Below are 144,179 nucleotides of genomic sequence, written 5' to 3'. Positions count from 1 at the left end.
ACCCTGATGCAATTTGGCCTGAAGGGGTAAAGCATGTGACTTAAGAACCAGAAGTTTCCCCCCAACAACCCCCGCCTGGCAGTGACAAGAAGAGTTTTGTCATCTGAGTTTTGGAGGCTTTTTATGGTATTTGTTAAGCACTTACTAGGTGCCGGGTACTGTATTAAGCACTGGGGTAATGCAACCTAATTACGTTGGACACAGTCCATATCCCCACATGGGGCTTGTGGTTTAAATTCCCATTTTACAGTAGAGGTAACTGAGGCACAGGGAAGTGAAGTGACTTGCACAGGGTCGCACAGCAGATAAGTGATGGTGGCAGGATTAGAACTCAGGTCCTTCTGACTCCTAGGCCCATGCTCTATCCACTAGGCCATGCTGCTTCTCATTCATCAGAATGAAACCGAGTCATTTAGCATCTGTTGATGTACATCAGTTTGTGGATGTGGGTAGTCGTGTGTGACATCTGGGGAATGTCCATCCATATGAGAGAGAGAGAAAGAGAGAGAGAGAGACAGAGACAGAGAGAGAGAGAGAGAGAGAGAGAAAGAGAGAGAGAGAGAGAGAGAGAGAGAGAGAGAGAGAGTTTACAGTTAGCCCAGGCAAGTAAGAAAGAAGTGTGTCATTCAAGCTCCCTGAATGACAGTGAGTGGGTCAAACACATAAGAATCAGTTTGAAGGAGTGCAGTATAACTTCTTTAAATTGTCCTCCCTCAAGTGCTTAGTACAGTGCTCTGCACACATAAGCTCTCAATAACCGATTGATTGATGACTGGGGACGGGACGGTTGTTAGGTGTGAGACATGGACTTTCTACTGGATACAGCCAGGCCTAGTCCTGGAGGTCGGTGCAGGATGGATGTGACCTGAATCAATCAATCAATCGATCAATCAATCAGTGGTATTCATTGAGCACTTACTAGGCACAGAGCACTGTACCAAGCACTTGGGAGAGTACAGTATAACAGAGTTAGTAGATACGTTCCCTGTCCACACCGAGCTGATACGTCTAGAGAGGAAGACAGGCATTAATATAAAGATAAATAAATAATAATTCTGTCTAAGAGGGCCCCAGAACTGTCCAAAGTCTCTCCCTCAACACAGGCACCCTCAGAAGTCGATCACTCAGGGTCAGAATCTGACCCTGAGCAAAGTGACCTCATGCAGAGCCAAAACCCAGGGAAGACAAAGCCCCTGGTGTTCAGGGAACATGTCTACCAACTCTTGTATTGTACTCTCCCAAAACATGCTTAGTACAATGTTCTGTACACAGTAAGTGCTCAATAAATACCATTGATTGATTACTGCCCATGCTTCCCACTGTCTGTACAGAGTACAGGCTTGGGGAAGGGTCTGAACCTGGGATAGACTCTCAGTCCTCTTAGGGAGAGTCAGAGACCTGAAACAAGTTCAGTCCCAACAAACAGCTAGGGACACTCCTCTCTGCTCGCTGGAGACCTGAGGAATCAATACCATTGATTGATTGATTGATTGAGGAAAGCTCCCAGCCCATTCTTCAAGCTCAGTGTGACCACAGGCCAGTGGTGGGGAAGGCTATCTGAATTCAATTGATGTGAAATGGCCAGAGAGCTGAGGGGACACAGAGTTTCCCATGAATCCCCAGTGCCGGTGTAGGCCTCAGGGCAGTTACACTGAGTAGCAGAGGGAGCCCAGTGCCAAGGCTCCTTGGCATCTCCCTTGGCCTGAACAAGGCTCTCCCTGCCTATTCACAGTTCACTGAATCAGATCCAGTAGTGGTCCTTCCCCTCTTTCTCAGTTCCTAGTGCTTCGCACATAGTAAGCGCTTAACAAATGCCATCATTATTATTCCCACATACATGCTGCAGCTGTCTCCTCCGAGCCAAAGAGTGTTGCTTTGGAGGAGATATTTTTCATACAGCAGGAGGCATGGAGGAGATATTTTTCATACAGCAGGAGGCATGGAGGTTTGGGGATCACCCTGTTTAAATCCGGGGCTGGGGGGCGGGGGGAGGGGGTGGCAGTTCTGACCCCAAGCTCCCATGCATGGGAGAGTTGTACTATACTGGGCAAGGATCATCTTTGGACTTTGGGCAAGTCACTTAACTTCTCTGTGCCTCAGTTACCTCATTGTGAGCCTCCTGTGGGACAACCTGATCACCTTGTAACCTCTCCAGAGCTTAGAACAGTGCTTTGCACATAGTAAGCACTTTATAAATGCCATCATCATTATTATTATCTCTACTAAGTTGTAGTACAGTGCTTGGCACAGAGTAAGTGCTCAGTCAATACTATTGATTGATTGATTAATCCTGTACAGAGAAGGTCAATATTTGGGGAGCCATGTGCCTCCCCCTGGCCTCTGAGCCCATTTCAGTGGGCCAGATGGCAGCCCGGCCCCCAGCTTGTCAGAGGGCATTTCAGGGTTCTCTCCTTCTCTCTCCTCCCCAACTGCTCAGTCCCTTGCCTCCTCCCAGCCCATGACAACTCCCTCTGTCTTCTGCCCGCCCCCAGTCCACCCTCTCTGTCTCCTCCACCACTGCCTGAGGTGGCTTGGGGGTTGCAGGAAGCCTCTCCGCGAAACAGGGAGGAGGAAGAGGCTCCAGCTGCACAAGTCAACCTGACTGCATTTAAATCCTTTCAAGATAGAATTGTGACCAAAGGCTCCTTAATCCCCTTAAGCCCCAGTGAGATATCCTAAGCCCCCCTGAACACAGTCTGGTTTGTAGACATTTTGGTTGATCAGGTTTGCCCTGGGAGGGTATGGTCACTCCTGGATGAGTCACTGGGACTGTTAAATCCTAAAACCACTGGAACACTTTTTTTTTGGAGGGAGAACAGATGAGGCTTTCCTATTGCTTTGATAGTGGACTCTCCTTAAAGACCCTGTGAGGATTTAAGAAATGTTAAGCAAAGGATAATGGTTACATAGATTGTTCTCCAAAATTAGAACACATGGTAGAAATGTTTACGTGTCCGAGGTTGCATTGTACTCTCTCAAGTGCATATTACAGTGTTCTGCATACAGTAAGCATTCAATAAATGTGATTGAATGAATGAATAAATAAATGAAAAGTTGTCATCTGGTTTCTGGACTTTGGGATCCCCTCACTCAGCAGGCTGAGGTGAGCAGAGCAGACAAGGGCAATTAGGCCAAACTAGAAAGTGTTTTAACAGGACTTTAACATCCTTTTCCCACGCTATTTCAGCTAGGACCTCTCACCATTTTTGCCCCGGTCTAACTCTCCCAGGAAGGGTGGTGGGGACGAAAGCTGTCTGGGTGGGCAGTATGGCTCAGTGGAAAGAGCTCGGGCTTGGGAGTCAGAGGTCATGGGTTCTAATCCTGGCTCCACCACTTATCAGCTGTGTGACTTTGGGCAAGTCACTTAACTTCTCTGGGCCTCAGTTACCTCATCTGGAAAATGGGGATTAAGACTGTGATCCCCACGTGGGACAACCTGAATACCTTGTATCTCCCCCAGCACTTAGAACAGTGCTTGGCACATAGTAGTAAGTGCTTAACAAATACCAAAATTATCATTGTTATCATTATGGCCCCACCTGAAGAGACCACAGTGGCCAGCTCAACAACAATCCTTGCTCAGCCCTGTCCCCCAATTTCCCTGAGGGCCACCGTCCCGGACATCACCGGCCTTCCTGTCAGTTCGCCGTCCACACTGCCATCTGCACTGGCCCTTGCTCCTGGACCAGAGGAACTGTTAAGAAAGCCAGAGCTGGATGCCGGCACAGCAGCCATGGTCAGGGTGGCAGGAGGGAGGGGGCTTGGGATTAAATCTTGAGGGAGGGGAGGTGGGGAGTGGGCTCTTTATGAGGTGGGGGTATCCATCCACTCCTGTGAATGGTTAATCACGATAGCAGAACTGCTCACAAAAGGAGCTGAGCTGTCATTAATACAGAGGACTAGGAGCCCTGGGAACCCTGGGAACAGGAGCAGATGAAAGGACATTCCGCCACCCCTCTGGGGTTTTTTTTATGGAATTTGTTAAACCCTTACTATGTGTCAGGCACTGTACTAAGTACTGGGGTAGATACAAGCTAATCAAGTTGGACATTGTCCATGTACCACATGGGGCTCACAGTCTTAATTCCATTTACAGATGAGGCAACTGAGGCACAGAGAAGTGAAGTGACTTTTCCAAGGTCACACAGCCAGAAAGTGGTAGAGTCAGGATTAGAACTCAGGTCCTTCTAACTCTCAGACCCATACTCTGTCCCTCCTATCCTTCCACTCACAGCCTGCAGGGAGATTCTCTAATGATGAAAGTTTGGGCAGGAGACAAAGTAACAAAAAGAGAGGTTCATTTATTTGTACTGTTGTCTGTCACCCCTGCTATAAACTGCGAGCTCCTTGTGTGTCACTATTATTGTTATTATTATTATTGTTGCATTGTTATTTCCCAAGCAGCTTAGTACGCTGTTCTGCATACAGTAAGTGCTTAATAAATATGATTGAATGAAAGAATGAACATGGAAAAACATAAACCAGGTTAGAGGCTTGGGAGAACCAAGACCGCAAAGAGCAAAGGCTCAGACAAACCAGCCCCTGTCCCCCAAGGCCCTCTCTCCACACCGAAGTCAGGGACAGTCCATCTGGGCTCAGTGGAGGAAGGTCAAGTCAGGGGGTAGGGGTGATGAGGAGAGAGTTCTGCTGACCTGCCCCCTGGAGTTTTGAACCCAACCAGACTGGATGGGGAAAGCAGAGAGGGGAGCCTTGGAGCTCAAGGGAGGAGGAGGTCAAAGGGCAGCACTTAAAGGACATGGTGGCCTGGTGGGCCTCAACTTCAGATGGGCAGGAGGCCCAGGGGCCTCCGGATCGATCCGAAGGAGCCCCTGGTGAGAAGAGTTCTGCGGCCTCTTGGGGCCCGGGTAGGGGTTTGTGGGCAAAGCAGCAGATGGGCTCCTCCCGGGAGGCCGGGGATTCTTGACTGAGCCAACAAACAGTCTTGACTGAGCCTCCCTCATGGCCCAGCCCCCTATCCCCAGCACGCACACACATAAGGTCTGTTGGGTTCCAGCCGGTTTCCAAGCACAAGTATGGACAAGGAAGCCAAGTCATGGAAGCCTGACCTGGATGGGTTACCGGCCACTGAGCAGCTTGACCTTCTGGGCCTCCAGATGCCCTAGAGAAAGCTGATGCCCCAGGGGCCGGGGCATCGATCAGTGCAAAGAATGAAAACTAGCCCCACTGAAAACCCAGCAGCCCCCGACTGTATTTCTCTTTAACAGGAGGGACTCCAGCCATCCCAACTGCTATGCTTATTGTGTTGTCCACCTTGCGCCCCATTTCCCTCTCTGCCAATGATTCCCTCAGCCTGCTCCAGGCGGGCGGTCTCGGCAGAGAGATCCTGAATTGAATGGGGCCCTCATACTCCTCTACTTAAAGCTGTTCTCATTCATTCATTCAATCGTATTTATTGAGCGCTTACTGTGTGCAGAGCACTGTACTAAGCGCTTGGGTACTCATTGTGTACTTTCTCCCAGGTCCACCCTGCTGTGCTTGGGCAGTACAGAGAACCATGGGTCTGATCCTTTCCCAATGGAGATGGTGAAACTGAGGCAGAAATCAGGAAGATGGGGAGAGGGAGGGGGTATCCTGGAACAAAGCTCGTCAGTATCATAATTAGACCTTGGAAACCTGGAGTCCGGAAGCTATGTCTCCTCAATTCTGTGCCTTGTGTGGGCCGAGTCGGAAGCCATGAGCGGTGAGGGAGTGCACCCCGAGGCTGCCTGTGTGAGGAAGGGAGGCTTCATTCACTTACAGGAAAGGGAAAAGAGTAACACAGAGGAGGAGCCCAGCCAACTCCCCACGCCAGGGGATGGGCAGCTGGGGGCTTCTCAGGAAGGGGCCCTGCAAATCAATGTCTAATAATGAAAAATGCAAACCAATAAATAACTTAAAAGACCCAGGCTTGCTGGAATTCGCTTCTGATCTCAGTTGGACTGCTCGGCAGTCTGCACTTTCTCTCTATTTTTAATCAGGGGGAGCTTGGAGGGGAAAAAAAACAGCTTTCTTGGGAGTGCTTCCCAAGGCCTCCTCTGCAGCCAATCTTTCTGCCTCTTCCCTGCTGGGTGGTTTGGTCTTTGTCAAAAATCTCTGCTCTCCCCTCAGAGAGGGGAATATAAAAACTCTCAACCACCTTGAGTGCGATGGTGTTAATTACAGTTCCTAATTAACTGGTAAGGAGACTTTCCGGGCTATTCAGTCGGGCCTGGCACCAAGGCGCAGGCTCAAGGCTGAACAATCTCAAGTCCTCCAGGGGAACAGCAGACGAGTGGGTGCTGAGGACAGGGCAGAGGAAAGGCTAATGAGGAAAATGGCTCTGTCTAGAGGCAGGCGTCATCCATCTTTTTAGAGAGGCATTAGGAGAAGTCCAGGTGTCTGGGAGACGCTTAGCAGGGAGCTGCTCTTTCATTCTAGGCCAGAGCACTGGTTCTGAGTCAGAGGGAGGCACAGCTACCAGTTATGGTGTTTCCCTCCCAGCCACCGGGCCTGTTCATGATATCCCTGGCCCACCGTCCCATCCTGCCTTGCATCGCCGCAGCAGGAAGGACCAAAGCGGCAGTGGCGGGATGAGACCCCCACCAAATTTCGAGCTTCAGGTAGACTGTGCCGTGGCTGTGGTTGAAGTGGGGTCACTATTGCTGCGGCTCTTACTTTTGACTTTTGAGGGGCAAAGAGCCCAAACCCCTGCTCCTCTAGCCAGCTTAACCTCCTGTTTCCATCATCATAATCATCATCATCGATTGTATTTATTGTCTACTGTGTGCAGAGCACTGTAGTAAGGGCTTGGGAGAGTACAGTGCCACAGAGTTAGCAGACGTATTACCTGCCCACAGAGAGCTCCCATTAGTTTTAATCTATTCATTTTTCTCTGGGTGGAATTTTCTTTGTCTTATGTTTAGAATTTTTATAGTTTACCTCTCAATAAGTGTTTGTCTTCAATCCTCTGTCCCATGCTTTATTCTTAGATTGTGAGACTCTCAAGGGACAAGGGTCATGCCTAATTCCCCTTGTCTACTCTTTCCCAACTCCTAGTACAGTGCCTCACACACAGTAAGAACTTAGAAAAGAGAAGCAGTGTGGCCCAGTAGTAAGAGGTTGAGCCTGGGAATCAGAGGACCTAGATTCTATGCCTGTCCCTGCCACTTGCCTGCTAGTTAGGGCAAGTCCCTTGACTTTTCTGGCCCTGTTTCCTCATTTGTAAAACGGGAATTAAATCCTATTCCCTCCTACTTAGAATGTGAGACCCATGTGGGGCAGGGACTGTGTCCAATCTGATTATCTTGTAGCTACTCCAGTGCTTAGTACAGTGCTTGGCACAGAGCAAGCATTTAATGCCATATTAATAATTAATAGTAAATACTATTATTATTACTACTACTACTGCTACTTTTTCATGGAATTAGTGAGATTTGTGACAGGGCATGAAAACCACCATTGCAACCAGCAGGAAAGGTCTAAACAAAGTTGCCCGGGGGCAAACAGAAAGGAAGAGGAGGAAGAAGAAGGGGGAGGGGGGAGAGGACTGGGATTCAGCGTGGGGCTGTGTAGGTGGGAAAGACAGAATCAATCAATCAATCATATTTACTGAGTGCCTACTGTGTGCAGAACACACAGTGTTCACAGTGCTAGGGAGAGTACAATGTAACAGAGTTAGTAGACACATTTCCTACCTACAGAAAACACTGGATTTATTATTAATAATACTGATATTAGTAATTGTGGTATTAGTTAAGCACTTACTAGGTGTCAGGCACTGTACTAAGTGCTGGGGTGGATACAAACAAATCAGGTTGGACACAGTCCATGTCCCACAGAATAATAGTAATAATAATAATATTTGTACTTGTTAAGCATTTACTATGTGTCAGGCACTGTACTAAGCTCTGGGGTAGATACAAGTGAATTGGGCTGAACACAGTTCCTGTTCAATGTGGGGCTTACTGTCTCAATCCCCATTTTACAGATAAGCTGAGGCACAGAGGAGTGAAGTGACTTACCCAAGGTCACACAGTAGACAACATGGAACACATAGTCTTAATCCCCATTTTACAGATCAGGTAACAGAGGTGCAGCAAAGTGAAGTGACTTGCCCAAGGTGACACAGCAAACTAGTGACAGAGGAGGAGCCCGTTGTTGGGTAGGGATTGTCTCTGTTGCCAAATTGTACTTTCCAAGCACTTAGTACAGTGCTCTGCACACAGTAAGTGCTCAATATATACAATTGAATGAATTAGAACCCAGGCCCTTCTGACTCGCTCATGCTCTACCCATGCTGCTAGGCCACCCTGTTTCTCTAAGATTAGATAAGAGCCTGAGGCTTTGGATGGAGACTGGGTGAATGTGAGGAAACTTTCTGGGACTCTTCTCACCCACTCCTCATCTTCCAACAGCCCTCTGCTCCATCCACCACCATCTGACAGGCTACAGCGTTGGAGAGACCTCGGCCTGGGAAGGAAAGCTTGGCCCCTGGCCCGCACTGAGGATGGAGTAGTCGCAGTCGGCTGTCTCAAACTCAAACTTCTGACAGACCCCAGTTTCTCCCAAGCCTGCACTTTTGCTTAGCAAAAAAGCATAATGCCTTGTTAATAATGAATAGACCTGTGTCTGCCTTACTTAACACTGAAACTCTGAGCAAAGCCACAGCACTTTATAAATTATCTATTCCAGCTGATTTGGACCCCGTGGGGAGTGTTCCTGCAGCCAGCCTCTTGTTCCTCTGTAATGGAATCATAACGTTAATATGATTTCAATTAGGGATACATTATAGAACACAGGTGTCGGAGCAGGCCATGGTGTTGACAGTATCCTTGGGAGACTTGTTTCCTCAGGAAAGGTGAATACACTCCCAAAGTCTCCTGCAATGCCGGGGCAAAAAAGCCAATCCCTCTCGGAAGGCTGCCTTGGTGGAAAGATAAAGAGAGGGGCCAGAAAGAAGTTGTTGAGCCCAAATTGTGAGAAGCAACAGCAGGTGGGTCTTGTCTGGGGCTGCTCTCATCCCAGGAGCTCCAGTCCTCAAGAACTCCAATCCTCAGCTCCACTCTCAAGAGCACCAATTCTCAACTTCACCCTCAAGTGCTCCAGCTCTCAAGAATTCCAGCCCTTAGTGAGCACCAACCCCTGACTCTGTCCTCAGGAGCACCAACCCCCAACTCTGTCCTCAGGAGCATTAACGCTCAACCCCGCCCTCAGATACTTCAACCCTCAACTCTGTCTTGGGGAGTGAAGGGAGTTAGTGACTATAGCTGAGGGGACTGGAAGCAAAAAGCCCTGAGTTGGGAAGTGATGAGGTCAAAACCAGGCATGGTGGGCAGTCTCCCAGGCTTCAGCGGATCCACTTCCCCTTCCCTGGAGACACTTAGCAGGACAGGCTACCCATTCTAGGGTCCTGCCCCCTGATGGGCATGTGGAAGTCTCATGGGCATCCAGGGCCCAAAAGTCTTGGCTGGAGACAATCAATAGAAATTGAGGACTTGCTTTGGGCAAAGCACTGCACTAAAAACGTAGGGGAGGACAAAAGAGCTAAGGGAAGCAGCACAGTCATATGGAAAGAGCACAGGCCTGGAAGTCAGAGGTCCTGGGTTCTAATGTCTGCTCTGTGACCTTGGGCAAGTCACTTAACTTCTCTGAGCCTCAGTTACCTCATCTGTAAAATGGGGATTAAGACTGTGAGCCCCACATGGGACAACCCGATCACCTTGTATCCCCTTAGCGCTTAGAACAGTGCTTTGAACATCGTAAGCACTTAACAAATGCCATCATTATTATTATCATTATTATTAACCCCAGCTGTACCACATATCTGCTGCGAGTGATGTTGGGCAAGCCACTCACTTCTCTGTGCCTCAGTTCCTTCATCTGCAAAATGGGGATTCAATATCTGTTCTCCCTTCTATTTAGACTGTAAGCCCCATGTGGGACATGGTTATCTTATATCTACCCCTGTGCTTAGTACAGTGCTTGCACGTAATAAGTACATAACAAATGCCATTACTGACTGAAAGGCACTTACTACGTGCCAAGCACTTTTCTAAGTGTTGGGGTAGATACAAGGTAATTAGACTGTCCCACAAAGGGCTCACAGTCTTCATCCCTATTTTACAGATGAGGTAACTGAGGTACAGAGAAGTGAAATGACTTGCCCAAGGTCACACAGCTGATGAGTGGCGGAGCCAAGATTAGAACCCATGACCTCTGACTCCCAAGCCATGTTCATCAATGACTCAAAAGAGAGAATAAAAGCTCCAAAGTTGGCAGATGATACTAAACTCCTCCAGGTGGGGAAATGCCCTGCATATCAGGTCGAACTGCAAGAAGATCTCAGGAGCAAAGTGACAATAAAAAAGGAAAACTTCTTATAGGGCAAAAACATCCTCAATTCAGTCATGTTATCATGCACCTGGAGAGCTCAGTCAGGACTGAAGAAAGATCAACCCAAGAGTCAGGTCAACCACTCCCTCAAATCTTCAGTTCAAGTGCAAATGGCCAACAAAATGTCACAAAATCAAAATCTGAAGGTCACCATTCTGAAAAACCATGGTACAGCCGCACCTGGAATACTCAAGGACATCTTAGGACATATGGAACAGAGAAAACTATCGATAAAGGATATGGCACTGTTTCCATACGAAAATAGACTGAAGGGGTTAGGACACTTCAGTCTGGACAAAGACTGAGAGGAGACATGATTGCCGTTTACAGAATCGTGAAGGTGAGGACAGGGAGAACATGGAATTGTTGTTTGCCAAATCCCACAACTGCGGGACAAGAGGGCAGACGTTGAAGCTTGGAGGTAGAAGGTTCAAAACAAACAAAGGAAACGCTTTTTCACACAGCAGGTGGTGAGCATATGGAATTCGTTACCACAGGAAGTTGTGTCAGACGAAAATATTCGTAAATTTGGGAAAGGTTTGGGAAAATTCACGTCTGAGTGGTCCATAGTGGGTTATTAGAGAGAAAGTTAGGGGTGAAAAGGGGAAAGTTTGGAGGTTAAAGAGTTTATCATTAAGTTATTAAGAAGGCTGTTAGGGAGGGCAACCGTCATGCTCCTCTTCAAATTAGTCTATTGCCACAGAATCCTGGGTTGGGTGGATCATTTGTCTGGCACAGTGTGTCTCACTGTATGTTTCTATTACGTTTTATGAGAGATATAGAGTACCAGTGTATCCTAGTGGAAAGAGCATGAGCCTAGGAGTCAGCAGACCTGGGTTCCAATCCCGGCTCTGCTGCTTACCTGCTGTGTGAACTGGAGCAGGCCACTAAACTTTTCTGTGCCTCAGTTTCCTCATCTGGAAAATGAGGTTTCAATGCTTGTTTTCCTTCCTGCTTAGCCTGTGAGCCCGATGTGGGACAGGTATATTGTTACCATGTATCTAGCCCGGCATACATAAAGCACTTAAAAAATGCCACAATTTATTATCATCATCATCATCATCATCAACAACATGATTATTATTACATAACACCCACCACCAGAAAGCTCCAACATCAGAATAAATGTTTCCTTATTTAAGCTCTTCAACAACTCTGGAGGATCAATACTATTAGAAACAGAGGTTCACCCACTTACCTAAAGCAAGCTACAACTTTCACCACTGACTGGAGAATCAATCAATCAATCGTATTTATTGAGTGCTTACTGTGTACTAAGCGCTTGGAAAGTGCAATTTGGCAACATATAGAGACGGCCCCTACCCAACAGTGGGCTCACAGTCTAGAAGGGGGAGACAGAGAACAAAAGCAAACATATTAACAAAATAAAATAAATAGAATATATATGTACAAGTAAAATAAATAAATAGAGTAATAAATATGTACAAACATATATACAGGTGCTGTGGGGAAGGGAAGGAGGTAAGGCGGGGGGATGGAGAGGGGGAGGAGGGGGAAGGAGAAGGAGAAGACATTTTTCTTTTTTTTTTCTTTGCCACCTAGATGCTGTTTGAAGGAAGAGTTTCCACTCCTTCTCAAAGTTGATTGGCCCCATTTTCAGAGGCAACTTTACCCAGAGGCACTAATCTCATCCCTTCCCCTCAGTTTTTCAAAAAGAGTTCTCTCACATAATAATAATAATAATTATTATTATTATTACGGTATTTGTGAAGCACTTACTATGTGTCAAGCACTGTTCTAAGCTCTGGGGTAGATATAAGGTAATCAGGTTGTCCCACAGTCTTAATCCCCACTTTGCAGATGAGGTAATTGAGGCATAGATAAGTTAAGTGGCTTGCCCAAGGTCACACAGCAGATAAGTGGTGGAAGCAGGATTAAAACCCACATCCTCTGACTCTCAAGCCCGTGCTCTTGCCACTAGCCATGTTGCTTCATACAAGCTGCTTCATGTTGCTTCATACAAGCTGCTTCATACAAGACCACCCCAGGCCCTTCGGGCCCCCTTCTGATCTGAGGGGGTTGAGCTAGGAACCCCCATGCAATGGTTACCTCGCTGCTATGCTTTCTGCTCAAGTTGCCAATTGGAACTGGAAAAGATGCGCACAGGTGCTTGTACTGTAAAAGGGCTCTGTTTTGCACTGTAGTTTTTTCCTGAAAATTTGGTTGTTTTTGCCCAGGATCTAGAGGGGGAACGCACCACAACTGCCCATCTCACAGATAACGAAACTGAGGCACAGAAAGTGAGTCAATCAGTCAGTCATATTTATTGAGCGCTGACTGTGTGCAGAGACCTGTACTAAGTGATTGGAAGAGTACAATATGACAATATAACAGACACATTCCCTGCCCACAAAGAGTTTACAGTCTACGGTAGTTGTAACTTGTCCCAATCATCAAGAAAAGTGAGGGGAGAACTCAGGGAAAGTGAACACCCAGTTGACTCGATCCTGCAGCTGCTCCTTTGTCAGGAGGCATCTTTGGGGTGCCCTTAGAGGGTGTAGAATTATAGAAAAAAAAGGAGGAAGTGGAGGAGCACCAGGCCTGTGACACCAGCGCCCCAGAGAGGAGGGAAATTCCATAGATTGTAACGGCCTCTGAAGCCCACTCTGAAGCCCTCTGGTGCCTAACCTCAAACATTTGACAGGCTGTTAAAATAATCCCCCCCAACCTGGAGCCTAGGGAAAGGTCTTGGTGATCACCTCGTTTCCGAAGCTACTCATGGAGGGAAACAGCTGGGATTGCCCAGCTGTTCCCCCCGCCCCTCTGCCTCCCCCAAACGAAAGGAAAAGGACAATTAAAAGGAAATCCAGAGCTGGAAGGCTGGTTTATGAGGATTGGGGCAGTGGGAGGAGGGGGCCCGGAGGAAATGTTACTAAATGAATGTTTGTTTTAATGGGGCTGAAGAGAAGGGGGCTGGGATGGGACCCTGGGGTGGGATGTTAGTGGGGGTCAATGGAGAGGGCGGGAGCAGTGCTGGAGGCAGGGAGAAAAGGAGAAGGCTACACAGGCATGGCTTACAGATGGGCCATTGTGAACCTCGGAGAAGCTACCCCATTAAGTGCTTAAATGGATGACACCAGATTAGCAGCCAGACGGGAAGCAGCAGTTGGTTTGGGACACTGTGATCCTGCCAGCTCTAAACAGGCAGCCAGACAGCCAGTGGCTTTGCTTCTGTGCAAATTTCAGTTTGCTCATGAGCCCCGCTCCAACTCACCCCTTCACTGTGCCTCGTGTCGGCCCCTAGGCCCCTTGCTTCTTTCAACCCTGTAGCTCGTACTGATCTGCCACAACCCTTTGCCCCTTTCCGGCCTGTAGCGATCTTTCCGGAGCCGTAAGCCCACTGTGATTTTTAGTGGGACGGGGCAAGGAAGTAGTCAGGCCTAGAAGACCCTACAGCCTTTCTTCAAGTTTAGGCTTTCATTGTCCCTATCTCCTGGGAGGAAATTTGCTGAGTACGGTGACATAGTGGCCCCTGCTGGTGAAGCTGAGTGTGCCTCCATCCCACAAGGGGAGGTGAGAACTTCAGAAAGTTCATTTATTGACTGTTTACTATGCATACTACTTTACTGTGAACAGAGCAGTGTGCTCATCTTGGGGGAGTACAGTACAATAGAGTTGGTGGACATGCTCCCTGCCCACAAGGAGCTTACCGTTTAGAAGGGCCCCATGCCCAGGACTCTGGTTAGCCACGCCAAGGGGTGGTTCCGTTCCAGGTCACATCCGATAGGAGGGTGGATCTGGGCAAGGGCAAGCTCAGGAGTCTAATTTATTCTAAAGCAGCAGACCAGACTGGTGGGGAGCTAAGCTAAAGCTCATTTCCCCAACCCAGAGGATCTTGGAGGAAGGGTTCCAGGAGAGACAATGGGAGCCAGGGATCTGAGACTTCTCAAAGGTGGGCCTAGAGGTCCAAGCGAGTCCAGGGATTTATGGATTTGGAGCTGGACCAATCGCCAGTTACTTTGATAGTTATCAGAGCCCCTGAGCAAAGCAAGGACAGAGAACAGCCTCTCAGATCCTACTTCTTAAGTCTGTGAGAGAAGAAATCTCTGCCCAGAATTCAACACTTAGGCCATTCAAGAGGTTATGCCCTAGCTCCACCCTTATAAAGGAGAAAAACAAATGAAATGAGGCCAGAATTGAGTCTATTTTCCACTGGGAAAATTATTTTAGTGTTTGTCTCCTCCACTAGTTGATATGTCCCTTGAGGGCAGGAATCATGTCTCCCCATTCTAATGTAGTCTCCCAAGAGCTGAGTACAATGCTCTACATACAATAAGTGCTCATTACATACTACTAATAGATCGATCTGATTGGGAATCCCAGGGCATGATCCTCAGGAAATTGACTGATATTTGGAAGCATCATTCATTCATTCATTCATTCATTCATTCAATCGTATTTATTGAGCACTTCCTGTGTGCAGAGCACTGTACTAAGCACTTGGGAAGTACAAATCGGCAACATACAGAGACAGTCCCTACCCAACAACATGCTCACAGTCTAGAAGGGGGAGACAGACAACAAAACAAATATCAGTATCTTCACCCATGGTAGTAGTGGTGGTGTTGGGATGCATTTAACTAGTGAGGAATATTAGTCAGTATATTTAAAGAAATCAGGCTATGGGCCAGAAAGAATTTTAATTGAAGTGGTAGCCAGGCACATAGCTCCTCTTTACCTTCAGGCTACTGATTTTTGCTGTCATCATCTGCACTACAGATATGACACTGTTAAGCATGGAGAAAGCTACTGAATAACAAGACATGCTTTGAGTTTATCTGCATGGCTGCAATAAACACTAAAATTTTCTGGACCCAGCAATGCATCAAGCATTGTGAAGAGTTTAGAATTAGTACCTGTCCTTAGCAAGGGACTACTATCTAAGTAATTAAATCATCAATCAGTGGTATTTATTGAGCACTTACTGAGTGCAGAGCACTGTACTAAATGCTTGGGAGAGTACAATAGAGTATGCACAGAGCTTTATTTTCTGTTGCTTCCCCCTACTTTTATTTTATTTTAATGTCTGTCTCCTGCATTAGGTAGTAAACTCCTTTCTAGTTGGGGAGAGAAATATTAAAATAAGTTACAGGTAAGGGGAAGAAACAAAGAATAAAGTGATATGCATATGTGCTATAGGGAAGGGGAGTGGTGAGTATCTGTCTCCCCCTTTTAGACTGTGAGCCCACTGTTGGGTAGGGACTGTCTCTATATGTTGCCAACTTGTACTTCCCAAGCACTTAGTACAGTGCCCTGCACACAGTAAGTGCTCAATAAATACGATTGATTGATTGATTGATTGATCTAAGTGCTTAGGGGGTACGGACTCGAGTGCAGAGGTGACACAGTAAGGAAGGTGTGTAGGGTTGGGGAGGTGAGAGATTAATCAGGGAAGTCTTCTTGGAGGAGAAGTGATTAAGGAAGAATTTTGATGATGGACAGAGTAATATTCTGTTGGATGAGAAGGGGGAGGACTTTCCAGATGGGAGGGAGAGCATGGTTGAGGGTGAGAGAGATGGGAATGAGGCAAAGTGGGACAGTGGGCAATATGGCTGTGTCCAAATTCTGGCAGAAGATGGAAACAATAGTGCTCAACAATAAGTGCTCAATAAATACGATTGAATGAATGAATGGAGCCAGGCCTAGGAGCCAGAAGGACCTCCTCCCCCTCTACATCCCTCCTCCCCCTCCGCATCCCCCCGCCTTACCTCCTTCCCCTCCCCACAGCACCTGTATATATGTACATATGTTTGTACATATTTATTACTCTATTTATTTATTTTACTAGTGCATATTTATTCTATTTATTTTATTTTGTTAATATGTTTTGTTGTCTGTCTCCCCCTTCTAGACTGTGAGCCAGCTGTTGGGTAGGAACCGTCTCTATATGTTGCCAACTTGTACTTCCCAAGCTCTTAGTACAGTGCTCTGCACACAGTAAGTGCTCAATAAATACGATTGAATGAAAACACCTTCCAGGAGTGAACAAAAGACAATGGTCTCCTCTCCCAGGATCCCCACCAGGCCCTTCCTGGTCCCTGCATTGGCCATTCACTCTCCCCAGCCTTGTCCTCACAAGACATCTACAGGCCAGTGGGACAGGAAGGCCAGTGGCTGTAGATTTAAAGGAAGGGTGCAGGCACCCTGCAGAGCTGTCACAGGAAAGGTGGGAAGGAAGAGGAAAGCAGAGCCTTCCTGGTATCCAAATATTTAGATTTTTACTCGGCTTTAGAGTCCTGCACAGCCTTGCGGAGTTGGGTGGGGGTTTGGGGCCCCGCATGGCTTTAAGAGGATGAGGAATTGTGCCGGGGACCCTGTAAGACCCTCTATGTCAATTATAGGACAGAAAGGTGGGCTACACTTCCAATCCGGGCACCGCTGATCCGAGTGCAGCCAGGTGCTGAGGGAGCCAGACACTGGGCCATGCTGCTGGTGAGCGCAGGATGGGCAGGTGGTCCGGCCCAGTGGGAGTGAGGAGAGCAGGCTGGTCAACCACAGGAAACTGCGGTGGGTGGGGGCTGACCACATGCATGGCCTCTGGGCTGTAGGGATGCTCTCCTCTGAGGAGGGCTCACATCGGGGGGCAGGGGGCCCCATCTTCCCCAACCTGGGATCACCTTGGAATGCCTCAGTGACAAACTTCCTGGAAGAAGTGGACAAAGTTCTCAGAGAATACGCAAGAGTCAGGCCCTGTTGTCAGCAGGATGAAGACTGTTGCTCTGGGAGGGACAGGTGGCCTTTTACTCACTGGTGAAAGAGGCCCATCAGAGGTCACATGGCAGGTGGTTTCTCACTCACTGGTGAGAGGGGCCCATCAGAGGTCACACTGACTCCTCAGGGACAGACTGGAACTGTGAGGCTGGATGAGGAGCACACTGATTTTGGGCCTGTATCTGCCCTGGGTGTTTAGCTCTGGGGTGTATATGTCGTAGAAGGGGGATAAGCTCATGACTGAAAAATAAAGGTGGCTCTGGTGGGTATGGGCATTTGTTGAGTCTGACGAGATCAAGGCTGAACTTAGGGATAGGCTGCTGCAGGCAGGGGGCTGGAGGTAATGGAGAGCACCAGTGACCACCCAGGGGGAGAGAGAGAGAAAAAGAAAACACTCCATTTCAGTGCCATCATGGGCTCCAGGTCTCTGCCCTGGTTGACATTCCAGTGGCAGCTCACCGAGGGCAAATAAAAATATTAGAGGGGAAAGAGCTTCTTGGTCTCTGAAGAGGAAGAAAGCCTCAGGACCCTGGCAAGCAGGATAGGCCCCAGAGGTAAAAACAGAAAGTAGCAGGTCCTTTCTCCTCCTCTTCTTTCCTCCTCTCCTCCTCTTTCTCCTGCCACCCTGGTGAATACGGAAACTGACAGATGATCGGACTGGGGGGGCAGAGGAGAGAGGGGTAGGTAGGTGGTGTCAAAGACAGAGATTGGATCAGAAACCACATGGTCATCCATGAGAGGGCTTCCCTTGGACAGCTTAGAGGACAGTGGTCCCTGAACTTCCTTTCAGGCCCATCTGGGTCAGTTCTAAACATATAATGTTATGAACCTTCAGTATCTTCCAAATGGAAACACATTTTTTTTAAGCCAGTCATCACAAGACCTGGATTTAATGAGAAACCTTGGCTTGGTGGCCCCTGAGGTCCAGGAGAGGCAAGAACAGTGATGGATCGATAGACATAGGAAAGGTCAAATGCTGCTCTGATTTCAGGGCACACCAGATAGGTGCTCCCAGCATACCAGTAAAACCCCTGTCATTGGCTAAGGCAAGGAATTCTAGGAGAGGGAGAGTGCAGCTCTTAGACCCATAGAGCTGTAAGAGATCTCAAGAGAGACCATCTGGTCCCCCCTCTGTGCCCATGCAGGTGAATGACTAATCCATCTGGTCAGACTGTTGGTTATTCTTGGCTAAAAATCTATAGAGCCTCCTCTTGATTGTCCACGCCAGTGTTTTATCACCCTGACAATCAAGCTGCTCTTTGTTATACCAAGCAAAATCACTCCTGAATAATGTGATTTCCTCTTGTTGAGCCCCCTGAGGATCTGTGGAACACCTGGGCAGCCAGTCTCCTCCTCCTCCTCCTCCTCCTCTTCCTTTTCTTCCTCCTCTTCCCTTTCCCCCAGCCCCCACCTGCTTGGAATAAAATCCTCTGCTCTCTTCTACGCTCTGACTGCACTCCACAGAGCAGAGCAAAATCGAATCCCAGAAGCCCTACCTGAGGGGCCAGGAAGGCTGGGTAGTGGGGAAGGCAGGGGCGGGGTGGAGCAAGAACTGCTCTCAGCCCTCCAACTGCCAGACTCACATTCCACCCGCAGTTCTGCTCCATCGACTCACATAAAGTTCTTGGCACCTGAAGTCCCGGCTCTCTCTGCCTCCCACCCCTATCAGAGGACTCCAGCGGAGCAGGGAGGTCAGGGGATGGTCAAAGTCGAGCGAAGGACAGGCTCGGACAGAGGATGATGGGCGTTTCCGCTAAGACTATGTACAGGATGAGGGATCAGGAGAAAAAAGGAGAAGGTGAGGGAGAATCTGGGGCACATTTTCCCTGCTGGCCAGGTTTAACCCTCAGCCTGCCCCTTCTCCTCAACCTGAATGTGGAATTCTTGCCCCATCCTGTCCTTCCCAAACAGTGCTCTGCTCTTCCCTCCTAGCTGGCCTCTACCCTGACATACTTCAGGGCTGTGGCCTTTCTCCATGGCTCCCAATGCAGCTGAAACAACGTGGAAATTCCTGCTCCATTCTAGCCCAATAAAAAACTGGACAGAAAGGGGAACCCAAGAGGCAAGACTGGGACCCAGGTCAGCTTTTGGAGCCCAGAGGTCTGCCTTGACACGGGTCTATGACTAGGAGGGAGCTCATCCTTCAACTCCTCCTCTTCACAAACCCACCTCCCTGGTGACCAGGAAGGGCCAGGGACCCTGGTCCTACTCTATCCTAATCCTCCTCGACCACTCAGCTGCCTTCGACACTGTGGACCACCCCCTTCTCCTCAACACGCTATCCAACCTTGGCTTCACAGACTCCGTCCTCTCCTCGTTCTCCTCTTATCTCTCTGGCCGTTCATTCTCAGTCTCCTTTACGGGCTCCTCCTCCCCCTCCCATCCCCTTACTGTAGGGGTTTCTCAAGGGTTAGTTCTTGGTCCCCTTCTGTTCTCTATCTACACTCACTCCCTTGGTGAACTCATTCGCTCCCACAGCTTCAACTATCATCTCTACACTGATGATACCCAAATCTACATCTCTACCCCTGCTCTCTCTCCCTCCCTTAAGGCTCATATCTCCTCCTGCCTTTAAGATATCTCTATCTGGATGTCTGCCCGCCATCTAAAACTCAATATATCCAAGACTGAACTCCTTATCTTCCCTCCCAAATCCTGCCCTCTCCCTGACTTTCCCATCACTGTAGATGGTACTACCATCCTTCCCGTCTCACAAGCCCGCAACCTTGGTGTCATCCTCGACTCTGCTCTCTCGTTCACCCCCACATCCAATCTGTCACCAAAACCTGACGGTCTCACCTCCACAACATCACCAAGATCTGCCCTTTCCTCTCCATCCAAACCACTACCCTGCTGGTTCAGTCTCTCATCCTATCCCAACTGGATTACTGCATCAGCCTCCTCTCTGATCTCCCATCCTCCTGTCTCTCCCCACTTCAATCTATACTTCACGCCGCTGCCTGGATCATCTTTGTGCAGAAACGCTCTGGGCATGTTACTCCCCTCCTCAAAAATCTCCAGTGACTACCAGTCAACCTACGCATCAGGCAAAAACTCCTCACTCTTGGCTTCAATGCTCTCCATCACCTCGCCCCCTCCTACCTCACCTCCCTTCTTTCCTTCTACAGCCCACCCTGCACCCTCCACTCCTCTGTCGCTAACCTCCTCAATGTTCCTCGTTCTCACCTGTCCCGCTGTCGACCCCAGGCCCACGTCCTCCCTCTGGCCTGGAATGCCCTCCCTCCACACATCCGCCAAACTAGCTTTCTTCCTCCCTTCAAAGCCCTACTGAGAGCTCACCTCCTCCAGGAGGCCTTCCCAGACTGAGCCCCCTCCTTCCTCTCCCCCTCCCCATCCCCCATGCCCTACCTCCTTCACCTCCCCACAGCACCTGTATATATGTTTGTACAGATTTATTACTCTATTTTACTCGTACATATTTAGTATTCTATTTATTTTATTTTGTTAACATGTTTGCTTTGTTGTCTATCTCCCCCTTCTAGACTGTGAGCCCATTGTTGGGTAGGGACCATCTCTATATGTTGCCAACTTGTACTTCCCAAGTGCTAAGTACAGTGCTCTGCACACAGTAAGCGCTTAATAAATACGATTGAATGAATGAGTGAATGAAGTGCTGGGGACCCATTAGTATAGTGAGACAGCCAGAGGTTGGGAGTGGGGAGGAAGGGGACTATCCCAGAAGCCTCAGCCTCTGCTCTGTAGATACAGAAGGATGGCCACTTTCTGTACCTAAGGCCCAAGGCCCCACCCGTCCCATCTCTTTCACTGGCCACAAACTCTCTAAGCACCTCTGAACTACTGGGCTCTGTTTCCCCAATCTCTCACCGAAGACTTAGACAAAGATGGGTGTTCTCTCCCCCAAACTCGGCCCCAGCCCAGACTGCTCCCACCTCTGCAAAGCTTTTCAGATCTGTGCCTCAGCTCCTTGTGCCAGCCAGAAATCTGCTGGAAAGAATGTTGGCCTCTGCAGGACTGCAGAGTCCTGGCTCTGACTCAGAGGGCCTCAGTCTTCCTATTTCTCAAAGGGGAGAAGAGTATAATAATAATTGTGGTATTTGTTAAGTGCTTACTATGTGCCAGGTACTATATGAGCATTGGGGTAGTTATGAATAAATTGTGTTGGACACTATCCCTGTCCCAAATGGGGCTCACAGTCTTAAACCCCATTTTACAGATTCGGTAACTGAGGCACAGAGAAGTGAAGTGACTTGCTTGAGGTCACACAGCAGGCAAGTGGCAGAGCTGGGATTAGAACCCAGGTCCTTCTGACTCCCAGGCATGTGTTTTATCCACTAGGCAACATTGCTTCTTTATGTTTTGTAATGTATGCTATATTTGTATGCATGCTGGAGCCCAGGCTTTGGAGTCAGAGGTCATGGTCTCAAATCTCGGCTCTGCCACTTGTCAGCTGTGTGACTTTGGACAAGTCACTTAACTTGTCCGTGCCTCAGTTCCTTCATCTGTAAAATGGGGATTAAGACTGTGAGCCCCACGTGGGACAACCTGATCACCTTGTAACCTCCCCAGAGCTTAGAACAGTGCTTTGCACATAGTAAGCGCTTAATATATGCCATTATTATATATGCTACATCCACAGTTGAAATTCAAAATCCCTACCCAACCTAACCAGAGAAACCGGTGGAGGAAGCAGTGTGGCCTAATGGAAAGACCATAGGCCTGATAGTAAGAGTCCCCGGTTTCTAACCCCATTTCCACCACTTTGTGTCTGTGGTGTGACCTTGGGCAAGTCACTTAACGTCTCAGGGCCTCAGTTACCTCAACAGTAAAATGGGGATTAAGAGTATGAGCCACATGTGGGACATGGACTGTGTCTAACCTGATTAGCTTCTATTTACACCAGTGCTTAGTACAGTGCCTGGCACATAGTAAGTACTTAACAAGTAACGATAAAAAAGTCTTCTTTTGACCCCTTATGAAAGGAAATCCTCCATTCCTCCCTGCTAACCTCCTATCCCAGTATTCCGGGATTCATGTTGGATCAATTGTTTTCCCTTTCCCCCATCCCTTCCAAGGTTAGACATCTGCTGGGGCACTTCTCCACTGCTGTTGGGCAAAAAGACAGGGGAAGAAAGAGGAAGGGAATTTGCCATGCTTTGCTTTAGTAATTTCCCCCATTTTTATTCAGCTGCCAGTCACACTGGGAAAGGCAAACTCAGCAGGGTCCTCTCCTCTTTCCTCCCCTCTTCTTTCCCTACCCCAGGCCTGAGGCTGTGTTTGCAACAGAGGACTGGAAATCACCATTGAAATCAAGTGGAAATGAGGGCCTCTGTGGATATAGGCTGCTGTGCCATTTGCGAGCTGGGAGCCAAGAAGAACTGGGAGTCCACCAGGAGACCGCTAAGATGTTGTTGCCTCTCTGCCTGCCCTTCCCTCGATGCCTGGCCTGTGTGGAACTAGGATGGGGCGTCACTGGGCCGAGGGCTGGAGATGGAGGAGAGGACAGAGGTGTGTCTGCTCTGCTTGGAAAGATCTGAAGGGTAGGAGATTCTTTAACTTCCCTCAAGACCCAATCCAAGCAGGCTGACTCTCATGGCATGGAAGTTCATCTATGCTTAGCCTCCACGTCTCCTGCTGCTTGTCTTGTCTTATGCTGTCAAGTCGTTTCCGACCCATAGCGACACTACAGACACATCTCTCCTAGAACGCCCCGCTCTCCATATGCAACCTTTCTGGTAGTGTATCCATAAAGTTTTCTTGGTGAAAATATGGAAATGGTTTACCATTGCCACCTTCTGCATGGTGAACTCGAGTCTCTGCCCTCGACTCTCTCCCATGGTGCTGCTGCCCCGCAAAGGGGAGTTTTGACTAGTAGCAGATTGCCTTCCTCTCGCTTCCCACTGCCCAAGCTAGCAATGGAATGGGTAGGCCTCGCTTGACTCTCCCTCCGATAGCCAAGGCTGGTAGAGTATTGGAAACTTTCCAGGTGTCACCCTGAGAGGGGTCTCCTGCTGGAGTTTACTATTATTATCATTAATCATAATAATTAATAATAAAAATAATATTTTAAGCACTCATTATGTGTGACAAGCACTGCACTTAACAATTGCGGTAGAAAAAGATCAGACACAGTCCCTGTCTCACATAGGGCTGACAGCATAAGTAGGAGGCAGAAAAAGTATTTGAAAGCAATTTCCTCCAATTCTGACAGTAACAGAGGTGGGAGGTGACTTGGATTACTGATAAGTCTCTAGCTGCTTGTGGGTAGAGAATGAGTCACTTGCTTGTTTTGCATTTCCCAAGTATTCAGTACAGGGTTTAGCACCCTGTGGGCACTCAACAAATCTAACTGGAGAAGCAGCGTGGCTCAGTGGAGAGAGAATGGGACGGGACTGGGAGTCAGAGGGACCCAATCAGAAGGACCTGGGTTCTAATCCCAGCTCCACCACATGTTTGCTGTGTAAGTTTGGGTAAATCACTCGACTTCTCTGGGCCTTAGTTACCTCATCTGTAAAATGGGGATTAAGAGCGGGAGCCCCATGTGGGACAGGGACTGTGTCCAAACCTGATTAACCTGATCTACCCATGGCTTAGTACAGTGCTTGGCACATAGTAAGTACCTATAGGGATTGAGATTGTGATCCCCACGTGGGAAAGAGATGTCCAACTCCTTCTGCTTGTATCCACCCCAGAACTTAGTACAATGTCTGGCACATAGTTAAGCACTTAAACACCATAATTATTAACAAATACCATAATTATTATTACTATTTTTATTATTACTACTACTACTACTACTGTTACTACTATTAATAATGATAATAATAATAATTTGGGTATTTATTTAGCATTTACTATGTTTCAAGCACTGTTCTGAGCATTGGGGTAGATAAAACTTAATCATGTTGGACACTACTACTGCTGGTCTCAGTCCCCTCTCTGAAGGGAAAAGTCTCCCCAGAGTGAAGGGACTATGGTCACGGATGCAATGGACTCAACCACCCTCCTCCTCGTTAGCAGACAGTACCCCGATCCTACCCCAATCCCAATACCGCTCCCCTTTCATTCATTCAATCAATCATATTTATTGAGCACTTACTGTGTGCAGAGCACTGTACTAAGCACTTGGGAAGGACAAGTTGGCAACATATAGAGACGGTCCCTACCCAAAAATGGGCTCACAGTCTAGAAGAGATAATTGTGGCACAGAGAAGTTGAGACTTGCTCAAAGTCACACAGCTGACAAGTGGCAGAGGTGGGATTAAAACCCATAACCTCTGACTCCCAAGCCCGTGCTCTTTCAACTAAGCCACACTGCTTCTCTGAACCTCATCAAACCTTGTTGTTGCCCTATACCACTCCCATCCCGTCCTCCTCCATCAAGACTTTCTGCCCCATGGACCTAGGTGGGGTTTCAGTGAACAGCCCCTGTTCTCATCACTTCCAATGGACTCCTGCTGGCCCAATGCCCAACCCTGTCCCTCCAGGCCACTTTGCCTTCTGCAGATCTTATGGCCTTTTGAACAAACCCAGGTTTGCTTCTGGGAAAAAAATATCCTAAAGCTTTTGTGAGTCCTGTTTAATAGAATATGATGGTCGTGGTTTTCACTACTCCTTCTAAACCTCTCCACTGCCTCTGCTGCTACCCAGAGCCCATCCCAGACCAGCCCACCATCACTTTCCCAGCCACTGTTCCTGAAGCATCCCCTCCCCACCTCTACCCCCAGGGCTGACAGCCCCATCATCTTGCTCTACCCCAGTCCCAGACTTTTCTCACTGAGACCTGGGCAGTCTCCACTTCCAGACCCTACCCTTCACTCTGGGAGCCAGAAATGTGGGAGGGAATGAGAAAGCACGACCTTGAGGAAAACTTGGGGTTTCACACATCTGCAACAGCGAATGCTGTCTCTCTTCCTTCCCCTCCCCCTTGGAGAACAGCAGAGGGGAAGAAAGGGAGAGGGGCTCATTGGGCTAGGTGGAGGCCCCGGAGGGGGAATTGCTCAATGACATAAAAGCAGCTGCCAGCAGCACTAATGACCCTGAGAGGGTGACATCACCACTCCACACTTTGCTCTTAAGTAATGTTTTGGCTGAGCTGGTTGGACCTACCTTTGGAAGGGAGAGAAGGGGAGTGTGATCAAAAGCAGCCAGCTGAGCACAAAAGAAAGGAGACTTGAGTGAATTGGGGAAGGAAGCTGCATCTTTCAGTAGAGGGAGGTGTTCCCTGGGGGAGTTTGGGGAGCCCAGGCTTGAAACTGCCTACTGGAAGCTTCCCAGGGGAATAGGCTCTAACAAACAGAGTGGTGGACAGGGCAACAAGGGAAGGGGTCAATCTCTACCTGGTCCTACATTCAAAAATCCAGAGCCTGTGTCTCCTTTCTAGGGCCAAGGGTATGACCACACTTCTCTCTACACCGTGTGTCTCTAGGCAGGCTCCTGGTGAGCTGCTGGGAACTAGAGCATCTGTAGAAACTTGACTTTCAAGCATCCCATCATGCTTCACCCACTGTGCTGTTGGAGCTCATCAGGCCTACCAGCCTCAGTGCTTTCTGAGAACCGGCAAGAGTTTTAGGTGCAACAGAAAGGAATTTAGGGAGAATGGCAGTTCCATTTTCCTACTTCCAAAAGCTTCTTACTACAGACACCAGGAAGTGGCTGTGACCACTGAAATTTGGTATCTGAGTTACTTAATGCTCCCTATTTTGGAGAATCGCAGAAAGGAGTGAAGGCTAATGAGAATGTGGCTCCCTAGGGCCAAGGGGGATGGTTCCCCAAGGTGGTCTTCCAGAAAGTTTCATCTGACCTGCCCCATGGACACATTAGCACATGTGCAGCTATCAGTCAATCAATCAAATTTATTGAGCATTTACTCTGTACAGAGCAGCGTACTAAGAACTTGAGAGAGTACAATATAACTATATAAGCAGACACAGTCCCTACAAGATTATAGTTTAGAGGTGGAGATAGACATTAATAGAAATAAATAAATTATGGATATGTACTTAAGTGCTGTGGGTCTGAGTCGGGTTTTGAATAAACATACAAACAGCCAGAACTCCCTCAGGCCTAGATACTGCTACCATTTCCAGCCACTGAGGGGTTAATCCTGATTTCTGGCAATTAAGGACATTCCCAAAGAGCAGAGAGTCCCCATGTTTCTGCTTCTTCCTGGAATTAAACCCTACTTGCACCCAAAGTCCTCTCCATTCATGTCTCCCTGCCCCCAAATCAGCACAGCCTTGCTTAGCTCCTGACCTCTGTTCACTCTGCCTCAATGAAGAGCCCTTGCAGTTGGTGCAGTGGAAAGAGCCCTGCTCTGGGGACCAGGAAATCTGGACTCTTAGTCCCAGTTCTGCCTATATTATACTGCACTCTCCCAAGCTCTTAGTACAGTGCTCTGCACACAGTCAGACCTCAATAAATACAATTGAATGAATGAACTGTAGCTGGCTAATGTGGGCCTAGACCACCCTTGCCCTGTGCAATGTGTTTACTCTCTCTCCCTCATGGCACCCAGTGGCCCATTGGAAACTCTATTGACAGGGAAAAGAGAGAATGTAAGTGGCACACTGCCAGCCACTAGCACTATAATCAATTCACCTGTGCAGGTTCTTGGTCTTGAAACCTCAGACTGAAGCTCTTCCTTCATTCATGACTTACATAGGACCCTGGGTATCAATCAGTCAATCTATCAATCCTATTTACTGTGTGCTTAAGACTTCCAAGATGGAGGCATATAGATCCTGATGTAGACTGAGTATCCATTGCAGACAACTGTCATTCCCCACCCATACACACACACACACACACATTCCCCATCCCCATCCCCATAAACAGTGTCCAGAATGATTTCCCTCCTGAGATGCCCTAAGCTTTTCATAGGTTTTAGAGGTGAGGAACCATAGAGGCAGACCTCTCTCCCATGGCTTTCTTGTCCTGGCTCTAAGACACTCTTTTCAGGAAAGGCCATTTCTGCCGACCACAGGCCTGTGGGTTTTCCCTGATAGCACTTCTGGGCCCAGAGAATGGCCCCCCTGGGTGGTAAGCTGAGCCCAGATGGATGCCAACCTTTAGCTGTTATCCTAGGATAAGCCTAGTTTACATTACACTTCTGCATAACAAACCCCAATGGCAGCAGATCTGCAAAATCTCTTCCCATTGAGTAAGTGGAAATCTGATCTGTGATTCCTTCTCACTGCAAACTAGGTACTCCCCAAAGGGGACTCAGCCTTGCCCAAGGCATACTCTGTGCCAATCTGATTGGATTGGCTGGAAGTAGAAAAGCCACTGTTGCAATCAGTGGAAACAAATGATGGTTACTGACTACTTAGAGTAGACTTCCAATTGATGGGATTCTGCCCAGTGGGAACAGGCCAGTGTGTGATCTCTGAAGGGGACATGTGACACATTTTGGTCCAGGGACCGGCAGCCTCCATCCTTCCAGGGGCAGAAGGAGGAAGAGAGGGAGTCTTTCTGGATTTTTTTTCCTAAATTGAAACTTCATTCACAAATGAATTCCCATGAGAGGAAAATTGTCTCTGTGTGTTCTTCATGAGGTGACTATTCCACTGGGAAAATCCTCATTAATGAATATTAAGCCACTCTCTTTCCCTTTCCTCCTCAAATCTGCCATGATTTAAGGTGATAACATATTTGGATTCCAACGGCTTGGCCCAGTGGATGGAGTTTTCTTGTCAATTTTCTCTGTCCATCAACCAATCAATGGTATTTATTGACTGCTGACTTTGGGCAGAGCTCTGTACTAAGATCTTGGGAGAGTATAATACAGCTGATATATGTTGAGGGAAGGCAAGGGATAACGTTGAGTTGCCCTGACTGGGGAGGTTCCTCTTTTCCAGGGGGACCAACACCCCCTCAAAAAGGAAGGATTGTGTATAAAGTGTTAGAGAGACTTTGAGACAATACAAGACAATACAAAGAATTGACAACGAACTCTATCTGTGATGTAGGTCTGACTGGTAACCTGCTAGCTGACCTGGGCTAGCAGAGTGGAAAAGGTGACCAGTTTTATTTAGCCAGAGATTCATTTGAATGGTCATATCAGGCATACATAACACACAAGTTCACTCAAACCTTGTGCAGTAGATGTTTTGTGGGGAGAAGTGACCAACATCACTCTGTCCTCTGGGCAGATGCAGGAGATAAAATGGGAACCTGGGTGTGGGACAGGGGTCTTTGATCCTTTTGGTCTTCTGGGTTTAGTGAGTCTTCAGCAGAGAGGGATGCTTCTCCTGGTGACAGTAGTCTGCCAGGGACCTGTGCAATAAATTAGAAGTAGCATGGCCTAATGGACAGTGCACCAGCATGGGAGTCAGAAGGACCTGGGTTCTAATCCTAGCTCAGCCATTTGTCTGCTGGGTGACCTTGGGTAAGTCACTTAACTTCTCTGGGCCTCCATTACCTCATCTGTAAAATGAGAATTAAGAGTGTGAGCCGCATCTGGGACATGGACTACGTTCAGCCTGATTAGCTTGTATTCATTCAATCGTACTTATTGAGCACTTGCTGTGTGCAGAGCACTGTACTAAATGCTTGGGAGAGTATAATATAACAATAAACAGACCCATCACCTGCCCACAACGAGTTTACAGTGTAGAGGATCTAACCCAGAGCTTAGAACAGGGCCTGGCACATAGTAAGAGCTTAACAAATGCCATGACAAAAAATAAAAATAAAAAAGTTAACAGATCTATCACAAAGTGGGTGTCGCTTGCTTCCGGGTAACTTAGTGCTGCTCAAAGCCAGAGACAAAGTACCCCAGACATTGCTTGTGGATGAGGATAAAAGGGAGGAGTTGGTTGGGGTACTGGCTAACAGTAGACTCAACCCTTACCCTCAAGGAGCTTACAGTCTAGCAGGGGAGATGGACATAAAAATAAATTACAGTTAGAGGAAGCAACCGTGAAGAAGGATGTGAACGTAAGTGCAGTGAGAGTGGGGGTGGGGTGAGTACCTACGTGTTTAGGGGTGTGGGTAAGGGAGGTGAGAGAGGGAGTCCTTGTACTGCCACCACAGCAGGAAACACTGCTCACTGCCTTTCCTTCTCAAATTCCTTCTCATCTGCAGGACCACCCCAGATGGGAGGTGGGGTGGTGGGGAGGGGGGAAGCATCAGCAGCACAAACACCCCCTTCCCTTTCTGCTTCCCTCCACCCCATCCCCAATTTGAGCCCTGGTACTCGCTTGACAACTTTCTGACTCTTAAGGGAAGGACCCCTGCCTGGACACCTGGTAGATACCAGAAGGGAGAGGGGAGAGATGGAGAGAGGGGAGAGATGGACATCACCTGCACCTCAGCTGGATTTAATCTCTGAGATTCATACTTGACCCTGCAAACTTTGGACAGCCCATCCTCTCTCAGGCCTCAGTTTCTCCTCTTGAATAAAGCACTAATCTCCCTGGTTCTAGGGAGAGCCTGGAGGGGCTGGTAAGGGACAGTGCACTGCTCAGAGGCAGCAAGTGAGCAAACAGGGAAATTTCTCTTTTGGGAAGGAAATAGGTCCAGAGAGCTGGGGCCAGGTCACCGGGCTCCTGATGCTCCCTACATTACAGTGACTGGGGACAAAGGTGTGCTGGGAAGAGAGAGAAAATTTCACTCATTAAGCAAAGCTGGAACCAACCTGGGAAGGGAGGAGATGAGATCAAAGGCCAAAATCCTGATACTGAACCAAAATGGATTTGAGACTCTGCCTCTGTTGGCCCTCTGTCTTGAATCCACTTGTAAGTGGGAAAAAGCCCCAGGGTGCCTGGATCCCCAGACAGCTACTGCCTGTTTGGAGATCTACTTCAGCAAAACTGCTGGATTCCATTCTCCTTGGTCTCTCACGGGGGTTGCTGTACAATGGTGTGAATCGTGCTTTGATCCATGGACCAAAAAGACCTTGGGAAGAGACCGTGTTAATGGGTTCTGCCAATATAACCCACTTGATTCTGTGTAGGAGGGGTTTTCAGGTCCCAATCCTTGAAAAAGGACCCATAAACACATTCCCCCACTACTCTCTCCCATAGAGACTGTGGAGATGAATGAGATCACGTCTGGACAAGGCTCAGAAGAGGAAAATACTTTCTGTGGCTACACCGAAAGCCACACTGAGCTGACCCCTACTCCACTGCCCCAGACCAATTTGAATTCCTGGGCTCAATGCCAGAAAGTTTCAGGAGGGAGGAGATAATGATAACAAGGCCTTGGGGGGTTGGGGAAGGGGGGAGGGATGGGGATGAAGGGGGTTGGGCTGGAGAGTGAGAGGAGAAGTGGGGGAAGATAGCCTGAGGGAAATGAAAAAGGGCTGACAATTATTTTGACAGAGTCCTGGCTTAAGAGTAGAAAGATCAGAGCTCTAACCTTGGCTTTGCAGCTGATTTCTTGAAATCAGTTCCCCCTTCTTGGGAAGGGTGCATGAGCTTGGTTCCCTTTCCTCCTCAGATCTGACACCACTCAAGATGATGGGCCATTTTGTATATTTGGATTCCAATGGCTTCTCCCAGTGGTTGGGACTTTCTTGTCAGTTCTCTCTATCAATCCATCAACGAATGGTATTTATCGAGTGCTGACTTTAGGCAGAGCACTGTACTAAGCTTCCCATTCTTTGGATGGTTCTTGTCTTAGGCTTTCTAGTCGTCTTTGACCCATACTGTAGACATATCTGTTCCATAATGCCCCCACCTCCATTTGCAAACGTCATAGAGTTTCCTTGGTAAAAATATTGAAGTGGTTTATCACTGCCTCCTTCCATGCAGTAAACTTGAGTCTCTGCCCTCAACTCTCTCCCATGCCACTGCTGCTCAGCACAGCACAGCGGAGTCTTGACTTGTAGCAGATTGCCTTCCACTCACTAGCCACTGTCCAAGCTAAGAATGGAATGGATATGCTTCTGCTTGACTCCCCCTCCCATAGTCGAGACTGGTAGAGTACTGGAAACTCTCCAGGTGTGACCCCGAGAGGGTCTTTGGATGGGTACATGAGTTCAGTTCTGTGAGGTAACCAAGACAAAGGAGTCCTAAACACACACTTGGGTCTATTTCCCAGGAATGTTTTCCTTCAGAGAGCTTGTCCTCTACCCTTCATACCCTGAGAATTTTTTTTTTCATTTCTTATGACATTTGTTAAGCATTTACTATGTGCCAGGCACTGTAAAAAGCCATGGAGTAGATACAAGTCAATCAGATTGGACAGAGTCCCTGTTCCGCATGGTGCTCACAGTCTCAATTTCCAGTTTACAGATGTGGTAATTGAGGCACAAAAACCTAAATGACTTGTCCTAGGTCACATAACAGACAAGTGGTGGAGCTGGGATGGGAACCCAGGTCCTTCTGACTCAAGGCTCATGCTCTACCCACTAGACCATGCTGCTGCTCAATTAGTGAGCTTAATGATTTGTGGTCACCTGTCAGTCATTCCCAGGAGCCCTCAAGTGGTCAGCCACAGACTGATCTGCCCTTGGTCAGTGGCATCTGGGCAGATTCCCAAGTTGATCAAATAAGTACCACTACAGGCAACTCTTGTCCCTGAGGCACAGCCAATTCTGCCCTCCCACCCAGATTTGGAAAGCCATCAATTCTTCTCAGGAGGACTGCAGGCAAGGCCATGTCTGGGGAACTGGCATTTAATGGGAGCTACCATTTGTATATCCCTAGGGTCCAGCATGCTGGGAAATGTTTACACCATGGGGCTGGGGAGGGGCCCTATAGGACTGGGTGGCTTTTTACCAACTGCAAAGTAGAGAAGTGGCCGCCAGCTTTGTTCTGGAGCCCTGAGCCCAAAGGGAATGAAAATGAGCTGGAAAAGCCCAGGCTGCTGTTGGAGCACTGGGGAATTAACTGCCTCCAAACCGACCTCTTGTTTTCAGCTCTCTCCCGCTGTCTGTCTAATTTTCTCTTTCCTTTTCACCACATTTTCCCTAAGAGTCAAGTCTAGTCCAGTCCACTCCAGCCCTGTTTTTTCCTGTTCCCCTCCCCTCCTTCTCCCATAAGACCGCAGTGAGTCCTACCCCATTCTCTACTCACTCATTTCTCTAGTTTTCTTTTTTCTCAATCAATCATTTGTGTATTACTATTGGATAATCCCTCTGGTTCCCATGCAGGTCCCTCTCCCTCTCCCATGACATCTCCTGTCTTTTTTCTTATGGTATATGTTAAGTGATTACTCCGGGTCTGGTGCTGTATTAAGCACTGGGATAGATACGAGTTAATCAGATTGGACACAGTCCGTGTCCCACATTGATCTCACAATTTTAATCACCCTTTTACAGATGAGGTAACAAAGGCAGCTCATACTCTTAATCCCCCTTTACAGATGAGGTAACCAAGGCACATCCGCCAAGCTAGCTCTCTTCCTCCCTTCAAGGCCCTACTGAGAGCTCACGTCCTCCAGGAGGACTTCCCAGACTGAGCCCCTTCCTTCCTCTCCCCCTCGTCCCCCTCTCCATCCCCCCTCATCTTACCTCCTTCCCTTCCCCACAGCACCTGTATATATGTATATATGTTTGTACATATTTATTACTCTAATTATTTATTTATTTATTTTGCTTGTACATGTCTATTCTATTTATTTTATTTTGTTAGTATGTTTGGTTTTGTTCTCTGTCTCCCCCTTTTAGACTGTGAGCCCACTGTTGGGTAGGGACTGTCTCTATATGTTGCCAACTTGTACTTCCCAAGCACTTAGTACAGTGCTCTGCACACAGTAAGCGCTCAATAAATACGATTGATTGATTGATTGATTGATTAAAGTGACTTGCCCAAAGTCATACAGTAGACGTGTGGCAGAACTGGGAGTAGGGTCCAGTCTTTCTGATTCCTAGGTCTGTCAGCTGGCCAATCTCAGGTCTTCTCCCTTCACCCCTGCCCTTACCCAAAACCCACAAACTGAGGGGAACTTTGGAGGTCTCTCAGCCATTGCTTCTCTTGTGGAGAGAGACCACTACCAGGAAGAGGCCAACTTGGCCCCTTTCACTCCCTCGTCCCTAAACTGGGACTGAATCAAGGAGCAACTTGAAGGTCACTGAGTAAGACCTGTGCCGTTTGGGTTCTGTTTCTCTATTCCAGGAGAGCAGAATCTTTGAAATAAGGCTTGACCTCTGGATTTGTGGCCCAATCTCATCTGTCTCACCACTGACCCCTTTTCCATGTCCTCCCTCTAGTCTGGAACTCCTCCCCCCCCCCCCCATATACACCAGAACACCACTCTCCTCACCTTCAAAGTATTTACTAAGAAGAAATCTCCCCAAAGAAGTCTTCCCCATTTAAGCCTTCTCTTCCCCGGCTAGCTCTCCCTTCTGTGTCATCTATGCACTTCGATCTGTGATCTTTGAGCATTTAATATTTGTCCCACCCTCAACTCCACATATCTTTAGATTATATATTAGACATATCTTTAGATTATATATTATAAATTCATAAGTTATACTAATGTCTGTCTTCCCCTCTAGACTGTAAGCTCATTATGGGTGGGGAATGTGTCTGCCAACTCTAATTTATTGTATTCCCCCAAGTGCTTAGTACAGTGCTCTGCACATGGTAAGCATTCAATAAATAGCATCGATGAAGACGATGATGATTTCTTCCTGGGGAATGTGTTCTAGGGCCCTGGATAGTGACTGTCTTTGCTTTAGTTCACCACTTAGATCTTTCCTTCCTCCTCCCTCTACCCATTGCAATCTCTGCTACCCTTCATGTTCCCTCACCCCAAGAGTAGGCCAACTAGTCATCCAGTATCATGCTGAACCATCTAGCTGCCCCTTGTCCAGGGTGGAAATGGTCCAGACCCCATTATTCATTTATGTATTTATTTATATTAAAGCCTTTCTCCCCATCTAGATTGTTGGCAGGGAACCTATCTACCCACTCTGTTGTACTGTACTCTCCCAAGCACTTAATACAGTGTTCTACACACAATGAGTGCTCAATAAATACCATGGACTGATTGATATTTCTGAAATTTTTATTTTCAGTGACCAGCCAGCCACTGCTTCCCCTCCTGCGACTGAGCACCATGGCTCAGATGTGTTATAATAATAATTATAATGACATCTATTAAGCACTTACCATGTGCAAAGCACTGTTCTGAGCACTGGGGAGGTTACAAGCTGATCAGGTTGTCCAACGTGTGGCTCACAGTCTTAATCCCCATTTTACAGATGAGGTAACTGAGGCACAGAGAAGTTAAGTGACTTGCCCAAAGTCACACAGCTGACAAGTGGCGGAGCCAGAATTTGAACCCATGACCTCTGATTCCAAAGCTCGTGCTGTATCCACGGAGCCATGCTGCTTCTCTAAGACTGGGTGTTCACCCAGTCATGGCTCTGGAGTAAGTAGGGAGGTCAGGGGCTCCCCTGGAAAATGCACTACATTTACACGAAATTTCCACAAAATGGTGCCTATGACATCATCACGTTAGGCTACCGGCCCAGCGTAGCTTGTGTGAAGTCATGGGATGTCTTGGCATCTGGTATTCTTGGAAGACTAGTATTGCTATCCTATTCACGCCCCTCAGAGACAAACCTGGGCATTTGCATGCCTGTGGCACAGTCCTGACTGCACCTGAGCACTGCCATTTCCAGTGAGTTGTGGCAGGCTCAGCATGGTGGGGAGAAGGGGACCGAAAGAAGGGGAAGCTAAGTGTGCTCCCTTCTGTTTTCTCCCTCACCTCTAGCTCATTACACTTGCCCTCCGGTCTCCATTGCTTTCAAGCCACGGCTCTTTGCAGTGCTGTTTAGAAAGGAAGATCTGGGGGAGAGGTCTGCTACCAATGTTGGAGCCTGGATCACCCCCTCCATGGATGTCTATCCCATGGACAGTTACCAGGGTTTGCCTCTGATCTCAGTTCTAGTATTATACAAAAATTCAGGGGAACATTCTTGGGCCTCAGGTATACGCCATGTGAAACTGGGAGTAAGCGCATCCCTCATCTTCATTTTAGTAAACAGGGTAGTCCACCAATTCGTGTGCAAATCAGAGGACTGGCTGTGTCTTGCCAGCCTGATCCCAGAGGAAAGCCCCATCTACCATTCCATTTACATATTACACTCTGCTGACATTTACAGCAAACCTGCCTGCCCCAACTTCCCACAACCCTAAGTTATCCAGGGTCAGAGCGGTGCTGAAGCTGCTGGCAGTGAATATCAGGACCCCGGATAATAAAGTATGAATCTTGAGGGAAACTTCTGGGCAAAGTGACTGCTGGCTATTCCTGATGTTGGGCCCCAGCCCCAGATCCAGCAGGCAGATAGATAGATGCCTTGGAAGCCACTGCTGGTTTTGCCACCTACATTGTCCAGCTATTTCCCAGGTTGTCGCTGAATGCCTTAGGTGGTTCTTGGCTCAGGAAATTTCCCCCCTGCTGGCATAGCTCCAGCAGGCTTTCCTTTACATGCAAAACCAGGCCTAGAACTCTAGACTAAGCAAACTGGGGACAGGCAATGTGTCTACTAACTTCTGTATTGTACTCTTCCAAGTGCTTAGGATGGTGATCTGCATGCAATAAGTCCTCAATAAATACCATTAACTGATAGAACTCAGGGCTTCTGGCACCCAGAGCTGTGCACTGTCATCATCATCATCATCATCATCAATCGTATTTATTGAGCACTTACTATGTGCAGAGCACTGTACTAAGCACTTGGGAAGTACAAATTGGCAACATATAGACAGTCCCTACCCAACAGTGGGCTCACAGTCTAAAAGGGGGAGACAGAGAACAAGACCAAACATACTAACAAAATAAAATAAATAGAATAGATATGTAAATAAATAGAATAGATATGTATGTAGACTGTCCACTGGACAACAGCAGGGCTCCCCAGTATATCAATGCTCATGTGCAAATCGGGAACCAGTGGGTGTGCTGAGGGCTGGAATTTCTCCCGGTCAGTGGCTGTCTTCTAGAATTCTCCCCAGGGTTGGGTCCACCCAGGTTTCAGACAGATTTATTACTCTATTTATTTTACTTGTACATATTTACTATTCTATTTATACTATTTATACTATATATACTATTTATACTATTCTATTTATTTTGTTAATGATGTGCATTTAGCTTTAATTCCATTTGTTCTGAAGACTTGACACATGTCCATGTGTTTTGTTTTGTTGTCAGTCTCCCCCTTCTAGACTGAGAACCTGTTGTTGGGTAGGGACCATCTCGATATGTTGCCAACTTGTACTTTCCAAGCGCTTTGTACAGTGCTCTGCACACAGTAAGTGCTCAATAAATACAATTGAATGAATGAATGAATATAAAGGTTACCTGTTACCCAATCTGACCCTTTTCAGGTTTTCAGTCCTAAGCCTCACCCCCACCTCCATTACCACCACCACCACCGCTGCCACCGACCTAAAGGTTAGCCCTTCTCCCGAAGCAATAGAACCAGGCCAGGTGATACAGGAGGAGGGAGGTTCTTCCTTCAGAGCACTTGATGCGCCTATCAGACACTTCCTACATTTCCTTCCTGAAAGCCAGTTCCCTTGGTGTATAAACAGACCATCACTCTAAAACTTTCACTCGATTCTTAAAGCATTTGTCTCTCTTCCCTCTTCAATTTATCAGCTTGTCCGTTCTGCCCCCCAAGCCTGTTCCCCAGCCCCATGTGGTTCCCTGCTGCTCCCGGCTATTCCCACCCTATCTAAGCAGCGTGGCTTAATGGAAAGAGCACAGGCCTGGGAGTCAGAGGTAATGGGTTCTAATCCAGGCTCCGCTACTTGTCAGCTGTGTGACTTTGGGCAAGTCACAACTTCTCTATGCTTCAGTTACCACCTCATCTGTAAAATGGGGATTAAGACTGTGAGCCCCACATGGGTCAACCTGAATACCTTGTATCTACCCCAGTGCTTAGAACAGTGCTTGGCACATAGTAAGCGGTTAACAAATATCATAATTTATTATTATTATTATTATTATTATTATTTCTCACCTGGGCACTTCTGAAAAAAGCCTTTTGTGGAGGGATCTGGCTACAAGCATCTGAATTAGTGAGTTTATTCACTAGTTATGGGATTTACTCCATGGTACAGACTGTACCATAAGATTAGATACAAAACAATCCCATAGGAATCCAGTCCCTGTCCCACATCTGGTTAACAGTATTGTGTGTGTGTGTGTGGGGGGGGGGGGGGCAGAGCAGGTATCTTTCCTCCATTTTACAGAGAAGTAATCTAAAGCCCCAAAATGTTAAATGACTTGCCCAAGATCACAGAGCAGGCCAATAGGAGAGCAGGGATTAGAATCCAGGTCTCCTGACTTCTAGTCCCAGCTTCTTTCCAGTAGGTTCTGCTGAGGAGAGGCCAGGGCTACCTACCCATTTCAGCATGGCCTGGTGGAAAGAGTAGAGGAGTGTGAGTCAGGAGATCCACGTTCTAATCCTGCCTCTGCCATGTCCCCACTATGTGACCTTGGGCAATTTATTTAACTTTTGTTTCAGTTTCATCATCTGTAAAAAGGGGATTAAATATCCGTTCTCCCTTCCCCTTAGACTGTGAGCCTTTGTAGTACAGGGAATGGGTCCAGTCTAATAATTTCATAACCGCCCCAATGTTTAGCATATAATAAGTACTTAAAAATGTTATTATTATTATTGTTGTAGTTAGGGCTCTGTACTGCTTCTTCACCCTGCCACCAACTTCCTCTATGGGAGGTGACAGTGTGGTTTATGGGAAAGCACAAACCTGGGAATCAGAGGACATGGATTTTAATCCTGGCTCCACCACTTTCCTGCTGTATGACCTTGGGCAAGTCTCTTAACTTCTTAGTGCCTCAGTTTTCTCATCTGAAAAATATAAATTCAATCCCTGTTCTCCCTCCTGCTTAGGCTGTGAGCCCCATGTCAGGCAGAGGATTTGTTTAGAATGATTGCCTTGGATCTACCCCAGCACTTAAAATAGGCTTGATACATGTAATTGCTTAACAAATACCATAATAATTATTCCCCAGCTAATTGAACATCCCCTCTGCCTTGTCTCCAATTGGTCAGAAAGAATCTCCATCTCCACCTGTCTGGGGAGTCTGCTCAGAGATGGACTCCTGCCCATCATAGAGGACTCCAATGGACCAATGGATTTGGGGACTGAGCTGGAAAAGCTTGCCGAGGATTCCTTTGGTTCAGGTGAGCGAGGTCATTTCAAGGTTCTGGGATGGGTTCTGGCCTGGAGCTGGGGCTTCACAAATAATAATTGTGCTTTCTATTAAGCATCTACTATGTGAAAAGCACTGTGCTACATACTGGGGTAGGTATAATATAATCTGCATATGTTTGAGGCATACTTCCACGAAAGTCTTTTGGCTTTTTCTTTTTATGGTATTTGTTAAGTGCTTAATGTGAGTCAGCCACTGTACTAGGTGCTGGTGTAAATGATCAGGTTGGACATAGTTTATGTCCCACATGAAGCTCACAGTTTTAATCTCCATTTTACAAAGTCACAAAGTTAAGAAGTGATTTGCCCAAGGTCACACAGCAACAAGTGGCAGAGCCAAGATTAGAACCTAGGTCCTGTGACTCCGAGGCCCATGCCATTTCCATTAGACCATGTTGCTCTGAGTGCTGGATTTAGGTCACAGTGGAAATTTCTTGCCTGAACAAATCCTCTCAAAGGAGGGCTTGACCCATGGAATCTCAGGTTTACAGGGACACAGAGAGGTATCCCCAACAGAGGCTAAAAAGTGAACCTTGCCTCAAGGAATTAATAATAAAATGAGAAAGGCAGGCAGATGTCAATTCAGAAATGTGAATAAAGAACCATAATCCTCTAGACTGTAAATGCTTTGTGGGCAGGGAATGCGTATCCCAATTTCAGTTGCTATTACTACAGTACTTTGCACAAGTAAGCACTTAATAATTATAATTGATTATGAATATGACGATATCAACTCATCTCTAACCCCCACTTTTCTCATCGCCCATTCACTTCCACATCACCCTGTCTTGCTCCCTTTGCTCTTCCCCCTTCTCCCCACCACAGCACTTATGTATTTATCTGTAATTTTATTTATTTATATTGATATCTGTTTACTTGTATTGATGTCTGTCTCCCCCCCCCCCCCCCCACCCCAGACTGTGAGTTCACTGTGGGCAAGGATTGTCTCTCTTTATTACTGTGTTGTCCTCCCAAGAACTTAATACAGTGCTCTGCACACAGTAATTGCTCAATAAATACGATTGAATGAATGAATGATTGATTAATAAAAACCCAAGTTCTAGGAACATATCGGCCCAGAGAATATAGCGATCAGAGGTTTCTGAGTACAGAGGAGTTATGGGGGCATTGGAGACCAAGGAGAGTAATTCAAGACAACTTCTTGGAAGAGAAGAGCTTCTTGGGGAGCTGTGGGGACTCCCCAGGGAATGAGATCTGATTGCTGGCTGGAGCTGGGCATATCTCATAGGAGGAGACAGAAGTCCTGGGGAAGGGATGGGGAGAAAGTCTAGGGCCAGACTCTCTAGGGGCTGGATTCTGATCTAATCTTCCTCCTCCAGCATTGGCTTCAGAAAGAAGTAAGCTCCTCAGAGCCTAGCTTGTCTGCTTCTCAGTGTAATGGGCACTCAAGGAAATTGCCGTAATTAAGGGAAAAGAGCTGTCATCCTCTTCTGGACTTCCTGTCTCCTGCTCTGGTTGGGAGGGGAGGGGAAAGGGGGAGGAGATTGGGAGACACAGAGGTGGATTATAGGGTCTCCAGTTACCAGGAAGAAGCTCGGGTGAAGCCCATGCCCCAGGGAAGCACAGGGTTCCAGCCTACCTGGCTGTAATTGGGGGCACCAGCTCAGGGGCAGCCAAACCTATCCAAGAGGTGGTAACTCCCAAGCCTAAGAGCAGCCCAGCAATGTGAGCAGACCAGTAGTGGAGGTGTGGGTGTCTGGAGTCGCTGAAGGGCCTGTAAGAAGCCCAATCAAAGAAGACTTCCTGGAGGAGATGGAATCTGAATCTGATAGATTATCTCATGTCAGTCAGTCTATCTCACAACCTTGGGAGCAGGGAGGCCAGGGGAGACACTACATTCATTCATTCAATTGTATTTATTGAGCACTTACTGTGTGCAGAGCACTGTACTAAGTGCTTGACTACAGACACAGGGGAGGGGGAGCCTCACTCCTGAGCCAAGCCTGCCAGTGGTGGGGTCATGGCTGGGGTCTCTGATGGCAGGGTTGGGGGTTGGGGACAAGTTGGGGAGCCCCTTCACTGCAGTGGGATCATAGAGCAGACTTTGTCACTCAGTTGTATTTACTGAGTGCTTACTATGGGCAGATCACTTGGGAGTGTACAATATAACAATTTAAAAGACCCATTCTCCACCCACAACGAACTTACAGTCTAGAGGGGGAGACAAATATTAAGGACTTTGAGGACTGGAGCAAAGTCACCTTCTGGAGAAACTTCAAGTGGCCTCCCACTGGCCCAAACATGGTCTTGTCCTTTCACTCTTCCTGCAATATTGCGCTAACAAGGCCAGCAAAAGGGGGAGGAGGTGGAAGGAGGGGGAAGAAGAGGGAGAATCTGACCTTTTGGAGTTGTGGAAATCTCAAGCTGAACTGCAGGGGCTGGGGCAGGAACTAAAACCCAGGATGACTCAGAGCCTGACTGCCAAAAGAGCCCCCTAGGTCATGGAAGTGATCTCACCATGCAGCAGGTAGGGAGGGGAGGCCTCAGAGGTGAGAGCACAGGAGAGAAGGGAGCTTTATCAAGCTGAGCCAGAAAAACAGTCAGGAACCAGTCTCTTCTAGGAAGGGAAGCAGCAGAACTTAGAAAAGTGGCATGGCTTAGTGGAAAGAGCATGGGCTTAGGAGCTAGAGTACCTGGGTTCTAATTCCTTCTCGAGCAATTGCTTGCTGGGTGACCTTGGGCAAATCACTTAACTTCTTTGTGTCTGACCTGATTATCTCATATTTAATACAGTGCTTGGCACAAAGTAATCACTTAGATATTAATGCTATTATTTTTAACGCAGTTCCTCTTACCGTAGACATGTTGTAGAAGAGCTATTTTTGGATGAGATAAAATCTGAAGATGTTGCATATAAGGTCTAATCCCAGCTCTGCCACTTGTCTGTTGAGTGACCTTGGGCAACTCACTCAACCTCTCTGAGCCTCAGCTTCTCCATCTGTAAAAAGAGGATGAGATAGATTATAAGCCCCACATGGGACATGGACCATTTCCGATCTGATTGTCTTGTGTCTACCCTAACACTTGGATCCTGGTACATCCTTAACAAATACCATTACTATTTGTTGGTATTAACAGCTAAGACTGTTGTACACTGTCCCTCTCTTCTATTAGCATCCACGACATTCCCTTCCTGAGCCTCCAAACCTGGATGTATCCCTGAAGGGAGAGAGAAAATGGAATTCTACCCCAGCCTTGTAAACAAGTACTGGCCAACATTACTTACTGTTTATCCATCTGACCTCCCATGTAGAGATGACATTGGTAGCAAAATGAATGAAATAGACCATCTTTTCTTCTCTTCAGGCCAAATTATTTTAATGGTGTTTAGGTGCTTACTATGTGCCAAGCACCACACTAAGAGCTGGGACAGATACAAGCTAATCAAGTTAGACAGATTCCGTGTCCCAAATGGGGCTCACAGCATTAACCTCCATTGTACGGATGAGGTAACTGAGGTACAGAGAAGTGAAGTTACTCACCCAAGGTCACACAGCAGACAAGTTGAGGAGCGGGAATTAGAACCTCACTGTGCCTCATTCTCACCTGTCCTGCTGTTGACCCCTGGTCCACGTCCTACCTCTGGCCTGGAATGCCCTCCCTCCTCACATCAGCCAAACCAGCTCTTTTCCCCCCTTCAAAGACCTACTGAGAGCTCAGCTCCTCCAGAAGGCCTTCCCAGACTGAGCTCCCCTTTTCCTCTGCTCCTCTTCCCCTCTCCATCACCTCTACTCCCTCCCTCTGCTCTACCCCCTTCCCCACCCCACAGCAATTGTGTATATTTGTACATATTTATTATTCTATTTATTTTATTAATGATGTGTAATAATAATAATAATGAAATTTATTAAGTGCTTACTATGTGCAAAGCACTGTTCAAAGCACTGGGGAGGTTACAAGGTAATCAGGGTGTCCCATGGGGGGCTCACAGTCTTAATCCCCATTTTATAGATGAGGTAGCTGAGGCACAGGGAAGTTAAGTGACTTGCCCAAAGTCACACAGCTGACAATTGGTGGAGCCAGGATTTGAACCCATGACCTCTGACTCCAAAGCCCGTGCTCTTTCCACTGAGCCATGCTGCTTCTCTATATATCTATAATAGATACATATCTATAATTCTATTTATCTATTTTGATGCTGTTGGTGGCTGTCTACTTGTTTTATTTTGTTATCTGTCTCCCCTTTCTATACTGTGAGCCCGTTGTTGGGTAAGGATTGTCTCTATTTGCTGCCAAATTGTACTTTCCAAGTGCTTAGTACAGTGCTCTGCACACAGTAAGTGCTCAATAAACATAAATGAATGAATGAATGAATGAACGAACCCAGGTCCTTTTGACTCCAGGCCCATGCTCTGGGAAGAGAGGGGAATTCAGTGGGTTGTGTCAGAAGCATATGTGTTTATGCAGTGAGGAACTCTATTGAGTTTAGCCCCATGGTCTCCCAAAGCTGCAGCCCCAGGGCTCATCCAGGGGGCCTGGAGGGGACTGGTATCTGAGGCTGCTGCAGCTGAATGCAGTTGGAGTTTTCTCACCGCAGGCTCCCTCCAAGCTGTCATCTTTTGGCAGTGGTCAGGAGCTGGAATGGCTGAGGCCTCAGAGCCAGGAATTTGGGTCTGGGGAGCAGATTCCGCCTACAGAGCATGTTAACCCAATGATTACCAGATGATGTGGCTTGGGAGGAAGGAACGGGGGAGGGAGGGAGGGAGGAAAGGAAAGGAGGGAGGAAGGGAAAGGAAGAGGTATGTTTTCACAGGCAAATGGTAAAGAATAAAGTTGTGCCTGTTCTCTGTAAGTTCCATATCCAACAATCAGACTATCCCCAAGGTTCAGGAGACCTTTGAAGTATTTGTTAGAGATTGGCTATGGTCCCTGCCTTCAAATTGCTTATAATCTGACAATGTAGTATCCTCCAGGATACTAGTATACTATTACTGCTAACCCTGTAAAATATATACTGATATACTATCACTGTAAAATGGGGATTGAGACTGTGAGCCCCACATGGGACAACCTGATTACCTTATATTTACCCCAGTGCTTTGAACAGTGCTTGGCACACAGTGAGCGCTTAACAAATACCATAATTATTATTACCACAAGCACTTTGAATTTGAAAAGTGTTTTCTTCTTCTTCTTTTTATTATTATTATTATTTTAATGGCATTTGTTAAGCACTTAATATGTGCCAGGTACTTTACTAACAGCTGGGATAGATATGATAATCAGGTTGGACACAGTCCATGTTCCACATAGGGCTCACAGTCTTAAACCACATTTTACAAATGAGGTGACTGAGGCACAGAGAAGTTAAGTAACTTTCCCAAGGTTAAAAAATAGGCAAGTGGCAAAGCCAGGATTAGAACCCAGGTCCTTCTGATATTTGTTAAACTCTTACTACGTGTCAAGCACTGTTCTATACACTGGGGTAGATACAAGTTAATCAGATCAGACACAGTCCTGGTGTCTCACAGGACTCACAGTTTAAGTAGGAGGGAGAATGAGTATTGAATCTCCATTTCAGAGTTGAGGAAAAAGGGCCCGGACAAACTAAATTTTTACCCAGGGTCACACAGCAAGCAATTATCAGGTCCAGGAATAATCCAGGTCCTCTAATTCCCCACCCTGTGCTCTTTCCAGTAGGCCATGCTACTTCTCATTTATTTTCCACAGCACTCTTTCACCAATGGGACCAAACCTTCTGTAGCGCGTTCTCCCGAGCACTTAGTAAACTGTTCTCGACATAGTGATTGATTGACTGACACAGAGCAAGATTGAGGGCACGTGACCTTGTAGCCTCTGTCACCACCTAGGGATTGGGGATGGACCTGTGCCCTGGGAGAGATGTGGATGGTGGAACAGTCTAGTGGGAAGGAATTAGGAGAAGCCATGAAGGACAGTGGTAGGTGGAGGGAAGCCTATAGGAAAGGAAACTGGTCATAAAGTCCCTGGAGTTGGACTGGGGACCTAGGACATCATGGAGGGCTGCAGGTCTGCCCTGCAGTACAGGCAGAGCCCTCCCCTCCAATCACCACCATTTTGTAACCCATCTACCACCAAGAGCCCAGTGCTCAACTTACATGCCCTGTTCAGAGCTCCTGCAGTCTGATCTTAGTGGGGAACCAAGCAGGAGAGCTGGGGTGGGGAGGGAATCCCCAAGGGCAAAGAGAAAGATTGGGCTTAGGTTCCCATGGAGCCACTCACTGAGTGGGGAGGTCTCCATGGCAGTTGTGCTAGCCCAGGGAGGGGGAAACAGAGGAAGAATCAGGACAGTGTGATGAGGGACATGAGAGAGTCACCATGGTAACCAGCTTTGAAGTGGGAGATCTCCAGAAGTCCAGAGAAGCATTCACCTTTCCCTCTCCCCAAGAATTAGCTTTAGGGAGGTTGGGGGTAAGGTCAAGAGGGGGCAGTGATGGACAGAAAGAGGAGAGTAGGGGAGAAATGGGGTGGGGGAAAGAGGAGGAAAGGAAAGGAAGGAAGGAGAAGGGGAGAAAATCAGGGAGAGGGGTTACCGGCCTCCATTGCCCTATTGTTTTGGTTGTGCATACCTGGGTTCCAGCCCCACGTAGAAGCTGTCCTGCCCTGGGTGTTCCAGCTGCCACCCAGGCAAGCTGGGTAACCAAGCTCCATCACTGCGGTAAACTGGATGGCCGGGCTCTCTCACTGTGATGGGCTGGTTGAACGGGCTCTGGGGATCCGTCACTGCAGTGAGCTGGGTGACCAGGTTCCAACACTGTGGCAAGCTGAATGACCAGGCTCCATCACTGTGAGCCCGTTGTTGGGTAGGGACCATCTCTATATGTTGCCAACTTGCACTTCCCAAGCGCTTAGTACGGTGCTCTGCACACAGTAAGCGCTCAATAAATACGATTGAATGAATGGATGAATGTGGTGGGCTGAATGACCAGGCTCTGGGCTCCTTCATTGTGGCAGGCTGGGCAATCGAGCTCTTTTGCCACAGACAAGGTCATGGGCCCTCAGTCATCACTCTGTTGTCAGGAGTGAGGCCACTGAGTTTCCAGGCCAAGCCTTCTTTCCTCCAAGTTCCCCTCCAGAGTGCAAAGATCACAGGGTTTGTGTAGGATGGCTCAGTTCTGGGACTGCTTTCCAAGCCTGCCAAATCAATCAACTGTATTTACTGAGCACTTACTGCATGCAGAGCACTGGACTAAGCACTTGGGAGAGTTCAATATAACGGAATTAGTAGACAGGAACCCTGCCTAGGTAGGCAACTCCAGCCTAGTCCCAGGCAGCTCATCGGAAATGGAAAGGAAATTGTCAGATGGCCCTGATTTCAGGCTACAGAATGGCAGACATTTGGATGAATGAAACTGGAGTGAGAAAAAGGTGAAAGGTCACAGGATCCTGGAGTGCATGGGAACCATTAATGTGGGTGCCTGGACCCAGGCAGTGTTGAGTTCTATCCATCTGAATTGTTTAATTTGCAGTACCTGCAACCAGGTCAGCGTGTTGGGCCTACTGGCCCTGAAAACCTTGGCAGTTGGTCATTGTTGTGGGGTGAGGAATGGGTACCAGAAACCACTAAGGGGAGCCAGTGGATGACCAAGTTTCCTCTGGTTAAGGGAGAGCTGGAGAAAGCTGGGCTTTGGGAAGGTCCTGCCCAGCCATGGCAGACATTTCCACAACAGGAAAGAAAGATGTGGAAAGGGCCAGGGCTCTCTGACACCCCAGTGACTCCCTCTGACAGCACTTGTTTCCATGCAAATGGATTTTTCCTGGCCTTCTCACCCTGGCCAGCTTCCAGCCTGAGTCAATCTGGCTGTCAGGAAAGGGTCACCTGCCACTGGTCAAGGAGACCTCGATCTGGGAAGCACAGGAAGTGTGTTCAACAGCCTCTTCCCCTGAGTTGGCAGCTCCCTTTCCCTTCCCTTTTGATATCTCTCTTGCTCCCAGAGGAGTTTGCCGCTGGAATAAATCCAGTTTTGGCAATCTCCTGGATGGATGGAAATTCAATGGTGCCATTTCCAGGAGAGGGCAGGAAAACACACACACACACACACACACTCTCTCTCTCTCTCTCGAGCTCACACACCTGGCTCAGTGGAGTCCAGAAATGGGGACAGGAGAGATGACCTTTCCTTCTGGCCCACGGTGGGAAGTGCATAACAGGATACTGGAGGCAGGCATGAAGTCAGCTGTGCATGGGATTCTCTTTTCCCAGAGTCCTTCTGGGAAATTGCCCAGGTGAGTTAGAGGTGGAAGAGTTGTACCTCCCCAGGAAGAGACAACCCAGTTTGACCAAATTCCAACAGTCTCATAAATCCAGGCCAGCCATCTGTGGACACCACAGTGGTCAGAAACTGTGGTCCTTCTATCAATCAATCAATAGTATTTATTGAGCTGTTACTTTACTTTTAATGTCTGTCTCTCCTCACAACACTTGAAGGCAGGGATCGGGTATATCTATCTACTCAATTGTGCACTTAATATATTGCTCTGCACAAAGTGCTTAATAAATACCATTAATTGATTGATCACAGAGCACTGTAATGAGCACCTGAGAGAGTACAATACAAAGTCAACATGATCCCAGCCCTCAATATGCTTAAGTATTAGGAATACAGTGGCCTCCAAACCTTCAGTCAGCTCACCAGAAAGGGGCCTGGGGTTGGAGCAGGGCTGGGACCTCTCACTCTCTAGCCTGGAAGCTCTTCTATTCATCCATACACACCCTTTTCTCATCTGGCTTGTTGACACCCTTTCTGCCTTGTAGTAATAGGCTACTCAATCTGCAGAGTTCACCCCTGCCCAACATCTGACACCATTCTTGCCAGGTGAATCTGCTGAAGCAGCAAGAATCCCTGCCTGGTGCCCCTGGTTCAAGGATGAGGCACACTCCCCTAAGTCTGAGACCCCTGCACCTCAGCTCTCCTACCCCAGAGCTACTGAGAATTCTGTCTCTGGGAGCTCACCCCCAGAGCAGGCCGCAGACAACAGAGACCAGAATAGTCCTGCCACAACGAGTATTTCATTCACTCATTTATTCGTTCAATCGTATTGAGAGCTTACTGCATTCTGATCACTGTACTAAGCACTTGGGAGAGTACAAACAATAACCAGACATATTCTCTGCTCCACAATGAGTTTAGAATCTGGGGCAGGGTGGGTGCGAGTGGGGAGAAACCTGACTTCTTCTTCTTCTCCAGGGGCTAGGAAGGGACAGTAGGATAAGTGATGCAGAAATAAACACCATCAGGGTCCCAACCCCAGTGTTTGTATCTGGAAATTTGTCCCAGTAAACAAGAAGGAGGAACTGCTGGCAGGATCTGGAATCTCTGGATTACCTAAACAGGTTGTAGGCTGTGATTCATGCCAGGGACTAGAAGGCAGGATGCCGGAGTTCTGTTGGTGCCTGTTCAATTAATGGCATTTATTGAGCACTTAATGTGGACATAAGCACTTGGGAGAGAAAAATAAAGCAGATATGATCCCTGCCTCAAAGAGGTTCCACGCTCAACTTTTTATCTGCAAGAATCTGGGAGCTCTTGATGGACAGACATCACATCTTCACTGCTTTGCCCCTAGAGAAGCAATATGGCCTAATAGAAATAATAATAATAATAATTATGGTATTTGGTAAGCACTTACTATGTGCCAGGCACTATACTGAGCACTGTGGTGGATACAAGCACATCAGGTTGGACAAAGTCCCATGGGGGGCTCACAATCTCAATCCCCATTTTACCTGTGAGGAAACTGAGGCACAGAGAAGAAAAAATCCAGGGGTCTTGATTCTAAGCCCAACTCTGCCACCTGCCTGCTGAGAGACCTTGATATAACTTTTCTGGGCCTCAGTTTCCCATTCCATACTGTATTAAGCACTTAAAATACACATTCTTCCTCCCCTTTAAACTGAGAGCTCCATGTGTGGGACAGGGACTGTGTCCAACCTGGTTATCTTGTATCTACCCCAGTACCTGGTACATAGTAAGCACTTAACAAATTCCACAATTATTCCCCACCTTGCCTAGCCCAGGACCAAACACCCTAGGAGCTCAGCAACATTAAGGATGACAAGCTGAGAAGGAGAAGCTGTTTTGATCTCTTCCAGGGGAGAGACAAAATCTCAGACAAGCCTGAGGAAATCAGGTGTGGCCCGAGATACCAGAGGTGGTTAAACTTTAATTCAAGTCCCCCGGGGCCCTAAACCCCATCTCCTCCATGAGGTCAGGAGGGAAGAGCGTTTCCCTGAAATGCAGTCCCAACCCAGGAGCCAGGACCCAGACCATGAATAATTCAGGGCATGTGCTCTTGCAGCCAGGCTTCAGCGGAGGCGGCTGGCTGTGAAGAAAATGCATTTGTGGGAAGGCCCCTCAGGGGGCTTCCTGGACTTCTCCCAAATTCTTGCTCCTCCAACCTTCTTCCTTCCAGTCCAGTAGAAGACTCAGTCAGGGATAGAGGCTGGGGTCAGTCTACAGAGAAACCTAAGGGTCAAGGAAGCAGTGGAGCAAAGAGGGAGGGAGCCCAGCCAGGCTGCCTGGGGCTCCTTCTATTTTCTGCCCAATGCTCAGCTGGGTAGGAGGAGGAGCAGTGTGGCCCTAGCCCAGGTTACCAGCCACACCAGCCAAACCCGGTACTCTTCTAGTCCAGCAGACCCCAGTGACAACTGGAACAGCCCCTACTCTGCTGGTGAGTGTGGACTTTTTTTCCAGGCAGCAGCATCTGACCCTTGAGGAAGCAGCAAACCCCCATATGGAAGCCAGAGCAGGCTGGGGCCCATCATACCAGTAACAGGACAGGACCACACAGCCTACCGTGGGCCTGTGATCCCGGAGCCTCGGGGAGCTTGGGGGAACTCCAACTCCATGGTAACCAGCAGCTCATGTGGTCCTCCCTCTAGAGAAAATTTAAATGGAAAAACCGCAGCCATCTCATCATACACCTGGCCCAAACAGCACTGAGGCAAGCATTCCCAGATAGTCCTCCATGCAAATACAAATGATATTGCAAAGCTTTTTTTCCTATCTTCTTACTTCTCTCTCCTACCTACTTTCATCCAAAATGACTAATTGAGCACCTGCCTGCAGAGCACTGTACTAGGTACTTGGGAGCACCTAATTGGGAGCATCTGGAGAAGCAGCAAGGTGTAGTGAATAGAGCACAGGCCTGGGAATCAGAAGGTAATGGGTTTTAACCCCTACTCTGCCACTTTTCTGTTGTGCAACCTTGGGCAAGTCACTTCACTACCCTATACCTGTTACCTCATCTGTAAAATGGGGATTGAAACCGTGAGCCCGATGTGAGACAGGGACTGTGTCCAATTTGATTTGCTTGTATCCACCCCAGCGTTTAGTACAGTGCCTGGCACAAAGAAGCACTTATTATTATTAATATTATTTATTAAAGGAGGTACACGGTCCTTCTCAGTAAACAGTCACCTCCTTCCCTTATGAAGAGCCTTTCTGCATGCTACTGAAAGTCAGTGTCATTTTACTTTTCAAGTGAAACTGGAAAGGATGGCATACTCAATGGATTCAGCTTGGGTGAATTATATAGCACAATGCTAGGTCTTGTCTAATGCCATCGCGTAGTTTCCAACCCAGAACGCCCCGCTCTCCATCTGCAATCATTCTGGTAGTGTATCCATAGAATTTTCTTGGTAAAAATACAGAAGTGGTTTACAATTGCCACCTTTAGCGCAGTAAACTCGAGTCTCTGCCCTCGACTCTCTCTCTGCTGCCCAGCATGGGTGAGTTTTGACTTGTAGCAGATTGTTTTCCACTCGCTAGCCACTGGCCAAGCTAGGAATGGAATGGGTAGGCCTCTGCCTGACTCTCCCTCCCCTAGTGCGACCCTGAGAGGGAAATGCTGGGCACAGAGGGGGATTTTAAAGTTACTAGATGAAGTTTTCTCTTGCAGGAGTGGGCAGGAGTGGCCCTTGTCCCTGTTTCAGTGAGAAGACGCCACCTAGCGTGAAAAGCCCAAATTGTAAATCATCCCCCTTCTGGGCGACATCCACTGCTTTTCAAAACAGGCAAACTGAGCTCAAATGGAAGATTAATCCGGATTAATGTCAAGGGGAAAATCTCTCCCACCTTTTATTTCGGGGAGGGAGGGAGGGTGGTGGAAGGAGGGTGGGAAATGGAGAGGCAGGGCAGGTTTGTATCTAGAATACAGCTCCAAAGTATCAGCCTTAAGCACTCAATAAATGCCATCGATCGACTTGCTGAGCAATAGCAGACTAGGGATACCTTTATGGATAAGACTAAGTCCCCCTACCGATTAATAAATCAATCAAATTTATTAAGCACTTACTGAGGGCAGAGCACTGTATTTAAGCACTTGGGAAAGTACGATGTAACAGGGTTGGTAGATACGTTCCTTGCCCACGATTTTACAGTTCAGAGGGGCCTTACAGTCTTGAGAGTGAGGCAACCCCATCCTTCTCTTCCCCCCAGTGCAGCCAATGAAATAAAGTGGGGAAAGATCCTCAAAGTCCCACAGATTTTTGTGCTAAAGCTAGAGGCTACCGAGTGCACTTCATCCCCCTCTCCTCCCAATTCACCGGAGGCCCAGAGCTTAGTTGCATCACACAGCACAGGGACACAGCTCAGGGATACATGCCTATCAGGCCACCACCTGGCTGCCCCCACAGCTAGCATGTTGCACCAGTCTCCATGTCCAATGGTGCTCACCAGGGAACAACCTCCACCTCCATCCTCCCCATCCCCCAACTTCCCTCTCCCTGCCCCTTACCACCCCCAACACACACCAAAGGCCAACCCACAGATCCTTCAGCCTAGAAAGGAAAGCCCCAACCCCTTAGAATGAAAGTTCATTGTGCCGAGGGAATGTATCTACCAGCTGTTGTACCCTCCCAAGTACTTAGTACAGATCTGAGCACATCAATCCTTCTCTATACCCTGGTTTCTTCCCTCCATTCCCAACTAGAGCCAAGAAAATGACACAGGGCTTGTTAAAAATCTTTATTATTGTAATCTCTGCATCTTCTAGCATTTTAGTTTCCAAGACTGTACATGCAAAGCCCCCTTCCCTCTCCCTCAAAGTCAAAGTTCCTCTCCCCGGGGCTTCAGTGATGGAATAGGAGAGGGCAGGTACTCCTCAGGTAGGGCCCAGCTCCCCCTCCAGACAGACAATCAGGGTAGAGAGGTGGAACAGGTGGGTGGGTGGGCGCAAAGGCTCCTTTGAGGGAGCAGGATTCACTGGGGTCTAATGCCTTCCCCTCCTCCACACTGACTTTTTCATTTCTAGTTCCTCCCACTTGCTCTGAAGTGGGCTTTCCCCTCGGACCCCTCCTTCTAACCTTAGCACAAACTGTCAGGAAAGCTGAGGTGGCTCTGTGTATTTGGGGAGGTCGACTGGGCCCTACCAATGCCCCAAGGCCTTCAGCTCTTTCAACCAAACCCTTCGAAGAACGATTCTAATAACTCAGCCCAAGGTTCTGCTGCCTGTAGATGGCTTCCCTGGAGGGTCTCTGTCCCCCCAAGAAAAGATCCCTGGCTCTACTGCAGTGGGTGGTTAAGGTACCACCCCCTGACCTCGGCAACCACGCCATCCCCTCTGCTAGTGATGCTGCAGCTTGCCCCCTCTTCTCCCTTAGCTTAAATTAAAAATGCAAGACAAAGACATATTGGAAAACAATGTTGATTCTCTATATAAAGTGGCAGTCCGTGGTCAAATCCTGCTGGAGGTTCTGATGCAATGTTTCCTTTCCCCTCCCCATTCCCCAACTTCTCTCTCTCTCCACCCCTTCCCCCTACCAAAGAGCAACCCACAGATCCTTCAGCCAAGAAAGGAAGACCTCAGCCCCACCCAACAAGAGGTGCAGGGAGCCCCAATCCACCTGAATCACTAGGTCTCCTCCACCCTGGCTGAATCAAATGCTGCCCTCTATCCTAAGGGGAACTCCTTCTCGACTTGATCAGAAATCCTGGCTGGGGTCAGGGGGAGGGGGAAAAAGACAAAGTGGCATCTGGGAGGAAAAAGGAGAAGGGGAAAACTAGGGTAAGAGCACTCAGCTCCCCCAGACAGGAAGACAAATTTCCACACAAATATCCCAATAAATTGAAGAGAAATGGAAGACCTGCCCTTCCAAACTCACAGAGGAGCTCAGTTCCAAAGATTCCTGGGCTCGGAAACATTGGCAGTAGGGGGTGGGAGAAATGAAATGGGGGGGACAGGTGTGGGACAAGACATTGACAATTGATGGAAACAGGCTCCTAAGAAACCAGAATGACCAACTCCCTGCACAGCAGGTGCTGGACAGAGGCAGCAATCTCAGTACTTGGGGACCTTGGTGTAGTCTTCTGTGTGGACATGTCTGCAGAGGCAGATGGAGAGAACCATTCCCAGAAGCTGGGGATAGAAAAGCACAGAGTCAGACTGAGACAGGGAAACTTATCTCTTACCAATACAGCCCCTTCCCCGCCCCATCTCCCCTCCAGCATGGAGTGAAAGCAAATGGATGTGTTGGGATGCCAAGCGGGAGGGGCATCCCAACCAAACCAACTACCAGCCAACCACACAACCAATTCCAAGAACCAAGTGCAGTTCTAAGACAAAGGGAGTGCAAAACCAACCTCAATGAAAGCGATGACTGCGCAGACTCCGAGGATGATACCCAAATTCTTCTCTAACCACTCCTGCACCTTGCTCTTGCAGCCCTGCAGGAGCACATGGCCACATCAGAAAGGGGTTCTGGGAAAGTGGGACTCATAAGGGTGGCAGGAGACACACACACACACACACACACACACACACACACACTTTCAACCAGAGAGGAGGCTGGGGAATGGGGAGCAAAGTGTACTGATGGACAGGGAACACATCTGCTAATTCTGCTGTATGGTAATCAGCCAATCATATTTATTGGGTACTAAGCACTTGGAAGAGTACAATGGACTAGACATATTCCCTGTCTACAACATGCTAAGAGTCTAGAGGGAGAGACAGACATTAAAATAAATCAATTACAGATATGGTCAAAAGGGCTGTGGGGATGGGAGGGGTAGCAAGTCAGGGTGGACAGAAGAAAGTGGGAGAAGAGGAAAAGAGGACTTAGGGAAGGCCTCTTGGAGGAGTTGTGTCTTCAACAGCGCTTTGAAATCAGGGAGAATAACTGTCGGATATTGTACTCTTCCGAGCACTTAGTACAGTGCCCTGTACATAGTAAATGCTCAATAAACACCACTGACTCACCGCCCAACGCCCTCAGATACTAGCAGCTTGCCTTCCTAGAGGCCAGGCTCAAGAGCTCCCAGTCTTTCTTCGGGTCTGAGTCATCCAGTAGGTCCAAGTATCCTCTAGGCTGTATGCTCACTGTTAGCAGGATATATGTTTATTGTTATGTTGTACTCTTCCAAGCACTTAGTTCAGTGCTCTGCACACAGTAATCACTCAATAAATATGATTGAACTGAATAAAAGCCAAGGCCAATAATCAGGAACTTAGTCTGTAGGACTGGTGTGTTAGACACTTCCCACTTCTTCCCTATTTTCCCCCACTTCCTCCCTCTCCACTTCCACCCACCGACTCAGGTCCCTCTCCAGTTCAGGCCACCAGGCAAAGTCAGGTGACTCTCTGCCCAACTCAGGACACACCACCTGGACTCTGCTTAAGGGAAAAGCTATCATCCTGGACTGGGGCTAATTGCCCTGGACAGGAGCTAATTGCCTTGGCTACTGACCCCTTCCTTCTCCCTCCTCCTCCAAGTTGTTAGGGGACCCAGAGTGGAGGAAAGTGGCTCCCCAGCAGCAGTGAATAGTGGGGAATGGGAACAAGGAAGGAAGGGAGGGAGGGAGGAACCAGAGCCACCCAGAAGGAAGCGCTGTGTGAACCCCGCCAGGCTCACCTCTTTGTAGAATTTCTCCCCTGCCTCCTGATCATCCAGCTTGGTGCTGTTTATCAAACAGAACCCCCTCTCCATGGTCTCTGTGTTGTCTTTCATGCAGGAGCAGGGAAAAGCAGTCCCATTGTAAACCTCCAGATAAATGTTTTCAGTCCAATTCAGGTAGCTGGACCAACCGCAGCAATGTGCCTGCAAGTCACATGCAATCAATCAATTAATCAATGGTACTTACTGAGTGCTTACTGGGTGTGGGGCACTGTACTAAGACCCTGGAAAAGTGCAATACAACCAAGTTGATAGACCCTGCCCACTAGTTTACAGGTTGATGCCTCATAATAATCATAATGATAGTATTTGTTAAGTGCTTACTATGTGCAAAGCACTGTTCTAAGCACTGGGGAGGTTACAAGGTGATCAGGTTGTCCCACAGGGGGCTCACAATTTTAATCCCCATTTTACAGATAAGGTAACTGAGGCACAGAGAAGTTAAGTGACTTGCCCAAAGTCACACAGCTGACAGTTGGCGGAGTCGGGATTTGAACCCATGACCTCTGACTCCAAAGCCCGTGCTCTTTCCACTGAGCCACGTTGCTTCTCATCAGGATCAGGCTGGCACTGAGGTGATTCCGTTTGCCCAGTGGCTCACAGGGGCGTGCCCAAACTGATAACAGAGGGGAGGTGCGAGGGGACAGCAGCTGCTGAGGCTCTCCACCCCATTTCCCTCTCTGACATCCCCAGCATCACGAGTTCCCAGAGCGATCATTCTGGAAGTTAGGAGAACATTAAAAAATGACCCCAGCGAACGTTGAAAAATGACCCAGCCTCAGAGCAAAGGCCCCCCATCCTCTGTCCAATGCAGTGCCAAAGGATTCTTGGAGGGGCAGGGCAACTGTTGCCCCTTGACATCCATCCTGGGGGCTGGGCATCGTGGTACTCGACCTCTGCCCAGTGAGCAAGGCACTCGGGGCAATACCAGTACCTCACACTGGGCCACAGTCCAGGTGAACACTGACGGCCTATCCTAAACCTGGACCAGGCATTACGGCAAGGTAACACTGTTTTCCTGGGCACACAGAATAGCATGATGCTGTTAAACAGGTTGTTCATTCATTCAATCGTATTTATTAAACGCTTACTGTGTGCAGAGCCTTGTACTAAGCTTTTGGGAAATACAAGTCGGCAACATACAGAGATGGTCCCTACCCAACAAAGGGCTCACAGTCTAGAAGGGAGAGACATGCCACAAAACAAAACAAGTAGACAGGTGTCAAAATCGTCAGAATAGAATTACAGCTATATGCACATCCTTAACAAAATGAATAGAACAGTAAATATGTACAAGTAAAATAAATAGAGTAATAAATCTGTACAAGTATATACAAGTGCTGTGGGGAGGGGAAGGAGGTAGGGCGGGGGGATGGGGAGGAGGAGAGGAAAAAGGGGACTCAGTCTGGGAAGGCCTCCTGGAGGAGGTGAGCTCTCAAGTAGGGCTTTGAAGGAAGGAAGAGAGCTAGCTTGGTGGATATGCAGAGGGAGGGCATTCCAGGCCAGGGGAAGGACGTGGGAGGGGGTCGACAGCGGGACAGGCAAGAGCAAGGCACAGTGAGGAGGTTAGTGACAGAGAAGCGGAGGGTGTGGGCTGGAATTTAAAAGGAGAGAAGGGAGGTGAGGTAGGAAGGGTTGAGGTGATGGAGTTTTGAGGAATTGTCCCATCCTACATGATCCTAACAGCGTATCTTGGGCGGGGGCCCATAACTCCCCCCTCAGCAACTTGCGTTCCCTTCCTAGAACAGAGTGATGTCTGGAGCAGCAACTGAGGTGCAAAACTCGGGGCAAGGGGTCGCAGTGGTCGGAGGTCTGTGCCAAAAGTTACAGAATCAGATATACAAGAGCAACCAGGGAGGTACCGGAATGTGCTATGGGCCGGCTGAAAATGGATGGCAGGCCATCTCAGTCGCACTTCCACAGGGTTCTCCAGCCTGGCTGGGGAGAGACAGCCGCTGTCACCCACCCACGCCCAGAAATTGAGGTCATTTGACCTAAAGGAAACTATGGTCATCCTATCTTTATCTGCCCTGAGCATGTTACTCCCCTCCTCAAAAATCTCCAGTGGCTACCACTCAACCTATGCATAAGGCAAAACTCCTCACCCTAGGCTTCAAGGCTCTCCATCACCTCGCCCCCTCCTACCTCACCTCCCTTCTCTCCTTCTACAGCCCAGCCCGCACCCTCCGCTCCTCTGCCGCTAACCTCCTCATTGTGCCTCATTCTCGCCTGTCCCGCAGTCAACCCCCGGCCCACGTCAACCCCCTGGCCTGGAATGCCCTCCCTCCGCACACCCGCCAAGCTAGCTCTCTTCCTCCCTTCAAAGCCCTGCTGAGAGCTCACCTCCTCCAGGAGGCCTTCCCAGACTGAGCCCCCTCCTTCCTCTCCCCCTCCTCCCCCTCCCCATCCCCTCGCCTTACCTCCTTCCCCTCCCCACAGCACCTGTATATATGTATGTATGTTTGTACGTATTTATTACTCTATTTTATTTGTACATATGTATTCTATTTATTTTATTAATATGTTTTCTTTTGTTGTCTGTCTCCCCCTTCTAGACTGTGAGCCCGCTGTTGGGTAGGGGCCGTCTCTAGATGTTGCCAACTTGTACTTCCCAAGCGCTTAGTACAGTGCTCTGCACACAGTAGGCGCTCAATAAATACGATTGAATGAATGAACGGATGGATGCCCTCCATGAGGCCAAGTCAAATAGGACACGTAGCAGACAAACCCTTCCAGCTCCCGCAAGAGGGAGCCCCAGGGCAGCTAAACACACCCCAGAGATCCGGAATCTCAGGGGTAAAATTCCAACCCTCGAGTTTGTTTTTCTTTCCACGGCTTGCAGTTAACTCTTCAACCCCCTGTGATCCCGGTCCCTTCCCATCCTCACTCCCAGCTAAAGTCAGCAAGACCTGTCTTGCAGTAGTAATAATAACAACAGTAATTGTGATATTTGTTAAGCCCTCACTGTGTGTCAAGAACTATACTAAATGCGGGGATAGATACCTGATAAGTCAGGCCCAATTCCTGTTCCAAATTCATTCATTCATTCATTCAATCGTATTTACTGAGCGCTTGCTGTGTGCAGAGCACTGTACTACGCACTTTTTTTATAATGACATTTATTAAGCGCTTACTATGTGCAAAGCACTGTTCTAAGCGCTGGGGAGTTTACAAGGTGATTAGGTTGTCCCACAGGAGGCTCACAGTCCTAATCCCCATTTGACAGATGAGGTAACTGAGGCACAGAGAAGTTAAGTGACTTGCCCAAAGTCACACAGGTAACAAGTGGCGGAGCCGGGATTTGAACCCATGACGTCTGACTCCAAAGCCCGGAGTCTATCCACTGAGCCACGTGCTTGGGAAGTACAAGTTGGCAACATACGGCAACATATTCCCCTTCTAGACTGTGAGCCCACTGTTGGGCTGGGACCGTCTCTATATGTTGCCAACTTGTACTTCCCAAGCGCTTAGTACAGTGCTCTGCACACAGTAAGTGCTCAATAAATACGATTGATTGATATACATATACGCAACGTATACGGCAACATACGGTTCCAAATGTGGTTCACAGTCCAAGTAGGAGAGAGAACAGTATTAAATCCCCATTTTACAGATGAGGTGACTGAAGCCAGAGAAGTCGTGACTTGCCCAAGATCACACAACAGGCAAGTGGCAGAACTGGGAGTAGAACCCAGGTCCTACAGTCATTGTGATATTTGTTAAACCCTTACTGTGTGTCAAGAACCATACTAAATGCGGGGATAGATACATGATAAGCAAGTCAGGCCCAATTCCTGTTCCAAATGCAGTTCACAGTCCAAGTAGGAGAGAGAACAGTATTAAATCCCCATTTTACAGATGAGGTGACTGAAGCCAGAGAAGTCGTGACTTGCCCAAGATCACACAACAGACAAGTGGCAGAGCTGGGACTAGAACCCAGGTCCTATAGTAACTGTGATATTTGTTAAGCCCTTACTGTGTGTCAAGAACCATACTAAATGCAGGGATAGATACATGATAAGCAAGTCAGGCCCAATTCCTGTTCCAAATGCGGTTCACAGTCTAAGTAGGAGGGAGAACAGTATTAAATCCCCATTTTACAGATGAAGTGACTGAAACCAGAGAAGTCGGTGACTTGCCCAATATCACACAACAGACAAGAGGCAGAGCTGGGACTAGAACCCAGGTCCTCTGACTCCCAGGCCTGGGCTTTTTCCCCCAGGCCATGGGCTGTAGTAGCCTTTGAAAGAAGCAAGATGCATATTTCCTTCAGAAAAGAGATCAGATGATAGTCAGATGAGGAAGGAGAGGCCAGAGCCTTGAGGAACCACCACACTTGATCTCCAGTATTGCACATCAGTGATATCAACTATCAGGTGACTACTAGTTCTTCTTAAAGAAGAACTGGGGCTCTCCCAGGACCCTGACTCTACAACTAATAACGGGAGCCTTCCTCGCAAAAGTTGCTTACCAATGACATTGTCCGTCACAGGGCCCGGAAAGGGCCAGACTGAGGAAGCACATGGCAAGCTGCTTATGGGTGATTGGCTCACTGGCTTAATTAGGACTAAGCCTCCTGCCTGCGTCATGTGGGGGCCAACTGGGGTGGTGAATGGGGAAGTCTTGGGTCAGTGAGAGGCAGCATGGCCTACTGGACAGAAGCAGCAGGGCATAGTGGGTAGAGCACGGCCTTGGGAGTCAGAAGGTCAAGGGTTCTAATCTCAGCTCTGCCGCTTATCTGCTGTGTGACCTTGGGCAAGTCACTTTACTTTTCTGTGCTTCAGTTACCTCATCTGTAAAATGGGGATTGACTGTGAGCCCCACCTGGGACAGGGACTGTGTCCAATCCGATTTGCTTGTATCCACCCCGGCCCTTAGTACACCGGGGAGCAGCTCTGGTGTCACTAAAGCTGAGTCGGGGAGGCCGTCACCACAGCCGGCCCAAAATAAAATCACCTCCCTCAACCAGGCTTAACAAGATGGCTGCCCCAGACCTGCTCCAAGTGGCATACGGGATTTAGGAGGGACCAGTCAACAGGCAGGAAACAAGATTTCAGTTCCAAGGCAGCTCCAATAGCAAGTGCAGGGCCTGATCTCGGAGGTGGGGTTGCTTTCCCCAGGCCTTCCTAGGGCGACCAGTTTAGAAAATTTGCTAAGTTTTTTTTTCCAAGGCCACCCCTGACCCTTGCCATGGACTGATGGGTATCTCCTGGCCTCAGTGCCAGCCCTACAATCAAGCTGACCAAGACAACCTCGGAGGGTTGGGTTGTCCGTTGTATAACCTTGGACAAATAACTTAATTTCTCTGTGCCTCAGTTATCTCAGCTGTAAAATAGGGATTAAGGCTGTGAGCCCCATCTGGGATTGGGACTGTGTCCAACCCGATTATCTTGTATCTACCCCAGCGCTTAGTACAGTGTCTGGAACATAGTAAGAGTTTAACAAATACCACAGTTATCATTATGAGGGCCAGCTAATAGATTAACAGTCCCTCTCCCTCTATCTTCTTTTTCACTGCTCATGTCCCAGGAGAGGCCTGATGCTGGAGGGAGAGAAGCTGATGGAAACAGATGAGAATGTTAGCACACAAGAGGCCCCTAGCCAGAGGCCAACCCCCTCACCTGGGCTTGCACATAGTCCCATGCTTCCTCAATGCTGTTGTTCTCATTATCATTCGGGTTGTAGTCTTGAATCAAATCCCCAATGACGGTAGCAACCTCTTCCTTCAGCTGGGGACAAAAAAGAAAGATGGAGGGAGTCAGACCTCAGGAAACACAGGTACACCTTACTCTCGCTCGCCCTTCGCTCCCGCTTGAGCATTTGGAAGTGGAATGTCCTAGAGGCCAGAAGTGAACTCCTACTGGCCCAGCCCCACCTTCTGTGGCAATCCACCGTCACAGGGTTACTGCTCAACAATGGACAGGCAGGGTCTCCCACTGAGCGGATGCTCTAACTGGGCAAGAAAATGGCCCCATCTGCTCTTCCTGCCAGCCAGACTGGGGAAATTGACACTTTAGGGATTAGTGCGGTGGGGAGGAGGTAGCATAGAAACAGAGTCCCTGGGCTCGAGACTCTAGAGAATGTCGCTGCACCCTGAATCCCGCCCTCCAGGTTCCTCCTGAGCTCAGCCCCTGGCCTTTCCCAGCAGACCTCACCTTGACGACTCGTTGCCAGTAGAAAAGAGTGCTCAGGGCCTAATGCTGCCAGGGAACATCTGGGAACTTTTCTTTAATGGTATTTGGTAAGTGCTTACTATGTGCCAGACACTGTACTAAGCACTGAAATAGATACAAGTTAATCATCTTGAACACCATCCCTGTCCTGCACAGGACTCATGGTCTTAATCACCTTTTAACAGGTGAGATAACTGAGGCACAGAGAAGTTAAGTGACTTGTCCAGGGTCACACAGAAGACAAGTGGAATATCTGGTATTAGACTCCAGGACCATGCTCCATTCAGTAGGCTATACTGCTTCATTTGACTTTGAAATCTCCTCTGTCTCAGGGTGAAGCTAAAATTTGGAGATCGAGAGAGGTTCTAACCCCATCCAATCTTCAAGCCCTTGGGGAGTAGGAGGGCAGTGAGACATGGTGGATCCTGGCTGGGGAATTTCAGAACACAGTAGAGTTCAGCAGTATACCTAGTGGAAAGAGCACAGACCTTGGAGTCAGAGGGCCTGAGTTCTAATCCCCACTCTGCAACGTGTTTACTGTATGACCTCGACAAGTCACTTAACTTCTCTGTCCCTCAGTTTCTTCATCTGCAAATGGGGATTTCCCACCTGTTCTCCCTCCTACATACTACTACTACTAATAACAATAATGGTGGTATTCATTAAGCACTTACTATGTGCCAGGCACTATAAGCACTGGAGTGGATACAAGCAAATTGGGTTGGACACAGTCCCTATCCCCATTTTACAGATGAAGTAACTGAGGCACAGAGAATTGGAGTGATTGCCCAAGGCCTCACAGCAGACAACTGGCAGAGCTGGGATTAGAACCCATGACCTTCTAACTCCCAGGCCCATGGTCTATCCACTATGCCATGAGACTGAATCCCATAAGAGCTTGATTACTTTCTATCTACCTCAGCGCTTAGTACAGTGCTTGACACATAGTAAGCCCTTCACAAATACCACACTTATTCTTAGTAGCAGTAAGCGTTCCAGCATACAAGCTTTCCAATTCCAAGTCCTCTCGGCTTCCTGTTCCTCTCATTCAGACTTTAACATTCATTATTAAAGAATGTGGAGGTGGGGAGACCCGGCTCACATGAAGGAGAAACCATACCCCAGTATGCCTTCTTCCCACCCCTTTAAATCCAACGGGAAGTGACCCAAAAGATCAATCGTCATTCCCTGCATCTTTGCATCTGCCTTTATCCTGCCCACCCACCATTCCCCAAAATAATCCCACCATCCCACACAGCTCCTGGAGCTACTTCTCATCAGGGGTCTCAGGACTGGCCTTTGATTTCCCATGGGAAGCCACTTCGAATGCCACCACTCCAGATCCCCACTCTCGCTCCATTCTGGGGTTCTCAGGGTATACTTCTCCCCATCCAAGAGAGGAAGAGAGGGCCCCCCTGGTTTGCTCTCAGCCCACATTGCACTCAAAGTGCAAGGTATCTTTTTATAGAGACACTTCCTCTTCTGTTTTGGTGGGCTTTGAGTGGTCCTCCTCCAGCCGCCTCTCCCACCTGTCCTTCCATCAGCTGCTTATTTAGGAACTGATCATTACACATAGTTCTATTTATATCACGCGTGTGGTCATGTCAGCACGAGCCATCAGCCTTCCCATTTTACAGCCCCAACTCAGCTAGAGAGGGTCATTTCCCTGGAAACACCTCTCCACAGGCCAAGACTGCACATAAGCAGTGGAATGGCCCCTATGCCATCCATAGCCATTGCTCATGTTCCATCAGTTCGCTGTCTGCTGTACCTCTTGCAGGTTGGGGGCACTGAGGGTGGTGTCAGTAATTACAAACACCCTGGCAACAGTTGTTACTACTACAATAAAACCGGGGTGGAGGGAAAAAAGGAGAGACGATGGAGAAGAAACACACATTGCAAGGACACAACTTTTTCATCGTTGCAAACGAGTATGTCACCCACAAGGGCTCTGTCCATCACACCTGCCCTGCCCGGTTTGGGACTGAGAGTGCTATTGGGGCAGCCAACCCCATCAGGAATTCTTTGAGTCCTCTCTGCTCTCCAGACAAAACCTGCTTCACTTTCCCTCAACCTAGTATGTCCTGCCAGAAAGGGAAAACAGGAGAGCAGTGGCTTAGGTGTTCCACTCCACCCCCCTGCTAGGTGTGGGAAAGTTACACACAGGGGAAGCATTGTGCTGTAAAAACCTGTTTATCCACTTGTGGCATTAGAGCATGTGTGTTTCTGTGTGTGGTGAGGGGGGTGAGGAAGGGAGGGGAAAAAAGATGAGAATGAAGAGTTCTTGGGGGCTGCTTCCCTCCCTCAGCCAGCCAACCCCCGTAAAACCAACTCTCTCCCTCTCCCCCTCCCTACCCCTCTCTCTACTTCTTGCTAAAGAGAAATCACAAGTAACCCAGAGTGAACTAAGCCTTGTCACCCCAAACTTCGCTCATGTCTGAAACACCCTGAAGAAGAAGAGTCAACCAAAATGAAGAAGATCCAGGTTGTTTCCCTCCCTCGTTCAGCCCCAGAACTCCCCAGGTCTTAGTCTGCTTCGAGGATGGGTGAGTCTGGCAGAGGGCCAAAGTCCAGGTTATGCTGACGTTCTGTCCACATCCCCATATTTCACTGTGTGCAGACACAGTCAGGGAAAGGAATCACCAATGGATCAGCTCCAGGCTGAACTGCAGCCAGCGTGACATTGGACCTATATTCATCCAACACCTCAAATATCAACCATCTATGGGAAGGAGACCAATTCCCTAAGCATTTCACCTGTCACCCCTAGCTAAGCTCTTCAGTGGAGTCCCAAATACAGGTTGGAAGCGGTTTCATCCCTCCCCTCTACAACACGGTCACTTCCCCTGTCCTGCCATATGGAAGTCAAGATAGCAGGGGAGTTGTGGGATTAGTGAGGGGTGTCTGCTCTCAAAAAGCCCCTCCTTCTCCTCCTCCTCTCCTCTCTCAGTAGGCCTGCTGCAAGAATAAACAGAGTCTTGGCCATGTTTATCATTCCACAGGGATTTATGAAGTGCTGGGAAAAAAAAATTCCTCAAGCTCCACAGAAGAAACGACCCCCAAATTCCTTCCGGCCATGAGAAGCAGGAAGCCCGCCCTATCCTGCCCCACCCAGAGCAGAACAGCAGGGCAGTCTGGGAGGTAGCAGTGGAGAAATGAGCTTAGACTCCCAATCTACAATTTCTAGGTAGCAACCCAGGCTCAGCCCTGGGTACAGGGGAAGCTTTACCCTGAAACAAAGGCCCAGTCACCTAGCTGCCCGCCCCAAGCATCCCTTCTCCCAGGGTGGGCACAGCACTTACTGTGTTTCTGTACATGTAGATGAGGGTACCGGCTGCCACTTGGCCAAAAAATATCAGCAGGAGTACGGTAAAATACTGGCAACATAAAGAGAAATCCATGAGCAAAGACAGAGAACCCACTCACCCCACCATCCCACTGTCGAGGGCATAAAGCTAGGGAGATGAGACAGAATCAAGATGCCACTGACAGAACCCACCCCCCAAGCCAGCCCTCATGGGGTTCCCACCAGGCCTGTTTCAGGGAGATGGTAACCATTTGTCAAAGTCCTCCCTGCTCAAACAGCCTTTCCCAGCAGCAACGGGGGCCACCAGGACTTCATGATTCTGTTCCAAGGCACATGAAGGTCAGAAGGAATTGCTGTGAATAGACCTCGAATGCCTGTTCCAAGCCCAGTGAAGTCGGAGGGCTCACAGGTGGCTCCTCGTCTCTCCCATTTGCTTCAGGAATAAACAACTTCCAGTCTTCCCCTGAGCATGTGGGAGCACGATCACGGGTTGCCCTTGTAGGAGCACTTAAAAACATGGCAGCCCCTGTGAGGTTCCCCAAGTCCCACCACTGGGAACCACTGACTCTGGGGAAGAGAAAGATAGAACCAGATCTTACCAGCCCTAAGAGGCATCGGACCTCGTTGACTGCTCCAATGCAGCCCAGGAAACCCATGATCATGGTCACTGCCCCAACTCCAATGAAGATGTATGCTCCAATCTTTAGGGAGTCTGAGGAGGCTTCTGTGGGAACAGAAGGATGGTAAAGAGAAGAGAGCCCATTATATATGGTATCACCCTCTAACCCGCCATTCTTGACCAGGTAGAGAGACCAACTAGGAAAGAAGACAAGACAAGCTAGAAGATGATCTCCAGCCCAAGCTCTCAAGAGTTTAGGAGAGGAAGGAGGACACTCCCTGTGGGGAATATACAGATTAATGCCAATAATTGCAGTATCTGTTAATGGTTTACCATGTGCCAAGCACTGCACTAAGCACCGGGATAGATGCAAGATAATCAGGTTGGATAAATTCCCTGTCCTACAAGGAGCTCAACAGTCTAAGCAGTAGGAAAATAGGTAATTAATCCCCATTTTACAGATGAGAAAACTGAGGCCAAGAAAAGTTAAGCGACTCGCCCGAAGCCAACCAGCAGGAACATGGCACAGCCAGGATTAGAATTCAGGTGCCGTGACACCCAGATCCACGCAGACTAGCCAGCAACCACACGTCAGCCGTTTATTTCGCCACTGGATGAGATGGCTTCTTTCAGGTTGCACATGGAATAGGATTCTTGAGCTCATATATCCCTCTAGGACCCCCCTGTCATACTAGAATAGCCTGACCAATGGCAGGTCCTGATCTCAGAGGTGGGATTTCTTCCTCCTACCGAGTCCTTCCCAACCAGTTGATCAGTGGTATTTATTGAGCACTTTCTGAGTACAAGGCATAGTACTAAGTGTTTGGGAGAGTACAATCCAATAGTAAAGCAAGATTCATTCTTTCATTCATTCAATCATATTTATTGAGGGCTTACTGTGTGCAGAGCACTGTACTAAGCACTTGGGAGAGTACAGTACAACAGTATTGTACTAGGGTGCCCTAGTGGCCTGGGAGTAAGAGGACCTAGTTTCTAATCCTAGCTCTTATCTGCTATGTGACCTTGGGCGGGTCACAACTTCTCTGTGCCTCAGTTTCCTCATCTGTAAAATGGGGATTATGATAGAGTCCTATGTGAGACATGGACTGTGTCCAACATCATCATCTTGTGTTAACACCAGTGCTTAGTACAGTGCCTGGTACATAATACACACTTAACATACTCTATTTAAAAAAATGGAGTTGATAGACATGATCCCTGGCCAGAAAGGAGCTTACAAAGTAAGCCAGCTCTAGGTTTTCCAAGGGTCCCCCAGACTCTCAAGTCTCTCCTGGTCTCTGGGTCAGTCTCACAGTCAGGCTACACTCTGAGGTTTGGGATGAGGGCCAGCCAATGGGCTGCCAGCTTTCCAGAGGGCTTCCATCAATGAAATTTTTCCCTCAACCACTCTGCCTGGGGCAAGGCTGTAAATACAGATGACACTTTGCCACCCACCTACCTCCCAGGCTGCCTGGGAGGAGAGTTTAATACCTGTCTGAGATTCAGTAATCTTCTGATGAGGGACTAAAGATTGTTTGAAGACAAAAGCATCCCTATCTGTAAAGGGGAGGGGAAAGGCCCAATCTATCTCCCAAAACTAGGCTAAGACTAAGTAATACAGTGCCTGGCACATAGTGAGTGCTTAAAAAATACTATAATAATAATAATAATAATCAGGTACAGAGGACAGCCTAGATGAAAGGTCTGGCGTGGCTCACAGTAATGATTAGAGCTGTAATGACTAGAGGGCAACAGAAACCTGGAGAAGGTGGGGAGGTCTGCCTTTTAAAGAGGAAATCCCAAACCCCAGAAATGGTGTTCTGCTTCCATGGCCAGAGGGATTCCCTACTTAAAGTAGATGACCTGTTGCTTAAGGGTCCTCTCTTTCCCAAAGCTCCATTCCCCAGCCTCACAATACCTCTCAATAATGAGAATAAGCACAATGTTGGCGATGGCTTTAATAAGTGTTTACTAAGAGACAAGCAATGAGCTGTTTGCTGGGGTTGTTTCTAGGTTGAAAGATCAGTCTCCGTCACACGTGAGTCTTGATCTATCTCATTTTCATTTTACAAGTGAAGAACTGAGGCCTAGACACGTTAAGTGACTTACTCAAGGTCACACAGCAGGTCACTGGCAGAACTCTGTTTCTCGACTCTCAATCCCAGGCTCTTCCCCTTAACTCAGGCTACCTCCCACTTTCTTCCTCCTCCTCCCCTTAACTAGCACTTGAGGAATGATAAGCACTGAGCCACAGAGACTGCTTGTGGCTGATTGCACTGATCAACTAGTGCTATTTATTGAGCACTTATTGTATGTATGAAGAAGGCACTGAGAAGCTGTGTGGCCTAGTGATAAGATCACAGACCTGGGAGTCAGAACTTGGGTTCTAAACCTGACTCTGTCATATGTCTGCTTTGTGGCCTTGGACAAGTCACTTCATTTCTCTGTACCTCAATTACTTCCTCTGTAAAACAGGAATTAAGACTGTAAGCCCCATGCCTGATTATCTTGTATCTACCCCAGTTCTTAGTACAGCACCTAGAACATAGTAAGTGCTTGAATTCATTAAAAAAAACAAAACACTTGGAAAAGTACATTACAATAGAGTTGGTAGATACCATCCCTGCCTACAAAGAGTTGACAGTCTACAGGAGTAGATGGACATTAAAATAAAATACAGAGAGGGGAAATGGTAGATTATAAGTATATGCCTGTAAGTGCTTTTGGGACTGGGGTGATTACCAAAATGCTTAAGGGGTGTACGGCCAAGTGTCCAACTAGTCACACGACCAGCTCCCACCAAGCCTTCTCCTTCCTCAGTCTGACTGGGCCAGCCTCTTGTCACGGAACTCTGGGCTGGTGTTCACTCTGCTCCTTCCCAGAGGAGAGTCCCAAGCCCCAGAAGGAACTCCAAGGAGTTTTGTGGCCAAACACCAAGGTGAAGAGGAAGAACATGGCTCCCATGGGTCTCCTGGACCTTACTGTCTTGGCCTCGGGAAAACACTGGCCCCAGGGAGCCCCCTTGAAGATTCAGGCATGCACTCAGCTCTTCAGCAGAGCCACCTGGCAGGCCTGCCTGGACCTTGCCCTCCAGGCCTACTGCCTTCTGAGCTGGCCGAGTTTCTCCCTCCTCACCCCCCACACAGATCCATGTGGAGCTCTGCCCAAGAGAGCTCAGGTTGCTTACTAGAATGGAGGGGACTGCACTTGAGGAAAGGGGTTAGCGTGTTAAAACTGGAAATCCCCAGGAAGGAAGCAGAGAGCCAACACCCCCAGCTGGTGGAACAAACAGGAGAGGGTGCCCAGACCTGAATGGAGTAGGGCTAGGCTGCTCTCTGGGGAGAAACAAGAGCCAGCCGGTACTGGAATGTCCCTGGTTCTCACCACTTCCACATAACCCTACGACTGGCAGCCAATGTAGGGAGGAGCCGGGTGGCAGGTGCTAGGGCTTTGGTTCTGTTTTCTCTTCCAGACAGCTGCTGCCTAACCCGCCCCCCTTACCCCCACCCCCACACCCCTTGTCAGCCATCCCCAAAGAAGGAGAGAAGATGCCCCACCTCCTCTTCACTCCCAAACATCCTGCCGGTGGAATTCTCCTGGAGACTGTCAGAGGCCTGAGTTCTGACTTTATTCTAAAGTCACAATCTGTTATTGTGCCTCAGATTCCCACTCTCCTTGCTTCACTAAGACTGAAGGAAAGCAGGACTGAAGTCTAATGGTGTGTTTGGAGACTAGGTTTCAAGCAGCGTGGCTCAATGGAAAGAGCCCAGGCTTGGGAGTCAGAGGTCATGGGTTCAAATCCCTGCTCCACCAATTGTCAGCTGTGTGACCTTGGGCAAAGCACTTAACTTCTCTATGCCTCAGTTACCTCATCTGGAAAATGGGGATTAAGACTGTGAGTCCCATGTGGGGACAACCTGATCACCTTGTATCCCCCTCCAGCACTTAGAACAGTGCTTTGCACATAGTAAGTGCTTAACAAATGCTATTATTATTATTATTATTATAGATAAGATCATTATCAATGGTATTTATTGAGCATCTAGCATGTGCAGAGCACCCTACTAAAGCACTTCGGAGAGTACAGTACAGTAGAGTTGTCTGACATGTTTCCTGTCCACATAGAGCTTACAGTCTAGTGGGATATCACTTATTGTTCCTCACACCCTTCCTCCAGAGAGAGCCAAGTGGCTTTAGAGAAACCTAATTTCTCCCTTTGAGGGAGGGAGAAGATCATTCTGTATCCTAATTGAACAGATAGAGAAATTGAGGGCTGGAAGTAAAAGGAGATGCCATGCCACAATCTAATAACAGTGTGGAACTGGTTCAGAAGTCCTTTCATTCAATTATTTTTTAACGGTGCTTGCTAAGCATTTACTGTGTGCCAGGTACTATACTCGGCACTGGTGTAGATACGAGATCATCAGGTTGGACACAGTCCATTTCTCACATGGGGCTCACAGTTTTAAATCCCCATTTCACAAATGAGGTAACTGAAGCACATAGAAGTTGAGGGACTTACTCAAGGTCAAACAGCAGGCAAGTGAGACAATCAGGATTAGAACCCAAGTCCTCTGGCTCCCAGGTCTGTACTCTTTTCACTAGGTCACGCTGCTTCTCCTGTTTTAGCTTCCTGTGATGAGTGTCTCAGCCCAAAAGCCAGCCTCCAAAAGCCCAGCACTTTCCCTGGGCTCAGATCATTATTCATAAGCAAAAATAACTTTGTATTTATGTAATGTCGCTCAGCCAGGGATTCCCAACACTGATACATCAGTCCAATCTCCCAACTCTCTGTTCTCCCAGTTTCCCCCGCCTAGAAGGAGCCTGGCCCACCCGCTACAGCAGAGAGACTCAGAACAGCATCAGAGACCCCTGCGCTCAGCTCCTAGCTGCATGGACCCCCCACCCCAGTCATCAGATGGGGAGAAAGAGAAGGGGGAGGACAAGTCTCTTACGCAGCACTGCAATGAAACTGGTCTTGTCAGCGAGGATCCACACTCCGCATCCGAGGATGATGCCTCCCAAGATCTGGAAGCGGAGATGAGGTGATTAAGGACAGAACGAGAGCCAAAACAAACACAGTGACAACTGCCATGACCCGGGCTGATGCCCGCTTTCCCAGGGAGCTGATCCTGTCCAGGGAGGACACGGGCCTCCGGGGGCGGCTGGACCGTGGGAGCCCCAGGGCCTGTGAAAAGGTGGTGGGGGCTTGGAGAGGCCTACAGTCTTTGTTACCACCATCACCCCTTGCCCAGGAGCAGCAGAAAGTCTCCAGGCTGAAACTAGCCACTTCCAAGGCAACCCCAAAATTGAGCACTGGGGACACCTGTCAGCAGCATGGCTCAGTGGAAAGAGCACTGGCTTTGGAGTCAGAGGTCATGGGTTCAAATTCCGGCTCTGCCAACTGTCAGCTGTGTGACTTTGGGCAAGTCACTTAACTTCTCTGTGCCTCAGTTACCTCATCTGTAAAATGGGGATTAAAACTGTGAGCCCCCCGTGGGACAATCTGATCACCTTGTAACCTCCCCAGCGCTTAGAACAGTGCTTTGCACATAGTAAGTGCTTAACAAATACCATAATTATTGTTATTAAGAGCTGTGACCAGTTAGAGTACCCGACCAAATAACCCAAGTGGCTGCAAGGGTAGATGGCTCTGCCCCACTGATCTTCCATTCTCTGCCTCCCCTCCTCCTTCAGTCTCTGCCTGATCTCCTCAGGGGTGAGGCTAATGTGGATGATCCCCAGTCTCCAAGATCCTGTCTAACCCCAGCACTTAGTAGAGTGCTCGGCACATAGTAAGCAGCTAAATACCACAATTATTATTATTGCTCCCCTGCACAACATAGGCTTAAAGCCCTAGTGACTTCTCCTGAAGCCAGAGGGTCCGAGGGATCTTCTCTAGGTGCTGGGCCAGCAGGGAGAGAGCAGAGCAGCTGCCCAGTCTCCAAGCTTTCCCAAGGCCCAACAGAGGCCTGCAGCTTGCCCTCCAAGGAGCAGGGGGGAAGGGGGACAAAACCCGAGGACTCAAATACCAAACCCTTGGCTGCAGGAACCCTGAGGCAAGCCTCCTCCTCCTCCGGGAAGAAAGCAATGCCTGGGTCATCCTGAACCTGTTTTGTTCCCCATAGTCAACTCAGTACGAGTGTTTTTTTTAATTGAGGGTGGGAGGGGCGATGAGGCAAAGCCTGCTCCTCCTCATCTTCCTTCATCCAAGCTTACGTAGCAGTGCTATCAGAGCACCCACTTGGTGCAGTGACCTGTACTAGGTTTTTGGGAATTACAGAGAGAAGATGCACATTCCCTGTTCCTTGTCTGCAAGGATCTTACATGAGCACAACACACACACTCTCTCTCTCTCCCTCTCTCTCTCTCTCTCTCTCTCTCTCTGCACCCCCCACCCCTCAAAGGAATAAAGTAGTAGGGAAGACACATTGAGCCAACCTCCATCCTCTCCTGTTGCCCTGCCATACTCTAACTCTGGGATGGAGGAGAAACAAAGCCTCAGGGCAGGGCAGGGGTGATTAGAGAAGGGAAAGAAGAGAGGGAGAACTTTCCCCATCAGGTCTTTAAACATCTTCACTCCTTCCCCAGTTTATATCAACAAATTCCAGTTCAGTGCATACTGTCTCAGTCCCTAGGGGTGGGTAGAGTTTGGAGTGGGCCACTGGGCTGGGAAGACCAACTGAAAAGAGTAAGTCAAGGAAAAAGGAAGTGGATAGGAACATCTCTTTGCTAACCTCCCTGCCTCTTATGTCTCCCCACTCTAATCCATATTTCACTTGCTGCCTGAACCATTTTTCAACAAAAATGTTCAGGCCATGTTTTCCCACTCCTCAAGAACCTCCAGGGGTTGCCCATCCACTTCCGCATCAAAAAGAAACTCCTTACCCGTGGCTTTAAAACACTCAATCACCTTGCCCCCTCCTACCTCATCTCGCTATCTGTTACTTCGCATACTTCTTTCTGCTAATGTCAGCCTTCTCACTGTCCCTCAATCTCATCTACCTCATCACCAACCTCTTACTCACATCCTGTCTCTGGCCTGGAAAGCCCTCCCTCTTCAGATTTGACAATTACTCTCCCAACCTTTAAAGCCTTATTGAAGACACATCTCCTCCAGGAGGTCTTCCCTGACTAATCCCTCCTTTCTTTTTCTCCTACTCCCTTCTGCATCACCCTTACTTGCTCCCTTTAGTCATCCCCCTCCCCGTCCCCAGAGCACTTATGTACATATCTGTAATTTTATTTATTTATATTAATGTCTGTCTCCCCCTCTAGACTGGAAGCTCATTGTGGGCATGGAATATGTCTACTATACTGTACTCTCTCAAGTCCTTAGTACAGTGCTCAGCACACAGTAATTGCTCAATAAATACTATTGACTGATGCAGTGATATTTATTGAGCACCTCTGTGCTCCAACCTGCCAGTAGAGGATGCTGAGACACAAAGCCAAGAGCAAAAGTAGGTTAGGATTCCCTTCCTACAAGTTCTTTCAGGACAAGTTCTGAAAGGCTCCTCAAGCTCTCATTGGCTCCTCTTATTTTTTTTATGGTCTTTGTTAATTACTAGGTGACACTGTTCTAAGCACTGGGGTAACAATAATAATAATAATAATGATGGCATTTATTAAGCGCTTACTATGTGCAAAGCACCGTTCTAAGCACTGGGAAGGCTACCAGGTGATCAGGTTGTCCCATGGGGGGGGCTCATAGTCTTAATCCCCATTTTACAGATGAGGTAACTGAGGCACAGAGAAGTTAAGTGATTTGCCCAAAGTCACACAGCTGACAATTGGTGGAGCCTGGATTTGAACCCCTAACCTCTGACTCCAAAGCCTGTGCTCTTTCCACTGAGCCACGCTGCTTCTCCATGGATGGAAAGGAGATGGGGAGGCAGAGGTGGGGCAAGGTGGAAGTGGGAGGAGGTGTAGAGGAAGAAGGAGATGGGGGAGAAGGAGATGGAGGAAAGAGGCAGGGGGAGGTGTGGAGGAAATGGGGAGGTGGAGGAAGGGGGTAGGAGTAGCTGGGAGGAGGAGTTTAGGGAGAAAGTGGTGGAGGAATATGGGGCTGGGTGGGGGGCGGGGGGCACTCCATCTAAGAAGGAAGTTACAGGTATGGAATCCACATTTTACAGATGAGGAAATTAAAAAGTTAAGTGATTTGCCTAATCAGATTGGACACAGTCCATGTCCCACTTGGGGCTCATAGTATTAATCCCTGTTTTGCAGTTGAGATAACAGAGGTCCAGAGAGGTGAAGTGACTTGTCCAAGGTCACACAGCAAACAAGTGGTAGAGCGGGGATTAGAACACAGTATTCTCCTTATGATTTCCCTTATACCTACTTACTTTCTTCATCTTTTCTCTTTCCTTTCATCTGCTCAGTCACTATCTCTGGTACCCAAATCGTGTCCCTAGGAAAGCTTTATAGCCTGTTGAAAAGTGCACAGACCTAGAAGTAACCAGGAGATGTGTGTTCTAATCATAGCTCAGCCACCTGCCTATTGTGTAACTTCAGGCTAGTTATTAGATTTTCTGTATCTGTTTCCTTATCTGAAAATGGGGTTTCAATACCTGTATTCCTTCCCGTAGACCCCGAATAGGACAGCACCTGAGCCTGATCTGATTGTTCCGTACCTACTCCAGTTTAACAAATACCAGAATTATTATAGAGGCTTGGCCAGACCATGGGTGCTATAAACTCCAGATCTGGGCCCTGGTGGGCAGGATCTGAACACATGCCCTGCTTCCAAGCCCTTTAAAGAGAGTCAACCCTAGAGGCACCTGAGAAACCTCCCAGAACGGCTCAGAGCCCAGCTGCCCCATGTCATCAACCGTGCCTGGCAAAAAGGGTCATCGGTTATGCCTGGGCTGTGGAAGCCCCTTGGAAATATGTCAAGAGTGACGGGCCCAGCAGGCCCTTTCTTTCCTGTCTGGCATCCTCCTCTTGCTTTCCCCACCATGCAATATGTGGGAAAGTGTTTTTTTGTTCAAGAGTTTGGCAATGTTCAGCCCCTCCCACCAGTGCCCCAAAAGGCCGGAGGCAGAACAGGTTTATTACAAGAAAAAGCAGCACAAAGTCCACACACACACACACACACACACACACACACACACACCCCTCCCCTCCCCCCCCCATCCCACTCCCCTGGAGTCTGGCTTTAGAACTTTGTCCCTCTCTTGCAGCAGGCTGCTCCTGTCTCCATAGGGACTATTATGTGAAGGTCTAGTAAAGTGGCGAGTCCCAGGATCTTAGAGTACCAACCCCAACCCCCACCCCCAAAAGCTTTCTTTCTCTCCAGCAGCTACAAACCCCAATCTGGACATCTTTTGTCGGCAGCTGGTGGGGTACTCCCTCAGCAGACTGAGAAAAGCCTGAGAGAAAGTTGAAAAGGAAATCTCATGCGAGCCACCAGTTCCACCCTGGGACAGAAAGGGGTCTGGGAGCAGACTGTTCACTGTTCTCAAGGCAGTGAGAGCAGAAGCTTGTTCATCATCAGAAGGTGCACAGGATACTTAGCACATGGTGTGTGCATATACACTTCCCTCTCTGTGCATATACACTTCCCTCTCCCAAAAACGTGCCTCCCCAGAAGTATACGTGGCCCTTTAAGGCCCAACCCAGGCAGGCAAAGACAGCGACGTTTAGTCTTTGGCAGTCCTAAAATGGAATTCTGGTTTTGCCAAAGTCGAAGTAGGGAAAAGACAAGCCACCCTCACCAGCTGGGGAAAACCAGATCCAGAAGTGCCACAAAGGCAACATTTGGGCTGTTGCTCCGGCAGGAGGAAAAATGTCTCAAGAGGGCACAGAGTTTACTGCTGAGGAGTCTGCTGGGGAAAGAATTCAGGAATCTCTGCCTCCGGTCTCCCCCAAACCTAGGCTCAGGCTAAGCTTCTGAGTTCCCTGCTCAGCCTGGTGGCCTTACCCCACTTTTAGAATGTCTGAGCTCAATAGGGAAAGACCCTAGTATTTTCAGACAAATGAGGGCTGAAAGGACACACACCTCCTCAATCCCCACTCTAGGCCCCAGAAAGAATCCTTGCAGTGAGTCAGAGGCCCCCAGGGGTGCAAGGTGAACTTCACGAAATTCCCCATGGGGGGAAAAGATCAAAACTTGTAAATGAAACCTCTGACCACAGGGCGTGGGCCCGCAATTCAGAGTTCTAAATAGTTGCAGTCTCAGAATAGAAAGTTAAGTTGGAGGTCTCTCCCTGCCAGTCCCTCTCCTGCCCCTCTGCACCCACTCACCCCCAACCCAGTACACAGGAAGCCTGCCAGTGCCTTCAAACTTCCCTACACTGAGGGGGTTCAGGAGAGTCCTGGGTGCTGCTCGCCTTCATATCCTCCAAACCCTCCTCAGGAAGGGTTTAAAATAGAGGTAGGATTTGGTTCTTTGAAAAGTTAACCTGGCTGGGGGAGGGGGTGTCTCTCTCTTTCTCTTCCTGCCTTAGAGTGCCCACATCACCCCTGACTCTAGCTTCCCCGGTTGCCCCTCCCTCCCGCCGAGCCTAGGAATCCCCATGAGGCCACAGCCTCAGGATCCACAGCCTTGCCCCCCAGTCAAGCAGCTGGGGAGCAGAGAGGGGCCCACAATACTTACAAAGAAAAGCAGATTGAAGAGGAAGAGGAAATACTTGGTGACCTTGACACAGCCTGACCCCATCGTCCGTCACTCGTTGGCCCTGTGGAGGAGGGAGAAGTGTGTTAGAGAGCCGTTGTTCCTGGAGCCCTCGCAAAGAACAGCAGCATCAAGTCCCCACCGTCCAGCTCACATCTGGTGCTTCCACATTACTGCCTCAGCCGCGGTTGGGCCCCCATTGTGGGGATATTAGAACACACAAGAATTCAGACCTATTCTCTAAGGTCAGCCCAGTCCCTTCTTCCTCTTAAGCCTCCCTCTTTGCCTTCAGACACCCACTTTTCCCTCCTCCAACATGGACCCCAGAGTGCAGACCATAACAATATTCATTCAATCGTATTTATTGAGCGCTTACTGTGTGCAGGGCACTGTACTAAGTGCTTGGGAAGTACAAGTTGGCAACATATAGAGACGGTCCCTACCCAACAGTGGGCTCACAGTCTAGAAGCGTGACCTAGTAGAAAGAGCACAGGCTGGAAGTCAGAGGACCAGGGTCCTAATCCTGGCCTTGCCACTTGTCTGTTGTGAGACCATGGGCAAATTACTTAACTTTTCTGTATCTCAGTTTCCTCATCTGTAAAAGGGGGCTTCAAGCTCCTTCTCCCTCCCCTTTTAGACCATGAGTCCCATATGGGACAGGGTCTGTGTCTGATCTGATTATCTTGTATTTAATGCCAGTCCTTGGCACATAATAAGTGCTTAACAAATAGCACAATTATCATTATTCTGAGAGCTGAGGAGGAAGGGGTAAGAGGAAGAGGTTTGTATGGAGCAGTGGCTAGGAGAGATAGGAGAAAGTGAAGACATCCTACTTCTGTGTCTTTGTGGGATGAATGATCCCAGCCCCAGACAAGCTGCCACATCGTTAGATAAACAATCATTTTCCTGCTGGGAACTCTTTAGTCATCCAGCAACCTCAGCTTGTGGGCCAGGGACAAGGAGACCAAGCAGGGAATTCCTAGATGGATGACTCAAGGGACCTGGAGGTCAGCTCTGCCTCCACCTCTTTCAAGGCCTTGCCCACCTCTTGGGAAGCCGGGCCATCCACCCTGCCCCATCCAAGACCCAGATCACCCACCCACCCAAATTACCCCTTTCAATCCCAACCTCCCTGTCTGTGACCTGCTAGAGGGAATGAGGTAGTTTCCCCAGCCCCAACGGGGTAGGTGGAAGACCTTTCTGGAATTTGGAGCAGGGCTGCTTGCCCAGACTCCATGGCAGTAGAAGAGGAGGAAAGGAAAAGAAGATGGCAGAGGTAGGTAGGTCCAACCCATGAAAACCCACCACTGACTAGGCTTCCATGAACAGACATCACTGGGTTGAATCCCCACTGCCCCCAATACAGGGTCAGCTGGCCTGTTCCTCTCGTCTGTCTTTGGAGCTCAGATTTCCACTCTAACAGGAATCTGGGTTCATTCTAATGCTCAAAGGATTGAAAGCATTCGTTCATTCAGTCGTATTTATTGAGCACTTACTGTGCGCAGAGCACTGTACTAAGTGCTTGGGAAGTACAAATTGGCAACATATAGAGAGGGTCCGTCCCTACCCAACAGCGGGCTCACAGTCTAGAAGGGGGAGACAGACAACAAAACAAAACATATTAACAAAATAAAATAAATAGAATAGGTACAAATAAAATAAATAGAGTAATGAATACGTACAAACATATATGCAAATATGCAGGTGCTGTGGAGAGGGGAAGGAGGTAAGGCAGGGGGGCATGGGGATGGGGAGGAGGGGGAGAGGAAGGAGGGGGCTCAGTCTGGGAAGGCCTCCTGAAAGCATCCCTGGGACTGACAGGAAACCAGTCAGGACATAGCAACATGGGTATGTGGGGGGGGAGGGAAGCTGGGGAGAGTCCAGTGAAGATGCCGTGGGCCAGCCTGACACGTACCGCGCCCCTCCTGAGAGCAATGAGCCAGTGTCCCAAAGGGGGTGAACAGAGCACACAATGCTGGCTATGTCCTGGATTTAACTGGGGTTTTCCACCACCCAACAGCCAAGCTGGGCATCATAATGGATTATCCCCATTCTGCAGAGATGAGCCCCATTGGGAGTTTCAATGGTGGAAACCAGACTTGAGGCCCAGCTCCCCATTACATCCCTTTGACTGAGACAAACCCACATTAACCTCGTGGGTCCAGGAGAGAGAGCCAGCAATGGGCACCCCTAGCTTCTGGGAGAGATTGGATGAAGCACACAAGGTGAACAGATGAAGACAAGCTCATTGACTCCTAGATGAGAGGGCAGGAGCAGAAAAACCTTCAACAGGTCCAGGAAGGTGGTCGCAGACACACCTCCCCAAAGGTCCCTACTGGGGTTTAGCACCAGACATTCACATCTGTACATGTACTATGCACATATCTGTAATTTATTTATATTAAAACCTGTCTCCACCTCTAGACAGTAAGCTCATTGTGGGCAGGTACTGTGGCTGTTTATTGTTATACTGTATTCTCCCAAGCACTTAGCTCGGTGCTCTGCACACAGTAAGCATTAATACAACTGCAGCGTGCTCAGTGGAAGGAGCCTGGGTTTTGGAGTCAGAGGTCATGGGTTCAAATCACAGCTCTGCCAATTGTCAGCCGTGTGACTTTGGGCAAGTCACTTAACTTCTCTGTCCCTCAGTTACCTCATCTGTAAAATGGGGGATTAAGACTGTGAGCCCCCTGTGGGACAACTTGATCACCTTGTAACCTCCCCAGAGCTTATAACAGTGCTTTGCACATAGTAAGTGCTTAATAAATGCCATTTAAAAAAAAAACTGACTGCCTGATATCCTCCTGATCTCACTCTGGCCATGTCCACCAATGTTGATGGTTATCTCTCAGTTCACAGCTCATCTGATTTGTGGGAAGAGCCCTCTGGGTTCATTCCTGGCCACCCCAGAAGGCTCAGCTCTTCTCCCACCCCCTCACTTTGGGTCTAACAGTGAATCAGGATTCCTGGACAAGGCGTCTTGCCACGTGGGGCTTCCCTCCCTTCAAGAGCTCCAAGGGACTCTAGGGTCACATGGGATGCCCAAAGAAGCCTTGGTAAACAAGAACAGCTGCTGGCAGTAGCAGCAGTCCACAGCTGTCTCTCCCATCAACAGAGGGGAGATCAAACAGCCAGGCAGCCCTAGGGAGGAGGGGGATGGCAGCAGAAAGCAGTCACGAGCAGCGGGAAAGTCGATGTGCCACAGATCCACAGCTATTCCAGGGCATTTCAGGTCAGGGATCATATCTACTGACTCTACTGAGCTCTCCCCAGCACTTAGTACAGTGCTCTCCACACAGTAAGTGCTCAAGAAATACCACTGATTGATGGAGAACTTTAGATCTGGAAAATCTCCACACTCCCACCCTCAACAAACTACCAGAGGTCTTGTTCGAACCTCCCATTTCAATAAATCAATCAATTGTATTTCTTGAGTGCAGAGCACTGTCCTAAGAGCTTGCTAGAGTACAACAGAATTAGCATACATGTCCCCTGCCCATAACAAGCTTCCTGCCATCCAACACCTCCCCTGAACTCACTCTCCCATGCTCTGGGGAGAAGACCCTTGTCTCACAGTCCCTTGGGTCACTGTGACTTGGGTAGCCCTGCTCCCTTGGAAGACCAGTTAAATCCAGAGTCAGGAGAGCCACACCACCCAGCTCGTCGTTCTTCAGGGGATGCTAAGCACAGGAAATCCTGGATCTGGGCCCACTCAGCTGGGACAGAGATGGTAGGAGCCCTCTTCTCTAGGATTCCTTAGAGCCAAGAGTGGCAAGTGTGAGGAAGACCAAAGTCCTGGGCTTCAGGTCAGGAACCCCGTGTAGCCCAGGAATGCTCTCCACCCTTTTTTTAATGGTACTTCTTAAGTATTTATTTTATGCTAAGCACTGTACTAAGCACTGAGGTAGATGCAAGATAACCAAATTGGACACAGTCCCTGTTCCATAAGGAGCTCCTAATCTAAATCAGAGGAAGAAGGATTGGAGGCAATAGTGATGTCACACCAACAGGGATCTATGGGGGCTTTCTCCAAGGGGTTCCTTAACTGCCCCCCCCCCAATTATTTCTGGGCCATCCCACAAAATGCTCTGCAATCCCCTAGGCTTCTAGAAAAGTTCCTTGAGGCTTCTAGAAAAGATCAAGAAGCATGGTGTGCCCCACTGGCTACTAAGCAGAAGGCCCACATGTCCTCCAGGGTAGCCTTGCCTGGGGAGTGGGACACTGGCCATCAAGGAAGGCTCAGTAGCCACAGTAGCAGCACACCGACCGGCTGGCTGACTGACAGACTGGCCTGTGTGGGCTGCTGGGGAGGGCAAGGGCACAGCTGCTGGGGAGGAGAGAGGCACAGCTGCTGGAAAACTGCTGTCTGAACTAATAGAACCCAGACTGTGAGCCCGTTGTTGGGTAGGAACCGTCTCTTTATGTTGCCAACTTGTACTTCCCAAGTGCTTAGTACAGTGCTCTGAACACAGTAAGCGCTCAATAAATATGACTGAATGAATGAATGAACCACATATGCCCAGGGGCAGTTGGCACAGCCCCAGCAGGTCCCAATCAATGACCCACAGGGCAGCTCCTCCTGAGCTCGCTAATGTTGAGCTCTTTCAAGCATTTAGCAAAGTACCTGGTGCTCAGTAAATGCTTTCTAGAAATCACCAGTACCTGGTGATTCCCTACTCCCCAGTAGGGAATTCTGCCATGGGATTGGGGTAGGGGAAGAAGCGGAAGTGTTGAGGACTCACAGTGCCTGTACCTCGTTCTCGCCTGTCCCGCCGTCGACCCCCGGCCCACGTCATCCCCCGGGCCTGGAATGCCCTCCCTCTGCCCCTCCGCCAAGCTAGCTCTCTTCCTCCCTTCAAGGCCCTGCTGAGAGCTCACCTCCTCCAGGAGGCCTTCCCAGACTGAGCCCCTTCCCTCCTCTCCCCCTCGTCCCCCTCTCCATCCCCCCATCTTACCTCCTTCCCTTCCCCACAGCACCTGTATATATGTATATATGGTTGTACATATTTATTACTCTATTTATTTATTTATTTATTTATTTTGCTTGTACATTTCTATCCTATTTATTTTATTTTGTTGGTATGTTTGGTTCTGTTCTCTGTCTCCCCCTTTTAGACTGTGAGCCCACTGTTGGGTAGGGACTGTCTCTATGTGTTGCCAATTTGTACTTCCCAAGCGCTTAGTACAGTGCTCTGCACATAGTAAGCGCTCAATAAATACGATTGATTGATTGATTGATTGATTGATTGGAGGCAACAGATCCTAAAGCCAACTCTCGCAACTGGTCAGAGGACGGCAGCTGAGCAGAGGACAAGGCCTCTCTGTCTGGGACAGGAAGCCTGTTGGGTGGGCGGTAACCTGAGCCCCTCCAGGGTATTCCCACATCTGCCCCTCCACAATCATCTGCCAGGGAGACACCAGAGCTGGCTACCCGCACCCCTAAACAACATCAAGAAGCAACATGGCCTAGCAGATCGAGCACAAGCCTGGGAGTCAGAGGACATGGATTCTAATCCCAGCTCTACTAATTGCTTGCTGTGTGACCTTAGGCAAGCAAATTAACTTCTCTGGCACTCAGTTCTCCTGTCTGTCCTTCCACTTAGACTGTGAGCCCCATGCCATATGGGACAGGGATATGTCCAACCTCGGTAACTTGTATCCACCCCAGCACTTTGAACAGCGTTTGATACGTAGTAAGCACTTAAATGCATTCATTCAATCATATTTATACCACACTCCCTCCCTCCCAAAAAAGAAAAAAGCACTCCCCACCTAATTTCTCCATAGGGGCTCCCTGTCACTGCAAGAACTACAGGGAAGGGAGGCCTCAGGAAAGCAAAGCTGTTGCAAGAAGGAGTCTTGGAGCTCAGTGCAGTGAGGGATGGGTGGGGCTTGGGATCTGATGCAGGGAGGGAATCTTTCTGCTCTACATCCCCTCCCCCTGCAGCCCCTACCCTCACCTCTCATTTTCCCACCCTATTCTTTCTCCCTTCTGTGTCACCTATAAACTTAGGTGTGTACCCCTTAAGAACCTGGATATTCACCGCACCCCTAACCCCAGAGCATTTATGTGCAAATCCTTATAGTCTGCTGCTTTCCCTACCTATAATTTATTTTCATGTCAGTCTCCCCCACTAGACTGTAAGCTCCTCATGGGTCAAGGATTGTGTCTACCATCTCTACCGTATTGCACTCTCCCAAACGTTTAGTACAGTGCTCTGCACACAGTACGTGTTCAATAATTAGCATTTACTAAGAGACTGATGGGGGAGCTCCCAACTGCACCCAAAGCCTGAATTTCATGTCTGAGAGCTGCCCTCTTTCTCTCACCTCTTCCCTGTAGCTTCCTGCTCATTCATTCATTCAATTGTATTTATTGAGCGCTTACTGTGTGCAGAGCACTGTACTAAGCACTTGGAAAGTACAATTCGGCAACAGAGACAATACCTATCCAACAACGGGCTCACAGTCTAGAAGGGGGTAGAGAGACAACAAAACAAGTAGACAGGCATCAACAGCATCAACATAAATAGAATTATATAGATATATCATTAATAAAATAAATAGACAAATAAAATAATAATTATGTACATATATACACGCAAGTGTTATGGGGTGGGTAGAGGGGTAGAGCAGAGGGAGGATGTAGGGACAATGGGGAGGGGAGGAGAAGCAGAGGAAAAGGGAGGCTCAGTCTGGGAAGGCCTCCTGGAGGAGGTGAGTGTGCTCCTCTATCACTCCAGAGCCACTGCCACCAAACTGGGCACAGTGGACCATACAGCTGCCAACAGCAACCGGGTAATACCTTCTCCAGCAGGGGATGCCCAGGATGTAGGTGGCGAGGTCCTCAGCCCCGAGGCACCAAGAAAAGGAAGTGGGTGCCCTCTGCTCTTGATCCCCTCAGACCCACCAGAAAGAAGCACCAGTCCGAGCAAGTCTGGCATTCTTTGTAACCCATTAAGCACACAAAGGCAGGGCTCTGAACTGGGCTCAGCCCTCTCACCCAAGCCTGGGCATCGAGTCTGGAAGGTTCCCATGAGAACCCTGCTGCTCCTAGGCAGGGCTGGGAATGGAAAGGGTTTGCTCCAAGAGCCAGAAATACCATCCTGGCTTCTCATTGGGAAAGATCAGAGGTATGCATGCCCCCCTCTACCAAACCTGGGCAGGACCCACCCTCTTCTCCAGGGAATCAGGGGTCCCTGGGACACGTTCCCAGGACTCCTCCCTGTCCGGGCTACCAGGTATCCCAGTCAGACACCTCTTGAGGCTGGGTTCCTGCTACATTGTTTGCTTCATTAGTTACTAACAAACTGAGATGACCTGGAACAGAATTCAATCAATCATATTATGTTGCCCACTTGTACTTCCCAAGCGCTTAATACAGTGCTCTGCACACAGGAAGCCCTCAATAAATACGACTGAATGAATGAATATTTATTGAGCGCTTATTGTGTGCGAGCATTCTTGCCCATTTCCCCAGTAGGCCACTTATAATGATAGTATTTCTTAAGTGCTTATTATGTGCCAAGCACTGTTCTAAGCACAAGGAGGGGGGGATACAAGGTAATCAGGTTGCCCCACATGTGGCTTTCAGTCTTTATCCCCATTTTAAAGATGAGGTAACTGAGGCATAGAGAAGTTAAGTGACTTGCCCAAAGCCACACAGCTGACAAGTGGCAGAGCCAGGATTAGAACTCACATCCTCTGACTCTCAAGCCAGTGCTCTTTCCACTGAGCCACACTGCCAATTGTTTACTCTATGACCTTGGGGAAGTCACTTAACTTATCTGAGTCTCAGTTTCCTCATCAGGTATGATGGTGATTCAACACCTGGTCTCCCTCACCCTAGACTGTGAGCCCCATGCAGGAAAAGGACTGTGTCTGATCTGATCATCCGTTACCTACTCCAGCACTTAGACATAGTAAGCACTTAATGAATACATAATTATTGTCATTCCAACCCTACCTTTCCCTATAGGAGCCACGTCCTTAGCCAGGGCTTCCCCCACAGTGTTTTCCCTGGTTTTCCTGATTAGGCAGTAAGGTAGGCAGAGATGATAATGGCGCTGGGCAAGAGATGAAAGGCCAGCTCTCAGCTGAGTTTCATGTATTTTCATTCATTCATTCAATCACATTTATTGAGCACTTACTGTGTGCAGAGCACTGTAATAATAATAATGATAGCATTTATTAAGTGCTTACTATGTGCAAAGCACTGTTCTAAGCACTGGGAAAGTTACAAGGTGATCAGGTTGTCCCACGGAGGGCTCACAGTCTTAATCCTCATTTTACAGATGAGGTAACTGAGGCAAAGAAAAGTGAAGTGACTTGCCCAAAGTCACACAGCTGGCAATTGGCGGAGCTGGGATTTGAACCTATGACCTCTGACTCCAAAGCTCATGGTCTTTCCACTGAGCCAAGCTGCTTCTCTTCTGTACTAAGTGCTTGGGAAGTACAAGTTGGAAACTTATAGAGACAGTTCCTACCCAACAACGGGCTCACAGTATATTTCACACAAACACACACACACACACACACACACACACACACACAAAACCCCTGCCACGAGGAGTCCTCTGACAGCTGTCACTCCATCAACATAGCAGCACTCAGGTTGGAATTTTAGTTTTTTTGGAATCACATTTGTTAAGCACTTACTGTGTGCCAGGCACTGAGCCCATTGTTGGGTAGGGACTGTCTCTATATGTTGCCAACTTGTACTTCCCAAGCGCTTAGTTCAGTGCTCTGCACACAGTAAGTGCTCAATAAATATGATTGAATGAATGGATACAGGATAATCATGTTAGACACAGTCCAAGTCCCACATCGGGCTCATAGTCTTGATCCCCAGTGACACTGACCAAATTCAAAATGGAGACAGAAGGGAAAAAAAAAACACAGAACATCCCAAGCATCTGTTGGACCTGTGATAAACTGCCCAAATGCAAACAGATCCCCATGATGAGGACAGGGCAGCATCAGCAGGTAGGAAGACCAGCATGGCTCTCGGGGAGCATCCCCAAACCTCACTGAGAAGCCAGAAATAGTAGCACTCACCAATTCTGGCGGTTTCCAAAAAAATGAAATTTCAAGCCAGATTTTCCAGTTTCACTTCCTGCCTAAAAACATCAGGGCCAGCTGTGTCCTCAGGTCATGTCAGCCCACCTAACAGGCTTGTCTACCACATAACGAGTGGGCCAAGATTGCAGATTCCCCCCCCGGCAGCCTGCTCTGCCACCTTCCACTTGGCTGCCAGGTATCTACTGAACAGAATCCCTTCTTTGCCAGGCAGCCTCATCGCAGCCTGTCTTGAGAAGCACTGTGGCCTCATAGAAAGAGCCCAGGCTCAGAAGTCAAAAGACCTGGGTTCTAATCCTACCTCCACCACTTGCCTGCTGCGCAACCTTCGGCAAATCACTTAATTTCTCAGAATCTCAGTTTCCTCATCTGTAAAATTAGGGTATTTGTTAAATGCTTACTATGTGCCAAGCACTGTTCTAAACACCGGAGTAGGTACAAAGTAATCAGGTTGGACAAGGTCCTTGTCCCACATGGGACTCATAGTCTAGGTAGTAGGGAGTAAGATTTAATCCTAAAACGAGGATTAAATACCTGTTCTTCCTCCTGGTTAGACGGTGAGCCCTATGTGGGACAGGAACTGTGTCTGATTCACTCATTCATTCATTTAATCGTATTTGAATGTGTGCAGAGCACTGTACTAAGCACTTGGAAAGTACAATTCAGCAACAAATAAGAGGCAATCCCTACGCAACAATGGGCTCGCAGTCTAGAAGGAGGAGACAGACATCAAAACAAGTAAACAGGCAATCTGATTACACTGTGAGCAGTACAGTTTTGGCATAATCAATGGTATTTACTCAGTACTTACTGTGTGCAGAGTGCTCTACTAAGTGTTTGGGAGAGTTTAATACAGCAGAATTGGTAGGCACCTTCCCTGCCCACCAGGAGCTCTACAATCTAGAGAAGGAACTAAGTGCTTACCCGTTACCGTTAAGAATAATAATTTATTATTATTTTGGAGGCAGACCTGGTACAGTCAAGTTGTGGGCCAATGTCAAACAGAGTAACCCATAGTGAGCACCCCAGTCCACAGACCATATTCAGCTGAACAGGGAAACCTCAGAAGATTTAGTCCAGAAACAGCAGTGGGGCCTGACTTGTCACTCAAAGCCCCACTGTCACACCATTTTATCCTCTCCTTGACTTAATAATTAACACTAATTATGGTACTTGCTAAGTGCTTATCATGTGTGAAGTACTGTTTCTAAAGTGCTGGGTTAAATACAAGTTAATCAGGTTGGAGGCAGTCCCTGTCCCACACAGGCCGTAGGAATCTAAATAGGAGGGAACAGGGATTAATCACCACTTTAATAATAATAATAATTATGGTATTTGTTATGCACTTACTATGTGCTAGGCACTGTACTAAGCGCTGGGGTGGATACAAGCAAATTAGGTTGGACACAGTCCCGGTTCCACATGGGGCTCACAGTCTCGATCCCCATTTTACAGATGAGGTAACTGAGGCCCAGAGAAGTGAAGTGACTTGCCCAAGGTCACACAGCAGATATGTGGCAGAACCGGGATGAACTTCCCAGGCCTATGTTCTATCCACTATGCCATGCCGCTTCTCTTTCCAGACGAGATATCCGAGGCAGAGAAGTTAAGTGTCTTGTCCAAGGTCACACAGCAGACATGTGGCAGAGCCAGGATTAGAACCCAAGTCCTCTGACTCCCAGGTCTGTGCTCTTTCCACTAGGCCACAGTGCTTCTCCAGGAAACACTATGCCCCATTCTACTTTCTGTACCAGTGGGACAAGACTGCATGGCCTGATACATGCTAGGAAGTTGGAATCCAAGTGAATGCTTTTTCACTGTGCTTCATTCACAGGGGCTGCTCCAGAAAGAGAAAAGGAAACTACTCGAGTCTCCAAACCCAAAACAAACACATCCCTAGCAACAATGACTCCTTCTTCCAAGGAGCAACTACTGCATCAAATAGCTAATTTAATTCATCCAAAATAAAATCCTCCAGAGGGGAGAGGGACAACTACTTTATCTACAGGCAGTGGGGCCCGGGGAGGTTGTTGACATACTCAAGATGAAGCAGCAAGTCAAAACCAGGATTTGAAACCAGGTGTCCTGCGTCCTCATCAGGACTGTTTTCAAGATTTAAGTCTTCAGAATTGAACAGTGTGGTCCCCTTGCAAGTCACCTTGAATGTCTGCCCTGAACCTAGTTCTTGGTGGGAGCAGAAGGGAGGACTCCTACTTCAATTGTGGAGGCTCATGAACCAGTGATTCTGGGAGTGAGAAACAAAAAGTTTAAGAAGACTTGCTGAAGAAGAGCATCATCTTTCAGGTTAACTGCATTATCAGTCAATAACACATACTGAGCACTTACTGCGCACTTACTGCGCACAGAGCACTGTACTAACACTTGGAAGAGATCAATACAAAAGAATTCCCTGCCCTCAAGGAGTTTACAGTCTAGCAAGAGAGTGGAGAAAGAGGAGACCAGAAATAGAGTGTCTTAGAATGGTGGGGCAGACTACCTTTTCCAGGCACTATGACCTGGAGCCTAAGTGCACTCCCACAAGAATCTTTCAGTAAGACGGGAACCCGTCACCCCCTAAAATCCCTCCTGACAACCACACATGCTGTGTACCCCTTCTAGACCCTAAGCGCTTGTGTGCAAGGAGCATGTCTACCAACTCTGTTATGCTGTAGTCTCCCTAGCACTTAGTACAATGCTCTGCACCTGGTAAGTGTTCAATAAATGATTGACTGCTTGAGCACCCTAGATAGGTAGAAGGAAAAAGGAACATAACTCTCATAACATATGAGAGTTCACGACCAGGACGTGGCCATGAAGAATCAGTTATGAACCTCAGACCACACAACAGGATGCGTTGCCTTTCTCTGATCCAGGTGCCCTCCAGGAAAAGGTGCCTTGGACTAATTCTAAGAATTCTTGATGAGGATGATTATGGTATTTGGGGGTTTGTTTGCTTTTGGGTTTTTTTATGGTAGTTGTTGAATGTTTACTATGTGACAGGCACATGGTATATATATATGGGGTATATACATGATAATCAGGTTGGACACAGTTCCTGTCCTACATGGGGCTCACAGTCTAAGTTGGAGGGAGGAAGATCTAATTCCCATTTTACAGATGAGGTAACAGTCCCAGAGAAGTTAAGGTGATTTGCCTATGGTCACACAACAGCCAAATGTCAGAGTCCACATTAGAACCCAGGTCCTCTGACTCAGGCCCATGTTCTTTCCACTACGCCATGCTGGTTTCCCACTTGGTAAGTGCTTTCTATGTGCCAAGCACTGTACTAAGCCCTGGGGTAGATACAAGATAATCAGGCAGAACAGAGTTCCTGTCCTATTTGGGGCTCATAATCTAAATAAGAGACAATGGGACCTGGGCTTGAAGGCTCTCCATCACCTCACCCCCTCCTACCTCACCTCCCTTCTCTCCTTCTACTGCCCAGCCCGCACCCTCCGCTCCTCCACCACTAATCTCCTCACTGTACCTCGCTCTCACCTGTCCCGCCATCGACCCCCGGCCCACGTCATCCCCCGGGCCTGGAATGCCCTCCCTCTGCCCATCCGCCAAGCTAGCTCTCTTCCTCCCTTCAAGGCCCTGCTGAGAGCTCACCTCCTCCAGGAGGGCATTCCAGACTGAGCCCCTTCTTTCCTCTCCCCCTCGTCCCCCTCTCCATCCCCCCGTCTTACCTCCTTCCCTTCCCCACAGCACCTGTATATATGTATATATGGTTGTACATATTTATTACTCTATTTATTTATTTTATTTATTTTACTTGTACATTTCTATCCTACTTATTTTATTTTGTTGGTATGTTTTGGTTCTGTTCTCTGTCTCCCCTTTTAGACTGTGAGCCACTGTTGGGTAGGGACTGTCTCTATGTGATGCCAATTGTACTTCCCAAGCGCTTAGTACAGTGCTCTGCACAATAGTAAGCACTCAATTAAATACGATTGATTGATTGATTGATTGATTTAATTCCCCCTTAAGCACTCAATAAATACGATTGATTGATTGATTGATTGATTTAATTCCCCTTTTACAGATGAGGAAACTGAGGTGCAGCGAAGTGACTTACCCAAGGTTACACAGCAGGAAAGTGGCAGAGGTGGGATTAGAACCCAGATCCTCTGACTCCCAGCCCTGTGATCTTTCCACCAGGCTAAGCTGCTTCTCATGTGACATTGTTTGGATCAGCACTCCACAGCCCCTGGTTTCCCACTCCTACCCACCCCCTCACCAGCAGTAGACAGAGGTTCATTTGCTGGAGCAACTCCTGGGCTGAACAAAGTCCCTGAAACACCATCCCAAGGCAGAGGCCCCCCCAAGCCTACATCCTCTGAGGCCTGAGAGGCCATTGTGGAATTTGAGACCAAGTGTTGCCATGGAGGAGAGACTGACCTAAACCTGGGATCAGATCAGATACACTTGAAACCTGATCCAGGGCATAAAAATCATATGGCTCTCCCTCGATTCTCTTTTTTGATGGGCAGAAGGTGGCGGCTCTGGAAATGTACCTTCAGTGACGATAATGGAGTGGGAAGAAAACTTGAACTCTTTTATTAAAAACTAACAATCTTGCAAATAACCACTCACCTACTTGCCCAGGGTAAAAATGAGTCATACCGGGAAGGCATTAAATGCCAGTTTATTTTATCTTGAAGAGGGTGGGCTGATACAGGCTGTTTTGTATTTTCATGGCTGCAATACAGACAGAGCTCAGGGTCACTAACCTTACCCAAACCAGTTTGGTGGTTTGATGGAGCATTAGGCTGGGTGTCCACAGGCCTGGATTCTTGTCACTGAATGACTGGGTGAGCCTCGAGCCAACCATTCCCTCCCATTCTCTGCCTCAGTTTCCCTCAGAAGCTGTACGACAAAATGATCTCTAGACTGCAATGATCTCATCTATCTCCCCACCTTCAAAGCCTTACTGAAGGCACAACTCCTCCAAGAGGACTTCTCTAACTATGCCCTCATTTCCTCTTTTCCCACTCCCTTCTGCATTTCCCTGACTTGTTTCCTTTATTCACAATCCCCACCCCCAGCCCCTCAGCACTTATATACATATCCGTAATTTATTTACATTAATGTCTGTCCCTCACTCTAGACTGTGACCTCATTATGGTCACGGAATATGTCTATTATTGTGTTGTACTCACCTCCAAATGCTGCATACAGTAAGCGCTCAATAAATATGATTGATTTTTAAGATCCTTGTGGGCAGAGAACAGGTCTACCAACTCTGTTGTATTGTTCTCTCCTAAGTACTTAGCACAGTGTTCTGCATTCAGCAAGCACTCAATAAATACCATTGATTGATTGATTGATTCTGCCCATCTAGGAGTGGGCCAACCTTGGCAGGCTCTATAGGACTCATCCAGTTTTCCCCTAGTGAGAGAGACCTCAACTCCCACCTCCTCCACACCACTGGCTCAGAAGGGACCTGTTCAATCTTCATGCTGAATGAAGATGAGGGGGAAAGGCTTCATCCCAGCAGGCCCCCATTGAAAGTCTGCCCCTGGTTATCAGAGGTCAGGGCCTTTTGATGCCTTAGATGCCATTCTACTTCAGAACTGAGGCAGGATAAACTGTGTTACCTAATAAATGAGCCACTCAACCCTGTTCCCTGTGACTAACAATGGCCCCAAGGGACCCAAGTTGCAGTCAGACCCACAGGGGCAAGGTGGGGACACACTGCTGTCTTCCCTCCATCTTGTCCCTTGTGTGTGTATGGTGTGTGTGTATATGAGGGGCGCTGCATTGAGGGAGAGGTGAGGACTTGATGGGTTCTGCCATCCTGCCTTCCCCCAGGTCCTAGTGCCCAGGGGCAGGCCAGGTTTGTAACATGATTGGATGGAGTAAGATTCCTGGGTTTGGAGAGAGCTAGACTCATGCATCAGCCTGGAAGGGGCCTTTAGGGGGGTTGGGGGCCAGGCCCCGGGGTGGCCTGTTGGCCTCCCTTTCTGTATTTCTGGCTCAGTCGCAGCTTTCTTCCCCTCACCATCTCAACCACAGATTAAGAATAGCAGGCAGAAGCACCACGGAGCAAGCTATCTGTTGTCAACATGCACTCTCCTCCCTAGAGCACCAAGGTTGGGGCACGACCCCTGAGACCCTTGGGGATTCTCCCAGGAAAGCACTCTGGATGGTGGACAACCTCAAGAGGTCTATGCTTCCTGGCAGATGGGCTAGCTCTGGGGCTAACACTTTCTTACCTCCCCCAACCCCCGGGTTGGGGGAGGACACAGGGGCCAGGGTTGGATGGGGCAGTTCCAAGCCTAGAGACCCATCTACCAAGCTTGGGCTTGGGGAGGGACTAGCGTCCTCAAGCTAAGACTGACCAGACTTTCACAGTGCCCCTCGCAGAGGCCGCTCAAAGGAGGATGGCTAGACTAAGACAGACCTGAGCTAGAATTGACCCTGACCTGACACTGGCAGGCCTCTGGGGAAGAAGACAGAAGCCAAACAACACTGAGGTCCCTATGAAGGTGCCAGATGGGAGCCAGGGAAAAGGGGATCCAATAATCAGAGGCTCGCTGGACTTGACAGGCTCTCATCAACACCAGTTGCCGATGCTAGGTTGCAGCTGACAAAACGCATGCAATGGGAGGATGTCACAGGAAAGAACATGCTGCAGTCTCCCCGAGTCCACCTGAACCTAGGATGAGTCCCACACTCCTCCCGGACCCCTGTGAACATGGGTGCCATGTCCCAGCCGCAGGACTAGACAGCTGGAGTTGCTGAGGGAGAAAAACAATGGACATAAAGGTGCCCGTGCTGAATCCAGACTGGAGACGGGAACTATAAAAATTAATAGTGGTATTTGTTAATCTCTAGCTTTGTGCCAAGAATAGTCAGGATGCAAGATAATCAGATCAGCCACAGTCCTTGTCCCATGCAGGACTCGCACTCTAAGGGGGAGGGAGAGCTAGTATTGCAACCTATTTAACAGATGAGGAAACTAAAGTACAGAGAAGTGAAGTGACTTGCCCAAGATCACCCAACAGGCAAGTGGCAGAGCTGGGAATAGAACCCTGGGGTTCCCTGCCTGTTGGACCCCATGCTCCTTCCCCTAGGCCACACTGCTTCTCAACCAGACAAAAACTGGATGAACAGCCATCCTATACGAAAGGGAGGCTCTGAGCATTTAAAAAGCTGGGGGCTAATGATGTGGGGAAGAGATATAAAACCTGATCTCCCAACTCTGCCCCAGACACAAGTTTAATTGCAGGGGGGAGGGGGGTGGAGGGAGAGGGAAGAGAGTAGGCAAGGGGAAGTGGCTATGTGAGAAGGGAGAAGCAGAGAGGAAGTGTTTTTTGCTGAGGAGGAAGTGCCTTCAGAACTCAGCCTTCACTTTGACCTCAACTTAGGTTTTCCACCCACTTCCCCAGGAGCGGTTAGTGAGTGGTTAATGGCTTTGCATTCATTCACAGAAAGATAATATTCTCTTGATGAACTTCTAGGTCCCAGGAGTACCGCCCCTTGTCCACAGGCCATAGATCTAGTCACCAGGAGGAACAAACTCTTTCACCCTTTGATTCCCAAGCCAGAGGACTTAGCTGACTGGACTGGAAACAGCTCATTTCCCGAGGTGCTGCCTCCCTGCTCCGCAGCACAGCCAGGGAAACCACCCCTGTCAAACCTCAGACTTCAGCTGGACTGGAATTTCCCCGCAGTTTCCCCCTGGCCTCTCAGAATTTCCGAGGGGAAAGTTGGGAAAGGCAGAGCAGGATTTCTGGTTGAATGCCGGGCCCCTCTCGACCCAAGGATGTGGTTTGAAATCTTTTGAGAAATAAAGTCCCAGTGTCCACGGGGTAGTTTGAAAGACAAAAGTCCCCACTCCTGGGTCTCAGCTGGGGCTGGGAAGCACAGGGCTTTTGCACACCTCTACTGTCCACCTAAGGGCCAGACAAATCCTGTCTCCCACTAAGCTGCCAACAGGCAGCATAAGAGCAGGAGTTGAGCATGTTTGCTCCAGGTCTTTCTGGCACATGAACAGTTGGGACTTGAAGTTAGTGAGAGAGTAGAGTATAAGAGTTAGTAGACATGTTCCCTGCCCACAACGAGCTTACAGTCTGGAGGAGGCAAGGGGGGACCTCCAAGACAGGAAGGACACCTTTGATGCCTCCTTACTCTGGTTGGTAGAGAAGTGAAGGAAGTAGTGTCCCAGGTGCCCTGGCCACCCTTTATCCGAAAACTGGAGGTAAGTGTCAGGGCCACCAGAGTTTGCTCTCCCAAGTGCTCAGTACAGTGTTCTGCATACAACAGGTTCTCCATAAATACGACTGGCTAATTGATTGGAACAAGCTGGAAGGATAAAGAAGCACTGCGAGGGGCAGCTCTCAGGAAACCTGCCCCCTCCCTGAGTGTCTGGGGCTGCAGGAGGAGGGGCTCATTTTGGGAGTCTCTCCAAGGTTCCTCTCTTGCCACCCCATATCATGCCCAAGCTTAGTGATAGGATTATTTGACTGTCTCAACTGGCAGATGTCAGTAAGCGCTCAATAAATATGATTGATTGATTTACCACAGGCCTTGACACACAGTAAGCACTGGGAGATTATCCTGATCCTTCTAGCTCTCTGGGTGCGCCTTCTCATGCTCCACCAGTTCTTCCTCTGCCTTTCACTCAATATCCACTAATTCTATTGTACTCTCCCAAGCACTAAGTACAGTGCTCTGCACAGAGCAAACTCACTGTGGGCAGAGAATGTGTCTGTATATTGTTATTGTATACTCTCCCAAGTGCTTAGCACAGTGCTCTGCACACAGTAAGCACTCAATAAATAGAACTGGCTGACGGACTCAAGAAGTAGCATGACCTAGTGGATAGAGCAGAGTCCTGTGAGTCAGAAGGACCTGAGTTCTAAACCCAGATCTGCCACTTAATAATAATAATAATAATCACAATAATGGCATTTATTAAGCGCTTACTACTGCAAAGTACTGTTGTAAGTACTGGGGAGGTTACAAGGTGATCAGGTTGTCCCACGGGGGGCTCACAGTCTTAATCCTCATTTTACAGATGAGGGAACTGAGGCACAGAGAAGTGAAATGACTTGCCCAAAGTCACACAGCTGACTGTTGGTGGAACCGGGACTTGAACCCATGACCTCTGACTCCAAAGCCCAGGCTCTTTCCACTGAGCCACGCTGCTTCTCCACTTGTCCACTGTATGACGTTGGGAAGTACTTGTACTTTCCAAGCACTTAGTACAGTGCTCTGCACACAGTAAGTGCTCAATAAATACGATTGAATCAATAAATACGATTGAATGAAAGTCACTTCACTTTTTGATGCCTCAGCTACCTCATCTGTAAAACGGGGATAAAGACAGTGAGCCCTAGGTGGGACAGGGACTGTGTCTAACCTGCCTAGCTTGTACCTACCTCAATGCTTAGTACAGTACCTGGCACATACTTAGCAAATACCATAAAAAAAGGGCATTCACTAAATACTATGGCTAGACAGTTCTTGGAGGAATCCACATTTCTCCCCACTAGTTTCTGTGTACCAGAAGAATAACATGGGCCAGATCCCAGGTTGCTCTTAGCTCAGCTTTCTCTCAGGCTCAGGAAAGTCCCGAGTCAGCTCAGCCTTACAGGTCAGAGGCAACCCTAGTGCCTCCCCCAGTTGACACCATCGGACACATGAGTCACCAGCCAGGCACGGGGAGGAGCCTAGATCAGTCCAGCAGGGATATCAAGAGTGAGCCTGGCCTCAGAGGACTTTCAAATAATAATTATTATGGTATTTGCTAAGCTCTTCCTATGCGTTAAGTGCCAGAGTAGACACAAAATAAACAGGCCAAACACAATCCTTTCCCTATAAGGCTCACAGTCTAAGTTGGAGGGAGAGCAGGGACTGAGTCCCCATTTTACAGATGGGGAAACTGAGGCACAGAGAAGTGACTTGCCCAAGGTCACACAGCAAGACAGTGGCGGAGTCAGGATTAGAACCCAGTTCTTCTGATTCCCAGGCTGGTGCTCTGTCTAATAGGCCACACTTCTTCTCAGTCCAACTCACCAGAAAACAGCTGTCTGCTTCCGCCGTGAGCTCACATGTCTCTGGCTGGAAGGAGCATCAGAGAGGGCAACCCCATTCAGACCCAACGCCAAGCTATTCTGGCTGAATAGGCAAAAAGAGATCCTCCCCAAGCTAGAATGTGGGGAGTCTGTTATTCTGCTCTTGCTCTCCAGAGTTGTCCCAGGACACACATAGTTAGACAGTTACTTGTCTCCTTTTAAAAACTGAACTACTGAATCCAGTAGTCCTCCTCACTCCTGGGACCCAGGAGCAGGCATCGGAGAAGGATCCTGGGGAGAGGTAGGAGGAGGAGGGGGAAGAAAAGGAGGAGGGAATAGAGCTCATTTGATAACCACCAAGTCTGTACCAGCACTGGGGTAGTGTTCAATCGCTTTTAGAGGTCAAATTTACCTCACGCATTAGATTCAGCCTCCTCAGTCACTCCTCTTCCCAGCTGAAGAAATGTGATCAGAGAGGGCAAGAGGTTTACTCTAGGTCCCACAGCGATTTGGGGACAGATCCTTACCTGCTGCCTCACTGTGTGAACTGCACAAAAAAGTGAATCTATAATGGCTGTGATCATTATGGGAATGACCCTGAGTGTTTATTTTCTGAAACAAAAGGTGATTATATGAACTTGCCTCCCAATCCGGCACAGCCCTAAGGCTCTTGGCATCAAGGGTTGAGGGTATTGCCCTGAACTGACAGATTAATAACCTGGATGTCCCTCTCCCTCCTGAGCTCTCTCTCTCTTGGGCACAAAGATTCAATTTATCCTGTTTTATATACCCTAGGAATAAATTTTCAACCAGGGTGCCCTGCTCAGAATCCCAACAGCCCTTTGTTCACCCTCAAGCCCAATGTCCAGGTTCTGAACAAAGCTTCCCTTCCCTTTCCCCGCAAGTCAGGGAAGGGGGACAAAAAAATGACCCCTTTCACCTCACGCCATGGGGACTTGGATACCCCATTCCAAGTGACTGGCTGTCAGGAGGCAGAAAACACGGAGGTTGTAGAGAGGTGGGAACATTTTTGTGATCTGGAATAGTTTCTCAGGAAGGAGGTAAGGCCACAGTAGGGCAGCTTCAAACCCCTACCAGCAAGCCCCCAGCCCACATTCTCACTCTCCCTGGGCCCAATGGACTCCAATGGCCATAGCCATGGGCAGCAGACCAACTGAAGTCAGTGAGGAGCCTGCAGCAGCCATGGACAAGCTCCAGACGACTCTGGCAATGAATGTTCCCCTTCTGGTCCCAACACAGAAATGCCTCCCACCTACTGCTTCACTTTTCCCCAGCCACCCAGTCGAGGAGCTTTACTATGGAAGAGTTTCAATGCTGTCTGAAGCTTCATTTACCCACCCAGCTCCCGCACACAAGCCCTGCCTGCCATCAGAGGTTGGGTAATAATCATAATAATAATAATGATTGTGGTATTTGTTAAGTGCTTTATATGTGCCAGGCACTGTACTAAGTGCTGGGGTGAATACAAGCAAATTGGGTTGGACAGGACCCCTGTCCCACATGGGGCTCACAGTCTCAATCACCATTTTACAGATGAGGTAACTGAGGCACAGAGAAATGAAGTGACTTGCCCAAGGCCACACAGCAGACAAGTGAGGGAGTCAGGATTAGAACCCATGACTTTCTGACTCCCTCCCAGGCCTGTTCTCTATCCATTACGCCATGCTGCTTACCCACCATCCAATGGTGGAGACTGTTTATGTAGTGGTGACCGTTGGGGCTTTAGCCCATGCCCCAGGGCAGTCAGACCATCAGCTCTGGCTTGGAGAGCAGCAGGGAACTGGGTTTTGTTTCTGTTGTGTTCTCCCAAAACTTTGTCCAGACCTATGCCCTGAGCCGGTGCTCAGAACTTGCAACCGATGCCTGACTCCAGCCAGACTCCTGACTCCTCTCTGAATCACCTTCTTACAGCAGCTATTTAACTCGGTTTCCTTTCATCCCTCTATAAAGCAGACCAGCAGTCTCTTCCAAGCCTCACATTTCACAGGAGGGAAGGTGAGGAGGACGTTTACAGGCTCCTAAGCCCGTTGGGCATCAAAGCCTTAGTCTACCCTTCAAAGATGCCATCATCATAATAAGGGAGGTTCTTTTTTTCTTTTAAGGGTGGACTTCAAAAGTTTCAGAGTGTCCAAGAACAGAATGAGGTTGACTGTAAAGGAGGCGCCCTGCCTCACAAGGGCCTACAGGCTGGAACTCTTCGAAGACCTCAAGGACAAACTAGAGAAACCTCTTCAAGACCCCCACCATCCCTAACATCCATCCCACCACCTGTGCGGGGCAGTCATCGGGCCTGCTCTCCTATGGTGCCTTTGGGCTGCTTCCGAGGACTGCATACCTTTGCTTCATCCCATCCCTCCAGAGTACTGAACAGTGCTCAGCTCCTCACAGCTGCAATGAGGAAGTGGTTGCTAAGAGGACTGGAATATTTTTTTCCACTCAGATCATACATATAGATTCTAGTTGGAGTCCCCAACTCTCCTTCCATCATGGGAACAAGCTGTTTTTCTGATCTTCCGACTTTCTTGCTCCCTAAAGGTGGTGGAGGATACTGGGTGGGGGGGGGGGTATTAAACAATCAGAAGATGCTGTAATTACCTAATGATACAAGGGCCTGGAGGTAGAAGAGAGGGAGAATGTGAAAGGTCAGGTGATAATTGAAGGAAGAAGATTCACACACTCCTACTGTCCTCAAATGTGTGGCTAATTAACACTAAAGTGCAGTCTGTGGTATCTGAGCCCCAAATTGAAAGAAAGATGCAGCGAGCTTCAGAGACAGATACTCAGCTAAGACGTTTCTCTCTCCACTTGACTTCTGGCTCCCAGAGCTTCCACTCGAGGCCACGGGGAAAGTTGTTTCTGGGCCCTTGGGAGGCCAAGGGGCAGCACCCAAAGGAGATGGTTGGAGAGGAACATTCTTAAGGTTGTGACCTCCCTCCTGTTCCAGCGTCTCCTATAGTTACGTGCCAAACTGTTCAAGAGCCAGAATTCCCAGTTCTGACAGGAGCAGGGAGAATGGACAGACCTGAGCAGCCAGGGCACAGCCCAGAGAGTCAGCTTCTACTAGATACTAGGTAGCAAGAGGAGCCTCCACTGAGCACCAATAGCCATCCCTTTGTCTGCCTTGGAAATTGCAGGATTGGGCACTCGAAGAAGTCTGACGCTGCGCTGCATTCTAGAGGCACGGCAGGCTCTAGGAAGCCTTCCCCGCTATACCGTAAACTCACTGTTTATTGTTTATTGCAGGGAATGTTTATTGGTACATTGAACTCTCCCACAGTGGTCTGAACACAGTAAGTGCTCAATAAATACAACAGGCTGACTGACTCTTTGACTGCAAGAAGGGTGAGAACACTCCAGGGACTGACTTGTGGCTAAGCCAGCTGCCTGATGCCAGGCGTAAAATCAGAACCAAGCCCCCTGCAGGGAAATCCCCAATTGAAACCGGAATCCTCTTTTCCCCTTTCTCCTTCTGGGTGGTTGGCACTGGATGGGGGAAGGTTTGGGTATGAGCAGCCAACATCCAGCTGTGGGATGCACCAAAACATAAATACGATTGATTGATTGATTTTCTGCATCTGCCCCTTCCTCGCCACATAATCGACCACCATTCTGGTTCAAGCACTCATCATATTCCACTTTAGGTTACTGTATCAGCCTCCTCACAGACCTCCATGCCTCCAGCCAATTCCCACAAACTTCAGTCCACATTCCCCACTAATGCCTGGATCATCTTCCTGAAACAACACACTGTCCATGTCCCCTCTTTTCCTTCAATGGCTGGCCATCTCCCTCAGCATCAAACTGCTTACGGTTGACTTCAAGTCTCTCCATTTTTATATATCGACTCTTTCCTCCTGCCATTCACCAGCTTCAATTGTTCATGCTTCCCAAGCTACAACTGTTCCCTGTTCTTGATTCATGGCCTTCAACCCTTGCTTTTACTGCTCCTCCAACCTGGAATTCCTTCCTCCTCCAAACCCATGAGACCTCGGCTCTCTCCACCTTTCTAAGATTGCTAAAATCCCACCTTCTCTAAAACCTTCTCTTCTTAATTCCCAACATCCAATAGCCACCTCCAGCACTTGTGTATTTTTTTCTACCCATCCTCAGCACTTGTGTAATAAAAAATAATCGTGGTATTTTTCCAGTGCCTACCTTGTGCCAAGCACTGGGATAGATACAAGGTAATCAGGTTGGTCACCGTCCCTGTCCCACACAGGGCTCAAAGTCTAAATAGGTCAATATGTCATTTTACAGATGAGGAAACTGAGATGTGGAGAAGTTAAGAGACTTGTGTTGGAGAAGTTAAGAGACTTGTCCAAGATCACTCAGCAGGCAAGAGCCAGAGCTGGGAATATAATTTAGGTCCGCTGACTCCCTAGGTCTTTCTACTAGGCCATGCTATATACAATTCAATTTTACATTCAATTATTCTGATTACTCTGTTTTATGTCCTGTCTCCCCTGTTAGAGAGCAAGCTCCTTGTGGGTAGGGAATATGTCTCCTATTATATTATCCCAAGAGCTCTGTACAATGCAAATTGCCCTTGGTGGCTACTAAATGAATAGCTTTAGTATGTCTACTTCTGTTCACAGCGAGTGCAGCTTGGCATCCCTCTGGGGGTGGAGGGGAAGCAGTGAACTCTGGGCTGAGGGGAATGATGGGCAGGGGAGAAGGGAAGCAGGGCAGGGTTTAAAACAGTTCTCTGTGGTTTCCCCCAAATTCTCCCACAGGTCAATGGCTCTAAGAAGAAAAGCCCCAAGAATAAACTTAGAACAGAGAAAGGGGAAAACCCACAGAAACCCTTGACCTCAACCTGCTGCTCTCTCCAGTCCAACCCCAGCCTGTAACGATACAGAAGAGGAGGGAAATAACCCATTTCAGCTTCTGCTGGGAGGAAGGGCGCCCATTGCCCACCTTCTCTGTCAATCACTGTTACTTATTGAGCACTTAGTGTATGCAGAACACTGTATTAAGCGTTTGAATGGTGCCTCAAGTTGGCTTCTGGCCACTGCATCACCAGGGGAGCAGCCGGGGCAGTGAGGACCAGAGAAACACAGATATTTTGATTTGGGAGGATCAATGTCTCTGTGTGCTGAATCAATCTCACAACACTTTGGCAATCTGCTGTTTACCCTCTTACTTAGACTGTGAGCCCCATGTAGGACAGGGACCATATCCAACCTGATTAACTTGTGTTTACCTCACCGCTTAGGACAGTGCTTGGCATATAGTAGGCACTGAATAAATACAAGAATTATTATTACAGTGCTTCTCTCCTCTCTTGGGAGACAGCAGGGAAAGTGTCTACCAACTCTGTTCATTCATTCATTCAATTGTATTTATTGAGCGCTTACTGTGTGTGAAGCACTATACTAAGCACTTGGGACAGTACAATATAGGAATAAACAGGCACATTCCTTGCCCAAAGTGAGCTTATGGTCTAAAGGGAGAGACAGACATTAATGTAAATAAATAAATTACAGATGCGTACATAAATGCTGTGGAGCTGGGGGAGGGAGACAAATAAAGGGAGCAAGTCAGGGCGATTCAGAAGGAAGTGGGAGAAGAGGAAAGGAGAGCTTAGTCAGGGAAGGCCTCTTGGAGATGCTGTGCCTTCAATCAATCGTATTTGTTGAGCGCTTATTGTGTGCAGAGCACTGTACTAAGCACTTGGGAAGTACAAGTTGAATGAGTTCAAGTTCAATGAGGCTTTGAAGGGGGCTGGGGGAGTGTAATTGTCTGTCAGATATGAGGAGGAGGATGTTTCAGACCAGAGGCAGGATGTGGGCAAGAGGTCAGCTGCGAGATAGATAAGATCAAAGTACAGTGAGAAGGTTAACATGAGATGAGTAAAGTATGTGGACTGGGATGTAGTAGGAGAGTAACAAGGTGAGGTAGGAGGGGGCAAGGTGATTGATTGCTTAAAGCCAGCGGTGCAGAGTTTTTGTCTGAGGCAGAGGTGGATGGGCAACCACTGGAGGTTCTTGAGGAGTGGGGAAACAAGGCCTGAATTTTTTTTAGTAAAATGATCCTGGTAGTAGGATGAAGAATGGACTGGAGTGGGGAGAGACAGGAGGCAGAGAGGTCAGCAAGGAGACTGATACAGTAATCAAGGTGGGGTTAAAGAAGCAGCGTGGCTCAGTGGAAAGAGCGTGGACTTGGGAGTCAGAGGTCATGGGTTCGAATGCCGCCTCCCCCACATGTCTGCTGTGTGACCTTGGGCAAGTCACTTCACTTCTCTGTGCCTCAGTTCCCTCATCTGTAAAATGGGGATTAAGACTGTGAGCCCCACATGGGACAACCTCATCTCCTTGTGTTCCCCCCAGCGCTTAGAATAGTGCTTTGCACATAGTAAGCGCTTAACAAATACCAACATTATTATTATTATTACTGTGATTGGATTAATGTGGTTGCAGTTTGGATGGAGAGGAGATGGCAGACTTTAGCAGTGTTGCAAAGACTGAACTGACAGGATTTAGTGATAGATTAAATATGTGGGTTGAATGAGAGAGAGGAGTAAAAGATTACATCAAATTTACAGGTTTGTGAGTCTGAAAGGATGGTGGTGCCATCTACAGTGATGGAAAAGTCACAGGGAGGGTTTTTGGGTGGGAAGATAAGAAATTCCATTTTATACACATTGTTCTAGGTGATGAGAGGACATCCAAGTAGAGATGTTTTGAAGGCAGTAGAAAATGTGAAACTGAAGAGAGGGACAGAGATCAGGGCTGGAGATACATATTTGGGTATCACCCGCATAGATAGTAGTTGAAGCCATGGGAGTGAATGAGTCTTACAAGGGAGTGGGTGCACATAGAGAAGAGCAGGGGACACAGAACTGAACCTTGAGGGACACCCATAGTTACGGAGTGGGAGGCAAAGGAGAAGCCCATGAAAGAGACTGAGAATGAGTGGCCAGAGAGGTAGGAGGAGAACCAGGAGAGGACAGCAAATGTGAAGCCGAGGTTGGATAATGTTTCCATGAGAAAGGAGTGGTCAACAGTATCGAAGGCAGCTGAGAGGTCGAGAAGGACTAGGATGGAGTAGAGGCTGTTGTATTTGGCAAGAAGGAGATCACTGGTGACCTTTGAGAGGCAGTTTCTGTTTCATTATACTCTCCCAAAGCACTTAATACAGTGCTTTGTACACAATAAGTGTTCAGTAAATACCACTGTTTGATTGATCAGCCAGCCATTTCCCCAAGGCCCACAGAGTCAGAAACACTGGGGAGAGGTTCCCACTTCCTTTCCTGTTAGCCAGGCTAGGAGCAGGGCATGCAGATTTGAGGTGAACCCAGGGGGTCCAGACCAAATCCTTCAGGCCCCAAACAGGGCTAAACCTGGCATTCAGGCTAGTCAGAGCCCTTACTCCTTGAAAAGTAGAGTAATTGTGTAACAGTGGTATTTGTTAAGTACTTAATACATGCCAAGGACTGTACTAAGCACTAGGGTAAACAAAAGATAATGAGGGTGGACACATCCATAACCCAAATAATAATAATAATGCTATGTTTGAAGTGCCTACTATGTGCCAAGCACTGTTCTAAGAGCTGGGGTAGATGCAAGGTGATCAGGTTATCCCATGTGTACAGTCTCAATCCCCATTTTACAGTTGAAGTAACTGAGGCACAGAAAAGTTAAGTGACTTGACCAAGGTCACACAGCAGACAAATGCCAAAGGCGGGATTAGAACCAACGACTTCTGACTTCCAAGCCTGTGCTCTTGCCACTAGGCCATGCTGCTTATGCAGCTCACAGTCTTCATCCCCATTTTACAGATGGGGGAACTGAGGCACAAAGAAATGAATTGATTTGCCCAAGGTCACACAGCAGACAAATGGCAGAGTGGGATTAGGATCCATGTCCTTCTAATTCCCATGCTTCATCCACAAGGTCAGACTGCTCATCACATCTTTCTCTTTCTGTCTGTGGTCAGATCATGTTTAATACTTGAAGAGGAAAAACACAGGGAAGAGGAGCAATGTTCACTCATTGGTGGAGAAGCAGCATGGCTTAGTGGACACAGACTTGGCCTGGGAGTCAGAAGGTAGAGGGTTCTAATCCTGACTACCTACCACTTGTCTGCTGTGTGACCTTGGGCAAGTCACTTCACTGCCTCAGTTTCCTCATCTGTAAAATGGGGATTGAGACTGTGAGCCCCACGTGGGACAGGGACTGCTTCCAACCCAATTTACTTGTACCCACCCCATGCTTAGTACAGTGCCTGGAACACAGTAAGCGCTTAACAAATACTCTCATCATTATTAATATTTATAGTTCAGCCTCCACTTGGCTTCCCAGAACTGAGACCTACTGCATTGGGAGTGGGGTGGAAAAGACAGGGAACCCAGCTCTGAAGAGGGGAAACCAAATCAAGATGTTCTTCTGGAGATTAAACAAAATCCACCTCAATAGTACATCTCCCTGCTTTTGTTGACATGCAGTGGCTGGAGACCTTTTATTCCACCAAACACACACTTCCTCCTAATTGTAATTGTTTGATCCTGAGCAGACTGCACTAGTTAGATATCAAATCTGCAACTTGCTCTCTTTGGAATTTCTTCTGGGATGGTGGACACTAAGGAAACAATTGGGAAGGAGCAGGCCAGGGGTGTGCTCTTATTACCAAAATGCCCCAGTTAGTGCAAAAGAAATGCAACTTGGAACCTTATCTAGTATCAGGCTCCCCACCAAATTCCCTCCTTTCCCTCTGCTCTAAACTTAGCCCTGCCAGGCTAAGCTCAACCAGTCTGGAAAAGCTCTCCTCAATTCCCCTGCCATGTCCCAGCCTGCAGTGAATGCCCTCGAGTACCGGGCAGGCCAGCCACCCTGGCATATGCCTGCTGGGTTGGGTGAGCTGCTCCACAGGGCACAAATGTTCTGGCTGTCTGTTCCGACCTGACCAGAAACCACACAGGCACCTGATGCTCCTGCCAGAGATGGGACTTGCCACCCGGAGGAAGTCAGGGAGGGAAGAGCAGGAAACAACTCCAATTGCCCAATCGGCCCAGGCCCTTGAACATAGCCAGGTCACGTCGCTTACCTCTGCTCTACCTAAACCCATTGACAGCTCCCGTCCTTCGAGGCCGTTCTCACAAGGACTTTTTGGCTGGTTAGCCTAGGCAAAGTGCAGAGAAACTCGTATTCCGATGAAACTCCTAGGTCCAGTCCGCCCCCTTGGTGAAGCTGCCTCACAGCCAGGCCTGGAATGCCTGCTGGGAAATTGATGGTAGCAGCTGGATTCCGGCATATAGGGGTCAATGAAACTGAATCCCATCTGTCCATCCCCTCAGCCCCTCTTGTCCCCACAAACACTTACATATGTACACACACACATCCCTCTTAAGATGACACCTCTTTTCCAGGATGCCTGGGCCTCAATTACACACTACTTCGGCAGGGGGAGGGTCAGGGGAGGCCCAAACGGGTGTATTCTTCCTACACTCACCAAGTCAAAGAGCTGCCAGACAGAGAAAACATCAAGATAGCAGCAGCACCCGAAGGGCTGATTTCCCTCCAACGGCAAGTCAGGAGTCACGAAGCACGGACTTCCCCTGGCAGCCCCGACCCCTGAGTTATGCTGGGAACAGTCAGATGCTTTTGAAATTCTGCCCTGATGGGCCAACCAGAAACAGATGCTAGGGGAATAACCCAGGCCCCACCCTTCCAAAATCCATCCCCCTCTTCTCCAGAAGAGAAGTCCCAGGCAGAAATCTGGCATTGAACACACCACAAACGCACAGAAAATCGTCATGCCCTCGAAGCAGCAGTCCTTGCCCTGACTGGAGCCAGGAGTGCAGGACTCCCAGGGCACCCGGTCTCCAGTCCCCCCCTACCCTTCCAGGCGTGGCCCTGGTTTGACACCTGGTACGGATTTGAAAGGGGGTTTCCCAGCACCGTCCCCCTCCTCCCTGCAGAATGTTTCTTTCTTTTGACGCGAGGCTTTCACTTTCACTTGCTTTCCCCCGGCTGATTTCCTGAAACCCCTCTCTGGGCTTCCCACTGGTGCCTCCCAGGAAAAGTCCCCTGGGAGCGGCAAGAAGCTCCTTGGAGTTTCCAGGGAGAAACCCTGCGGGGAGCAGCTGCCAACCAAAATCTCGAGGGAAACAAGACGCTTCAAGCAGGTGTTCAGACTTCACCTGTTCCCCAGAGACGCGGGGCGGTAGTTACCCTCCCTCCGCAGAACAGCTCAGGGACTGATTCTAGTCCAAACCAAACAAAACAAAGGGAAAAAAAAAACTCCATTTCATCACCCGGACGAAACCAATCCCAGTTTATACAAGGGGAAAACCGAACGCCAGGGAGAGGAGCCTCAGGCTCGGGCCAGTAAGAATAATACTACTAATAATAAATAAAGTGCCTATTGTGTACAAAGCACTACACTAAGCGGTAGACCATAAAGTCGTTATGGGCAGGGACGATGTCCAGTAATTCTGTTGTACTGTACTCTCCCCCATGGGCTTAGTACAGTGGTGGGCACATAGCGCTCAGTAAATATCACGGATTGAAATAATAATAACAATAGTATTTGTTAAGCTCTTACTATGTGCTAGGCACTGTTCTGAGCGCTGGGGTAGATGCAAAATAATCGGGTTGGACACGGCCCCTGTCCCACGTAGGGCTCACAGTTTTAATCCCCATTCTACCGATGAGGGAACTGAGGCACAGAGAAGTGAAGTGACTTGCCCAAAGCCACACAGCAGACAAGTGGCGGAGCTGGGATTAGAACTCATGACCTTCTGATCCCAGGCCCGGGCTCTATCCACTGTCTAAACGCCGCCCGCACAGCCTAAACTTAAGCGGGAGGAGGGGGCTGGCGGCAAAAACATAAGGAAAGAGGAAATGAACTATAACAGAGACTGGAGCGGTGTGTGACTTAGGACTCTTCTCGGCTCTGAGCAACAGGCTCCAGAATTCCGATTTTCAGCCTAGGGTCTCCTACCACCTCCCCCCCGCCCCCCAACAACGTCCCATGATCCGCACGTGCCTCAGTTTCCCCGCAGCAGGTAACAACGGGCGATGGGTCAGCAAGTTTATTCTATTCTACTCTATAGAATACTATAGAATAGAATACTACTGTATTTATTTTATTTTGTTAATTTGTTTTGTTGTCTGTCTCCCCTTTCTAGACTGTGGGCCCGCTGTTGGGGAGGGACCGTCTCTAGATGTTGCCAACTTGTACTTCCCAAGCGCTTAGTAAGTCAATCAATCAATCGTATTTATTGAGCCTTTACTTATGTGCAGAGCACTGTACTAAGCGCTTGGGAAGTACAAATTGGCAACATATAGAGACGGTCCCTACCTACCAGGGGGCTCACAGTCTAGAAGGACTCTGCACACAGTCCAGCACTCGGCACACAGTGAGCGCTCAATAAATACACCTGAATGAAAATCTTCAGCCCGGATAATAATAATAATGACGGTATTTGTTAAGCGCTTACTCTGTGCAAAGCACTGTTCTAAGCGCCGGGGGGATACAAGGTGATCAAGTTGTCCCACCTGGGGCTCACAGTCTTCATCCCCGTTTTACAGATGAGGGAACTGAGGCACAGAGAAGCGAAGTGACTTGCCCAAAGTCACCCAGCTGACAAGTGGAGGAGCCGGGATTTGAACCCCTGACCTCTGACTCCAAAGCCCGGGCTGTTTCCACCGAGCCACGCTGCTTCTCAACGACCCCCAGCTGCGCCCCTCTCTCTGCACCCAAACCAGGCCAAAGGGGGAAAGAAAGGGGGGTGGGAGGGGACGTTAAAGGGTGGGGGGCGACTTGCTGGGGGGCTCACCCCCCACCCCCACTTTCCAGGAGCGGTGTCCCGGCTGATGGGGGGTCCCAGGAGCCAGTTCCCTGCCCCTCGGCCAAGACTCAAGTTTCCACCGCCCCCCACTTCAACCCAGAAGACCCCCACCCCGATCCCTGGGCTCTGGCCCGTCCTCACCTGGGGCTCGGCGTTGGAAAGGTTGGCTAGCACGGCTGCGACCCCGCTTGCCCCCTTCTCGCCTTCCCACCAGGACGGAGCCGAGTTCGAGTCGAGCGGAGCTGAGCTGAACTGAGCGACCGACGCGTGGGACAAGCTGCGGGCCTCCTGGCGCCCCCTGGTGGCCCATCTGGGGGGCGGCACCCTTAACCCCCTGCTGCCCGTCCCTTTAATAATCAGAATTACGGTATTTTTCATTCATTCATTCATTCATATTTTTGAGCGCTTACTGTGTGCAGAGCACTGTACTTAGTACAGTGCTCTGCACACAGTAAGCGCTCAATAAATACGATTGATGATGATGTACTGAGCGCTTGGGAAGTACATGTTGGCACCATATAGAGACAGCCCCCACCCAACAGCGGGCTCACAGTCTAGAAGGGGGAGACAGACGACAAAACAAACTTATGAACCAAATAAAATCAATAGAATAAATATGTACAAGTAAAATAGAGTAATAAATAGGTACCAACATATATACAGGTGCTGTGGGGAGGGGGAGGAGGTAAGGCGGGGGGGAGAGGGGGAGAGGAAGGAGGGGGCTCAGTTCATTCGTTCATTCATTCAATTGTATTTATTGAGCGCTTACTGTGTGCAGAGCATTGTACTAAGCACTTGGTAGGAGGGAGATGGGGCTATCACTCATTCATAATAATAATCATGATGGCATTTGTGAACTGCTTACTATGTGCAAATCAATCAGTCAATCAGTTGTATTTATTGAGCGCTTATTGTGTGCAGAGCACCGTACTAAGCGCTTGGGAAGTACAAGTTGGCAACATCTAGAGACGGTCCCTACCCAACAGTGGGCTCGCAGTCTGGAAGGGGGAGACAGAGAACAAAACCAAACATATTAACAAAATAAAATAAATAGAACAGATATGTACAAGTAAAGCACTGCACTGTTCCTGGAAAGTAGGGGTGGGGGGTGAGCCCCCCAGCAAAGCACTGTTCTAAGCGCTGGGGGACTACAGGGTGATCAGGTTGTCCCACGGGGGGCTCACAATCTTAACCCCCATTTTACAGGTGAGGTCACTGGGGCTCAGAGAAGTTAAGTGAGTTGCCCAAGGTCACACAGCAGACATGTGGCAGAGCCGGGATTCGAACCCATGACCTCTGACTCCCAAGCCCGGGCTCTCGCCACTGAGCCATGCTGCTTCTCTATTGATTGAGCGCTTACTGTGTGCACAGCACTTAAGCACTCACTAGGTGCCCGTCGCTGTACTAACCTCTTCCAGGTGGCCTTCCCAGACTGAGCCCCCTCCTCCCTCTCCCCCTCCTCCCCATCCGCCCCCCGGCTTACCTCCTTCCCCTCCCCACCGCACCTGTATATATGTATATATGTTTGTACAAATTTATTACTCTATGTATTTTACTTGTACATATTTATTCTATTTACTTTATTTTGTTAATATGTTTTGTTTTGTTGTCTGTCTCCCCCTTCCAGACTGTGAGCCCACTGTTGGGTAGGGACCATCTCTATATATTGCCAACTTATACTTCCCAAGCACTTAGTACAGTGCTCTGCTCACAGTAAGCACTCAATAAATACGATTCAATGAATGAATGAAAAATGCTCTGCACACACTAAGCGCTCAATAAATACGATTGAATGAATGAATGAATGAATGACTACTAAGTGCTGGGGTGGATACAAGCAAATCGAGTTGGACACAGTCCCTGTCCCTCACACTTCTAGGATAATAATAATAATAGCTATGGTATGTATTGAGCGCTTACTATGTGCCAGGCACTGTACTAAGCGCTGGGGTGAATACAAGCAAATCGAGTTGGACACAGTCCCTGTCTCTCACACTTCTAGAATAATAATAATAATTGTGGTATGTATTATGCATTTACTATGTGCCAGGCACGGTACTAAGCACTGGGGTGGATATAAGCAAATCAAGTTGGACACAGTTCCTGTCCCTCACAGTTCTAGAATAATAATAATAACTATTATGGTATATATTAAGCACTTACTATGTGCCAGGCACTGTACTAAGCGCTGGGGTGGATACAAGCAAATCGAGTTGGACACAGTCCCTGTCCCTCACACTTCTAGAATAATAATAATAATTATGGTACGTATTAAGTGCTTACTATGTGCCAGGCACTGTACTAAGCGCTGGGATGGGTACAAGCAAATCGAGTTGGACACAGTCCCTGTCCCTCACACTTCTAGAATAATAATAATTATTATGATATGTATTAAGCGCTTACTATGTGCCAGGCACTGTACTAAGCACTGAGGTGGATACAAGCAAATCGAGTTGGACACAGTCCCTGTCCCTCACCCTTCTAGAATAATAATAATAATAATTGTGGTATGTATTAAGCACTTACTATGTGCCAGGCACTGTACTAAGTGCTGGGGTGGATACAAGCAAATCGAGTTGGACACAGTCCCTGTCCCTCACACTTCTAGAGTAAGCGCTTAATACATACCATAATTATTATGTGGGTGTGGGTTCTAATCCCCCTCTTCCACTTGGCTTTGTATGACTTTGGGCAAGTCACTTAACTTCTCTATGCCTCAGTTACCTCATCTATAAAATGGACATGAAGACTGTGAGCCCCACGTGGGACAACGTAATTACCTTATATCTACCCCAGTGCTTAGAACAGTGCTTGGCACATAGTAAGCGCTTAATAAATGCCATCACTACTATTATTATTTATCCCCATTTTACAGATGAGGTAATTGAGGCACGGAGAAGTGAAGTGGCTTGCCCAACACCACACAGCAGACAAGTGGCAGAGCTGGGATTAGAACCCTTCAACCCACCTCTTCGGTGTGCACGCCTTATTCCAGGGAGGGAAAGGGCCGGGCTGGGATCCCTAACCGTAATAAAAATTGATCGTGGTATTTGTTAAGTGCTGGAGTAGATGCAAGATAATCAGATTGGGCCCAACACCCTATCTTTCATGGGGTTCACTGTCTAAGTAGGAGAGGGAACAGGTATCTAATCCTCATTTTACAGATGAGGAAACCGAGGCACAGATAACTGAAATGACTTGCCCAAGGTCACACAGCAAGCAAGTGGTGGATTATCAATCAATTAAGCAATGGTATTTATTGAGCACTTATTGTGGGCAGAGTACTGTACTAAGCACTAGGCGGAAACAATGCAACAGAGTTGGCAGACATGTGCCTTGCCCAGAAGGAGCTCAAAGTCTAATAGTAATGATATTTACAAGCACTTACTATGAGCAGAGCACTGTGCTAAATATGGCAACAGACTACACGGGCAGCAAATAGACATGGTCCCTATCCCTCGGAGACCTCACCCTCTAAGAGCCAGTTCCTAAATAACCAAAATGAGATGGGTCTAGCCCAGTGTTTCGTTTGCCTGCTTTTAGAGCCAACAAATTAGTACAGCCGTTTACACTGGGAAGTGAATTTTTAATCTGCAGGAGTGAACACATCCCGTTTAACTCAACTTGCGGAAAGGCGACCCAGGGTTGGGTAGAGGCGTTTGAGCCTGGGAGGACTTGGTCTCGGCTTTTGGAAAGAAGGGGTACTGTCAAAGGGGGTGACGGAATGGGTTGATTGTTTCTAGATATTGCGCCTGAAAGCGGGCATAACCTTGAGCCAACAGCTTCTGGGGAAGGGCAGGACTTGGCCCAAGGCCAGGCCAGGCTAGGTAGGTGGTTGCCCTGCAAACAGGCAGGGTCACACATCTCAGGAGCCAATCAGGCATGCTCCCACTAGCTCACAGGGTAGGAGAGAAGTACGTTCCCTTGGTGACACAATAATAATAATAATAATAATGGCATTTGTTAAGTGCTTACTACGTGCCAAGCCCTGTTCTAAGCACTTGGAGGGAACACAAGGTGATCAGGTTGTCCCCCATGGGGCTCACAGTCTTCATCCCCATTTTATAGATGAGGGAACTGATGCCCAGAGAAGTTCATTCATTCATTCAATCGTATTTATTGAGCGCTTACTGTGTGCGGAGCACTGTACTAAACGCTTGGGAAGTATAAGTTGGCAACATATAGGGACGGTCCCTACCCAACAGCGGGCTCACAGTCTAGAAGGGGGAGACAGGCAACAAAACAAAACATGTTGACAGGTGTCAAGTCGTCAGAACAAATAGAATTAAAGGGAAATGCACATCATTAACAAAATAAATAGAATAGTAAATATGTACAAGTAAAATAAATAGAGTAATAAATCTGTACAAACATATATACAGATGCTGTGGGGAGGGGAAGGAGGTAGGGTGGGGGATGGGGAGGTGGAGAGGAAAAAGGGGGCTCAGTCTTAATAATAACAATGGTATTTGTTAAGCACCTACTATGTGCAAAGCACTGTTCTAAACGCTTGGGGAGGTTACAAGGTGATCAGGTTGTCCCACGGGGGGCTCACAATTTTAATCCCCATTTTACAGATGAGGTAACTGAGGCCCAGAGAAGTTAAGTGACTTACCCAAAGTCACACAGCTGACAGTTGGCAGAGGTGGGATTTGATCCCATGACCTCTGACTCCAAAGCCTGTGCTCTTTCCACTGAGTCACGCTGCTTCTCTTACAGACATCACACGGGAGTCTTCATTCCCTTAAAAGTCCCCTCTCCAGGAGCTCCCCAGGTGCAGAAGGTGGAGGCTTTGGGATTTGGGGTAGTTAGCTGCTCAGCCTGTTGCCAGGGAGAGGACTAGGGTTCCTTGTGGAATTTGCCAGGGGGGTAGTGAGGCGCCACGCTGAGAAATTCTGTTATCCCAATATTTATTTGGGTGACACTGACCTGAAGGCGAAAAGCTTGGCCCAGTGGCTAGAGCACTCTATCCCATCTAGACTGTGAGCCCGTTGTTGGATAGGGACTGTCTCTATATGTTGCTGACTTGTACTTCCCAAGCGCTTAGTACAGTGCTCTGCACACGGTAAGCGCTCAATTAGCATGAATGAATGAATGAATGAATGAATCCTCTCGTTGCTTTAACGCCAATGTTGATTTGCAGCAGCAGTAACAGTAAGTGGGAGTGAGGGGCATTGCTCTAAGAGGAGAAGCGTAGTTAGTGGATAGAGAACCGGCCTGCAAGTCAAAAGGACCTGGATTCTAATCCTGCTTCTCCCACTTGCCTATTGTGTGACCTTGGGTAAGTCACTTAACTTACCCAGGCTTCAGTTGCCTCATCTGTAAAATGGGGATTAAGGTTGTGACCCCAACCTGTGTCCAACCTGATTAGCTTGTATTTACTCCAGTGCATAGTACAGTGCCTGGTACATAATAAGTGCTTTGCAAATATCATAAAAAATGATACCTTTCTTCTTCTCCCTTCCTGTATTGACAATCCTAACAGTTGAGTGAGTCAATCAACTGTATTTACTGAGCGCTTACTGTGTGCAGACCACTGTATTAAGCACTTGGGAGAGTACAATATAACAATATAACACACATTCCCTGCCCACAGTGAGCTTACGGTCTACAGGGGAGGCAGCCATTAATATAAATAAATAAATTACAGGTATGTACGCAAGTGCTATGGGGCTGTAGAGGCGGGCATGAATAAAGGAAGCAAGTCAGGACGATGCAGAAGGGAGTGGTAGAAGAAGAAAAGAGGGCTTAGTGTGGAAAGGCCTCTTGGAGATGATCATTCAGTCAATCAGATTTATTGAGCACTTACTGTCTGCAGAACACTGTACTAAGTGCTTGAGAAGAGTACAATATAACAATGAACCGACACATTCCCTGCCCACGATGAGCTAGATGTGTCTTCAGTAAGACTTTGAACAGGGGAAGAGTAATTGTCTGTTAGATATGAGGATGGAGGGCATTCCAACCCTAAGGCAGGATGTGGGCGAAAGGTCAGCGGCGAGATAGCTGAGTTGAGGTACAGTGAGGAGTCTTAAATTAGAGGAGTGAAGTGTGTGGGCTGGGTTGTAGTAGGAAGTAGCGAGGTGAGGATTAAGTCTGAGGGTGAGTGATGATTTATGCCCACTGATGAAGTGAATATAGTTGTGCCCCTCTTTGCCTCATGCTCTGCAGTGACATCAAGGACATCAAGTGCCTCAGTTTCCAGATCTTCCCCTCATGAGCTGAGACCTCATTATAAGATAGGGAGCTTCCATATAGGAGGCACGGCATGCCTTAGTGGATAGAACATTGGCCTGGGACTCAGAAGGACCTGGGTTCTAATCCCACCTCTGCCACATCTCTGCTGTGGGACCTTGGGCAAGTCACTTAACTTTTCTGTGCCTCAGTTACCTCATCTGTAAAAAATGGGGATTAAGACTGTGAGCCCCATGTGGGACAGGGACTGTGTCCAACCTGATTAACTTGTATCTACCTCGGTGCTCAGAACAGTGTTGGCAAATAGTAAACACTTAACAAGTACCAATATTATTATTATTATTATTATCCCTTCTGATCTAAAGGTTCTTATCTATATAAGAAAACCGGTGCAAGAATCCCCCACATCAAACTGTAAACTCCTTGAGGGAAAGGACCTCATTGTCTTCCCTCCCAAACCCTGCCCTCTCCCTGACTTTCCCATCACTGCTGATGGCATTACCATCCTTCCCGTCTCACGGGCCCGCAAACTTGGTGTCATCCTTGATTCCGCTCTCTCGTTCACCCCTCACATCCAAGCCATCACCAAAACCTGCCGGTCTCAGCTCCGCAACATTGCCAAGATCCGCCCTTTCCTCTCCATCCAAACCGCTACCCTGCTCGTTCAAGCTCTCATCCTATACCGTCTGGACTACTGTATCAGCCTCCTCTCCGATCTCCCATCCTCGTGTCTCTCCCCACTTCAATCCATACTTCACGCCGCTGCCCGGACTGTCTTTGTCCAGAAATGCTCTGGGCATGTTACTCCCCTCCTCAAAAATCTCCAGTGGCTACCAATCAATCTGCGCATCAGGCAGAAACTCCTCACCCTCGGCTTCAAGGCTGTCCATCACCTCGCCCCCTCCTACCTCACCTACCTTCTCTCTTTCTCCAGCCCAGCCCGCACCCTCCGCTCCTCTGCCACTAATCTCCTCATCGTGCCTCGTTCTCACCTGTCCCACTGTCGACCCCCTGCCCACGTCCTCCCCCTGGCCTGGAATGCCCTCCCTCCCAACATCTGCCAAGCTAGTTCTCTTCCTCCCTTCAAGGCCCTACTGAGAGCTCACCTCCTCCAGGAGGCCTCCCCAGACTGAGCCCTGGAGCGGAGGGCGGAGCCCGCTCCTTCCTCTCCCCATCCTCCCCATCCCCCCCGCCCCGGCTTACCTCCTTCCCCTCCCCACCACACCTGTACATATGTATACATGATTGTACATATTTATTACTCTATTTATTTTACTTGTACTTATCTATTCTATTTATTTTATTTTGTTAATATGTTTGGTTTTGTTCTCTGTCTCCCCCTTCTAGACTGTGAGCCCACTGTTGGGTAGGGACCGTCTCTATATGTTGCCAACTTGTACTTCCCAAGCGCTTAGTACAGTGCCCTGCACACAGTAAGTGCTCAATAAATACAATTGATTGATTGATTGATTGATTGACCACGTGTTTTTCTTCTGTGGTATTCTCCCAAGTGTTTGGTACAATCCTTTGTGCCTCAGTAAGTGTTCATAGATACTAATTGATTATTTTTTCCCCCGATGTCACGGTGAGGCAGAGTAAGAACTGAAGAGGGAATCCAAATGGAGGAGGGGTAGCTGTGGGACATTAGGTGCCATCAGTTGGGAAGAAGGCAGTAGAAACCTTGCTAGAGTTCCCATGAACCTCTGCTGCATTCAGTAAATACAGGGGTGGGACAACCAGTAGTTGACGTCTCTCGACCCACTCCACTGTCAGAAGCCGCAAAGAGGTTACCGCAATGGTTCTTCTAAATGATTTTCACCATAAGGAGTAACATGGCCTGGCAGAAAGAGCCAGAACCTGACCTGCTGTATGACCTTGGGGAAGTCACGCAACTTCTGTGAGCCTCAGTTTCCTCCTCTGTAAAATGGAAACAAAATTTCTGTTCTTCCTCTGTCTTAAACTGTGAGCCCCACGTGGGACTGGGATTGTGTCTGTTCTGATTTCATTATATCTACCCCACAGTGCTTGGCACACAGTAAGTGTTTAACAAATATCACTATTATTATTGTTATTATTAGATCCCACAAGGAGGGCCTCCTAAAGCATCTCCTAAAGCATATGAGGCTAGATTTTCCCTCTTCCCCCTCCCTCCATCCCTCCTACTAATGACCTGGGGCTAGAGGGGTTTGTTGTGGAACTGGCTGGCTGGCAACACAGCTGGATTCTGTCAAAGCCCCTCCCACTCTCCTAGCAGAGACATTCTCTCACATTAGTTTTGCTCTCCAGCATCTCCTGCCTCTGCCAGCCCAAATTAGGGATGGTCAGCCACACTGCCAGCTGGAGTGTTGGCTCACGTGAGCTAAGCGGTACTGAGCTAGTTTGACCTGCTGCCACTCTCCCCTGCAGAGGTGGAGGCATCTCCATGACAGGGGCCATGATTCCCAGCCTCCGGAGTACCGGTGTGCTTTGGGGACAAAATTCCAGGGAAACATTCTTTTGTCCTTTCAACGCCAGTATCCTTCCCCGGTCCTGCTCCCTCCCCATGAGGCTATGCTACTGCCCAGCAGGTCTTGCTCTGTGCTTGGCAATGCCCAGAGACTGCCACCTTTGTGAGGAAAAAGATGGGAAGATGTGTGGTTTACGGAAAGAGCATAGGCCTTTGGAGTCAGAGGACCTGGGTTCTCATTCATTTTGCTTGCTTCTTGGCCTTGGGCAAGTCACTTAACTTCTCTGTGCCTCAGTTTTCTCCTCTGTAAAATGGAGGGTTTGATATCTACTTTCCTTCCTACTTTGACTCTGAAACCCAGGGTTGCAGGGACTGACTTTGATCTCATCTATCTCACCGCGGACCTCTTACCATGATCCGTTTTTGGCCTGAAACTCCCTCTCCCTTCATATCCGACAGACTCTCCTTACCTTCAAAGCCTTATTAAAATCACATTTGCTCCGAGGTCTTCCCTGAATAAGCCCTCCTTTTCCCTACTCCCTCTCCCTTCTGAATTGCCCTTGCACTTGGATTTGTATCCTCTATTTACCCCATCCTCAGCCCCACGGCACTACGTATATATCTGCAGTTTATTTTAATGTCTGTCTCCCCCGGCTAGACTCAAAGCTCCTAGGGGGCAGGGAATGTGTCTACCAACTCTGTTATATCCTTCTCCTTATCCTTTTGACTCCCGGGCCCCTGCTCTACCCATTAGGCCGTGCTGCTTCTCGGTTAAACTCCTCTCCAGCCCCCTGACTTTCAGGAAGGCCTCCCTTGCGTTCAGGCATTCCGGGACATGGTCTCAGCAGGACTGCCCTGTCCTGCCTTTCCATCCAGAAACCTGACTCAGCGACTTCAGTGGCTCGGTGGAAGGAGCATGGGATTTGGAGTCAGAGGTCATGGGTTTGAATCCCGGCTCTGACAACTGTCAGCTGTGTAACTTTGGGCAAGTCACTTAACTTCTCTGGGCCTCAGTTCCCTCATCTGTAAAATGGGGATTAAGACTGTGAGCCCCCTGTGGGACAACCTGATCACCTTATAACCTCCCCAGTCCTTAGAACAGTGTTTTGCACATAGTAAGCGCTTAATAAATGCCATTATTATTATTATTATTATTATCTAAGCCTAGAAATCCCAGGCCAACCAAGAACTTGCATCAGCACTGATGCAGAACCTCAGCCCTGTCAGAGGAGGGAGTCCAAACACAACAGTCGGTCCATATCTAGCAATCTGGCTGGTTCTGCCCAAGACAAGAACGTTTTTGAAGAGGATTTTGTCACTGACAACGTGTTATTCCTGATCAGACTCTGGAAGGAGAAAATCAAATTCTCTTTACTCACAAAAGTTCATGAGCTGGACGATGGTGCAGGCACGGAAAGTGCTGAAAGAGCCACGTCTTGGACCTAATGCCCCAGAATCTACTCCAGGAACCTTGATGTCATTGGTTTCATTTGGTTAACGGAAAATATTTCAAGTCGTTCTCATCCCTGGCCTTTTCCCCGCGTCTCTGGGAGCCTCGTGGCAGAGTCCAGAATCCATGGGGGCTGGGAAGAGGGTGAACAGAACAGCCTAGAGCTGGGAGAGTCTCTCCTGACACCCAAGCCTGGTTCCCAGGCCCACCAGGAGGTTGCTGGAGCATGTAATCAGTCGGCCGGAGCACTGTGGCTCCTCAGGCCAGTACAAATGGCGTTTGGCCAGTCCTGCCAAATTACAACAAAAAGAATGGACTGCAGATATCCTTCTCATTAATCTGAAAACAAGTCTGCTTCCAATGGGGCTGTGAAGAAATGTGTGGGTTTGGGTTTCTGTTTTGCAAACAGAAGAATGTTGGCTTTGCCCGCAGTAGATGTGGCCATTTCTTTTACAAGTTTTAATGCTCACTCTCTCCAGCTTCAGTCCCAACCACTCTTCCTAAGGGTGTTGGTCTTCAATCAGTCAATCAATAAATGGTATTTATTAACACTTACTCCGTGCAGAACATTGTTCTAAATGCTTGTGAGAATACGATAGAATAAAGACACATGATCTCTGCCTCTTGGTCACATGTTTTTAAATCTTTCTCGTTACCCAATTTCTGTCCTAGCATTTTTGGCACTGAACACATGACAGGGTTACCCCAGGGGCATCTGGGAATCTACCCGCAAGTAGCCTGCACATTTGAAAGGGGAAGAAAGGAGAAGAGAAGGTTCGCCTTCAGGGTGGGTGGGGAGGGAGGTACTCTCCCTCCCCACCCGCCCTGGCCCTGCCCCGCAATAGAAGTTCTCCCAATTGGCTTGGGATTCTGGAAATTTTCCTAGCCTGGTAAGGGGAGGAAATCTGACTTCACACACCAGGCAACAAATGTTTATTGGATGTCCAAAGGGCACACAGCACTGTGGGAGAGGGAGTAGAAAAGAGAAACATAATCCCTCATTTGACTCTCTATTTTGCTATTTAGTATTTGCAGTTCAAATGGAATAAAGTGCTTTCTTCCAATTTCAGATGCTATGGAAACCAGAAAATGAGAAGCAGCTTGGCCTAGTGGCTAGAGCAAAGGGCTGGGAGTCAGAAGGACCTGGGTTCTAATCCCTCCCCTGCCACTTACCTGCTGTGTGGTCTTGGGCAAATCACCTAACTACTCGGTGCCTCAGGTACCTCATCTGTATAATGGGGGTTAAGACTGTGAGCCCCACGTGGTTCATGGACTGTGTCCAACCTGATTGACTAGTATCTACCCCAGCGCTTAGTACAGTACAGAGTAAGTGCTTAACAAATACCTTAAAATAATCATCAAAGGAGATCTTAAAAAAATCACACACACACATCCCCCCCCCCCCCCCCCCCCAACAAGTGTAAGCTTTGGTTTATTCTGCATGCTGCAGGGCAACAGAGGAGCGAAACCCATGACTCCTTGCAGTGCCTTCCAAAACTCCGCTTCTGTGATTCAAAATGCATTTCAGAATCTTAACTCAAAAATGAATGTGTTCTGTCCTCTGGTGGTGAAATAAAGTATCATAAATGAATGGTAGATCCCAGAATATAATGGTGAGCTATAGTCTTCCAGTTTCTGAGAATTTTGCAATTCAGGGTGTTCTACGAATTACTTATCGTTAGCTTTAGTAAGTAAATATTATCTTGTTTTCAAAACTAGTGGCTCATTAAATAGGTGAGCCGCTGGTGTGCAGGCAGCCATATGGCTTCGTGGATAGAGCTCTGGCTTGGGAGTCAGAAGGACCTGGGTTCTAATCCGGCCTCCACCACTTGTCTGCTGTGTGACCTTGGACAAGTCACTTAACTCTGCTGTACCTTAGTTACTCCATCTGTAAAATGAGGATTAAGACTGTGAGCCCCATGTGGTTAACATACTGGATCCAGCCTGACTAACTTGCATCTATCCCAGCGCTTAGTACGGTGCCTGGCATATAGTAAGTGCTTAACGAATATGATAAAAAACAAGTGGCCTGGATCATTTGTTTAGAAAAAATTCAGTCCACCTCTCCCCACTCCTCAAGAACCTCCAGTGGTTGCCCATCCATCTCCACATCAAAAGGATACTCCTTGATTTTGAGGCACTTGGTCAAGTTGCCCCTTCCCACCTTACCCTTCTAATTTCATACTACAACCTAGTCCACACACTTCACTACTCTGGTGTCAACCTACTCACTGCACCTCCATCTTGTCTAACTCATTACCGACTCCTTGCTCACATCCTTCCCCTGGTTTGGAACTTTCTCCCCGCTCATATACAACAGACCGTCACTTTCCCCAGCTTCACAGCCCTCCAACACATCTCCAGGAGGTCTTCCCCACCTAAGCCCTCACTTCCCCTGTTCCCCCTCTCTTCATCATCATCAATCATATTTATTGAGTGCTTACTGTGTGCAGAGCACTGTACTAAGCACTTGGGAAGTACAAGTTGGCTCTGTTTTGCCTAAGCACTTGGAGCTGTACCAACTAAAACACTTGATATCCATCCCACTCAAAGCTCCATAGAGCAGATTGTGAGCCCCATGTGGGACAGAGACTGTGTCCAACCTGATTAACTTGTATCACCCCAGCATTTAGAACAGTGCTTGGCACATAGTAAGTGCTCAACAAGTATTATAATTATATCCTTAAACTCTATCATTTCCCTTATATGTAATTTGTTTTAATGTCTGTCTCTCCATCTAGACTGTAAGCTCCTTATGGGAAGGGATCATGTTGACCAACTCTATTACATTGTACTTTTCTAAGCTCTTTATAGTGTGCTCTGCACGCTGTACAAGCTCAATGAATAAAATTGATTGATTGACTGGTTGAAGTGACTCTCCTTAACGAAAACTTTCTCTTATCTAGAGCATGACCCCTGTAATGACCACCAAGCTGGACATGAAAGGAGAATGAATGATACAGGATGCTTGCAGATTTTCTGGATGATGAGTTAATGGGGAGCTAACAGGAGGAAATCTCACGGGAGTGGATCAGTTTGGGCAGTGCAGCCTGGACACTGGTATCTCTTGGAGAATTTCTGCTCTTCTTCTTGCTGATTCAACAGACCCACCAGTCCATCCCTCTTCCTGTGCCAGATGGGAGGGACAAGGGCAAGATAGTGAGAGAAACAGGAAGGGGTACACAATACAGATCTGGAAAGTTTAAGCGACATCTGACTGATTATAGCCATCCCTGGGAGCCCCTATCTGATCTTCCTGCACTCATTTGAAGGAATTAATTTATGACACATTTATGAGCCGTGCCCTCTGATTGGTTCCTGTTGCAAGAACTGGACTGATTGGCAGATGGTAGTGGTATCATTGAAATTCTATTAAAATTCTTCCTCCCCACTCCAGTTCCCAGGACATAGTGAAATCATAGTGGGATGCAGAGAAGAAGGGGCAGAGATAATATTTCTGAAAAATAAAAATCAGCGTTCATTCATTTATTCATTCAATCGTATTTATTAAGCACTTGCTGTGTGCAGAGCACAGTACTAAGTGCTTGGTAGAGTACAACAGTAAACAGACACATTCCCTGCCCACAATGAGCTCGCAGCTTAGGGGATGGGGGTAAGACAGGCATCAATACAAATAAATAAAATTAGGATATCCTTTCACATTCATTCATTCATTCATTCGATCGTATTTATTGAGCGCTTACTGTGTGCAGAGCACTGTACTAAGTGCTTGGGAAGTACAAGTTGGCAACTTACAGAGACGGTCCCTACCCAACAGTGGGCTCACAGTTTAGAAGGGGGAGACAGAGAACAAAACAAAACATATTAACAAAACAAAATAAGTAGAATAAATATGTACAAGTAAAATAAATAAATAGAGTAATAAATACATACAAACATATATACATATATACAGGTGCTTACCCACTGTTGGGTAGGGACTGTCTCTGTATGTTGCCAACTTGTACTTCTCAAGTGCTTAGTACAGTGCTCTACACACAGTAAGCACTCAATAAATATGATTGATTGATTGATTGACTGATTCCCAGCCCCACTGTCCCTGCCTGGAGGGATGGGAGCTGGGAATGCCACAGAGGGGGACAAAGAAGAGGTAGAGATGAGTGCCCAGAAGGGGTAGAAGGCAGGCTCACCAAATGCCCCACTGAGGCTGAGGCCACCCACAACCCCTCCATCTCCTCAGGGTACCGAGCCGAGGAGGCGGGCAGAGAGGAAGTGGAGGAGGGGCCCACGATGGGTAGAACAGAGGCTCACCACATTTCTCAACTCCCTCTTCTCTGCCTCCACCCCCTTGTTGCTAAGTCTGCAAAAAGCACAATTTAAACCACTTAGAAAATGGATGAGGCAGTAAGTCAGTCTCTCCGGCATATTTATTGAGCAAATACTGTGTGCAGAGCACTGTACCAAGAGCTTGGGAGAGTACAGTGTAACAATAAAACAAAACACATTCCCTGCCCCACAGTGAGCTGCAGAGCTTCTCTGATCATGTTGGAAGAGTTGGTCAGATCAGCAGGTTGTTTGGCGTAGTGGAAAGAGCAAGGGCTGGGAGTCAGAAGGTCATAGGTTCTGATCCCAGCTTCACCATTCATCTACTGTGTGACCCTGGGCAAGTCACTTCACTTCTCTGGGCCTCAGTTTCCTCACCTGTAAGATGGAGATTAGGACTGTGAGCCCATGTGGGACAGGGGCTGGGTCCAACCCAATTACCTTTTATCTACCTCAGCGCTTAGTACAGTGTCTGGCACTTAACAAATACTACAATTATTATTATTGATCATTCTTCAAGGAGCCCTGGAGCTGCTAACAAGGCCTTAGAGTGTTCATTTAGGGCTGCAATGACCCCATATAGGGCACTTCTGGACGAACAGTTCTTAGAAACCTGCCTCCTCCCAGGACCCACCCCCACGGTGAAAAACTGGCACCTGTGTTGGAGTCTCTTCGAAGGTAGAGACTATGTGTTTTTACCTATTTTATGGTGCTTCGCAGGGTGCTTTAGACTTAGGGGGCTTGGGAGGGCAGCCCTTGGTCCTTTCAGGTGGGCAAAATGGAATTTCCAAGTCAAAAAACTTGTTGCATTGGTCAACTTCTGCTGTTCAGAGGAACAGCATTTATTTATTCATTTATATGCATTTAATAATTCAATCAAAATTATTATTTATTAAGAATGTATTTATTTATTTAGTGTGCTCTACCCCTTTCCCCACCACACAGCACTTGTGTATATTTGTACATATTTATTATTCTATTTATTTTATTAATGACGTGTATATATCTATATTTCTATTTATTTTGATGCTATTGATTCCTGTCTACTTGTTCTGTTTTGTTGTCTGTCTCCCCCTTCTAGACTGTGAGCCCACTGTTGGAAAGGAATTGTATATATATACTGTATATGTATTTATACTGTATACTGTATATCTGTATACTGTATATCCTGTATATATGTATACGTTTGAACATATTTATTACTCTATTTATTTATTTATTTATTTTACTTGTACATATCTATTCTATTTATTTTATTTTGTTAATATGTTTGGTTTTGTTCTCTGTCTCCTCCTTCTAGACTGTGAGCCCACTGTTGGGTAGGGTCTGTCTCTATATGTTGCCAACTTGTAGCGCTTAGTACAGTGCTCTGCACACAGTAAGTGCTCAATAAATATGATTGATTGATTGATTGATTGTCTCTGTTGCTGAATTGTACTTTCCAAGCGCTTAGTACAGTGCCCTGCACACAGTAAGTGCTCCAAAAATATGACTGACCAACTGAATGAATGAATGTATTATATTACATATAGATAATAATAATAATGATATTTGTTAAGTGCTTACTATGTGCAAAGCACTGTTCTAAGCGCTGGGGGGATACAAGGTGATCCGGTTGTCCCACGTGGGGTTCACAGTCTTAATCCTCATTTTACAGATGAGGTAACTGAAGCACAGAGAAGTTAAGTGACTTGCCCAAAATCACACAACTGACAAGTGATGGAGCCGGGATTAGAACCCACTACCTCTGACTCCCAAGCCCAGGCTCTTTCCACTGAGCCATGCTTCTTCTCTATAGATGTGAAATTTATATATAAAATTTCTTTATACCAATGTCTGTCTCCACTTCTAGACTGTAAGCTTGTTGTGGGCAGGGAATTTGTCTGTTATATTGCTGTTTATACTCTCCCAAGCACTTAGTATATTGTCCTGCACACAGTAAGTGTTCAATAAATACAATTGATTGATTGATTGATTGATCAGAGGGAAGAAATGGGCATCATCTCTGGGCAAGACACTTGGATAGGTAGTTGAGGTACAGTTTACTGTTCTACCACTGTTTGAGAATGTACTCTTTCCTCACCAGTTCTCCCGAAAATAGTCCTCCTCTTCCTCTTCATTTACAGGCAGAAAGAGTGATCTCAGTGTGGGAACTGTTCATCCTTGTTAGATGAAGCAAGAGCAAAAGAGAAATTGACAGCAGATTCAGAGTGAGAAGCAAAGACTGAAAGTTAGGAGAAGAGAGGAAGTAGTGGGAATGATAAGGAATGAAGTTCTGGGAACTCCCTGCCCCATCTAAAAGGAAAGCATTAACATGGAAATACAGTTAGGGTTCTTGGAGTGAGTTAAACTAAATTCAATCCTGTGGTTTATTCTCCCCTCAATGTCTGACTGTATCAGCGCCCCGGGGCTTTATCTCTTTAATCTGCTGGTTGACATTAACCTTTCATTCATTCATTCATTCAATTGTATTTATTGAGCGCTTACTGTGTGCAGAGCACTGTACTAAGCGCTTGGGAAGTACAAGTCGGCAACATATAGAGACGGCCCCTACCCAATAATGGGCTCACAGTCTAGAGAGGGGAGACAGACAACAAAACAAAACATGTAGACAGGTGTCAAAATCGTCAGAACAAATAGAATTAAAGCTTTATGCACATCATTAATAAAATAAATAGAATAGTAAATATGTACAAGTAAAATAAATAGAGTAATAAATCTGTGCAAACATATATATACAAGTGCTGTGGGGAGAGGAAGGAGGTAGGGCAGGGGGATGGGGAGAAGGAGAGGAAAAAGGGGGCTCAGTTTGGGAAGGCCTCCTGGAGGAGGTGAGTTCTCAGTAGGGCTTTGAAGGGAGGAAGAGAGCTAGCTTGGTGGATGTGTGGAGGGAGGGCATTCCAGGCCACAGGCAGGATGTGGGCCGGGGGTCGATGGCGGGACAGGTGAGAATGAGGTACGGTGAGGAGGTTAGCAGCAGATTCCTCTTTGCACCACTAAATAGCAAAGTACTCAGTGGTAGGAAAGATCTAGCTTCCCCATCCTATAACTGGGGCAAACTAGGAGGAGGAAATGACTTGTCCCAAGTTCCATGGCCAGTCGGCAGGGGAACTGAGGCACCCCAGGAGAGTGAAAATGGGGCATCAAGAGTTTGGGATTTTGATGCCAGCTCTACCTTGGGCAGTCACTGGCCTTCTAATCAATCAATCAATTAAATGTATTTACTGAGTGGTTACTCTGTGCTGAGCAGTATCTGAAGAACTATATGATGAGAGAGAGTACAATAATAGTAAGAATATTTAATAATGATGGTATTTGTTAAGTGCCTACTATGTGCAAAGCACTGTTCTAAGTGCTGGGTAGGTTACAAGGTGATCAGGTTGTCCTACGGGGGGCTCACAGTTTTAATTCCCATTTTACAGATGAAGTAACTGAGGCACAGAGAAGTTAAGTGACTTGTCCAAAGGCACACAGCTGACAGTTGGTGGAGCCGGGATTTGAACCCGTGATCTCTGAATCCAAAGCTCATGCTCTTTCCACTGAGCCACACTTTGTTATGCACTGGGTCGATACAATATAATTGAGTTGAACGCAGTCCCTGACCCAAAAGGGGTTCACAACCCAAGTGGAAGAGATCTAATCCCCATACTACCGAACAGGAAACTGAGGCACAGAGGAGTCAAGTGACTTGCAAGTGGCAGAGCTGAGGAGAACCCAGGCCCTGGAGAAACATTCTAATGGAAACAGCATGAGCCTAAGAGCCAGAGAATCTGGATTCTAATCCTGACTATGCAACTTGTCTGCTGTGTGACCTTGGGCAAGTCATGGGAATTCTCCATGCATCATCTGTAAAATGGTGATTAAAAACCTGTTTTCCTTCCTATTCAGTTAATGAGCCCCATGTGGGTTGTGGACAATGTCCAACCTAATTATTTTACACCTACCCTAATGCTTAGTGCAGTGCTTGAAACATAGTAAGTGCTTAACAAATACTGTGACATTATTATTATTATTATTATTATGAGGTCCTCTGAATCCTGGGTCTGGGCTCCTTCTACCAGGCCAAGCTGGTTCCAAATAGAGAACATCAGAGTTCAAATACACAATTCCTGCCCTCAATGGGGCAGGAGAAGCAGACACTAAAATCAATTATACGTGAGGAGAAACAACAGTTTGAAGATTTGTACATAATAATAATGATAATTGTGGTATTTGTTAGGTGCTTACTACATGCCAGGCACTGTACTAAGAGCTGGGGTGGATAGAAGTAAATTGGGTTGCACAAAATCCCTATCCCACATGGGGCTCACAATCTTAATGCCCTTTTTTCATATGAGACAACTGAGGTACAGAGAAGTGAAGTGATTTGCTCAAGGTTACATACCAGGCACGTGGCAGAGTCGAGATTAGAACCCAGGGCCTTCTGATTCCCAGGCCATGCTCAGTCCACTAGGCCACACTGCTTCTCACAAGTGTTGTGAGTGTTACAGCATGAGCAGGGTGGTATCCAAGTGCTCAGGTGATGCAGAATCAATCACCCAGTTAATCAATAGTAGTTATTGACTGCTTACTTTGTGCAGAGCTCTGTACTAAGTGCTTGGGAGAGTACAATACTTCAAAGTTGGCAGATCCGTTCCCTGCCCACAACAAGTTTACAGTCTGGGGGGGAGATAAACATTAACATAAATAAATAATTTATAACACAATCACACATTATAACAAATAGTTAATAAAATATAATTGGGTAATAATAATAATTGTGGTATTTGTTAAGCACTTACTATGTGCCAGGCACTGTACTAAGCACTGGGATGGATACAAGCAAATCCAGTTGGACACAGTCCTTATCTCATACAGGGCTCACAGTCTCAATACCCATTTTACAGATGAGATAACTGAGGCACAGAGAAGTGAAGTGACTTGCCCAAGGTCAAGCAGCAAACAAGTGGTAGAGCGGGATTAGAACCCCTGACTGGAAAGGCCCGTGCTCTTTCCACTAAACTTCATAACATAATATACATTATAATTTATTATATATATTCATAATTTGCAGACATGCTAAAAGCCTCCCTTTTCAGTTCTAGACATTGGGAAGGAAAGTCCCTCTTTTCCTGGGGTCCCCAGCATATTGTGAGGTTAAAGGGGAGTCCAGATAGAGATCTGAATCTGCCTGGCTGAGGTACCAGCTGAGTTCAAAAAGTGATGACAGTGACAGACATCACTGATGCAGACTGATGATGTCTGTCCAATGAGCTAATCAATCAATCATATTTTAATAGAGTGCTTCTTGTGTGCAGAGCACTGTACTAAGTGCTTGGGAGAGTAAATATAACAGAGTTGGTATACAGGTTCCCTACCCAGTAAGTGGTACAGACTAGAGGAGGAAAGAGACACTAATATACATAAAGCAGCGTGGCCTAGTCATCATCATCAATCGTATTTATTGAGCGCTTACTATGTGCAGAGCACTGTACTAAGCGCTTGGGAAATACAAATTGGCAACACATAGAGACAGTCCCTACCCATAGTCGCAAGAGAACGGGCTTGGGAGTCGGTGGACATGGGTTCTAATCCCGGCTCCTCCACTTGTCTGCTGTGTGACCTTGGGCAAATCACTTAACTTCTCTGTGCCTCAGTTACCTCATCTGTAAAATGGGGATTAAGACTGTGAGCCCCATGTAGGACAACCTGATTGTCTTGTATCTACCCTAGCACTTAGAACAGTGCTTGGCACTTGGTGCTTAACAAGTACCATTATTATTATTATTCATTCATTCAATCATATTTATTGAGCATTTACTGTGTGCAGAGCACTTTACTAAGCGCTTGGGAAGTACAAGTTGGCAACATATAGAGACGGTCCCTACCCAACAGTGGGCTCACAGTCTAGAAGGAGGAGACAGACAACAAAATATGCACATTAATAATAATAGTGGTACTGTTAAGCCAAGCATGTGCTGTGAGGCTAAAGGAGGGTTGAATAAAGGGAGCAAATCCAAGTGCAAGGACTATGCAGAAGGAAGCGGGAGAAGAGAAAATGAGGACTTAGTTGGGTAAGGCCTCTTAGAGGAGACGTGCTCCTAAAGGCTTTGAAGGTGGGAAGAGTGATCTTCTGTTTTGGGTTCGTTCCTGAGGGCCTCGGCTCCCAGATTTTAGGCCCCTGAAGGAAGGAGTGACTTCCCTGACAGGGGAACTGGAAGCAGTTGTACAAATAACCGCCCCACAAAGCAGCAAACAGGCGTTTATATCACTCAGGGGTTCGGTTCTCTCTGTCCAGATGCTGCGGAACACATAGAATGGGTCGTGTCGTGATCTGACCACCAGATGTCGCTCTTGTTACCTTGCAGGGTCGCGGTACTGCAGGAATTCTCTTTTGATTCAATTAATCAGTCGTATTTATTGAACGCTGGGGAGTGTACAATATAACAGTAAAGAGGCACATTCCCTGCCCACAACGACCTTACAGGCTAGAGGGGGAGACAGACAAATAGACTGTGAGCCCGTTGTTGGGTAGGGACCGTCTCTATATGCTGCCAACTTGCACTTCCCAAGCGCTTAGTACAGTGCTCTGCACACAGTAAGCGCTCAATAAATATGACTGACTGAATGAATGAATGAATTAATATAAATAAATGGGGGCTGGTGGGGGCTGGTGAAGGGTAGTGAATAAAGAGAACAAGTCAGGGAGATGCAGAATGGAGTGGGAAGACAGGAAAGAATGGCTCAGTGAGGGAAGGCCTCTTGGAGGAGACGTGCCTTCAATAAGGCTTTGAAGAGAGGGAGAGTCATTGTCTCTATGATTAGAAAAGGGAGGGCTTTCCAGGCCGGATTTTAGTGATGTTGTGAATGTTAAACCAACGGGATTTAATGATAGATTGAATATGTGGGTTGAATGAGAGAGAGGAGTTAAGGATAATGTCAAGGTAATGGGTTTGTTAAGAAAGAGAATGATGCTGTCTACAGTGGTGGGAAAGTCAGGGTAGGAAATGAGAGGTTAGTTGTGGAAAGGTTGTAAAGACGGGGAGAATGGCGGTCCATTGGGCTAGAATGGATATCTAGCACAGCAAAAAGCCTATTGATTGTCCAAGACTCTACTAGTTGATTAGGTGGGACCTGGCTTTGCATTTGAATCAGAGGAGTTTAAAAAGCAAGAGACCCCAATAAAACCAAGATTGAATTTGCACTCTGCACTTCTACTGGAAATGGATGCCTAGGGATTAGGTTCCCTCTGGGAGTCAGGGGACCTGGATTCTAATCCTGGCTCCCTGCAATGCCCTTCCTATTTCCTCTGCACCTGTATCCACAGAACACAGAGCTGTAGTCTGAAGTATCTGAAGCAGGAGGGAGCAACAGCAGGCTTAGTGGAAAGAGCACGGGCTAAGGAGTCAGAGGTTATGGGTTCTAATCCCGGCTCCGCCACTTGTCAGCTGTGTGACTTTGGGTAAGTCACAACTTCTCGGTGCCTCAGTTACCTCATCTGTAAAATGGGGATTGAGAATGTGAGCCCCACATGGGACATCCTGATTACCCTGTATCTACCCCAGCACTTAGAACAGTGCTCGGCACATAGTAAGTGCTTAACAAATACCAACATATTTTTTTTAACAGATAAGAGGAATAATGTGAACTGGGGTATAGTGGAGGGAAAGAGAGGAAAGGTAAGAAGGTTCATGGTGGACAGTCCTAAAGCTACTGATTAAGAGTTTCTGCTTGATTCAGGTGGAAAGTGGTAGCCACTGGAGGTTTTAAGGATTGGAGAGATATCCTGAGTGCTGTTTCACGAAGGTGAGCTGAGCACATTTTGTGATAATGATCTGGGCAGGTTTCACGACCATCATCGGGGCAATAGTGGGTGATAGCGACTGAACGGGAGAAACTAGAGATGAGTGAAGAGGTTGATGGAGTGTGCAATGGTGAGTCTAAGTCTGCTTTGGACTTGCCATCTTTCTAGTCATGGTTTATTCTACCTCCCGTCTGCATTTTTGCCATCCTGATGATTGGTGATTCAAAGATTGCTAGCCAAAGAATAGCCCAATCCCAAGCCAAGGGGTCTTCAGCCATCTGTTGGACATGTTGCCTCCAGGAGCCAAATCTACAGCAACTCCATTCTCTAGCCCTAATACTGGCCCAAAGGCCATGCCTTCATCCAGTGCTTAGTAAAGTGCCTGGCACATAGTAAGTGCCTAACAAATACCATTATTATTATTATTCCTGGAAAGAAGCATTATGGCCTAGAGGAAAGAGTACAGATCTGGGAGTCAGAGGAGATGGGGCCAAAACCTGAATCTGCCTCACATCTGCTGTGTGTCCTTGGGCAAGTCACTTAACTTCTCTGTTATCTGTTATCTTATGTCATTTGTAAAATGGGGATTAAATCCTACTCCCTCCTATTTAGACTGTGAGCCCCATGTGGGACAGGGACTGTGTCCAATCTGGGACACTTTTATCTACCCCAGTGCTTAGAACAGTGCTTGGAATATAGTAAGAGCTTAATGAGTACCATAGTTAATTATTATTATTCAGTCTTCACCAAAGATGGAAGGCAGCTGATCATCTCCTCAGAAAAATGAATCTTTCCATATGTGAGGAAGAATTTCTTAAGGTGCCCTTCTGTCTCTTCCCCTTTGAGCTCCCCTTTCCTCCAGGGCTTAGTGGCATTTGGTATCTTTATTTTGTACTTGTACTTCCCAAGTACTTAGTACAGTGCTCTGCACACAGTAAGTGCTCAATAAATACGATTGAATGAATGAAAAAGGATCCCCCACATCCACAAAACACACACACACACACACACACACTTACCACTTTGTCACCTAAGGGCACAATTCCGGACCTCCTTTTCCTTCCTTCTCATCCTCTACCCATGAAAAGACCTTTAATATAACATAGAAGAGCTGAAATCTTGAGGGGTTTCCACTCTGTCATAGCCTCTGAGCTCCTGGATCTGCCAAGGTCTGTGTCTAATTTACCCTCTGTTGTATTCTTCCCCAGCACTTAGGAGAGTAGAGGGCAACCTAAAGTTAGGTGAGTTAAGAGAAATGAAGAGTGAGAGCTGGAGTGAAGCATGAGCAGAGAGCAGAGAGTTTAAAAAGGAAAAAGTGATGGAAAGCTGTGAATTCAGAGGTTACAGACGATTCTGGCTGATGCGGAAAGAATAGGGAAGTAGCTCTTGGAAGTTTTTGAGAAAGGGATAATGCATTCTGGATGACATTTTAGGAAGATAATCTGGACAGAAAATTAATCAATATTTATCGGGTGCTTACTGCATGCAGAGTGCTGTACTAAGCGCTTTGGAGAGTACAGTGCAATATAGATAACACACACAATCCTTGCTCCCAAGGAGTTTACAATCTAGCATGGCAGATAGACTAAAATAAATTACAGGTAGAGGGAAGCAACTGAGTTTAAAGATAGGTACATATGTGCTGTGGGAAGGAAAGGGTGAGAGCTTAAGGTGGAGGACTCAGGTGCAATAGGGTGTGGGGAATAAGGGGAATAAGGTGGTAAATGAGAGATAAGTTAGAAAGGGTGTCCTAATAGCAATCATATTTTTAGTATTTGTTAAGTGCTTCCTATTCACAAGCATTGCGCTAAACTTGGGCACATTCTCTATCCCATATGGGACTCACAGTCTAAGTAGGAGAGAGTACAGGGATTTAATCCCCATTTTACATATGAAGAAACCTGAGGCACAGAGAAGTTAAGTGATTTGCTCAAGGTCACACAGCAGCAAGTGGAGTCAGGATTAGAACCCAGTTCCTCTGATTCCCAGGCCCCTGCTCTTTCCACTAGGCCAAGATGCTTCACCCAAATGACAGGTGATATTAAAATAGTGTAGGATGAGCTGAAGAGGGAAAAAGCTGAAGGCAGAGAAACCAGCAAGGAGGCTGATACAATCATTTAGCCAGGAAGTGAGGGCTTGGATCAGGCTGGAGGACATATAGGAAATACTGTGAAGGAAAAAATGAGCAGAATTTAGAGTCAGGCTTAAGAGCTGTCTGCTGCTACCTGGCTTGGGGGCTCTGTTTTGGCAAACAATGAAATGGCTCTCTGGTCTGATGCACCCTCATCTGTCAGCGGTGGCTGTCATCTTCTCATGCCCAGGATGGCTCATTCACTCTCCCTCCCATGAGCAGCAACCCAGGATTTGTCGCTGTTATTTATCATCTTCTGAATGCCAGCAAAGAGCTCCCCACTACTGAAAATATGAAGAGTATGCTGACCCTGCTGCCCTTACTGAAGTGAGGCAGATGGACTCAGAATAGTCTTTCTGAACTCAGGTTCCAGGCCATAATACCAGCTGGGTCATTCTCATGGTAACACTCACTCACTTGCACAGCTTTTAAAGGTTTCAGAATCAAACAATAGTATTTATTGAGTGCTTACTGTTTGCAGAACATTGTACTAAACACTTGGGAGAGTAGAACGGAACAGAGTCTGTAGACGTGTTCCTTGCCCATGAGTTTACCGTTTAGAGGAGGAGTTTACAGCCTAAGAAATCCCACCACAACCTTTTAAATGGCCTATTCTAACCCAACCCTCTTATCTCTCTTTCTCCTACTTACCCTCATTAATCTCCCACTACACCTCAGTTTGTGAGTTTCGTTCCTCTTCAGTCAACCTACTCACTTTGCTTTAAAAAGAAAAAAGGTATTTGTTAAGCACTTCCTATGTGCTAGGCTAAGCATTGTACTAAGCATTGGGGTAGATAAAAGCTAATCAGGTTGGACACAGTCCATGTCCCACATGGGGCTCACAGTTTTAACCCCCACCTTACAGATGAGGTAACTGAGACACAGAGAAGTTAAATGACTTGCCCAGGGTCATATAACAGACAAGTGGCAGAGCTGAAATTACAGTAATAATAATAATAATAATAATACTAATAATGGCATTTATTAAGCACTTACTATGTGCAAAGCACTGTTCTAAGCGCTGGGGAGGTTACAAGGTGCTCAGGTTGTCCCACGGGGGGCTCACATTAATCCCCATTTTACAGATGAGGGAACTGAGGCCCAGAGAAGTTAAGTGACTTGGCCAAAGTCACACAACTGACAATTGGCAGAGCCGGGATTTGAACCCATGACCTCTGACTCCAAAGCCCAGGCTCTGTCCACTGAGCCATGCTGCTTCTCTAAACAGCGTATAATAATATTAATAATAATGATGGTATTTGTTAAGCACTTACTATGAGCTAGGCACTGTACTAAGTAATGGGATGGGTACAAGCAAGTCGGGTTGGACACAGTTCCTGTCCCACATGGTACTCATCCCAGATGGTATTTACAGTATTAATCCCCATTTTACAGATGAGGCAAATGAAGCACAGAGAAGCTAAGTGACTTGCCCAAGGTTGCACAGCAGGCAAGTGGCAGAGCTGGGATTAGAATCTTTGTTCTCTGATTCCCAGGCCCTTGCTCTTTGATTTTGTGAGGACAAAATGGGATAAATGATGCACAAGCACTTTGGTAAAAAATGAGGCACCGTGAATATGTTTATCATTATTAATACTATGAATATTTCTACCATACACTGACTCACCCATTCCAGTTGTTGAAGGTGAAATTAATTAATAAAAACAATAACAGTCATAATAATTGCTATTATGGTACTTGGTAAGCACTTACTATGTGCCACACACTGTATGAAGTGTTGGGATTGATCAAGACAATCGTATTGGACCTATTCATTCATTCATTCATTCACTCATATTTATTGAGCGCTTACTGTGTGCAGAGCACTGTACTAAGCACTTGGGAAGTACAAGTCGGCAACACATAGAGACGGTCCCTACCCAACAGCAGGCTCACAGTCTAGAAGGGGGAGACAGAGAACAAAACAAAACATATTAACAAAATAAAATAAATAGAATAAACATGTACAAATAAAATAAATAAATAAATAGAGTAATAAATACATACAAACATATATATATGTATATACATTTGTATATATATATATACATATGTATATATATATATACAGGTGCTGTGGGGAGGGGAAGGAGGTAAGGTGGGGGGGGATGGGGAGAGGGAGGAGAGGGAGAGGAAGGAGTGGGCTCAGTCTGGGAAGGCCTCCTGGAGGAGGTGAGCTCTCAGTAGGGCTTTGAAGGGAGGAAGAGAGCTAGCTTGGTGGATGTGCAGAGGGAGGGCATTCCAGGCCAGGGGGATGATGTGGGCCGGGGGTCAATGGTGGACCTAGTCCCTGTCCTACATAGGACTCACAATCAGTGGGGGAGGGAGTAATAATAATAACAATAACAATAATAATGATAATTTTTGAATACTATGTGCAAGGCACTGTTCTAAGTGCTGGTGTAGATACTAGGTAATTGGGTTGGACACAGTCCCTGTCCTACGTAGAGCTAACAGTCTCAATACTCATTTTACAGATGAGGTAACTGAGGCTCAGAGAAATGAAGTGACTTCCCCTGGACACAAAGAAGACAAGTGGCAGAGCCAGGATTACAGCCCAGGTCCTTCTGACTCCTAGGCATGTGCTCTATCCACTAGGCCATATTTCTTCTCTATTTTGGATTTTATTAGGATATTTAGGAGTAGGATTTAATCCAAATTTTACAAATGAGAAAACTGAGGTACAGAAATGTCAAGTGACTTGCCCAAGGTTGCACAGCAGGCAAGTGGCAGAGCTGAACTTAGAACCCAGGTCTTCTGACTCCCAGGACCTTGCTCTTTCCACTAGCCTCCCCCTTTGGGCCCCACACTATCTAGGGTTGGTTTTTGATTCTTGGAGAAAACTGGCCTGAACGATAGATCTCGCGGCTTTTGGGAGCCAAGAGGTGCAGTGCCAACCTAAACTTAGACAGACCACTTCAGGGACTGATGTGCTTCTAGTCTGGTCTGCACCATCAGCCTCTAGTTCTGAAGCTGCTTGTTGTCTATTGCTACATAAAGGTTCATGACAAATATATACCCATGGCTGATCCAATTGACTTTAAGCTCTCCCTTCTGCCAGGAACCTCTTTGCATCTGGCAGACCATCACTCTCAGCTATCTTCAAAATCCTACTAAAATTACCTCTCCTCCAGGAAGCCTTCTCTGACTAATCTCTCATCTTTCTACTAGATATTTTTTAACAGTATTTGTTAAGCATTTACTATGTTTCAAGCACTGTTCTAAGCACTGGGGAAGATACAAGTTTATCAGGATGGATGCAGTCCCTGTCCCACATGGGGCTCACATATCCTCCCTCCCTTTGGTGTCTTCTATGTCTTTGGGTCCATACCCCCAAAGCACTTAGCTACTCAGCCCACCCCAACCCACCTAGTACATTTCTTCATATACTTTGTTGCTTCTCCCTCTCTAATATATTTTAATATCTGTCTCCCCAGCTAGAGGCTAAGCTCCTAGAGGGCAGGGATCATGTCTACCAACTATATTGTACTCTCCCAAGTACTTAATACCATTGATTGATTGATTGATTGAGTTAGCAATGCATGACACATGGTAGTCACTTTATACATACCACAATTATCATTATTATTATTATTAATGGTATTTGTTGACTGCTCACTATGTGCCAAGCACTGTTCTAAACACTGGGGTAGATACAAGGTAATCAGGTTGTCCCACATGGGGCTGACAATTTTAATCCCCATTTTACAAATGAGGTAACTGAGGCACAGAAAAGTTAAGTGACTTGCCCAAAGTCACCCAGCTGACAAGTGGTAAAGCTGGGATTTAAATCCACAACCTCTGACTCCCAAGCCCATACTCTTTCCACTAAGCCATACTGCTTCTGCCTTGGTTTTGGAACCTACCTTACTTCTGGAGTTGCAAGAAAATCCCAAATCAATCAAGAAGCAATGTGGCCTAGTGGATATTGCATGGGCCTGGGTGTCAGAAGGAAATACCATTAAAAAAAAAATCAAGTGGTATGTAGTTGAGGTTTGTATTGGACATTTTTGTAGAAAACTGATCAAGGCAGCAGAGGGAAGTATGTACTGAAGTGGGGAGGGACAGGATGCAGGGAGGTCAGCAGGGAGGATACAGTAATTAAAGCCGGTTAGGCTATATGCTTGGATTAACAGGGTAGCATTCATTCAATCGTATTTATTGAGCGCTTACTGTGTGCAGAGCACAGTACTAAGTGCTTGGGAAGTTCAAGTTGGCACCATATAGAGTTGGTTTCCATAGTGTGATGGTTATCACGTTCGCCTCACACGCGAAAGGTCCCCGGTTCGAAACCGGGTGGAAACAACTCCGATTTTATCTCCCCCTTTTAGACTGTGAGCCCACTGTTGGGTAGGGACTCTCTCTATATGTTGCCAACTTGTACTTCCCAAGCACTTAGTACAGTGCTCTGCACAAAGTAAGCGCTCAATAAATACGATTGATTGATATAGAGACAGTCCCTACCCAACAGTGGGCTCACAGTCTAGAAGGGGGAGACAGACAACAAAAGAGAACATATTAACAAAATAAAATAAATAGAATAAATATGTACAAGTAAAATAAATAAATAAATGGAGTAATAAATATGTACAAACATATATATACATATATACAGGTGCTGTGGGGAGGGGAAGGTGGTAAGGTGGGGGGATGGGGAGGGGGAAGAAGAGGAGAGGAAGGAGGGGGCTCAGTCTGGGAAGGCCTCCTGGAGGAGGCGAGCTCTCAGTAGGTAGCAGATGGATGTAAAGGGCAGATTTTAGCAATGTTTTGAAGGTTGAACTGACAAGATTTATGATAGATTGAATATGTGTGTTGAATGAGAGAGAGGAGCCAAGGATAATGCCAAGGTTGCAGGCTTGTGAGAAATGAAGGATGGTGGTGCTGTCAGTGTGGCTCAGTGGAAAGAGCCCGGGCTTTGGAGTCAGAGGTCATGGGTTCAGATCCCGGCTCTGTCACTTGTCAGCTGTGTGACTTTGGGCAAGCCACTTAACTTCTCTGTGCCTCAGTTACCTCATCTCTAAAATGGGGATTAAGACTGTGAGCACCCCGTGGGACAATCTGATCACCTTGTAACCTCCCCAGCGCTTAGAACAGTGCTTGGCACATAGTAAGCGCTTAACAAATACCAACATTATTATTATTATAATTACAACAATGGGAAGTCACGGGGAGGACAGGGCAAACCCTGTGGGGAGATAAGGGGTTCTGTTTTGGACATATTAAGTTTGAGGCAGATATCCAAGTTGACATGGTAGTGAAATCATCATAGCTGACCCATGGCAGTTGATGAATGGGGTCAGGAGGTTTGGGGCAGGTGAAGGTATAAATGACCTGGCAAGAGACAGAGAGGATTTTTTTAAATTTTCACCACAAGACTGGGAGCCAAGAAGATGAACATGCTTGACAGTTAATACTGTGAGCCCCATTTGGGACATGAACTGATTAGCCTGCATCTAACCCAGCATTTAGTACAGTGCCTGGAACATAGAAGGTGCTTACCAACTAAAATTTAAAAAAAATCTGCTTGGGCAGAGCTGTGGGGAGCCAGGAGGAGAAGGCCTGCAGACAGATTTGTAACTTGAAAAGAATTGGGTAGCCTGGATTCTGGGGAGACACAGGGAATGGTAACTTCGAGGCACCCTGACATACAGTCTGGAGCTGCCCTTCCCAAAGACAGCTAGCTGGCTCAGATTTCTTCCCAAATTCCTTCTAATCCATCAATGAATGACATTTATTGAGCTCTTACTGTGTGTAGAGTGCTGTACTAAGCGCTTGGGAGAGGACAATATAATAGAGTTGGTAGACATCCCTGGAATTCCTAGCATCCTGAGAAGGAAAGCATCTCCCCAGCAGCCAGAGCAGAGGGTAACCCCAGGGGTGGGCGTGGGGAGGGCTGGGGGCCCTATCCCAAAGACGCCCCGCTGTGAGGTGAAGGCAGAATTGGCTTCTCCTCCAATTGCCTCAGGCAGGAAAACCCTCCAAGAAATCGCTTGCAGAGCAACTGCTGAGTGCAGGGAAGAGCTCCCAGGGCCACATCCAGGGAGGGATTTATGGTTTGACTGAGCAATGTGGCGAGCTGTTGAATATGCAGATTATGGGTCCCAATCCAGGGAGTTGGGGCAAGAAACAGAGCCACAGAAGTTGGAGCTGCTAGTGGGGAGGGGAGGGAAGTAGATTGTGGGGGCTGTCTGTCGGGCCATGTATGCTGAGCAGGGCCCGCCTACTGCAGATATGGGTGTCACACACATGGAGCTCAGTGTGTGTGTGTGTGTGTGTGTGTGTGTGTGTGTGTGTGTGTGTGTGTGTGTGTGTGTGTGTGTGTGTGTGTGCGCGCGCGTGTGTGTGTGTGTGCATGTGCGTGTGCGTGTGCACGCGCGCATGCATGTCTGACTTGACAGGCAACAGGTAAGCATTAACAGGGGGAAGGGCTATGGAGTGCTGCTCTCTGTCAGATTTCTCCTCTCCCTTTCCCCCTTCCCACTCACACCCTCAGCACCCTTCCCAACTCTCTTCTCTCACTGGGAATCAAGCTCTTGAGCTCATTAAAAGGACAGCCAAAAGGAAAATCAGCCACCTGAGGAAGGGAGAAGGAAGGTAAGTAAAGAGAAGTTGACTGCAGAGTTAGAACAATCATGAGCTTTCCCATTGTTTTCTTTCTAAAAGCTCAAAACACTCCCCATAAATTTTCTCCAGGGTGCTCCCAGATTTTGAGCCTTTTCTTGGCTGGTGTGGACTCATAAGTCAGTAAATCCTGAGAAAATGGTCAAACTCAGATACTCACTTCATTTTACAATTGGGAAGGCAAGGCCCAGAGAGGTACAGTGACATAACCTAGTTCTCATAAGAATTCAGAAGGAGAGTAATAGACTCCAGGTGTTTGGGTTCCCAATCCACTGTTTTTCCCTAAAACTACACTGAGTCAAGTGGTTCCTTGGAGCCGGAGGTGCTCTTAAAGAGTGGTCACTGAGGGCACTCAAAAATATTCCCCAGTGTTCTGCCAAACACTGAACCAGCAGAAGACTGACCAGCTGATAACCAGGCTATCCAGTGGGAACCCAGACAAATGGTCAACCTCAGCTCAGAACTTTGTGCCTTGAAAATTAGTTTATAAATAGGCCGGGCATGGAATAACTGGTAATGACTTCTCTTCAGGGTGTTCAGGTGTGATTAGTTGGCAGAGTTCAGCTCCAGCCTTCCTAGACTACACCCAGAACTGGTGTTCTGGAAGATCATTTTTGTTTCTGGGTTAGTAATGTCAGCAACCCGGCCCTGCCCAAATTTGAAGGGTTCTCTGCCCCAGCAGCCTCAGTCCAAGATAGAAGGGAAGTTTCGATTCTTAACCATTGAGGGCCCTGTAGCAGAAAGGCACAGCCAGTGAAGATGGTTTTTTTCCCAGTTCCTCTTCAGAGCCCTGATTCCCTCCTCAGCCCAATCAGGCCCTTTAACATGGCGGCCAAGAAGTCTGGCTGTGGAGTGTCAAAGTGACAGGATCATGGGGATTTAAGAATAAACAAACATAAAAAGTGAAAGAAAAGCCCAGGGCTCTCAGGCCCTGGGAAATCATGTCACGGCTCGGATCTGACCCAAGCCTGGATTCCCCATAAGGTTTACGGGAAAGAGATTCCCTTCCCTAGCTATCGTTTTTAAGATGATGGCACTCAGGGAATAGTTATAACTAGTGAAACAGTTTTTGCATATCGCATTAATATAAAGTGGTGGCTGTCTGGCAGAGGCCTGCTAACCACAGGCTCAGGAAGAGATTGTCAGGCTGCTCTTTCTTGCTTAATGAGGTGCACACTCCAGACACTGGAGGCAGATCTTTCTTCTTAAAGGAGAAGCCCTTTCTTGCCTCTCCTTGCCTTGGTTCCCCTCCCCTTTTCCTCTCTAGTCCTAATAACCTTGGTGTCATCCTCAGCGTCATCCTCGACTCTGCTCTCTCGTTCACCACTCACATCCAGTCTGTCACCAAAACCTGCCGGTCTCACCTCCACAACATCGCCAAGATTTGCTCTTTCCTCTCCATCCAAACCGCTACCCTGCTGGTTCAATCTCTCATCCTATCCCAACTGGATTACTGCAACAGCCTCCTCTCTGATCTCCCATACTCCTGTCTCTCCCCACTTCAATCTATACTTCACGCTGCTGCCCGGATCATCTTTGTGCAGAAACGCTCTGGGCATGTTACTCCCCTCCCCAAAAATCTCCAGTGGCTACCAATCAACCTACGTATCAGGCAGAAACTCCTCACCCTCGGCTTCAAGGCTGTCCATCACCTCGCCCCCTCCTACCTCACCTCCCTTCTTCCCTTCTACAGCCCAGCCTGTACCCTCTGCTCCTCTGCCACTAACCTCCTCACTGTGTCTCATTCTCGCCTGTCCCACCGTCGACCCCTGGCCCACTTCCTCCCTTAGTCCAGGAATGCCCTCCCTCCACACATCTGCCAAGCTAGCTCTCTTCCTCCCTTCAAAGCCCTACTGAGAGCTCACCTCCTCCAGGAGGCCTTCCCAGACTGAGCCCCTCCTTCCTCTCCCCCTCCCCATCCCCTCCACCCTACCTCCTTCACCTCCCCACAGCACCTGTGTATATGTTTGTACATATTTATTACTCTATTTATTTTACTTGTACATAGTTATTATTCTACTTATTTTATTTTGTTAATACGTTTTGTTTTGTTGTCTGTCTTCCCCTTCTAGACTGTGAGCCCGCTATTGGGTAGGGACCATCTCTATATGTTGCCAACTTGTACTTCCCAAGTGCTTAATGCAGTGCTCTGCACGCAGTAAGCGCTCAATAAATATGATTGAATGAATGAATGAATAATAATTGGCTCTAATATTAGCAATGATAAGGTGATATTTGTTAAGTACTTACTATGTAAACAAGGAACATGGCTTAGTGGCAAGAGTGCGGGCTTGGGAGTCAGAGGCCGTGGATTCTAATCCTGGCTCCGCCACTTATCAGCTTTGTGACTTTGGGCAAGTCACTTAACATCTCTGTGCCTCAGTTACCTCATCTGTAAAATGGGGACAAGACTGTAAGCCCCTCATGGGACAACTGATTACCTTGTATCTACCCCAGCACTGATTACAGTTCTTGGAACATAATAAGTGCTTAACAAATACCATTGTTATCATTATATTATTATTATGTGTCAAGGGCTGTGGTAGATATAAGGCGGAGGAGGGTGGTCTAGTCAATCAGCCAAACAATCGAGCATGGGCCTGGGAGGTCAGAGGTCAGAGGTCCTGGGTCCTAATTCTGGATTTGCCACATACCTGCTATGTGACCTTGGGCAAGTCACTTAACTTCTCTGTGTCTCAGTTACCTCATCCATGAAATGAGGAGTCAATACCTTTTCCCCTTCTCAATTACACTGGGAGCCCTGTGCAGGATAGGGACTGTGTCTGACCTGAATATCTTGCATCTTTCCCAGTGCTTAAAAAAATGCTTGACATATAATAAGTGCTTAACAAATACCACAGTTGTTATCATTATTATTATACAAGATGATCAGGTCAGACACAGTCCCTATCCCACCTGGGGCTCACAGTTTAAGAGGGCAGGAAAACAGGTATTTTACTCATATTTCATAGATAAAAAAAAAAGGCACAGAGAAGTTAAGTGACTTGCCCAAGCCCACACAACAGATAAGACAGAACCCAAATCCTTATTCCCAGGCCAGAGCTCTTTCCACTAGACCACACTGATTTTACACCATCCCCCTTCTCCCTCTTCCCTCCCCCCGAGAACAAAGTTTTGAGCCTTTACAAGGGGCATAGTGAGTTTGGGGGACTTCTGGGCTTCAGCAACAGGTCTGGAAGGTCTGATAATCCTAGAGAGAACCAACAAACTGTGCCTGTGCTTGTGCTTACCCATGTGTAGGTAACATCAGAGTCAGTGACTGGGCCCAGGAGCCTTTCTGTGCTAAGGAAACTTGGCATTTGCCCAAACTCTCTCTCCCTCGTGGAACTCAAAGCACTTGAGGCCCATCTTCAACCTCATGGTTGGCAAGGATGAAAAGGAAGAGGGAGGAATATTTGCCATTTTACAGATGAGGAAGCAAAGGCACAGTGATTAAAGAAGCCACATGGCCTATTGGAAAGAGTACAGGCTTGGGAGTCAGAGGACCTGTGTTCTAAGCCCAGGTCTCCCACTTGTCACTGTGTGCCCTAGGCAAGTCACTTAATTTCTCTGTGCTGTGTTTAATACCTGTTCTCCCTCCATGTAGACTGTGAGTCCCATATGGGACCTCATCATCTTAGTATAGTGCTTGACACATAGCAACGCACTTAACAAATGCCACAATTTAGTAGTATTTAGTGGCTGAAGATTTGGTGGCTGAAACTACTCATGAGGAACTTACACTCAAATGAGGGTGAAGAAATGGCAACAGAAAGGAGAGCTGCTTACTTCTTCTGTCATTTGCCTGCTGTGTGATCATAGTTAAGTCACTTCATTTCTGCCTTAGTCTGCTGATCTGTAAAATGGAGACTAAATTCCTTTTTTATGGTATGTGTTAAGTGCTTACTATGTGCCAGGCACTGTACTAAGCACTGGGGAAAATACAAGCTTATCAGGTTGGACACAGTCCATGTCCCACACGAGGTTCACAGTCTTAATTTACATTTTAAAGATGAGGTAACAGGCACAGAGAAGGTCCTTGCCCAAAGTCCTTGCCCAAGGTCACACAGCAGACAAGTGGCAGAACTGGGATTAGAACCCAGGTCCTTCTAATTCCTGGGCCCATGATCTATCACTAGGCCACACCACTTTTACTAACCCTGCCCTCCATCACTCTTCCTCCCCAGGAGGCTCAGAGCCCCATGTGGGACAGGGACTATGTCTGATCTGATTGTATTGTATTTGCCCCAGTGCTTAGCATAGTGCTTGGAACATAGTAAGCACTTAACAAATGCCACAATTACTGTTAGTGTTATGGAGATCCTCTCAGGGGTAGTTATCGTCTTGGGGAAAGAGTGAGAAGCTTGAGAAATTGTCTCCTTTCTCCAGATCCTGGATTCTCACTGGTTGGACAGCCCCCCATGAAGAAATTAGGGCTGTTGCCCCAGTATGGGACTACTCCCAGTCCTCCCCCTGGCATCTGTTTTCCCACAGGGAAACAAAATTGCTGCTCCCCTCCCCTCCTCCACACTAACACAGCAGCCACCATTTCTCTTCTTACCAAGAAAATCCCTCTGCCTCTGTGGCCTTCTGGGACCACAGTCTCCCAAAGAAACTGCACCTCAGGAGAGAGACTCTGGAGAACATGACAGAGGGAAGAGAGGCCTTTCTGAGCTTTGCCCCCTCCCCAGCCCTCTCTACCTTTCTCCTCCCCAAATCTCTTTTGTTTTTCTTTGATGGGAATGGGCCTGAGGGAAAGTTGGGAACAGGAGGGTGGAAGGCAGAGTAGAAGGGAGGAGGGAGGAGAGAGGGGAGAAGCGGGGTGAGGAGAGGTGTGTTTTGAAATCTGCTTCCTTTTGGCCACGCTTGAACTTCCAAGCGCCTGCGTTTGACTGGCAGCCCGTGGAAAGCAGAGAGGCACTCCCGCTGAGGCAGCCCGGGAAGGAGGAGGAGGGGAAGAGGAGGACGAGGAGGAGAAAAACGGGGAGAGAGGCATCTGGCTCCAAGGAGCTGAACTCCAGAGGCCTTTAATGTGTCTGTCTTTCCGCCTCGCGGGCTGTCCACTGCTGGGTTTGGTTTCCAAGCAGAGTTGCAATCCTGGAGGCCGTCCAAGAGCCCAGCCTCCAGGGTCAAGATCTGGTTACCTGCATCCTGAGGCAGTGCAGACCGGGGAGTCCAGGCTAGACGCCCATGCCGTCTTGCTCCTCCAAGGAGGGGGCCCAAGAACCCCCAGGGGCCACAGGGGAGCTGGGGGACAGGGAGGGTGCAAGGTCAGGGAAAAAGCTGGGGACTTGGGGGTCATTCCAAACCCTCCCCCCATACAAGAATGGGCTCAATGGGAGGAGGAAGGGAAGGGCAAGTCATCTGGGCTGTACCATTTCTGTGGCAAGAATTTCTGGGAAAGGGGGGCACTCCAAGGAAAAGCATTGAGGAGGACGAGGAGGAATAAGAGGATAAAATAACCCACCTCTCTTTCCCTCCATCGGTCTTTGAAAGTCATTGGCAGATCCATTTCTTTGTGGGCAGGGAACATAATAATAATGATGGCATTTATTAAGTGCTTACTATGTGCAAAGCACTGTTCTAAGCGCTGGGGAGGTTACAAGGTGATCAGGTGTCCCATGTGGGGCTCACAGTCTTAATCCCCATTTTACAGATGAGGTAACTGAGGCACAGAGAAGTCAAGTGACTTGCCCAAAGTCACACAGCTGACAAGCGGTGGAGCCGGGATTTGAACCCATGACCTGTGACTCCAAAGCCCAGGCTCTTTTCCACTGAGCCACACTGCTTCTCATATCCACCAACTCTGTTATATAGTACTCTCCCAAGCACTTAGTTTAACACTGTACACACAGTAAATACTCAATAAATGTGATTGATTGATTGAAAGGGTTCCTGGGGTTCTTTTCCATCTTAGGGGGTCAGAAAGACTCTCAGAGTTCTCCTCACCTCCTCTTTATCCCATTGGAAGGAACTTATCGATGCTGGTTGGTCACATCCCTGCCTACCCCTTCAGAGTCCCTCAGTTGAGGAGCAACCACTAGTTCAAACTCTCCCCCAGCCCCTATCCACCTGACACTTTACAGATGCAGGAGGCAGGAGGCAGTATTGGAAAGGACAAGGGTTTGGGAGTCTGAGGACACAGGTTCTAATCCCAGCTCTGCCTCAGGCTTGCTATGTGATCCTGAGCAAGTAATTTTACCTCTCAGAGCCTCATTTTCCCATGTAATAAAAATAATGGTATTTGTTAAGTGCTTACCATCAACATCAATGGTATTGATTGAATGCTACTATGTGCAGAACACTGTACTAAGCACTTGGGAGACTATAACACTACAGAATTAGCAGACAAATTCCCTGCTCACAATGAGTTTACAGTCTAAGCACTGTGGTAAATGCACAAATCCAGTCATATACAGTTCCTGTCTCACATGGGGCTCACAGTCTAAGGCAGAGGGAAGATAGGTATTGAATTCCCATCTTACAGTGAGAAAACTGAGTCACAGTGAGGTTCATTCATTCATTCATTCATTCAATCATATTTATTGAGCACTTACTGTGTGCAGAGCACTGTACTAAGTGCTTGGGAAGTACAAGTTGGCAACATTTAGAGATGGTCCCTACCCAACAACGGGCTCACACTCTAGAAGGGGGAGACAGACAACAAAACAAAACACGTTAAGTGACTACCCATGGTCACGTAGCAGGCAAGTGGCAGAGCAGGGATTAGAATAATAATAATAATAATAATAATAATAGCATTTATTAAGCGCTTACTATGTGCAAAGCACTGTTCTAGAACCCAGGTCTCTTCTCCTAAACCCGTGCTCTTGCCACTGGGTAATGCTGCTTCTCATGTCTAAAATAGGGATTAACCAGTAGTGTTTATTGAGTGCTTTACTGTGGGCAGAGGACTGTACTAAATGCTTGGGAGAGCGCAATATAACGGAGTCAGTAGGCACTTTGGCAATACTTGCCTCACAGGGACCCAGAGAAGACAAAATAGGAAACTAATGTGAAAGACCTTCGGAAAATAAAAGCACCATATAAATTCAGAGATGCATTTGGGCCCGGGGTTGGCTGGATACTCTCGAGCTTACAACAGGATGGTATTTTATTTTAATCTCAACCTGCCTCTTGTTTTTATTGTAAAATCCCTGCTCCAAGCTGAGAGGCCCTTTGATTCCCTGCATCACCCCCAAACCAAGGTCATAGGCACCCATAAAGAAACTGGACAGCCATAATGGTCGGCGGGTGAGGTAGTGTTTCCTTGCTTTAATACCTTCTCTAGGGGATATTTTTCAGCCCTTCTTTCTTGACTAGGGGCTCCGTTCCCAGAGGGAAGAGCCTTCCTATGCTGAAAATTCTCAAAGCCAACCAAAGCCTGCCAAGCATCCAGCTTCCATGGGTCATTCATTCATTGGTTCAGTTGTAATTATTGAGCGCTTACTGTGTGCAGAGCACTGTACTAAGTGCTTGGAAAGAACAATTCATCAATAAAAAGAGACAATCCC

General features: G+C 47.7%; 1 protein-coding gene and 2 non-coding genes across 3 annotated transcripts; 1 reads left to right on the top strand and 2 right to left on the bottom strand.

Annotated features, from left to right (window-relative positions):
- Positions 1-30,908: 30,908 nt before the first annotated feature.
- On the bottom strand, positions 30,909-31,046 carry LOC119944217. Its single transcript, XR_005455715.1, has one exon. It is a non-coding gene; the product is annotated as a small nucleolar RNA SNORA7 (small nucleolar RNA).
- A 20,128-nt stretch (positions 31,047-51,174) lies between these two features.
- CD82 (CD82 molecule) lies at positions 51,175-105,988 on the bottom strand. The gene is made up of 9 exons (XM_038765078.1): positions 105,897-105,988; positions 74,820-74,901; positions 69,175-69,247; positions 64,200-64,324; positions 63,596-63,670; positions 59,742-59,849; positions 54,079-54,264; positions 52,808-52,891; positions 51,175-52,583 (listed from the first exon to the last, which is right to left on the bottom strand). The coding sequence occupies exons 2-9, from the start codon at positions 74,880-74,882 to the stop codon at positions 52,506-52,508; spliced, it is 792 nt and encodes a 263-aa protein (XP_038621006.1). The 5' UTR covers positions 74,883-74,901; positions 105,897-105,988; the 3' UTR covers positions 51,175-52,505.
- A 28,288-nt stretch (positions 105,989-134,276) lies between these two features.
- On the top strand, positions 134,277-134,349 carry TRNAV-CAC. The gene has a single exon. It is a non-coding gene; the product is annotated as a tRNA-Val (tRNA).
- The last annotated feature ends 9,830 nt before the right edge of the window (positions 134,350-144,179 follow it).

The sequence above is a fragment of the Tachyglossus aculeatus genome, chromosome 22 (assembly GCF_015852505.1).
Source record: "Tachyglossus aculeatus isolate mTacAcu1 chromosome 22, mTacAcu1.pri, whole genome shotgun sequence".
Lineage (NCBI taxonomy): Eukaryota > Metazoa > Chordata > Mammalia > Monotremata > Tachyglossidae > Tachyglossus > Tachyglossus aculeatus.
The sequence above is the reverse complement of the archived record's forward strand: the minus strand, read 5'-3'. Positions and strand labels throughout refer to the sequence as shown.

What these genes read in the sequence shown, in the direction of transcription:
- CD82 (XM_038765078.1), bottom strand. Translation starts at nt 74,882, where the DNA reads ATGGGGTCAGGCTGTGTCAAGGTCACCAAGTATTTCCTCTTCCTCTTC. An exon ending in TCCGATGCCTCTTAGGGCTG is followed by an intron (nt 63,671 to 64,199) that starts GTAAGATCTGGT and finishes TTATGTTGCCAG; the next exon opens with TATTTTACCGTACTCCTGCT. An exon ending in GGGAGAAATTCTACAAAGAG is followed by an intron (nt 52,892 to 54,078) that starts GTGAGCCTGGCG and finishes GTGCTCCTGCAG; the next exon opens with GGCTGCAAGAGCAAGGTGCA.